The sequence below is a fragment of the Bufo gargarizans genome, chromosome 6 (genome assembly GCF_014858855.1).
Source record: "Bufo gargarizans isolate SCDJY-AF-19 chromosome 6, ASM1485885v1, whole genome shotgun sequence".
NCBI classification, from domain to species: domain Eukaryota; kingdom Metazoa; phylum Chordata; class Amphibia; order Anura; family Bufonidae; genus Bufo; species Bufo gargarizans.
The window spans coordinates 257046398-257190576 of NC_058085.1; the positions used below are offsets into that span (position 1 = coordinate 257046398).

Below are 144179 nucleotides of genomic sequence, written 5' to 3' on the forward strand. Positions count from 1 at the left end.
GAAATGTTTATCAGAAATGGTGCAGGACGTCCGTTTATCATCAAGAATCCATTTCGTGTTTTGTGCTGGAGGGTCTGCCTGCTCCCTTGGTGCTAGGGTCACCATGGTTAAGCAAACATAACCCTACCATCGATTGGCAAGCAAGACAGATTCTTGATTGGAGTGATTATTGCATCGACAACTGTCTTAGCACTTCGCTTTCTGTGGTAGCCACTAAAGTTGTACCTTCATTTATTTCTGTTTTTTCTGATGTATTCTCTAAAAGTAGAGACCAGGAGTTGCCACCACATCAGGAGTATGATTGCCCCGTCAAACTTGTTCCTAGGTTTCCCAAGTCTCGGTTTTATAATCTGTCTGGTCCCGAAGAGTCGCCATGCGAGAATATATCACAGAGAGTTTGGCCAACGGTCATATTATACCATCCAAATCCCCAGTTGCTGCAGGGTTCTTCTTTGTTAAGAAAAAGGACCGAACTCTTAGGCCATGTTTAAACTTCCGTGAGCTTAATCGCATTACTGTCTGCCATCCTTATCCCCTTCCTTTGATCCCTGATTTGTTCAATCAGATTGTTGGTGCCAAGGTGTTCTCGAAGTTGGATTTGAGGGTGGCATATAATCTGATAAGGATCAAGCAGGGGGATGAATGGAAGACGGCCTTTAATACCCCTGAGGGTCATTTTGAAAATATGGTCATGCCTTTTTGGTTCACCAATGCTCCTGTGGTTTTTCAACATTTCATCAATGACATCTTTCATCATCTGGTAGGCAAGTTTGTTGTAGTGTATCTGGATGATATTCAGATTTATTCTCCTGACATGGAGAGGCACCAGGATCACGTGAGACAAGTGTTACAGACCCTAAGAAGGAATAAAGTGTATGCTAAGATAGAGAAGTGTGTATTTGGTGTTCCGGAAATGCAATTCCTGGGCTACCTACCTACTCTGATATTCAGGTTTTCGTATGGATCCTGTAAAGGTCAGTGTTGTGTTGGACTGGGATCGGCCCAAACATCTGAAAGCGCTTATGCGATTTTTGGGGCTCACCAACTAATACCGTACATTTAATTTGAACTACTCAACGATTGTTAAACCTTTAAAGGACATGACTAGGAAAGGTTCGGATATCTCAGTCTGGTCTGATGAGGCATTACAAGCCTTTTCAGCTGTGAAGGAATGTTTTGCTTCTGCTCCTATACTGATGCAACCTGATGTGTCACAGCCTTTCATTGTGGAAGTTGACGCATCCGAGGTAGGGGTAGGAGCAGTCTTGTTGCAGGGTCCTTCAACCTAGTAAATGTTGCCAATGTGCTGTCTTCTCGAAGAAGCTCTCAGCTACTGAGAAAAATTATGACGTGGGTAATAGAGAGTTGCTGGCCATTAAGTTGGCTTTTGAGGAATGGCGGTTGGAGTAATTCATCCTATTACGGTAATTACCGATCACAAAAATCTGGCTTATCTGGAGTCGGCTAAACGTCTGAACCCAAGACAGGCTAGATGATTGTTGTTTTTTACCAGATTTAATTTCGTTGTCACCTATTGCCCTGGGGTTAAGAACGTCAAGGCGGATGCTTTGTCGCGTAGCTTTCCTGGGGAGGGGTGATTAGGAAGATCCTGCTCTGATATTGACTGAAGGGGTGGAAATATCTGCTCTTTATCCCGACCTTGAGGCAGAAGTGTTGGAGGCCCAGGGAGAGGCACCGGATTCCTGTCCTCCGGGGAAGCTGTTTGTTCCTGCTGAATTGCGGCACCAGGTGTTCAAGAATCATCACTGTATGGTTCTCACAGGACACCAGTGGAGCAGATCCACTTGTGATCTCATTTCTCATAGATTCTGGTGGCCGGGGTTGCATAAATGTGTTAAGGGTTATGTGTCAGCTTGTGGTACTTGTGAACGTGCTAAGGTGACACATACTCGGCCTTCAGGATCTCTACTTCCATTGTCCATCCCGTCCCAACCTTGGACTCATTTGTCCATGGACTTTATCACAGATTTGCCGAATTTCTCAGGAAAAACTGTGATTCTGGTGGTTGTTGATCGCTTCAGCAAGATGTCACACTTTATAGCATTATTAGGTCTACCTAATGCTAAAACTCTCGCACAAGTGTTTGTCGATAACATTGTGAAGCTACATGGTATTCCCTCTGATGTGGTGTCTGATAGGGGGACTCAGTTTGTTTCCAAATTCTGGAAGACGTTCTGTACTCGCCTGGGGGTACAATTGTCCTTCTCTTCGGCCTTTCATCCTCAGTCGAACGGGCAGACTGAGTGCACTAACCAGAATCTGGAAACTTATTTAAGATGCTTTGTCTCGGAGAATCAGGAGGAGTTGTCTTCATTTTTGTCTTTAGCCGAGTTTGCCATAAATAACCATAGGCAGGAGTCCAATGATAAGTCTCTGTTTTTTGGGGCATATGAGTTCCATCCGCGGTTTGGTACATTTTCTGGTGTTGAGACTTCTGGTATACCTGAAGAGGAAAGATTTTCCTCTTCTTTGTCACCAATTTGGCGGAAAAGTCTAAATAATTTGAAAAAAATGGGCAACAAGTATAAACATATGGCTGAGAAGAGAAGTATGAGTGGTCCGGACCTGAGAGTGGGGGATTCTGTGTGGCTGTCCACAAGAAACATTAAGTTGAAAGTACCTTCTTGGAAGGTGGCTCCAATGTTTATTGGTCCATATAAGATCTCTGCCATTATCAACCCAGTAGCCTTCCGTCTTGAACTTCCGCAGGCTTTGAAAATTCATAATGTTTTCCACAAATCATTGCTGAAGAGATATGTCGAACCTGCTGAACTGTCCTCCGTGCCTCCCTCTCCTGTCATGGTGGATGGTGTTCTTGAATTTCAGATCTCCAGGATAGTGGACTCACAAATTCTCTGTAGATCCCTCCAATATCTCGTTCACTGGAAGTGTTACGGTCCAGAGGAGAGAATGTGAGTTCCAGCGGCTGACGCCAATGCTAATCGCCTTGTGAGAGCCTTTCATAGGGCTCATACGGATAAGGTCGGTCCTGGGTGTCCGGAGGTCCCCCGTACAAGGGGGTGTACTGTCACGATCCTTCCTGTGACAGAGGTTAGAAGATCTGAGAGACTTGCATCACGTGAGGTTATCTGACAGTCTCTCGGTTTTCACTTTGCAGTGTTATTGATGGTATGACCACACCTCTTGTTTCAGGTGTAGCTTGTGGTCATCACTGCGCCTCTATTTAGTCTGGACGACTCACACTTCTTTCCATGTGGTTGATATTCTCTGCCTAGAGTTGGATTAGCATTGAATCAGAGGAGATGTGAGTTTTGAGAAGATTAAATGCTTTCACCGCTGAATTTAGCCAATTTCAAGTATTTTACACTCCAAAAGCGAGAGCTGTTAGGGGTGCCATCACTTGGGAGTAATTTTAAATGAACTGCCCATAATAATTGTCAAAGCTGAGTAATCTCTGGAGAGCTATAAGGACCACAGATTGTGGCCAGTTGAGAACTGCAGAGACCTTCTCAAGTTCATCTGTAATTCTCCAGAGAATATAATATATTAAAAATGGGCAACTCATGACAATCAAGTACGCAGTTCTCCATTTGAGAGTACAGGCTATTCTCCCAGAGTTGGAGTAGTAGTGAATGAACATGAAGGCTGTAAGTGTTCAGATCTTGAAAACAGGTTAAAATATGTGTGTCCCAGAAGATTTCATTTAGAACATGTGGAAATACTGCATATGCATTGTAAAGGCCAAAAGGCAATGACAAGACATAGTGGCCATGCACAATGTTGAATGCAGTCTTCCCCTTCCTTTATATGAATCAGATTGTAGGCCCTGTGAAGATTCTATTTGGAGAAAAAATGGGCACCCTTAATCTGGTGAAAGACTTCAGAAAGTGGGGGTAGTGGATAAAGATTTGTTATCATGACTTTGTGTAGACCATGTTAGTCAATACACAGTCATAATGATCCATTCCTTCAGTTTACAAAGAAGAACCCTGCTCCAGCAGGAGAAATAGATTTGTGGATGAAGTCCCTTTCCAGATTCTCTTCTATATAGGCAGGCAGAGACAGGGGATATCGTGGAGAATTACTAGAATTGATGAAGACAGACTTGAGTGACACCATAGAAGGTCAATGAGAGGATTTAATACATTGCAGAAAACAAAATAATTCCCTTCTGGTATAATACACGTATAATATACTTTCTAACTTAGAAAGTATATTATAGTGCATTTGTATTGTGCAGCAGTTGTGTGCGGTTCTGCTGAGATACCGCAGCTATATAGAGGGACAAACACTTTTCGAATAACTAATTGCAACTGGTGTGATATACCTGTTTGCCCCCCCCCAAAAAAACTGATTGAGGGGTGTGATATACCTATAATATACCTTCAAACATAGAAAGTATATAATAGTGCATTTGTATCGTTATCACAGAATCTATGAATTCTCTTAAAACATAACTTTTACTATCGTTTAATATAAAAAATAGCCCCATAGCAAAAATAAATAACAATTCGGCATGTGCCAATAAATAAAGACGTGGAAGAGCCTTTATCTTGGATATGATTATCCCAAATATATTAGGCAAAATATTATAACTTACAGTTTTGAAGACAGCTGATCGGCACACCAGATAATAGAGAAGTAAGGTCAGGCAGGAGTGGAGGGGGGAATTTAACCCTAATTTAACCCTCACACTACCCCTGCCTACAAGCAGAGCACCCGCCCCAAAAGGAGCGACCCCACTTCTCGTGGCTAAGCCCTCCACTGTCACCTGGTTTAGCCCTGTGGATAAGTAAAGTATAATTCTCCACGGTATATTTGTTCCTCATCCCGACGCATTTCCCCAGTCAGTAAAGGCTGGTTCATCAGGGGATCAAAGATGAGGTAAAGATGGCAACTATGATAATTGCATTCTGGTCCGGTATTGGTGTCAGGATAAAGTAAGGCACAATGATAGACTTAAAACCATAACTTAAATAACTCACATCCGGCGCCAAAAAAGGCGAGTCCGCCCTCTTACTGAGCCAATAAGCGCCACTTCTGGTATTTGGAACACACGCAGCCATGTGGAACGTGCGTCCGAAACTGGAAGTGACGCGAATATGGTCCCCATGTGATCTACGATGCACAGAACACATTACAGGTAGTATGAAGGTATCTAATCTCTAAGAAGTAACGGAACTAGTGTGAATAAAGGCTAAGATAGAAATACACTGTCTGTTGTGAGCTATTTAAAGACAGGCTAAACAATACTGACACTCAAAGTACCTCAATTGGGGCTGAGACATGATAATAGAGTCACTGGAGGCAAATGATAATGCCACAAGGGACGCCCCATATTATATGATAAACAGCCTGTTAGAACCAATCCTGGTTCGATACCTGGCAGGAGTACAGGCTTAACAATACACATAATGATCCCATATATTGAATTAACATCAAAATTGCCACTACGGCCTGGTTAAATAAAGCAACTAAATGAAATTTGCTCATTAAGGCCAAATTGATGCACCATTTTAAGGCGATATATCCACTGGGCCTCCTTGCGGAGGATTCTATTGTCCCAATCTCTACCTCTTGGTGACTGCTGTATCACCTCAATTACCTGAAATTTCAAGGTATTTAAGTCACCATTATGTACTTCTAAGACATGGTGTGCAATGGGTTTATCTCTCCGATTTCTGACATCGCCCAAGTGTTCGCCAACTCTTCTTCTGAGTTCACATTTGGTCTTTCCCACATAATTAAGTGGCCATGCACAGGTGCAGAAATAAATTACACCTTGTGTGCGACAGTTAGAAAAGTCATGCATCACATACGTTAAACCTGTGCTTGCACTGGAGACATTTTTGAACTTAAAGGGAACCTGTCATGTGGATATTTGATTATAATCTAACTAATTATATCCAATCATTAACTACTAAAAAGTGCCTTAGATGTATTCACTTACTGGTGTGACAGATGGTTACCTCATAATATACACACAAAGATGCCGCATGCTAATGAGCTGATTTGAGTTCAGCGTGATGTCAGGGAGTCTACCGTTTATTTAATTCAGAGCTATAGCCACTCCCCTGCCCACCTGCTGCTGATTCATATGGAAAATAAGCGGCAGGTAGGCGGGGAGAGTCAGAAGCTCATGAATATTCAGGACTCCTCATTATCAGCTAGAGCTTTTCAATACAAGATGTTGGCAGATTGACTGGGTCAATTAAAGAAAGTGAGCCATCAGTCACTTATTTATGTTGCCCTTAGTTAGGACACCATAAAACTGGTGTCAGGTTCCCTTTAAGAATGAAAGGGCAGCAGATACAAGTACCCATTGGTTTTTTTAAGCCATGTTTTTGCACTTGCTGGTTTCTGATAATGGCTATGTACAAGCCTATCCTTTAATGATCTACCACATCTATACGTTATGAGGGGGATAGAACTTCATGCAAATCAGGATCAGTAAGGAGAATGTCCCAATACCTTTTGAAGATATTCCTTACTTTCTTATTCTCACAATCAAATGTACCAATAACTCTAATGGTTCTTTCTGTGTCCTTATCTCGTTGTCTCTGGGTAGAGTTAGTTAAGAGGGAATGTCGATCCACTCTGATAGAATGATGAGACGAGTCCCTAAGTACTTCAGGGGGATATCCTCACTGTTCAAATCTATGTTGTAAGTCCCTAGCCTGTGTATAAAATGACTCAGAAGAGGAACAGTTCCTTCGAACCCGGGGGGTGATGACTGTCCCATTGGAAAAGGCTATTTGTGGCCGTAGGTTTTCTGTACATTTTTGTGTGCAATTCCGCTTGATGCTTGGTGATACATACATCCAGAAATGCAACACTATCTTTATCAATCTCATAAGTGAAATGTAAACCTATTATGTTCACATTAAGTTGGGCCACAAATTCAGAAAAAGAGTCCCTTGTACCATCCCACAAGATACAAATGTCATCAAGTATCTCTCCCAGAATAAAATCCTGGGGGTCCATTGATGACAAGTCTCATTGAAGACAATAGTGTCCTCCCACCAACCCAGGAATAAATTAGCATAACTGCTGGCACATGGGCTCCCCATAGCTGTACCTCTGAGCTGGTGGAAGAACCGTGTCTCAAATATGAAGAAATTGTGGGATGGGATGAACTCAAGAGCCTCAATAACGAATGCATTGTGTAAATGGAATTGTGTCCCTCGAGTTTTTAAAAAAATTTTGACCGCCATGATACCCCATTTGTGCGGAATACTCATATAGAGAGCTTCTACATTAATAGACGCCAAGAATACATTCTCGTCCAAATAGATATTTTCAATTTTGAGCAACAAATCTGATGTGTCCCTAATATATGACGGAAGGGATGAGATGAGACAAAAGGGCGCAAAATATTGTCAACGTACGTGCTCATACAATGGGTGATAGATCCTACACCTGACACTATTGGTCATCCCTTAAGAGGGGGATACCCCTTGTGAATTTTAGGGAGGGCATAAAAAGTGGAGATCTGAGGATAGCGTGGTACCAGAAACTTCACCTCATCCTTTGAGAGTATACCATTTTGAAATGCCCTCACAATCATAGACTCCAATAAATCAGAAAACTGGACCGTAGGATTAGATACAAGATACAAGATTAGATTAGATACAAGAATAGAGTAATCATTTAAAAGACTTAGGCACATATTGCAATACGTAGAGTGATCCATCAGTTCGACATTTCCTCCCTTATCTGAAGGTTTGCATATAATGGAGGGATCTGCTTCTAATTTTCTCAATGCTTCCATTTCTCCCTTGTCTTAATTATTAAGCCCTCTACTCTTTTTTAGTTGTATTTTTTCCAACTGGTCTATTACTAATTTACTGAATAGATCTAAGGCTGGAGTATCTTGTGGGGGTGGCATCCTAATGCTTTTCAATTTGAGATCCATAAAGGGGTCTTGCTCAGGATTTCGTTCATTTTCAGTTAGCAGTGAGCTCAACGTACGCACACCCTCCAGATCCTCCATGGCAATCCCTAGTTTGGCACATTCTTCCTTATCATGTGTTTTGAAGAATTTATACCACTTTAATTTTCGGGTGAAAAGACTGATGTCCTTAATCCAATCAAAGGTATTAAATCTAGTTGTGGGTACAAACAAAAATCCCTTTACTAGAAGCTTCTCTTCCTGATCTGTTAGGGACCTAGATGTTAGAGTGATTACCTGAGTGGAGAGTGCTAATACTTGTTTTTGTTGGACCTCTGTGGCAGACCACCCTCCCTGTCTCTCAATTGGTATGGGAATGTGTTCTGTCCGCCTCCTGCCTCTAAAAAAGTTGTAGATCGAGCTTGAGATGCCAAGGTAGGTAATGACGAGGGTAAAGAAGAGGGAACTGAAGCTTGGGACCCGTGTGGCAAATTTGGTAGGACACCCTGGGGATTGGAAACCTGATATGTACCTTGGTAACCCCCCATGTATTGTTCCTGAGGTTATCTTCTCCTACCTCTACCCCTGAATCTATTTCTTCCCCTAGATAGAACAGTAGCTTTTTCTGTATCCGACGAATCTGGATCAGTTGAGGAAATATCTGTGTTAGGGTTAGTCGATGCACTGAAATTTACTACATCAAATACCCGTTTCTCACAGAATTCTGACAGGTCTTGGACAAACTGCCTGTGTTTCCTATCTTTTAGAATTGTTTGATATCTTTCTACGTTCGTACGTAAGATATTCTCTCGTCGGTTATAGTCAGGATCTGATTTAAGTTTAAGGGCAGTTTTAAGAAGACTATTAAGATGTTTTTTATATCAACGATAGTAAAATTTATGTTTAAGAGAATTCATAGATTCTGTGATAGTGATTTATTTTATTTTTTTCGCAACTCATCCAGATATTCCTGTGATATGCATTGGTATCGTGCAGCAGTTGTGTGCGGTTTTGCAGAGATACCGCAGCTAGATAGAGGGACAAATGCTATTGGAATAAGCAATTGCAACTGGTGTGACATACCTCTTGCCCCCCCACAAAAAAAAAAAAAAAACTGATAGGGGGGTGTGATATACCTATAATATACCTTCTAACATAGAAAGTATATTATAGTGCATTTGTATTGTGCAGCAATTGTGTGCGGTTCTGCTGAGATACCGCAGCTATATAGAGGGACAAACACTATTCGAATAACTAATTGCAACTGGTGTGATATACCTGTTGCCCCCCAAAAACTGATTAAGGGGTGCGATATACCTGCTTCCACAAAATACTGATTGAGGGGTGTGATACACCAGCTTCCACAAAATATTGATTAAGGGGTGTGATACACTGGCTTACACCAAATATATATATTGAGACCTGCTATATACCAGCTTCCACCAAATATTGATTAAGGGGTTTGATATACCAGCTTCCAGAAAATACTCATGATTGGGTTCTATATACCTGTTTCCACAAAATACTGATACAGAGTATTGATATACCGGCTTCCACCAAATATTGATTGGGGCCTGCGCTATACCTGCTTCCACAAATACTGCTCTTCCATAGGGACTTTGTCACAGGGTCATTTTGGAAATGACAGGCAGAGGAAGAGGCAGGCCATTCTGCAGGGGTGGTAGAGGTCCGGCAGGTGCCTCAGGCCGGAGCCTAAGTGAGAAGTTGGAGAAGGTGCGTGCGATTACGTCAAAGGATGCACCAGAGTTGGTTGAGTGGCTCACTCAGCATTCCGCTTCTGCACCCTCCTCACTCTCTACTGTGTGCATCCCCAAAGACACCACCACCACCACCATAGCCCCTCCACTCGAGTCAGAGGAATTATTTTCCCATCCATTCCCAGACCTTACCGATGTGCATCCATTCTTGGCATCGGATGAGGAAGAGGAGGTAGCAACGTCCGCCACCCAGCGGTCTGACGACACTACCCAGATCAGCCCAAGGAGGGTGGTCCCTGCTGTTGATGCCTACTCCAAGATCTCTAATGTCAGTGGTGGTGAAGATGACGATGATGTGTCGATGGACGTCACGTGGGTGCCCACAAGAGAGGAAGAGGAGGGGAGTTTAGAGGGAGAGACAGAGCAGCAGATAGGGCGGAGAAGGAGGAGAAGCAGGCAGAACTCGAAGTGCACAGGAGGCAAAAAGCAGACTTTTTTCTCCTTCTGCTCTCTGCTCCCATTTGTCCTCCACACCACCTTCCACCATGTCATTGTCAGGCTCATCTGGCAAAAGGCAGGCTTCCATGGCCCAAATGTTCGAACATAAAAAGCTGATGACACCGGATAACCCTCTTTCCCAACGGCTGACCGCCGGCTTGTCGGAACTGCTAGCCAGCCAACTACTGCCATATAAACTGGTGGACTCGAAGGCCTTTAGAAAATTGCACACCGCAATGGAAGGTCCCCGGAAGGAAATATTTCTCCCAGAAGGGCATCCCAGAGCTATGTGGCCATGTTCAGCAGCAAGTGAATGTATCTCCGGCACACAGTGTCGGTGCCAAGATACATCTGACCACAGACATGTGGTCTAGCAAACAGGGACAAGGAGGTACATAACTTTTACTGCCCACTAGATGAACCTTCTGAAGGCTGTCAAGCATGCAACCCGTGGCACCCATGTGGATTTGGTGTTATAGCCACGGATTGCATGTAGGCCTGCCTCTTCTCCTCCTCCTAGTCCATCTTCTATCTCCTCCTCAACTGACTCCTCCTTTTCCACTGCTACCGCCTCTTCCGCTGAACCCCCCAGCTCCCCAGAACCTATTCGACGTGCCAGGTGAGACGTTGCCATGCTGCGGCTGTTGTGCCTGGAAGCCAAGAGACACCAGTCCTACACTCCTTTCAGCTCTGCAGTCACAAGCCGATCAGTGGCTAGCCCTGCTCAATTTGACATTTGGTAAAGTGGTGTGCGACAACAGTGCCAATCTACTGAGCGTGCTGGAACAGGGCAAAATGACACACATGCCGTGCATGGCACAGGTCCTGAACATTGCAAAAATACCCCGGCGCCCAGGATGTCTTGTGGCAGGCCAGGAAAATCTCTGACCATTTTAGAAGATTTTACACGGTCATGGCTCTCCTTGCTGACGTTCAGCGGTGGCACCACTTGCCCGATGCGCTGGAACTCAACCTTGTATATGCTTGATAGGCTGCTCCAGCAGAAATGTGCCATTAACGACTACCTGTACGAACTCTGCAGCAGGACAGGTTCTGGAGAGCTTGTTTTTTTTTCACCGTGACAGTGGCTGCTCATGCGCGACGCATGCAGACTTTTACGGCCGTTTGATGAGATCACCAAACTGCTCAGTCGCAGCCAGGGGGCGCCATCAGTGACGGCGTTGTGTCATTGATCAAGTCATCGAGGAGCAGGAAGTTGAGGAAGTCGCAATGCTGAATGAATTCCCAGGGGGGCTACTCCATCTGAGACAAGTCAGCAGGAGTCTGAAGAGGAGTCAGAGGAGGATGGTGCCTGGGGGAAGGAGGAGGAGGAGCAAGAAGAGCAGGCTTTAAACTTTTCTGGGATTCCTGGTGTTGTCCGTGGTTGGGGGGAGGAGACTGAGGACAACATTCTCCTGGGCGATGAGCAGGAGCCAGGCCGCTCCACTGCTTCCAATTTAGTGCAAATGTAGACCTTCTTGCTTCAGTATTTGAAGAGGGACCCCATATAAAAAGCATAAAGGGCCAGGACCAGTACTGAGTGGCAACGTACTAAGACCCCCGGTACAAACACAAAATGGAGGACATGTTACCAGCATCACAGAGGGCTGTCAGAATGCAGCATTTCCAGGCCTTGCTTCGAGAGATTCTGCATTCTGCTGTTGCAGGCGATGGCAGAGGAATTTCCACCCACAGAGAAACAGTTGCGAGTACCAATCCTACAGTGCCTGCAAGAAGAGGGCGGTTTGAAGATGTGTTGGTCACTTCGGATATGAGATCATTCTTGCAGCCAACCCATCACCAGCTGCCCTCCTGATCCAGGCTCAGGGAAAGCCTAGACCGACAGGTGTCCGAATACATCGGGTTAACGGCCTATGTGGACGCTCTGAGACGCAAGGAACCCCTTGACTACTGGGTGTGCAGGCTTGACCTGTGGCCAGAAATGGCACAATTTGCCATGGAACGTGTCCGAAAGGACGTTCAGCACAGCAGGGGGGATCGTGACCGATAAGCGCACTCGCCTAGCTCTTGACAGTGTTGGCTGCCTCACATTTCTAAAAATGAATGAGGCATGGATCTCGGAGGAATTCAACACATGTGACGACCACATTTAATTGAATTTCCTCATTCCAGCCCACACTTATTCGCCACCACCCAGAATAAAGAATGGTCCCTGTCTTATGTAAATACAGCGGCATAAACGGCCTTTTCTGTCCGGTGAATGTCTAATGTTTGGGGCCACTGAGGAATTCAACACCTGTGACGACCACGTGTTATCAAATTTCAACTATTATCATTTCGTTAGCCATGTTTTTAATCCAATTTTATATTTTGAGTTCTTTTAAACATATGCATGATATACATGATATGTATTTGTACTGGCCTGCAGTAAAATTGATATTCATTGACCATCTAATATACCTCCAGCCACATAATCACTTGATGTTTTCTGTCCAGTGAATGAATAATTTTTGGGGCCTGTACTCCACTTGCCTGCAGTAATATTGATATTGATTGACCGTCTAATATACCTCCAGCCACATAATCACTTGATCTTTTCTGTAAAAAAAAAAGCTGCATATTGTCAGTAAGTATGAAAGCTTACTGACAGGATGCCGCTGCTACTGCCGCCTATGCCGCCCGCCTCTCCGCCGGGGACTCCAATATGGCGCACGCCTCGGGATGTGTAAAAGCTCAAGTTCTCGCGAATCTCGCAAGAACTTGAACTCCTTCTCCCTGGCTAAGAGTGCGGCGCTCTCATTGGATGAGCTCTTAGCCAGGGAGAAGAAAACCGTGCCTTGTACAAATTCTAGTCAATGCCTACTCGAACCAAATCACCTCATTAGCATATGAGACGCCAGAACTACCGGAGACCACAGCGGACGAAAGGGAAGGGGTCCTCTGAAAAAATAATAATCGGAAATACATCTATATATGTTTCTATACATGTTTTTTGGTGAAAGATCCTCTTTAAGCAATAAATGTGACTGAAACGGTTATGGGGGCATTTTGAATTTCTCTGGCAGGCACTTTTCATGGCTAAACTTGCTATATTTGTAGCCCTAGCCCGACAAGGATTATTTAAACATATATATCAGACCCCTAATCTTCATCATACCTCAGATCAGACCACCAATCTTCTTCGGACCCACAACTTAGACTCCTAATCTTAATCAGATCCCCAATTTTTATCAGACCTCAGATCAGTCCCCCAATTTTCATCAGACCGCAGATCAGACGCCCAATCTTCATCAGACCTCAGATTAGACCCCCAATTTTCTTCAGCCCCGCAAATGATACCCTCAATGTTCATCAGACCCCCAGTTTTCATCAGACCTCAGATCAGACCCCAAGCTTCATCAGACCTTAAATTAGACCTCGATCTTCATCAGACCTCATATCAAACTCACAATTTTCATCAGATCTCAGATCAGGCCCCCAATCTTCATCAGACCTCAGATCAGAAACCCCAATCTTCATCAAAGCTCAGATCAGACAAAAAGGAATAAAATAACTTACCTCACCTTCTTCGTCACTCGAGACCCAGCTCTCTCTTCCTGCTGCACGGCACTGTGACTCTTACGCACACTGTATGCTATCAGGACACAGCACAGTTCCGCGACCAGAGAAGGCCAGGGAGTTCTGATCAATATCTGTCCAATCAGACTAATAGGTGTGTATAACAAAAAGTCTCTATTTGTAATAGGCAATCTGCCCAATGATTGGTCAGAAATCGGTCAGATATTAGATAATCTGTTGGTGTAATACAGCCCTAAAGTTGGAAATACACTTTAGATGTTGCACAGCTATTCCTTCTGACTCCCATTCTCGAGTGTGCACATGTTCGCAATAAAAAGAGGGGCATGAGCTACTGCCCGGTGCCTCTAGCAGTAGCTTATCTCCCTTGAAAACAAAATGATCAAGCATGTTGAAATACAACTGCCTGATCCTTCATAACCCAACATCTGCTGTGAGAGGAGAGTCGGGACACCCCCATAACATTAGTTACTTGGTTCTGCCCACATTCATTTAGTGTTTATGGCCACCTAAAGAGAGAACTGCATAAATCTGTCCTGCACTCCATGTTAACAGAACTCCTCACATCATATTGTTCCAGTAGGAAGTGGTCTTGCAGTTCTGTAGTGTGAACTGAGCTCTACTACTACTCCTTAGCCACTGAGAATATTTTGTGCATAGTCAATGGTCTAATAAGTTACAGCTCCTGCACTTATTTGCTCAGTTGCCAAATAACCTGAGACACTGTAGAGCGGTAGCCTGCATCCTCAGACTTTGAAGCTATTTGGAAACTACAACTCCTATCATATCATGGCAGTCTGCATTATTTTAAAATTTAGTTTTTACATTTTCAGCAATTTGCAAGTTGATGAACCCCACTCCTTTAAAATTTACATAAGACTAGCAATATTTGAATCCCTGATCATGGGAAATCCACCCAAAAATGGGCTATATCTACATTTACATTTAAACATGTATGAAGACAGTTGGAGGCATGTTTCAATTATATGGTGAATTCTAGTCCACTGCAAACTCTGACAATTTATCGCATCCAGCCTGTATTGGAAGCCAACTCTGCCAATACAGTAAATACATGTGGGATGACATCTTTCCGTTTTTTTGTATTGTTTTTTTTCTCCTGTCCCTCATAAGCAGATCTGTTTACCTAACTATCAATAATTTATGTCCATTCAAAATACTGTTTGGTGGTCATGCATGCGCAGTTGACCTGTCATCTTCTTGGCTAAATCCCCAGTTATGCAAGTAATTTTAACATAGCAGCACTTGTGCAGTAGTGCTGATTGAATGTATTCACCTTGACTACCTAACTGACATGCACAGAGGAATTGTGGGACAAGAGGCATGTAAAGGCACAACACAAAGCCCAGATATGTAGACTTGAAGTGAGTAGTAATAATAGGAATACAAAGGGTGTGACCACATGGTCAGGTTTCTACATGCAGTTTTGGAAGCCAATATCAGTAGTGGATCATAAAAGGAGAAAAAGTATAAAGGACAGATATGACTTCCTACTGGGGGTATCTGCAAATGTCTAATATGTTATGTGTTCCATGCATTTTCCTGTTACACTGTACACCAGCAGATGCGGTATGGTTGGCATTAGGAGTGGGACTAATCATACAATTTCTCCCCTCTTGGAAGGAGTGGGCTGGTTCTGCTTCCTGCCAGGAGGGGGTATTCTAGTCATACTAGTGAGGAGTAAGGAAGAAGGTCCAATTGAACCTGCTCCAAGGGACCAGGATTTGATCCAATTCTTCTGTGAGACCACTACTCCTGAGAGACTCCAAGAATACCCAAAAAATGAAAAACTTGAAAGCTACAGCATTATATAGTCAGCAAAGTGACCAGCAAGCTACAGCTTTAAAGACCCTGCTGCAGGTGAGGGACTACGGCTCAGACATCCATCACCTAGATTACATCCAGACCAGACCAACTCAAAGCATTCATTTTCACTGTGGATGCCTACATCCACAATTACCAGCATACAGCTGTTAGCTAGATGTTTAAGGCAGAGTCACTTGCAAGATCAAAAACAAACACAATGCAACAGCACTCTGCAAACACAATAAAGTAAATACAGTTGTTCCATACTCACTGTAGAAAGTGTACTAATGCTAATGCTACGTTATAAATGTGAGATTCTTGGCAAATACATTTTGTACAATATTATTTGTGCCTGTCCGCCAACAGCAAGGCTATCTCTTTAGGACAGGAACATACACTAAATACTGCCTTTGCTGGTGCCATACTGGCCTCCATTAAGTTCAGGGAATGCAGGTTCCACGTGCATGCTGAGCCCACACTATATTATACCTCTTTTGGTGCCACAATGGCCTCCATTGCTTTTGTGCTTTCAGCCGTGGCGACATGCAACTGCACACTAGGATGCGCTGACTAACCCCCATTTCTTTTTTTTTTCACCTGCAAGATAGCACACCTGAGGTCCCATTGTCACCTTGCCAGCCATCATCTGAGGATAGAAAATGCACTTTGTCCAAACTACTGCTGTATGTACCACAAGTTACCTTTTGCATTTAATATCTCATCAGGGTCACTACCATTCCCATCCTCTGCACCGACTCCTCAGGAGTTTGCTGCACTTCTTTTTTAATTCACTCCTAGCTTTGGCTTCCAAAACTGCATGCAGAAACCTGTCTGTGTGGTCGTATCCTAATTAATAATGTATGAATTAAAAAATAAATAAAAAAAAGTCACGTGTTGAAACACATTCAGTAATAACATGTGGGGGTTGCACTTATCCCTTTAATGGGGACTTCATCTTCGGAATGGAAGGCATTTTTTAATATGTGACACTGTGACCAGGCCATATGAAGCCCTCGAATAGGATATTATCCTCCTAATTTCTACCCAGCCCTCTCATATCCATGCTACTAGACTGGTGATGTTTAGCTGCTGCTCTCTTGTAATTGGCATCATTTTACTTAGCTTTTCCTGTAAATCAAACTCCCAGCTTCAGTTTTTGATTATCACTTAGTGAACATGGTGACAGTTTAGCAGCAGTCTGCTACCTTCATTAATATTTCAGACTTTTCCAAGAGATGAAATAAAGCATTTGCCATACAAATTGTCGAATATCAAATTGTTTTATTTGTAAGCAAGTGGCAAAGAGATAGGAAATTCTATGAAATTACAGGACACAGCCCAATAGGAAGGCAATTTAGAAAATATATCTTCACGATGTGGCAGGACTCGTAAAACTGGATCCCAGACAGGAACTGAACTGAGCATCACAAACATGTCATTAATGTAATGAGACTGGCAAGATAAGCAGTTTCTGGGTGACAGAAGGGAAACCTATAATATTTTAATCACACACTGAAACAGCCGAAGTCGATTCGCATAAAACTTTGTTTTAATACTGTACAGAGCGAGTGCTCTGTACAGTATTAGAATGTATTGGCCGAGACTTTGCATAATAACTTCAGAGATTGATTTATACTGTAAAAAAAACATTTCCCGAACTCATGTGAATAGACTTCATATGTTTCATCCGAAGTCGATTCGCTCATCCCTAATTGTAGCACACACCAGGTCTCTTCTGTATATGTTACAATATTGTATCACATGCCAGCAGCGTATGACTGGGGTGCCTAGAGCCCACCAGTAAAATTCATTTTTGTGCTCCGCTGTATAGTTACATGCAAATACCATGCGAATCCCATTAGCAATTCTGAAAAACTGCAACAACACATTTATTTTCAGTAGTATCCCACTGCCTGGCCTGTGCCTCAGACTTTGCTGTCCTGGAGACCCTGACAGTATCCTTCTGACTTGCTCTTACCTTGGACTAATGGCCTCTTAGCTATGTGAGTCAGGAACATATGCTCACGCAGCAGCAGGATTCTGCAAAATGATTAATTATGGGGCTCCCTGCAGGGACTTTGAGAAGATGGGTCCCTGGGGAAAGAGGATACTGGCTGGCCTGCCTCTGTGCCTAGAAGTCATCTCCGCCACCTGATGCATCTATAATAATAAGCTTGGTAGTTTATTAAATAATCTACCCAGTTATTTATCTCAATGCATATACTGGTAGAGATGGTGTATGTAATCTAGTCAGTCTACTGTGCCACCTGCTAATATTGTATCACACACCAGGTCTCGTCTGTAGTTCTTATAATATTGTATCACACACTAGGTCTTGTCTGTAGTTCTTATAATATTGTATCATACACCAGGTCTTGTCTGTAGTTCTTAGAATATTGTATCACACACCAGGTCTAGTCTGTAGTTCTTATAATATTGTATCATACACCAGGTCTCGTCTGTAATCCTTATAATATTGTATCACACACCAGGTCTCGTCTGTAATCCTTATAATATTGTATCACATACCAGGTCTCGTCTGTAGTTCTTATGATCTTGTATTACACTCTAGGTCTCTTCTGTAGTTTTTATTATATTGTATCACACAGCAGGTCTCGTCTGTAGTTCTTATAATATGGTATCACACACCAGGTTTCGTCTGTACTTCTTATAATATTATATCACACACCAGGTCTTGTCTGTAGTTCTTATAATATTGTATCATACACCATGTTTCGTCTGTAGTTCTTATAATATTGTGTCACACACCAGGTCTCGTCTGTAATCCTTATAATATTGTATCACACACCAGGTCTCGTCTGTAGTTCTTATGATCTTGTATTACACTCTAGGTCTCTTCTGTAGTTTTTATTATATTGTATCACACAGCAGGTCTCGTCTGTAGTTCTTATAATATGGTATCACACACCAAGTTTCGTCTGTACTTCTTATAATATTATATCACACACCAGGTCTTGTCTGTAGTTCTTATATTGTATCACATACCAGGTCTCGTCTGTAGTTCTTATGATCTTGTATTACACTCTAGGTCTCTTCTGTAGTTTTTATTATATTGTATCACACAGCAGGTCTCTTCTGTAGTTCTTATAATATGGTATCACACACCAGGTTTCGTCTGTACTTCTTATAATATTATATCACACACCAGGTCTTGTCTGTAGTTCTTATAATATTGTATCATACACCATGTTTCGTCTGTAGTTCTTATAATATTGTATCACACACCAGGTCTCGTCTGTAATCCTTATAATATTGTATCACACACCAGGTCTCGTCTGTAGTGCTTATAATATTGTATCACATACCAGGTCTCGTCTGTAGTTCTTATGATCTTGTATTACACTCTAGGTCTCTTCTGTAGTTTTTATTATATTGTATCACACAGCAGGTCTCGTCTGTAGTTCTTATAATATGGTATCACACACCAGGTTTTGTCTGTACTTCTTATAATATTATATCACACACCAGGTCTTGTCTGTAGTTCTTATATTGTATCACATACCAGGTCTCGTCTGTAGTTCTTATGATCTTGTATTACACTCTAGGTCTCTTCTGTAGTTTTTATTATATTGTATCACACAGCAGGTTTCGTCTGTAGTTCTTATAAAATTGTATCACACACCAGGTTTTATCTGTATATATGATAATGTTGCATCATACCCAGGTCTCGTCTGTTAACTGTTAACCTTATGACGTTGTATCACTCCCAGGTCTTGCCTAGAGTTCTTATAATATTGCTTTACAGACCAGGCCTCTTCTGTAGGTCTTATAATATTGTTTCACATAGGTCCTGTCTATAGATAGTCTAATATTGTAACACACATCACGTCTTCTTCCCCTCTTAGAGGTCAGGAGACATCGTTGTCCCATGCAACCTCCTTGGAGGCTTTTTCATTGGTTTTCGGTTATTTTGGTGTGCCGTCCAAATCTTTTTTTTTTTTCTACTTGCTATAAGGCATTCATATCATATTTTTGACTTATGTTTATTGTATGCAGAAAAAATGTATACGTTAAACAGATGCCTCTGACGCCATACAGTGGCATCCATCAGCATAGAGTTCCATTGTAAAACTCAGCTAGCTTTAAGTCAACAAGAGGTATTCTAGGTTTATGTCACCTCTCAGGGTGGTTGGGTGCCCAGGGTTCTGCTTCTGCGGCATCTCTCCAATCAGTTAATCATTTGGGGATCCTCACCCCATCTTCCAACACCTGTGCAGTTTGACAGAAATTAACCCAAAGGCATGTTGGAGTTTTATCAGTCAACACATGGTACACTTTAAACTGTGTTTTTGGCAATTCTACTCAGATCAAGCTGCATGCATATTTTGTCTGCTCTCTGTTACAAAAATTGGCCTGGTAAGCACCCTTTAGGGAATGGGGTGACCCTAAAAGGAATCACTTTCTATAAGTATTAGAGGAGCCTGGTTGCATTAATTCTGCAGATGATGCCTTCCAAAGCTCCAACTCCGTGTAACAATATGCCGTCCAGTTCCACACTGTATGCCAAACTATGAAGCCATATTAACGACAAGCAAATTTGAAGTGAACTTCCTACATCCTTCGACAAACTAGTCTCTCTTGCAGCTATGGTGGATTAGCATTTTAGAGAAAGATCTAAAGAAAAGGCTCAAGATCACCACAGTAATTGATTGGTCAACCGACCAAATTACCTGGTGGGGTCCATTTTGTTTTCAATGTTGTATTAAAACCATGCCTCAACCTTCTACCTTGTCACTCATTTCTGTCTCTGTTAATTGCGGCATTCCTCCACATTAACAGGACTTTGTGGATTTATTTATTTAAAAAAAAAAAAAAAAGGATAAGACCAATCATTCAGTGATTATGCCATTTCTCTCCTTCTGGGTACAAAACCACCCAGAGTAAGAGTCTATCCCTTGTATCTACTGGAGATGGAAGCTATGTCAGCCTATATCCAGGAGAATCAGGCAAGGGGATTCATCCGCAAATCTACTTTTCTTACTGGAGTGGTGTTTTGCCCACTTTGTCCAATACATAGTGGATGGAGCAGTGCGTTCTGGTGTTGACTTACAGCACCAGAATCATGGACAACCCCTTTAGACCAGGTATCAACTACCAAAGTCTAAATATTTCTGAACTGTTTGATCAGATTAAAGGGGTTTTCCAGTCATTTTAAATTATCTCTTATCCCTGGTGTGTATGGAGGGTTAATGAAGTGGTTCTTCCACTTTAAGACAAATAACAACAGTTAACAAATACCAAAACTTGTAGCTAGCACAGATATACATTATATCGCATTGATTAGTTTAGAAACATGTGCACCGCATGCACACTTGTTAAGCAATTTTCTGGAATATCCTGTGCCCATCCCAGTGTGTGCACTAATAGTATAAACAGTCCCTACATGTCACAGTGGATAAGCTCTAAATAAGATGTCTTTTGAATACGCTAACTTATCTCTTTGTTATCTACTATCTTGGGCGTTGGTTCGCAATGAGATCTTACCAAGATCTGACCCGAGCTAGTGATTGTTTCTTTAATTTATATGATATGCCGTATCATGTGGAAAAGGGATATCCTTAGGATAGGGGATAACTTGAAATTACTGTAAAACTAATTTAGGGGAGAGCCATACAGCAAGTCACAGGAAAGTCATGTGACACAAAAACTACTTTAGGGCTGTAATTTGGCTGTGAAAATACAGCCAAGTCAGAGGCATGTCGCAGGTGAGTTGTGTGTGACTTATATGGAAGTCAAGAAAGTGAATGTTGCATGTGACAACAAAAAAATCCAACATATCTGGATTTTTTTTTACTATTGCATCACGCTATGTCGCTTTGCGATGCCATAGACATACATTCCATGAAATATCATGCGACACATGTCGCCAAGTAGCCCTAGCCTAAGGGTGCTCATTTCCTGTCCACAGACACAAGAAAAAGTAGAGGCAGCATCCCAGTTAGTGAAACTTGATTTCTTTAATCCATTGGTAGCATTAAAGTAGCAGACAACCCAATCTTATGCAACGTTTTGGCTACTCCTTAGCCTTCTTCAAGCAGCATGTATGAAAAAGGTTAATGATTCAATCCATATGCTCATAGAACCTTAAGTCCACAGAAGGCAGGCCTAAGCCACTCGATGGACCATAGCTCCACCGCTTCATCCTCCCAGCCCTTCCCACTTTATCTTGACTGACAGTCCCATCTTGATAACTGGGGAAGCCTGGCTCTGTCAATCAAGACTAAGTTACTGAGTCCACTGGAAAATATCCATTCTAGACCCTTGTCTCCCCCTGGCCATCTATACTCAGTGTCGAGTGTCCAGCAGTAGAGGAGATTCATTGTGACATCTGGGCCGAAGTTTAAACCTCCATCTGCCATCAAGGCTAAGAGGAGTGCAGATAAACACCCTACCCTACACTTCCGGCGCGCACATGCAAAGCGTTGCAGTAAGTGGGCTCAGTCTACCCAGCTATTTACCGCGGGAGCTAGCTGAAATCCGGGGACATAAAACCCCGAAATCATACCTCCTGACATTCCCTGGAGTTTTATGGAAAAAATCATAGTGCGCAGCAGCTCCCCACCAAAAGACTCTCCTCTGCGGGAGACTGGAGTGCAGCAGAAAGGCAAGATGGCCAACGCGAGAAGGAGAGCAACCCGTTCCTTGTCCCAGCCTCCCTACCCACCAGAAGTGGGAGACTCCGGGGGTACTCTACTAGATGGATCCCAGCAAATACCAGGGCTGGAAATGCCTTGCAAAGAGTTGGCGATAGCGGTTGCACAGTTGTTGGCCCCAGATATAAAGACCACCTTGGAAGCGACAATAGCCACTATGAAGCAAATGCAGAGCGAAGTGACCCAAAACTCAGCACGTATCCAGGAGTTGGAGCAAAGAGTCGGGGTCATCGAAGATGAGCTGGAGAAGGCTCAAACTCAGGTCAGAGAAATGCTACACTCAAACCAGGCATTGAAAGATAAAGTGGAAGACCTGGATAACCGCTCCAGAAGGAGCAATTTGCGGATTATTTGTTTACCTGAAAATATTCCATCGCATCAGCTGACCCATATCTGCGCAGTAGAATTGTTGCAAGCGCTGGGGCTTCAGTCGCCGGTAATAGTGGAAAGAGCACATAGAATTGGCCCATTAAGAGAGGCTCCCAAAGAGGGCCCCAAGATGAGACCGAGACCAGATAGTCAAGTTCCTTAACTATGCTGACAAAGAATCCCTTCTGCTTAAATGCAGACGTCTTAATCCGCTGCTTAAGGTGAGGGGACATAGAATCTTGCTTTTTGGGGACTACTCTGTGGAGGTGGCCAAGAAGAGGAGGGAGTTCTCACGCATATGTACACAGTTGGTACAAAAGAAAATCAAATTTGCTCTCATATACCCAGCCATTCTGAGAGTCTTCAGACAAGACGGTAGAATTGACACCTATCTATCACAAAGCGACGCATCAGAAGCATTGGATAACGCGGAATCCCCTAGAAGCTCGGGAGGGAAAAAAACACTTAGAGGACGCCCATCGCCACAGGGTAGCCACAACGGAGAGAAGTCCTGCAGGAGATCCGATGGCATTTCCCCGCGATCATCTAAGAAAGACCAGACCCACGCTTGAAGTCCGGAATTGGAATGAACTCTTAACCCTGTGTCTAGTTCTAAAGGCAGCGAACTTCCTCTTTTGCAGTGACTCACGGCCACTGTCACGGAAGGTGTACAGAAAACTAGAAGACACAAAATGATGATCCGACTGACTGGATTCAAAACTAAGGAACCAAAGGGAAAGCCCTGCAACAGACCTGGCTCTCTCCCTAACTGCTCAGCCTATTCAAAAAATTCTCAATGGTAGATGATCGCATATCCTCGTTCCTCGACTGTATAACACCTGAACACCCTATAATAGTGAGGGGACACGACCACCGGCTCCCTACACTTGATACGGAGGGAGTCAGGGTCACCTGGGATCCAGCAAACAGGAAAACACAAATGAATGAACAAAACTTATCTGTAGAAGACTCAGTAGTAGCGTCCAGCATGCACACACTCCAGGAAGATGTATAAACCGCAAAGTGATGCAGTATGGGAAGGGAAAGGGATGCAATCAGTGCAACTACATGACAGCTGAGAGAGGCTAACGAGTTGAGAAAACAAAAGCAAAACAAAAGGAACCTCAAGGAGGAGGTTCTGAATAACGTGTCAGAGCTTCTCAGATGTCTGGCGGTGACAGCCACAGGCCTGTAGGTATCGGGTCCTTTGGTTGGGGTGAGAACTGGGGGGGGGTTAAAGGGGTTGAAAGGGTACTTTAGACGAGATTATCTTTTGGTAAATATGTTTTTCTGACCCCAATGGTCAGAACAAGTGGCGGGGATGGGGGGGACTATGGATGTAAATTAGGTGACTCTAAAACTAGAAAAATCTGGTATAGTGGAGGCCGACTGCCCAGTTCAGTGCGAAAAAAGAGAAGTCCAAACAGACTTTAGGCTGGTTGCCACGACCTAACGAGGCGAGGCACTTTCTTAATGTTTATGTTATGGGATTAAGGGGGAAGTTCTTAATCTAGTCATATTCCATGATTACGGCTTCAAGATGGGAAATTGGATGTATGCAGGTAGATGGCCTCCTCTAGGGAGCAATCTCTAACCAATCTCTCTACCCTTCAAATTATGAAGATTATTACATGGAACATAAAGGGACTACGGTCCCCTCAGAAAAGACTAATGATTCTTAAAAATCTTTAAAAAAATGAATGCAGACATAGCGCTGTTACAAGAAACGCACCTGGAGGAGGTAGATTTCTGGCGCATGCAGAGTCTTTGGGTGGGTCGGGTATTAGGCTCTCCCTCAGTAAGAGCAGGGGTGCTTTTACTAATACACAAAAGGTTGAGGCATGAAGTTCTTTCCACTGACAGGGATGTGAATGGGAGAATAATGATGGTAAAACTAGATACTGACGCAGGACAATTGACCATAATTAATGTATATGGACCAAACTCTGCGCAGGCTGCATTTTTATTTAGATTTGGAATTGGCAATCCTACAGGAAGACAAAACCAAGATTTTAGTAGCAGGGGATTTAAATGTGGTTCATGATACAGAGGAAGACCGTTTTAAGATTAAACAGGTTAGACAGGAACCGCATGATAAGGCACTGGGAGGATATACCTTCAAACCCTTACTAAAGTCCACGAACCTGACAGATGTACGGAGTTCTCTCAATCCGATCGAGAGGGAATTTTTCCACTTTTCACATGCTCATCAGTCGTGGTCTAGACTGGATTATGTCCTAGCCTCACCACGACTTATGAGGAAAATACAGCTTTTAGAGATCACAGATATGGTAATCTCTGACCACATGCCAGTGTCCGTAACATTAACAGAAAATGTTCTGAAAGGAACAGATTATATTTGGCGTTTACCTAGTTATTTAACCACTGATGATGACTTTGTTAATAGATTGAAAGGATGGTGGTGGGAGTTCTTAGAAAATAATATAGATCATAGAGATGATCACACCTTGCTCTGGGACACGGCGAAAGCGGTCATTAGGGGACATATAATTTCATACACCACAATGAAAAATAAAAAGATACAACTACGTCTCGAGCAAGCAACGGAAACAGTCCGTAGGGCATACACCACCTTTCTAGCAAATCCTACAGACCCTAATAAAGTACAGTGGGTCACAGTGAAACATAACTATGACCATTATCTAGAACAAAATACGAAGTTGTCCCCAAATTATAAATCAAACCTGTTTAAATTCGGCAATAAAGCCGGGAAGATATTAGCCAATTGGACAAAAGTACACAATCCTGGTACGGGGGTCAAAAGTATAATAGACGCCACAGGGAAAAAACTCATAGACCCTAAAAGCATAACAGAATGTTTCGGTCAATTTTACGCTCAGTTATACCTCCAAGACAAGTATGATCACACTAAAGCAGAAGAACCTTTTTCTAAAGTTACTGTCCCAAAGCTCAGGAAGAAATGCTGACACATCTAAATAAGCAAATTACAGAGGAATTGGTCAAACTCACTATAAAATCACAAAAAAATGGAAAGGCGCCAGGCCCAGATGGCTATCTGTCGGAATTTTCAAGGCCTTAAATACGGAAGTTACCCCAACTTTAGAACCCTTGTTGTTTAAATGGAGGGGATATAATGCCTTTTGGGAATATGGCATATATAAAACTTATCCCCAAACCGGGTATGACTTTGCCTAGTTCATATAGGCCAATTTCACTAATCAAAAAGTACTGACCAAATTGATGAAGAATAGACTCGCGAATTACATGCCTGAATTAATAGGCCTTCATCAGGTAGGATTCACAAAAGGGAGAGCCGCAGTGGCGAACATACGGACGGTGTTAGAGGTTCAGGACTATTTAGTTCATAACCAGAATAGACGTGGCTGCCCTGCCTTTCTGTCTGTTGATGCGGAAAAGGCTTTCGACAATGTAAATTGGAGATTGCTCCAGCGGATCCTAGATGCCTTTGGATTTTATGGATCATTTAGATCTTTCCTGGATGGAATATATAAAAATCCTCAGGCGAGGGTGAGCACTCCGGGCTTTCCGTCAGAACCTTTTCGCCTTGGCAGGGGAACAAGGCAGGGCTGTCCCCTATCTCCCTCCTCTTTAACCTGGCTTTGGAGCCGCTGGTTCAATTCTTGATCCAATCAGACACATATCAGGGAATAACAGTGGGGAGGAAGGAAATAAAACTCATCTGTTTTGCAGATGACATCTTGATTTTTATAAACTGCCCAAATACACACCTCAAAAAGATTCTAGATACCATGATTTATTACGGCAAAACCACTGGTTATTGAATAAATGTAAATAAAAGCCAGTTATTCTAGCTATGTTGCCCCTCACAAGAGACACAAAGGGCGTCAGAAGCTGTTGAAGTAATGCCCCATTACCTAACGTATTTGGGCATAAAAATAGGGAAGCAACCATCATCCTTATACAAGCTAAATTACGACCCGTTAATAAAAAAAATAGAATTAGAACTGCCTCGGTGGTCTAATTTACCACTATCATTGTTTGGTAGGGCCCATCTGTTAAAGATGGTGAGTTTTGCCAGATTACTCTATCCCATCCAGACCATCCCTTTACTTATAAAACACATAGATGTCAATAGAATTCAGAGGGCTTTTTCACATTTCTTATGGCGGGGGAAGAGACCGCGGATTGCTTATGATAAACTTTGCTTAACAAAATGGGAGGGTGGGTTACAATTACCAAACATTAGGAGATATAATTTGGCTTCTCTGTTTAGCCATGTCAGAGATTGGATAGGTGGGACGTCATACTTTTCAAATACTTCACTAGAAAGAGAACTAGTGGCCCCCTGGGACTTAGTGGTGATCTTACATACTAGAATTTGTGACACCCCCCCTTCCATAAAAAAAAATATACTCTGGTGAGGGACACCATGGCTGCATGGAGAGGGATTAGGAAATTGTACAGATTACCCATGTACATCACACTTTATATGCCACTATGGTCTCTACCAGCTTTCCCAGCAGGTAGGCAATCTAAGATGTTTGCTCTATGGAAAGAAAAAGGGATTACCTTAGTAAAACATTTGCTGAATCCCCCGGGAACCGAGATCCTAACATGGCCTGAAATCCAATCTAAGTTCCAATTCCCTACCTCCCATTTTTTTTATCATACAACCAAATAAAATCATACTGTTGGGCACAAGCAACAAAACTAGGAGAACCGAAGAGATTGAGTTGGTTCAGGGCCTTGGTGGGATCTCAGGAAATTTCCCTTTTGGATTTATACAGGAAAATCCAGAATATTCAATCCACCTCACTAGGAGAGTCTGTATTTAAGAAGTGGGAGGAGGAACTGGATCACTGACAAATAAATTGAGAGAAGGGATGGAAAGGGTGAGGCAAGCTATTAGTAGTGAAACATGGAGAGAAATGCACTTCAGAATTTTACACAAAGCGACTTATGCTTTTGACTTGCCATACAAGGATGCCCCTTCACACTATCTCAGATGGTGCCCGAAATGCCACCTACAAAAAGCTAACCTACTACATGGCCTTTGGAATTGTCCCAGTTTGAAGCATTTATGGGAAGGAGCAATAGCTTTTATAAAGCAAGTCTGGGGAATAGATACACAAAATACACTGCTACACTGCATCTTTCATTATATACCTCATGATCATAAAGGTGAAATCACCCAATCGACACAGGTGAAGGGTGTCCACTTATTCCTTTTATCAGTGAAGAAAATGATACTTAGACACTGGTTATATCCCACTATTCCTACATTGAAAAAAGCCATAGGAACTATGAAACATATCCTCTATATGGATAGGTTAGAAACAGAGAGGAATAAGGAAAAGGATACCAAAGGCTTTTTCCGCGAATGGAGGAAGTTTATAGTCTACTCTTTATCTCCGGTAGAAAGGAAAGAACTGATTAAACCATTCCAAGACACCAAATAGGTACTTGGAGGAACAGGTAAAGGGTACACTGGGAAATTTGGTAACAGAATAGCGAGAATATTCTTAATCATAATAAGGTGGAGAAACCGTTGAAGTGAATCTAATTGACAGGATTTCTTTCGGTTACATTCAAGAGGAACATCTTAGAAGGAGAAGCTTTGGTTTATGACTAGAGGTTTTAACTTAGTTATTGGGAGGGAATTGTTGGGATTGAAAATAGAAAATTTGGGAGATCTAGGTTTGATCATTAAGGCCTAGAGTCTGCAAAATCAATAGAAAGTAAATGTCTTTCATTGGGCCACTGGAACAGAAAGTCATGTACCTTATCTTTGTATTTCATGTACATTTTGCTATGCCTTTATTCTCCCTGAATAAAATGTTTAAAAAAAATATATACACCCTACCCTAATCCCAACATCTCTCAGAGAGATAAAGTTTAGGCCTATACAGCCACCTGTGATAAACTTTCTCTAAGATTTATTGGACCCTTGAAAGTGATTAAACAAATGAACGCAGTTACCTTCGATTTTAAATTACCTTCTACTCTCAAGATTTCTCTCTTTTGTCTTTCTCTACTAAAGTCATGGCATCTCCTGCCTCTGTCCAGAATTCCAACACTGAACATGTAATACTCCAAATGGACAGCTATTCTACCTAAATGACTGGAAGGGATACAGACTAAAAGGAAGAAGTTGGATCCATAAAATTACAATGTTTATGTTTTCAAGGAGTTCCATGGCAGACATCTTCTCTCTTCCTTGTCCAATTCTTTTAGCAGCAGCCTTACAGGGGAAGAGGGGCACTGCGCGCTACCCCGCAACCCCTCTCAGTCCAGCTTTGCAACACGTTGAGCCAGGGGAGGATTGGCCATAGACCTCACAGGGAAATTTCCTGGCAGGTTGATGCCTCAGGGGGGCACCTAAGCCCTATCTCTGCTTCTGGCTGGGTACATAGTGAGTTATCAGTGGTAATTAACGCTGTGAGAATCGGGTACTCATGTACCCAGCCAGCGGCCACACATGCCCTACTGAATTCAACTGCTGTGACCCGATCTCACCTCCTAAGCCCCCTGCACTGTATGTTAATCAGAGACAACTGGAGAAGAAGGACAGAAAATGGCATCTATTGATGGACACCACATATTTTGGGGTAGAAGGACAGCTTTTGGGACAGTATATGGTTTCGCTGGGATGGTCTATTGCGCTATGGTATTGCTGACCCTGCCTACTTTTGTTGCCAGCCTACAACATGGGGCCACTTTTAGTTTTTTTTTTCAGGGCCACTTTAAGTTCCCAGTCTGCCTCTGCATCGAGCTGTAACAATCATTCTACTGGCATTTTTAGCTCAGGCAGTGGGGCACAACCTGTAGATTCAGGTAGTCTCTGGCATACCTGCTTGCCAGTTTACTCGGTTAGCTATTAACTTTAAACACATAAAAAAGTTGCCTTTAATTTTTCCAACAATACACCATCAAATAGACAACCATTGCAGCACACCTAATTCTTTGAGGAACATTGTTCAATGAATTACTACTACACCCATTTTTGCCATGGCTCAGTGGCGTTGCTAGGGCTGGTGTCACCCGGTGCGGTAGAAAATGGTGTCGCCCCAACCTGCCCCCCCTCGCAATAATCTTTTAGTCATATAACCAAAAATATGTTGAAAGAATGAAAGAAGTCAAAGTTAATGCTTTTAAAAAATAACGTTTATTTTTAATCCAACCCCTTTACTGAACAAATAACATTTTACAACACTAAATTTAACAGGATAAAATTATAAATAATTAAATAACACAAAATTCAACATGAATAATAAATAAATAAATAATTAAATAACAGAAAATTGAACAGGAACAAATACAAGTGCACTTAAAGAACATCTCAATCAATTCAGAACTTTGCTTTCCTGGCCTTCAAAGCTGCAAAACTATTAATTGCTTCATCGAAATCAATGGTTTGCACTAATTCGCTTTCAACTGACAACAGTGCAAGATCGGAAAGCCTAGACTCTCCCATTGTAGATCGCAGATAATTTTTGATAAGTTTATGTTTTGAAAAGCTCCTCTCGCACGAAGCCACAGATATGCAGATTGTGAGAAATAATTTCAGACATAGTGAAAGGTGTGGGAGAGACTCAATAAAATCCCATTGAGCTATGAAGGTCAAAACTTGTAAAGCTGCCCAATCTTTGACTTCTTCTAGGCCCAACTTTGCTGCTTTTAGGTGTCTTCTGAACCTTGGTATCTCCAGTAACAGCTCACTCTCAGATACCTCATCATAGAAATTGGTCAGTTTTGGAATGGACACCTTTAATTCTCCTTCAGTGGCAGATATGAGACTCTTTGCTTGAACAGCCTCAAACATGCCTGCTACTTCCATGATGGCTCTTAATCTGGTCTGGAGTTCCAAATGAAAGCAATCAATGCACTCAAACATCGCCCTCTTATTTTCTTCTTGCAGACTTGGGCTTCCAGCATCTCTTGCCAGTTCCCCTGCCATCCTCTTCTTGAACCTGCTTCTTCTCTCTACTGCAATTCCATATTCATCAGCTTTTAAAAGTGCCTGCTGAATTGCATTTTCGACTAGGTGACTGAGCTCCTCACACAGAAAAAGTCTTAGTGTCTCAAGCTTTGTCACCACTTTATCGAGACTTAAGCCCTTAGTCTGCTGGTACTGCTGTGCATCATTAACTTCCCTCAGTACATCAGACCAGAAGTGCAGGTAGCATAGAAAAGTAAAGTCACAGACAGCAGGTAGAAGACCTTGTGCTGCTCCTCTTGTGTCCATATTTTCACATGGTTCCCAAAGAGCTTCAAGTGCCGACACAAACATGTCAAATTTTTATTTTACTGGCTTAACTGCAGCATAATGAGCACTCCAGCGTGTTGTGCATAGTCTTTTTACTGACACTCCAGCATGGTCAATTAACACATCCCATCGATGGGTGGAAGCAGCAAAAAAAGAAAACATTGTCTGCAGAGTTCCAAAAAAGGTCACGCAAGATGCATTTTGAGCAAAAGAGTGCTGACCACACAAGTTAAGGGAATGGTCCACACATCCATTAAAAATAGCCTCTTCCTGTTTTTCCCCTTCAGAATGGATTGTACACCTCCATGGATTCCAGCCATAGTAGCAGCATTATCATAACCCTGAGAGCGGCACATCATTATGTCGAGTCCATCACTTTCTAATTTTTGAAGAATGTCAGAACTGAGGTCAGCAGCTTTTCTCCCCTTTAAAGGGAAAAATCCCCAAAAAACTTATTTTACCTCAACTTTCCTGTTGGTGATGTGTACATACATATCTGATCACTTCAGACATCTGATCAGTATGCGATACATCAGGCGTGCTGTCAAACATGATGCCAAAGTACTTTGCAGACTTTATGTCCGTTACAATCTTCGCCTTCACATGATGGGCCAGGACACTTATAAACTTATTCTGAGTTTGTGGAGACAGATAGGAGACAGACAGGTTAAGTTTACAGGTGTGCCACTTTAACCTAATTAGGTGTTCCTTCAGTACCGGATCATACTTGGAAAGCATCTCAACCATCTCAAGAAAGTCCCCTTTATTCAAAGAAGACTCATCTTCCTTGTGACCACGAAATGCCAGATTCTGCTTGGCAAGAAACAATGTAATATCCAGCAATCTGTGCAAAATGTCCCTCCACTTTTTCTTCTCAGTCTCCATCCTAGAAATAGTTTGGGCATCAATGGTTTCATGCAGCCTCAGTCCTGCTGCCAAAGTTTTCCACTTTTCCACACAGTATAAGAGCTCTTCAGATGTCTCATGACTATATACCTTTGGGCTCAGTTTCTACCACTTCTGAAACCCAGTGACAAATTTGGATGTTGTATCTGTAGTACAGCTGGTAAAGAGTCGGCAACAAAAGAAATATAAATTCCCGCTGACAGGTGAGTAAACCATCCATGTCCTCAGAATTTTCTCTCCGTTTGGCATGACCTTGTAAAACCACACTTTTGAAAGTTGGCGCACTTCTCCCTTTGATGCAGCTTTTTCATCTGGCCTTTTGGTGACACTAAAAGGACCATCTTGGTTCTGGAAAGAAGCACTTCCTCTTTTCACAATTTCTACCCGAAAATTATTTGGAACCGGTATCTCCCAGAAGGACACATCAGATAAAATATGCAAATCTTTCTCCGTAACGGCAGTCATGTCTTTCATAGTATACGGACTATGGCTTGAGTCACTTTCAGCACTCTCTTCTGCTTCAGATTCTGTCATTTCCATTCCTTGCTCTTCTGCTTGAAATTCTTCTATTTTCCCTCCTTGCTCTTCTTCGGATTCTGCCATTTCCACTTCTTGCTCCTCTGCAGAAAGCTTTCTAGCAAAAGCATCAGAAGAATCAGCTTGATCAATTGGCCATCATCTGGTCTTTTGACATACTTGAGCATGGATCCAGCCAGGGTTTTGATTGCTTGAATTTTTGCCTCTTTTGTTCTCCTTTGCTGGAATCCACTTGGCCTCTTTGACTTATGCACTCCATGTGGCATGGTGGAATATTCGCTTAGGAATTCAGACTTTGCTTTCTGAAATCCATTTGAAAAAAGGACAGCATGAAAACATATCATTTGTCTCTTGTGCTTCTCATATTTTAATAATGGTATGGATAAACCATATAATACACCGTCGTCTAGTTTAACTTTGGGGGGGGGGGGGGGGGTTGTTGGAGGTGCTAGCAGACAGATCGCCAATGGGAAGGGGGGTGCTACTGGCAGGTCTGGTGGAAGTATTTTTGCCAACACAAGCAAAGCTACTTTGGTGCATTCTTCCCCCCCCAGAACTCCCCCTAACACCAGTATCTGGACCCCACTCCAATCTCACAAACTCCCTACTGCCGCCCGCAGCCTAGGCTCCAGTCACACACCCCTGACCCTGTGTGCTGCTCTCTGAGTGAGTGAGGGGCTGCGCCACCGTACGGCACATGTAGCACACAACACACCTGTCAGAGCAGAAGGCCACCGAGAGGCAAAATGACAGAGTGAGGAGTTGGCGGCAGTATGAGAAGGCCAAAGAGTGGCACAATGATAGAGCCTGGAGGTGGCCACCCTGCCTACCTCCTGACTTTAGCAATAGCAATATTTTTACAGCACAGTACGTGTCCCCTATATTTTTATATAATAAATAAAGAGTCCCACAGTACATAATGTGGGCAGAATATACCTAATTACATAACATTCCCAATACATAAACTTATTTTTATGTGGAAAATGGTGCCAGGTGGTGTACCATAATAAAAATGCCAGGGTACACCCCCTGGCACCTTAGAGTATCACTAATAAAAATGTAAAATAGCCTTTTTTCACAAATAAATACATGTATTTATTGGGAATGTTATGTAAGTAGGTATATTTTGCCCACATTATGTACTGTGGGACTCTTTGCACCGGCCCTGTCACGTGGACGTGACCAGGGCCTGTGCAAGGATTTTTTGGCAACACAAGCGAAGCTACATCTCGGTGACCCCCCCCCCTCCCCGCCCGCAGCTCACCTGGTCCTGGTTCTGTCTGCAGCAGCTGGCTTCTCCTCTGTGTGGTCCTGATATCTTCGCTCTGCTTCAATCTGGTTTGAGGACTGTACTTTTCGCCCTATAAGACGCACATAGGTTTTAGAGGAGTATAATAAGAAACAATATTTTCCATTATACCTCAGGTCAGACCACCAATCAGACCCCCAATGTTAATCATACCTCAGATCAGCCCCCCATATCAGCCGTCAGCACCCCATCCATCATGCCCATGTCAGCCGTCAGCCCCCATCCATCATGCCCCCCATGTCAGCCGTCATGCCCCTGTCAGCCATCATGCCCTCATGTCAGCCGTCAGCCCCCCATTCATCATGCCCATGTCAGCCGTCAACACCCCATCCATCATGCCCATGTCAGCCGTCAGCACCCCATCATTGCCCCCCATGTCAGCCATCAGCCCCCCATGTCAGCCGTCAGCACCCCATCCATCATGCCCATGACAGCCATCATGCCCTCATGTCAGCCATCAGCCCCCCATGTCAGCACTCCAGCCATCATGCCCATGTCAGCCCCCATCCATCATGCCCCCCATGTCAGCACCCCATGTCAGTAGTCAGCCCCCCATGTCAGCACCCCATCCATCATGCCCATGTCAGCAGTCAGCACCCAATTCATCATGCCCCCATGTCAGCCATCAGCCCCCCATGTCAGCCATCATGCCCCCCATGACAGCCGTCAGCACCCCATCCATCATGCCCATGACAGCCGTCAGCCCCCATCCATTATGCTCCCTAATGGGGGACAATGTTAGAGTCTGCACCATCGGGGGGGGGGGGGGGGGTGACATGATGAGGGACAATGTTGGAGTCTGTGCCAAAAGGGGGTGACGGTGACAGGATGTCACCCCCCCACCTTCCCCATAACACAGACTCCAACATTGTCCCGGGTCCCCTCATCATGTCATCCATGATCCCCTCCCACCATGGGTGGCACAGGAATTTCTTCTCTTCCCCTCCAGGCTCCATGGCACAGACATGTTTGTACATTTTGTCCCCCATCTCCCCCTCTCTGTTACAATTACAATACACTTACAGTACCTAATATATCACTGGGGTCTGGCTGGAGTGGGGTCGGTCTGGTCCTGGCTCCAATCTCAGCTGGCTCTGCCTTAAGGTGTCTTCTCCAGACTAGAGTCCAGCAGGGTCGGCCAACAAGTCGTGCCTCAGTGTTACTCTGTGTTCTTCTGCAGCCAGCCTGGAGGGGCAGCTTTTACAGGCCACAGCAGCTCCGCCTCCTCGCCTCCCTCCGCCGCGGCCCCACTGACAGTCAGTCACGCCTCCTTTGGCCTGAGCGCCGCACGGCACACATGTAGGCAGGACAGCCGCCGCCAGACAAGACAGTAGCAGCCGCAGGCCCGCTGCCCGCACTGTAAGTAGGTAGTAAGTAAGGCCCCCGGACTTACTGCAGTGCAATTTCAATGTGTTACATAATTTAATTAATTACCTAGGTAGGTCTGGCTGGCGTCTGCTGCTACAATGGGGTGTCACCCACCCCCGGCGGGGGCAGGTGACACCCCATTGTAGCAGCACCCGCCAGTCAGACCTACCAAGGTGATTAATTAAATTATGTAACACATTGAAATTCCACTGCAGTAAATCAGTCCGGCGGCCGGGTGACACCCCATCAGACTGGTGTCATCCGGTGCGGCCCGCACCACCCTTGCAACGCCACTGGCATGGCTGCTACTAATTGTTAATCAGCTTCTACTATAAATGCAGGACTGCCCTCTCACTCCTTGCCTAAGCTTAGATTCCTTGTTTACTACTTTAACTAGTGAAGGTGTGCTATTCTGATTGTTTGCCTGTGTACCAAACTTCTGCCTGTTAGGCCTTGGCTACACTGTGACTTTTTGTTGCGTGACCGATTGATTTTAACTATTGAACTGCAGCTGCCTCCAAATGAATGAATTCAGTGGAAAGCAATCTTGTGGACTGTAGCTGTTAAAATAAATCAGTTGCAATACAAAAAGTTGCAGTCTAGCCCAGGCCTTAACCATCTCTGATACTCCACTGCCTGCCCTGACTTTAGCCTGTCTACAGTACTTACTCTTTGCTGCCTGCCCTAACCTCAGGTTAGTTTCATGAAATTGCACCAACTATTGCACAAGTATTGGCTGACTACACCAGAACTATTCCAAGAGGTAGTGGCCTGGTGGGTCCTCTGCAGCAAAAGCATGTATAGGGGTTAAAAGGTGAAAACCAAGGGATCGCCAGGATACAATTCTTAGGACTAGCCCACACCCACTGCCCATTACAACAATATTATATTATATTTAGGCTACCAGTCCCAGGCTCCGACCCCGTAGCCAAAACCAAGTAAGCTGCCCCATTTGTTTATATTAATGAACAGAGGATCCAATTCACCAGGTGAGAACCTAACAGTAGATCTTATATTTATCACACACCAGGTCTCATTACTAATACTGCATCACTCGCCAGGTCTTACCTGTAGATCTTATAATATTCACATGACAGCAGGGGGGACTGGGGACTTACAGTGGCCCAGGAAAAAAATGAACTAAAAGTAGTCCCATGTTGTAGGTAGGAAGAACAAAAGTAGTCAAGGTCAGCAGTAACATTATTTATCTCAACCCAATCCCACAATGCAGTTGTCACAGTGCAGTTCGCGGTGACAGTTGTGGCCGTGTAGGCTGGCTGCATGCTTTCTCACATACTGGCTGCAGGCTGTCTCCTGTGTATGCTGGTTGCTTGTTGACTGTGGTGTTGCAGGTGTGAACTGTTGCCTGTGTCTCTCTGTGACTGTGTGAAATGACACTTGTTTAGTGCTTCTTGTTACTCCTGGTTCTGTTGGGGTTAATATTCCCTGGTCTGGGCCTGGGTGTGATATATCAGGTGCCATGGTTATGCAGCTATTTCTATCTGTGAGCTGTCGGCCTTGGAGTCAGTTCTGTCTTGTGACTTGCTGGGTGTAGCCCCTTGCTTCCTGAAAAATGTGAATAGAGTATAATGGCTCACTACCGCTTATAGCTTTGGATGGGTGCTACCAAGCCTAATGACTCACCCAGTGAAGAAGAAATATAGAATATGTAGAGAGGCTGAGCACTCTCCACCTGGACCACACTGAGACTGACGCAATGGATGATGATGATAATATTTATTACACCTGAATGCAGATTCAGCAATTCAAATACTAGACTGCCTGCAACGCTCCAGCTGAATCACTGCAATCAGGTACTGCCGGACCTGACACCATTAGCCACGTGGGACGCCACTGTGAGCTTTAGTCAGACGGCAATCGTAAGTGTGATTACTGCTTGCCAGACAGGGGATATCCGTCGAGTATATTGAAATAATCGTATGAAATCTATCGAACTCTGTCCGAACACTTATTTGAACAAACATTGAGTACTCATTCGATCAAACATTTCTCGATTTTTTCATAATATCGATTATACACACATTTTTAGGGTATATTAACCATTCGGAGTCTTACAGAGCACCCACTGCATTTTATTAATTTATTGTATGTCCAGTTATTTACAATGCTGTTTTCATTCTGAATATTTTTATTGCTACAATTGTTTTTTATTATTTGTTAGATTACATTGTTTTTAGTATTTGAATTGCTGAATCTGCATTCAGGTGTAATAAATATTATCATCATCATCCATTGCGTCAGTCTCGGTGTGGTCCAGGTGGAGAGTGCTCAGCCTCTCTACATATTGCCCCTTGCTTCCTGACCCAGTTTTTTTTTCCATCTGCCCTTCTGTGTGGTGTCGCTTGGTATAGGATTGTTGTATCCTTCTCTATGCCTTGCCTGATCTTCTGTACCTGTTCCGTGTCTTGATCCTGTCTGTTCCATGTATAGACTGGGAGTGCTCAACTGCTTCTGATCCAGTCTGTTTCATGAGTAGCCTGGCTGTGCTCTACTGCTTCTGATCCAGTCTGTTTCATGAGTAACCTGGCAGTGCTCTACTGCTTCTGATCCAGTCTGTTTCATGAGTAGCCTGGCAGTGCTCTACTGCTTCTGATCCAGTCTGTTTTATGAGTAGCCTGGCAGTGCTCTACTGCTTCTGATCCTGTCTGTTTCATGAGTAGCCTGGCTGTGCTCTACTGCTTCTGATCCAGTCTGTTTCATGAGTAGCCTGGCAGTGCTCTACTGCTTCTGTTCCATGTATAGCCTGGCAGTGCTCTACTGCTATTGGCTTCAGTCTGTTACATGTCTTGCCTGGCAGTGCCTTACTGCTTCTGATCCTATCCTATGTATGTCCTGCCTTTGTGAGAGGGCTCCTGGTTCTTCAGAGGGAGGACATCTAGTCTGTGTGCAAATCTGCCTGGGACCGCCATGCTTCCGTTCCGCATGGGGTCTAGGCATCTGTTTCTGTGTGCTTATTCCCATTTGTCTTGTCTGTACTGTGTCCTGTGTGGTTATATTTGGGTTCCAGTCATTTGTCTGTGTTTACTGCTGGTGCTTGCACCAGTGTGGTTATCTGCAGGTAGCAGCCAAGTGTACTGGGAACATCCTGGAGGTTAACCAGTGAGTCCTCGGCCAAGTTCATCCCCACCACCAGGGGCTCTGTGAAGAACTGGTTCTTCGTCCTCTGGGGTTTGCCTCTAGTCTACCAATGCACTTTGTTCAGTGGTAGTGCTACCACTATTGCCTAACCTGCTTGTCCTGCACTACTGTTACGTTCCTTTATTACATGTGTAATAAAGTATTCTGTTGGTTTCCTGATCTGTTACCTTCTTGTCATGTCTGCGAGATGCTCCGGAGGTCTGTCTATCCTCCGGAACGTGACAGCAGTACAAAATACTGTCACAGCAGAACCAAATATCACAGTGGGGCACATAATACTGCCCCAGCAGAACCAGATACCATTGGGGTTTCACATAATAATGCCCGGCAGAACCAGATCCCACTGTGCAGCCTAAAATACTGCCCCAGTAGAACCTATCACAATGCACAAAATAACGAACCAACAGCACAAAATGCCTCTTTGCCCCTCTGTGGTGGCCAGAGCCAGCTGCCACATTTTGCCTTCGTGATCCTCATCCAGTTGTCTCTAATTAACATATGGATGAGGAGGTTGAGGAGGTGAGACCCAGGCCACAACAGTAAGCCAGCAGCATTAATTAATGCTGGGAACGTCATGTACACCAGGGCAATGTCCTTCAGTCACATCTCGCCTCTGCATATTTTGCCACACAGACATCTTAGATTTCTCACCTTTCTGATATCCTCCCCACTTTCTCAGCATAAACTTTCTATTCTGGTGCTTCAACTGTGTCATCCTCCTGCCACCACAAATACTGTGCTATTCTCCCCAATGCCCCAAATACTATACAGCATAAAAATAGTGTCCCAGTAATAATAATGACCAGAGGCATTGTTAGGTCAAAACATCTGGGGTGTGTGCCCCTGATGTTTTGTCCAGCGCCCCGAATGTTGTGGCCACCCAGAGGCCCGCACCATTCATTACACCAACAGTTTCTCTGGCCTCAGGCAGCACTGTGCTAGGACTATAGGGGAGTGGCAATTCAGCCTTCAGCTCTGCACACATCTGTGTCTTTAGGGATTATGTACAGTCATGGCCAAAAGTTTTGAGACTGACACAAATATTAGTTTTCACTAATTTTGCTGCTAAACTGCTTTTAGATCTTTGTTTCAGTTGTTTCTGTGATGTAGTGAAATATAATTACACGCACTTCATATGTTTCAAAGGCTTTTATCGACAATTACATGACATTTATGCAAAGAGTCAGTATTTGCAGTGTTGGCCCTTCTTTTTCAGGACCTCTGCAATTCGACTGGGCATGCTCTCAATCAACTTCTGGGCCAATTCCTGACTGATAGCAACCCATTCTTTCATAATCACTTCTTGGGAGTTTGTCAGAATTAGTGGGTTTTTGTTTGTCCACCCGCCTCTTGAGGATTGACCAAAAGTTCTCAATGGGATTAAGATCTGGGGAGTTTCCAGGCCATGGACCCAAAAAGTCAACGTTTTGGTCCCCGAGCCACTTAGTTATCACTTTTGCCTTATGGCACGGTGCTCCATCGTGCTGGAAAATGAATTGTTCTTCACCAAACTGTTGTTGGATTGTTGGAAGAAGTTGCTGTTGGAGGGTGTTTTGGTACCATTCTTTATTCATGGCTGTGTTTTTGGGCAAAATTGTGAGTGAGCCCACTCCCTTGGACGAGAAGCAACCCCACACATGAATGGTCTCAGGATGCTTTACTGTTGGCATGACACAGGACTGATGGTAGCGCTCACCTTTTCTTCTCCGGACAAGCCTTTTTCCTGAAACAATCGGAAAGAGGCTTCATCGGAGAATATGACTTTGCCCCAGTCCTCAGCACAGTCCATTCACCATATTTTCTATCAATCTGTCCCTGATGTTTTTTTGGGAGAGAAGTGGCTTCTTTGCTGCCCTTCTTGACACCAGGCCATCTTCCAAAAGTCTTCGCCTCACTGTGCATGCAGATGCGCTCACACCTGCCTGCTGCCATTCCTGAGCAAGCTCTGCACTGGTGGCACTCCTATCCCGCAGCTTAATCCTCTTTAGGAGATGATCCTGGCACTTGCTGGACTTTCTTGGACGCCCTGAAGCCTTCTTAACAAGAATTGAACCTCTTTCCTTGAAATTCTTGATGATCCTATAAATTATTGATTGAGGTGCAATTTTAGTAGCCACAATATCCTTGCCTGTGAAGCCATTTTTATGCAACGCAATGATGGCTGCACGTGTTTCTTTGCAGGTCACCATGGTTAACAATGGAAGAACAATGATTTCAAGCATCACCCTCCTTTTAACAGGTCAAGTCTGCCATTTTAACCCAATCAGCCTGACATAATGATCTCCAGCCTTGTGCTCATCAACATTCTCACCTGAGTTAACAAGACGATTACTGAAATGATCTCAGCAGGTCCTTTAATGACAGCAATGAAATGCAGTGTAAAGCTTTTTGGGGGATTAAGTTAATTTTCATGGCAAAGAAGGACTATGCAATTCATCTGATCACTCTTCATAACATTCTGGATTATATGCAAATTGCTATTATAAAAACTTAAGCAGCAACTTTTCCAATGTCCAATATTTATGTAATTCTCAAAACTTTTGGCCACGACTGTACATCATGGTTTTTATGGGCAATGACACCTATGCAAAGATGTGTGAGGAGAGAGTAAATGACCTTTGCAATTGCTGATGTGTGCATGTCACATGATCTATCATCTCAAAGGTCCTTAAAGTAGCACTCCTACAAAAAAAATGTATTCCCTGACCAGTACAATAGGCCGGTAAGTTTAACATCTGTTGTGGGTAAACTGAAGGTTTTCTAAGAGATGCTATCTTAGAGCATCTCAACGGAAATAAGCAAATAACGCCATATCAGCATGGCTTCATGAGGGATCGGTCATGCCAAACTAATTTAATCAGTTTCTATAAGGAGGTAAGTTCTAGACCATGGATGTCGTATATCTGGACTTCTCCAAAGCATTTGACACTGTACCACATAAAAGGTTAGTATATAAAATGAGAATACTCAGACTGGGAGAAAACATCTGTATGTGGGTAAGTAACTGGCTGATAGAAAACAGAGGGTGGTTATTAACCGTCTCCGGACCGCCTAACGCAGGATCGCGTTCCGGAGGCGGCTGACTCAGGCACATTCACGCGCCTGCGCGTCATCTCGCGAGACGCAAGATTTCCTGTGAACGCGCGCTCACAGGCACTGCAGGTAAGCGAGTGGATCTGCAGCCTGCCAGCGGCGATCGTTCGCTGGCTGTAGATGCGATTTTTTTTAACCCCTAAAAGGTATATTAGACGATGTTTTGATAACAGCGTCTAATATACCTGCTACCTGGTCCTCTGGTGGTCCCTTTTGCTTGGATCGACCACCAAAGGACACAGGCAGCTCTGTAATAAGTAGCACCAAACACCACTACACTACACCCCCCCCCGTCACTTATTAACCCCTTATTAACCCCTGATCACCCCCATATTAGACTCCCTGATCACCCCCTGTCATTGATCACCCCCCTGTAAGGCTCCATTCAGACGTCCGTATGTGTTTTGCGGATCCGATCCATGGATCCGCGGATCTGCAAATAACATACGGACGTCTGAATGGAGCCTTACAGGGGGGTGATAAATGACAGGGGGTTGATCACCCCATATAGACTCCCTGATCACCACCCTGTCATTGATCACCCCCTGTAAGGCTCCATTCAGACGTCTGTATGTGTTTTGCGGATCCACAAAACACGGACACCAGCAATGTGCTTTCCGCATTTTGCGGATACGCACATTGCCAGAACTATATAGAAAATGCCTTTTCTTGTCCGCAACAATTGCGCACAAGAATAGGACATGTTCTATAGGCTCTACAAAAAAAACGCAGTGTTCGCCCGATCAGGCCTGATCTTGTGCGCACACTTGCATTCAGTCCGCCCCACCGCAGTGACAGAATTTTTTTTTTCTGATCACTGCAAAAACACTGTAAAATCGCTGCGGCGCTTTTGAGGGGCATGGCGAGTTCATAGAAGATTTTTATTTTTTTTGTCAAAAGTTTGCAGAAATTTTATTTTTATTTTTTCTTACAAAGTCTCATATTCCACTAACTTGTGACCAAAAAATAAAATCTCATATGAACTCACCATACCCCTCACAGACTCCAAATGCATAAAATTTTTTAGACATTTATATTCCAGACTTCTTCTCACGCTTTAGGGCCCCTAAAATGCCAGGGCAGTATAAATACCCCACATGTGACCCCATTTCGGAAAGAAGACACCCCAAGGTAATCGCTGAGGGGCATATTGAGTCCATGAAAGATTGAACTTTTTGTCACAAGTTAGCGGAAAGGGAGACTTTGTGAGAAAAAAATAAAGATTTCCGCTAACTTGTGCCAAAAAAAAGTTCTATGAATTCGCCATGCCCCTCACGGAATACCTTGGGGTGTCTTCTTTCCAAAATGGGGTCACATGTGGGGTATTTCTACTGCCCTGGCATTTTAGGGGCCCTAAAGCGTGAGAAGAAGTCTGGAATCCAAATGTCTAAAAATGCCCTCCTAAAAGGAATTTGGGCCCCTTTGCGCACCTAGGCTGCAAAAAAGTGTCACACATGTGGTATCGCCGTACTCAGGAGAAGTTGGGCAATTTGTTTTGGGGTGTCTTTTTACATATACCCATGCTGGGTGAGAGAAATATCTCTCTAAAATTACAACTTTGTATAAAAAAATGGGAAAAGTTGACTTTTAGAGAGATATTTCTCTCACCCAGCATGGGTATATGTAAAAAGATACCCCAAAACACATTGCCCTACTTCTTCTGAGTACGGCGATACCACATGTGTGACACTTTTTTTGCAGTCAAGATGCGCAAAGGGGCCCAAATTCCAAAGAGCACCTTTAGGATTTCACAGGGCATTTTTTACGCATTTGGATTCCAGACTTCTTCTCACGCTTTAGGTCCCCTAAAATGCCAGGGCAGTATAAAAACCCCACAAGTGACCCCATTTTGGAAAGAAGACACCCCAAGGTATTTCGTGATGGGCATAGTGAGTTCATGGAAGTTTTTATCTTTTGTCACAAGTTAATGGAATATGAGACTTTGTAAGGAAAAAAAAATATCATAATTTTCCGCTAACTTGTGACAAAAAATAAAAAGTTCTATGAACTCACTATGCGCATCAGTGAATACCTTAGGGTGTCTACTTTCCGAAATGGGGTCATTTGTGGGGTGTTTGTACTGTCTGGGCATTGTAGAACCTCAGGAAACATGACAGGTGCTCAGAAAGTTAGAGCTGCTTCAAAATGCAGAAATTTACATTTTTGCACCATAGTTTATAACTTTTGCGCAAACCAATAAATATACACTTATTCCATTTTTTTATCAGAGACATGTAGAACAATAAATTTAGAGAAAAATTTATATAGGAATGTAGTTAAAAAAAAACAATTACAACTGAAAGTGAAAAATTTCTTTTTTTTTTGCAAATATTTCGGTAAATTTCGATTAATAACAAAAAAAGTTAAAATGTCAGCAGCAATTAAATACCACCAAATGAAAGCTCTATTAGTCAGAAGAAAAGGAGGTAAAATTAATTTGGGTGGTAAGTTGTATGACCGAGCAATAAACCGTGAAAGTAGTGTAGTGCAGAATTATAAAAAGTGGTCTGGTCATTAAGGGGGTTTAAGCTAGGGGAGCTGAGGTGGTTAAAGAGGACCTTTCACTAGAATAAAACATTTAAACTAACTATACAGACATGGAGAGTGGCGCCCAGGGATCTCCCTGCACTTACTGTTATACACTGAGAGGCTTTTTTCTCTCTCAGGCTATGAGCTAAGCACTGCGATTGGCCAGCGCTACAGCATGGGAGAATCAGACGCCGGCAGGCTCCACTGGGTGGAGCCTAACTATGAAGATACCGGAGGCTATACCGGGAGAACTGAGTGGCGCCCAGGTATAATAGTAAGTGCAGGGAGATCCCTGGGCGCCGCTCTCCATGTCTGTATAGTTAGTTTAGATGTTTTATTCTAGTGAAAGGTCCTTTTTAACGGTACACCCTCAGATTGGGTCACTGTCACTAGTGGGGTACCTCGGGGGTCAGTATTGGGCCCTATTCTCTTCAATATATTTATTAATGATCTTGTAGAAGGCTTGCATAGCAAAATATCAATTTTTGCAGATGACACTACACTTTGTAAAGTAATTAACACTGAAGAGGACAGTATACTACTACAGAGGGATCTGGATAGATTGGAGGCTTGGGCAGATAAGTGGCAGATGAGGTGTAACACTGACAAATGTAAAGTTATGCACATGGGAAGGAATAATGCAAATCACCTGTACATACTAAATGGTAAAACACTCAGTAACACTGACATGGAAAAGGATCTAGAAATTTTAATAAACAGCAAATTAAGCTGCAAAAACCAGTGTCAGGCAGCTGCTGCCAAGGCCAATAAGATAATGGGTTGCATCAAAAGGGGCATAGATGCCCATGATAAGAACATAGTCCTACCACTTTACAAATCGCTAGTCAGACCACACATGGAGTACTGTGTACAGTTCTGGGCTCCTGTAAACAAGGCAGACATAGGAGAGCTGGAGAGGGTCCAGAGGAGGGCAACTAAAGTAATAACTGCAATGGGGCAACTACAGTACCCTGAAAGATTATCAAAATTAGGGTTATTCACTTTAGAAAAAAGACGACTGAGGGGAGATCTAATTAATATGTATAAATATATCAGGGGTCAGTACAGAGATCTATCCCATCATCTATTTATCCCCAGGACTGTGACGAGGGGACATCCTCTGCGTCTGGGGGAAAGAAGGTTTGTACACAAACATAGAAGAGGATTCTTTACGGTAAGAGCAGTAAGACTATGGAACTCTCTGCCTGAGGAGGTGGTGATGGTGAGTTCACTAAAAGAGTTTAAGAGGGGCCTGGATGTATTTCTGGTGGGTAATAATATTACAGGCTATATCTACTAGAGAGGGGTCGTTGATCCAGGGAGTTATTCTGATTGCCTGATTGGAGTCGGGAAGGAATTTTTTATTCCCCTAAAGTGGGGAAAATTGGCTTCTACCTCAGTTTTTTTTTTGCCTTCCTCTGGATCAAGGATCAGGATGACAGGCGTAACTGGATGGACAAATGTCTTTTTTCGGCCTTATGTACTATGTTACTAAGTCATCCTGTACAAGTAGACTGTAGTAAAGGTAATCTTCTTACCGATGACTGTATTTGTGAGTTATAACCTCCCTTCTGATCCTCAGCTGTGTCATGTGACCAGCACTCTGATTTCCAACTGACACAGGACAGGAAGTCAGTTACTTCTCTATTCATTCCTATGAGACGGACATTGAGGCTGCCATAGAAATACATAGAGAAACTGACTTTCTGTCCACACATAAGATGTTGTGTTATTTGGAGAGTCAATGTGATAACTCACAAATACAGTCACTACAGTCACTGGAAAGATTACCTTTGTTACAAGATACATCATGTACCTTTCTAACAGGTCAGAGAATAACATTTTTTGGTGAAAGCGCTACATTAAAGAGCACGGTGGCGTATCTAGAATTCTATGGGCCCCAGGGCAAACTTTGGATTGCCCCCCCCCCACCCCATTATAGGTTTGAATTTTCCCCCTTCAACACTGTATATATTTCATTTTGCCACCTGACTCTGTATATATATCATTTTGCCAGCTCTGTATATAGTTGAAGGATTGCCCTCTCTCACTCTGTATATATTTGATTTTGCCCCTTCTCACTCTGTATATATTTGATTTTGCCCCTTCTCACTCTGTATATATTTGAGTTTGCCCCTTCATACTCTGTATATATTTGATTTGACCACTTCTCACTCTGTATATATTTGATTTTACCCCTTCATACTAGGTATATATTTGATTTTACCCCTTCTCACTCTGTATATATTTGATTTTGCCCCTTCATACTCTGTATATATTTGATTTTGCCCCCTCTCACTCTGCATATTAGATTTTTTGCCCCCCTGTGTTATATATATATATATATATATATATATATATAATATATATATAGCCAGTGGGTTCCCTTTCTAGTTCTAAAAAGTTCATAATGTCGGGTGCCCCCCCAGAATGGGATGGGCATACATAAAAAAAAAAAACTTACCTCTGTTCTGTTCCGCTCTGTCTCTGCTTGCACAATCAGTTGCAAACACATCCCGTTATACCCTCTGCCATGCCGCGTCATCACGCAAGACCCATGAACTCCAGCATCGGGTCTCACCGACATGCCATGATAACGTGGTGGTGGCGCAGGAGAGGGTATGGGGATATGCGCAGCCGAACTGGCTTTTATAATGCAAAGCAGAGGGAATTGGCTGAAAGCACTTGCGGGTCCCCGTCCCCTGCCTGGCCCGGTCGCACCCTCTGCAACCACGATCATTACGCCCCTGAAAGTGCATCTATCACCATGTTCCTGAGTAATAAATCAAATAAACTGGTAGCTTCATAACGATCTCCTGATGCAAACTTTGTTGTCCATCTGGAAATCAGTGACTCCGTTGGTGAGAAATTATGCTTTCTGGATTATGCAAATGAGCTTTTTAGTGCAATGAGGGCATCAGCGTTGGACCTCATCATACCAACATCTCTCTTCCCTATATTGGTTAGCTCCGCCCCCAGCTCTGAGTGACAGGGCCAGGCAGTGATGACATTCTCACCCATGTGCCGGCGCTTCAGGAATCAGCACCAGTGCAGAACAGCCCAGATGCTAGCCAGGGCTGAAGTCAGTACTATGCAACCCTAGCAAACATCAGGGCTTTACTTCCAGTGCAATAGGCTTCAGGTCATCAGCATCTGATTGGCTGTTTGAGAAGGCAGCATGCTCACATTAGCGCCACAGCCTTCTGGCAGCTTCCTTCATGCCAGTGATGTCACGACTATGTCACGTGGCCTGGGTGCAGATCAGCCCCATTCACCCAGGACCCCTGCCAATCAGATGCACTCCCAACAACTGGGCATGCTTGCGATGAAAGGGCAGATGGTGACCTGGAAGATCTGCTCCCAGACATAGATCGAGGCATCAGTGAGCTCCTGGACAGTCTGTGGCACTACTTGGCAGCATTGGATGTCCCAGAGGTTATCAACAGGATTTAGGTCTGGGGAACGTGAGAGCCAGTCAATGGCATCAATGCCTTCATCATCCAAGAATTACCTACACGATTTGATGTAAGAAAAATATGAAAATCAGACATCACATAGTACATGGCAATACCTTTCTAACAAAGCTAGAACCAGGCCTGTACCTCACATGGGTCACATTCACTGCTTAATTATCCTAAGCCTGGCAGCTCAGGGGGCATGTCCTTTCTGCTGCAGCTCTTTCCCTGTAATTGCCACAGCTTCTAGCAGAACATATGGCTGGTGGCACTTGAAGATTTTAACTTAGGACATTCGACCAGCTCAGTGAGACGGACAAAAAATAAGGAAAAGAACAAACAGCAGGTGGCGCTATACAGATGCGGTATATTTTAATGAATAGCTCACTGGCTATACTACATTTTTAAATACATGCAATCACAAAAGTATTCAGTAGTGTTGAGCCAATCAGGTTTGGATTGCTGTATCCAAACCCAATTCATTGGAAAACTTTGTTAATATAGCCTCCGTCCTACTGTAAAATGTATGGGCTCTGCAGAGGTCTTTGCGAACATGCAGCAAATATGACTTGCTTCATCTTGCGTCTATGACGTTGTACTTTGTTTATTCGTACTATAGTAATATTATTCCTGCCTCATTAACGAAGCCAATTTCAGCTTCGGATTTTGACACTGTCATTTATGCAAATAAAAGTGTCACACCATAGACACGAGACGAATAAAGTCTCGCGATATTTGTTTTCAAAGATCTCCATGGAGTCAATCCATTCTACAGTAGGACCATCAGTGACCTACTGCCAAACCAGTCATGCTGGCCGATGTTACAGGCAGCATAATGTTCATCATGGTGTTGGATACGTGAAAACATGGCTACAATAAACCAACTCCGTCCACTTGTATCCATCAATCAAGACAGAACTACAACTAGGGTGAAGATATAGTTCTTTAGGAAGGAGGGTGGCGGAGGGTCCATGCCCCACTCCTCCATTCACAGGGGCCCGATGTATCCTGCGGGCAGATTGTAGCCTAATAGGAACGCTAAGACCGTGTGTATTTAAGTGCTGGGCCGCCTCAGAACAAGGCATGGCTCCCACCATCAAGACGCCGATGATGTCATCACATCAGGACGAGCAAGATGCAAGCGCAATCCTTGGATGACACTGTTGCCAGGTAACCCGGGACGTATTCCCGGCGCATGTCAACTGTGGGGCCCTAAATAAACGGGCCACACCATCAGCAAAACGGCATTACTGGAGTGACAAAGTCTCAAAGCATCACAGCACCAGAATAAAAGAAATGTCATAAAACAATGGTGTGGCCAAAATGGAACAATGTAGAGAATGAAACCCATTGATGAATCAACAGGAGAGAGGGAAAACACCAGGGGAGGAACGAATAGATAAGCGAAGACCGCGAACCCAAGGGCTGTCTTAGGTGCAGTGGCTGTGTGACGTGCATCACCATACTGTTCAGATAGTTTTGCCTGTTACCTGTTGGACAATCGATGAACATACCTGGGGTGTGGTAGGCCAAACGTTTTTCTATATTCACCAGTTTATGGGTGCTGCCATGCACCATCATTCTTACCACATTTCTCCTTCTTTTTTTTGTCATTTTTGTTTATCTTAAGGGCCTTTTTTTTTATTATAATAGTAAAAGTTACGTTTTATCTACATTGACTTTATTCATTATTTATTTTTATAAATTTATTAATTTTTGAAGCAGTGTCTATGGCAGACATGACACCACTGCTTCCACATGGACAATCTGCCTGGGAGAGGCAGCAGCACCGTCATTCTGTATCTTACTGCTGCACATGAAGCCGATGTGATTGGCTGCTTTGGGTTAGGTTTGAGGCAGGTACAGAACCCATAAAGTGGCATCCTATAGAATTAAAGAGGTTCTCTTAAGTAATTTTAAAAAAAGCGGGTAAAAAATAAAATAATCACTACTCACATGCCCTCCCGATGCTGCTCCGGCCCCCGCTGCTCTCCACTTCTCTCTCAACACACAGGAAGTGGCTGTCACGGCTTTTTGTTGTGCGCCATGACACGTTTGCCGTGCGTGCTGATTGCCAGGAACAACGTGTTGTTCTGCATCATGCTTGTGTTTTGCTCCTACCTCCAGGTTCCTTCCCTGTCTGGTGCTGGAGGGGTTAACTACCTGGCTGGGTGTGGTGACTTAGTGTTTATATTGCCTGTGGCTTGTAGGCTGGAGGCAGTTGTCCTCCAGCCTCTGTTGGTGCTGGAGCCTTGCTCCTGTCCTGGAGATTCCATCTGTCCAGTGTCCACCTAGTTTGACATACAGACAGGGATGGAACCTGGAGGAGGGAGCAAAACACAAACACACTGCAAAACAACACGTTGCCCCTGGCAACCAGCATGCAAACATGTCATGGCGCACAAGACCGTGACACAGCCATAACCGTGGCTTAGTCTGTCCTCTCAGCCAATCACTCGCCCTGATTGACCCACCTCGGCCAACGATTGCCCGTATAGTCAATCCAAGCCACTTCCTGGGTGTCTAGAGAGAAGTGGAGAGCAGCGTTGTAAGGGCAGGGGTGGGGATTGGCGTACCTAAACCGTTCCTCTGCTGTCCTTGGAACTCCCCTAGAAGTGAACTGAGAAATGGGCGGTCACTTCTCCACACACAGCATCTGCCAAACGGGGCCCCGTTCTACTGGCATTTCTCCAACCTTTCTGGTATATCATGTGGAGATGCTATACGTGTCATTGAAGGGAATACACCTTTAGGCTAGGGCTACACAACACATACGGTACAAATACACTGCAACATATGTCGCGCAACAGTTTTTATAATGGTAGTCTACAGCAGGAGTACTCAACTGGTAGACGGCGGTCTGAATCCACGGTTGCCAGCTCTCTGGACCCCTGCAGTGGTGTGCTAAGTGGGGGGCGGTCTGCCCCGGGTGCCGGCTCTCAGGGGGTGCCAGAATCCAGAAGCAATGAGCGCTTCCATCAATACAGATGGAAGCGCTCATTGCTAGAGTGCAGGGAGCTGCGTCCTGTCACTCACCGCTCACCTCCCCACGCTCCTCCCCTCCTTCAGGCCGGCAGCGCTCTGAATGGTGAAACAGGAGACTTCCCCCTGCTCCACCATTCAGCCTGCAGGCACAGATTGTGCTGCCGTCCTGTGTAGGCGGAGCCTGCAGCCCAGAAATCTGCATAATCTCCGCCCACACAGTGCTGTAGCGCGAACTGTGTCTGCAGGGGAGAGAGGTATGTGAGCTTCAGGAATGGGACAAGGTGACTAGTTACTGTGTTTTGTTTTTTTTTAGCACAGAGGGGGCACAATAGGCATTTCTACTCTGGAGGGGGCACAATGGGCATTTCTACTCTGGAGGGGGCACAATGGGCATTTCTACTCTGGAGGGGGCACAACGGAAATTTCTACTCTGGAGGGGGCACAACGGAAATTTCTACTCTGGAGGGGGCACAACGGAAATTTCTACTCTGGAGGGGGCACAACGGAAATTTCTACTCTGGAGGGGGCACAACGGAAATTTCTACTCTGGAGGGGGCACAATGGAAATTTCTACTCTGGAGGGGGCACAATGGAAATTTCTACTCTGGAGGGGGTACAATGGAAATTTCTACTCTGGAGGGGGTACAATGGGCATTGCTAATGTGAAGTGGGCACAGAGGGCATTACTACTCTGAAGGGGGCACAGAAGACAATAATTACTGTGAAGGGGGAAAATGGGCATTACTAGCCCAGAGGGCATTACTACTAAGGGGGCACAATGGGTATTTCTACTATGGAGTGGGCACAGAGGGCATTATTACTGTGAAGGGGGCACAATAGGTATTACTACTATAAAGGGGGCACAATGGGCATTATTACTGTGAAGGAGGCACAATATGGATTATTACTATGAAGGGGGCACAATGGGGATTATAACTATGAAGGGGGCACAAAGAGGGCATTACTACTGTAAGGGGGCACTTAGGGTATTCATACCCCGTGGGGAGGAACTAAGGAGGCATCACAATGTGTCAGGGGCACGGAGCATCATAATGTGTGAGGGCACCAAGGGATCACCCTGCTATGAGGATGCACATAGGGGTATCATACTCTGTGGAGCACTAAAGGGATATCATACTGTCTGAGGGGCATTAAAGGGGCATCAATATTGTTAGGGTGCACTGAAAGGACATTCTTACTGTTTGGTCGTCAGAAAGGAGATTAGGTGGGCTTGGAGGTGTGGTTAATTGTAAAAAAATAATGCAGCGCTGCACGCTCCTGATGTATTATTTAGTTTTACAGCTCAGACCTTCATCCTACAGCAGATTCAGGTATGTGGACTTAAAAAAAAAAATTTTTGTACCCCTGGTCTATGGTGTCGCACAGCGACATGTGACATGCTGTGAATGCGATATGACAGTCGCAGAAAAATCCAGCACAGACCGCAATCCCACCGAAGCGCTTCGTAGTGCCACCGCTCCATATCTTGCGGTGTGTGAACCTATTCAAGTGAACGGCTGTTTGCCGGCTGCACACATTCATGTGCAGGAGCCCTTAGGGTGCATTCACACACGGCTGCAAATACAGCAGAAGAGTCCATTGTGGACTTTGCTGTAGAGCCACGGAAATAAACACAAACCGCAGCATATCTGCCACGTGTGAACCGCCCGGGTGCCTGCCCCGCCACTTTCAATGCACACATCCCATAAGATACGTAGAAAGGAACATTGTGTAATGTGTATTCATTCTGTATGAATCCTTGTTTGGCATATTTTTTTCAATGCCTTATCGTTATTAGGCTCTCTGCTTGCTGTCAGTGAATGGAAACATTCTTGTTTATATCCATGAACTGAAAACCGCTACAGATCTTCTATTGCTCACAGCTGAGGGTGTGTTACAGTGATTCAGTGCTGACAATCCTTTGCACATCTCTCTGTTAGGCTGTCTATATAGAGACTGTATATAGTACATGGCCGCAGCTGCCTCACTACTTCTTTGAAGGAAGCTCTGTCAGCATGATATTGTATACAACATATGGCTGCAGCTATCAGTACAGGGTCGGCGGACATCAATATATGGATGCAGCTGCCTCAGAACCTCTTTAAAGGGAGCAGCTGTCCGTTGGGGGTGGTAGAGTCTGCAGAGTGTAGTAGCCCCCATGTCCCTTGTGACCTGGAGTCAGCTGGTAATCCCTCCTCCCCTCCCCCACCCTGCTGACTGCCAGCCGCGACTTCTCCTCCATGTCCAGCCAGCAGCCTGTGCCACAGAGCCCGGAGTTCACCTGAGGGGAGCCGCCCGCACAGCGCCCCGTCCTCCTCCCCCTTCATCCAGCTACCTTCTATAAATAGCCCCCCAGTGCTGAGCACCAGGCTTCATTGTCCCCCCGGTGCTGCGGGCGGCGCCGCATGGCATGCCGGGGGATGTAGTCCACGCCCCTGGCAGAAATCTCCGGCTTTGTAGCTCGGCGGGCTACAGCGGGACTACAGTTCCCAAAAGTCGCCGCGGTAGGACGGAACTCTCCCTGCCCGGGGAGTGTTTGCCATTTAAATAAACAGCGAGGAAAATGGCGGAGTGTTCGGTGCGGGGATAAAGGAGCCGAGGAAGCGGCGGCGGCTGAGTGAGTAAAACACTTCCCCGGGGCTTCTCCCAAGTGACGGGTGTGTGGCCTGGGGCCCGGTCCCTGCCCTGTTCCGGCGGGAGGGCTATCAGGTTGGGGGATGGTGACTGGAAAGTTCCTAGCTTGTACGGGGGTTGAGCTGTCACCCCGTCCTCAGTCCGGTCACCGCGGCGGCTCTGCCCTCCGGTGCAATGTAACAGGAACTACCGGCAGCAGCAAACTTAACTGACTGTCCTCGTGTATACACGTTATCTACATAGCCATGTGTAGCCCTGTGTGTGTACAATATGTGCAGTGTCATATGTATCAACACACTGCACCCCCCCCCCCTGTAATGTACACTCATATGTCACTGCACCCCCCTGTAATGTACACACGTATGTCACTGCACCCCCCTGTAATGTACACACGTATGTCACTGCACCCCCCTGTAATGTACACACGTATGTCACTGCACCCCCCTGTAATGTACCCGCGTATGTCACTGCACCCCCCTGTAATGTACCCGCGTATGTCACTGCACCCCCCTGTAATGTACCCGCGTATGTCACTGCACCCCCCTGTAATGTACACACGTATGTCACTGCACCCCCCTGTAATGTACACGCGTATGTCACTGCGCCCCCCCTGTAATGTACACGCGTATGTCACTGCGCCCCCCCTGTAATGTACACGCGTATGTCACTGCGCCCCCCCTGTAATGTACACGCGTATGTCACTGCGCCCCCCCTGTAATGTACACGCGTATGTCACTGCGCCCCCCCCTGTAATGTACACGCGTAATGTACACGCGTATGTCACTGCGCCCCCCCTGTAATGTACACGCGTATGTCACTGCGCCCCCCCTGTAATGTACACGCGTATGTCACTGCGCCCCCCCTGTAATGTACACGCGTATGTCACTGCGCCCCCCCTGTAATGTACACGCGTATGTCACTGCGCCCCCCCTGTAATGTACACGCGTATGTCACTGCGCCCCCCCTGTAATGTACACGCGTATGTCACTGCGCCCCCCCTGTAATGTACACGCGTATGTCACTGCGCCCCCCCTGTAATGTACACGCGTATGTCACTGCGCCCCCCCTGTAATGTACACGCGTATGTCACTGCGCCCCCCCTGTAATGTACACGCGTATGTCACTGCGCCCCCCCTGTAATGTACACGCGTATGTCACTGCGCCCCCCCTGTAATGTACACGCGTATGTCACTGCGCCCCCCCTGTAATGTACACGCGTATGTCACTGCGCCCCCCCTGTAATGTACACGCGTATGTCACTGCGCCCCCCCTGTAATGTACACGCGTATGTCACTGCGCCCCCCCTGTAATGTACACGCGTATGTCACTGCGCCCCCCCTGTAATGTACACGCGTATGTCACTGCGCCCCCCCTGTAATGTACACGCGTATGTCACTGCGCCCCCCCTGTAATGTACACGCGTATGTCACTGCGCCCCCCCTGTAATGTACACGCGTATGTCACTGCGCCCCCCCTGTAATGTACACGCGTATGTCACTGCGCCCCCCCTGTAATGTACACGCGTATGTCACTGCGCCCCCCCTGTAATGTACACGCGTATGTCACTGCGCCCCCCCTGTAATGTACACGCGTATGTCACTGCGCCCCCCCTGTAATGTACACGCGTATGTCACTGCGCCCCCCCTGTAATGTACACGCGTATGTCACTGCGCCCCCCCTGTAATGTACACGCGTATGTCACTGCGCCCCCCCTGTAATGTACACGCGTATGTCACTGCGCCCCCCCTGTAATGTACACGCGTATGTCACTGCGCCCCCCCTGTAATGTACACGCGTATGTCACTGCGCCCCCCCTGTAATGTACACGCGTATGTCACTGCGCCCCCCCTGTAATGTACACGCGTATGTCACTGCGCCCCCCCTGTAATGTACACGCGTATGTCACTGCGCCCCCCCTGTAATGTACACGCGTATGTCACTGCGCCCCCCCTGTAATGTACACGCGTATGTCACTGCGCCCCCCCTGTAATGTACACGCGTATGTCACTGCGCCCCCCCTGTAATGTACACGCGTATGTCACTGCGCCCCCCCTGTAATGTACACGCGTATGTCACTGCGCCCCCCCTGTAATGTACACGCGTATGTCACTGCGCCCCCCCTGTAATGTACACGCGTATGTCACTGCGCCCCCCCTGTAATGTACACGCGTATGTCACTGCGCCCCCCCCTGTAATGTACACGCGTATGTCACTGCGCCCCCCCCTGTAATGTACACGCGTATGTCACTGCGCCCCCCCCCTGTAATGTACACGCGTATGTCACTGCGCCCCCCCTGTAATGTACACGCGTATGTCACTGCGCCCCCCCCCTGTAATGTACACGCGTATGTCACTGCGCCCCCCCCCTGTAATGTACACGCGTATGTCACTGCGCCCCCCCCCTGTAATGTACACGCGTATGTCACTGCGCCCCCCCCCTGTAATGTACACGGTATGTCACTGCGCCCCCCCCCTGTAATGTACACGCGTATGTCACTGCGCCCCCCCCCGTAATGTACACGCGTATGTCACTGCGCCCCCCCCCTGTAATGTACACGCGTATGTCACTGCGCCCCCCCCCTGTAATGTACACGCGTATGTCACTGCGCCCCCCCCCTGTAATGTACACGCGTATGTCACTGCGCCCCCCCCCCTGTAATGTACACGCGTATGTCACTGCGCCCCCCCCCTGTAATGTACACGCGTATGTCACTGCGCCCCCCCCTGTAATGTACACGCGTATGTCACTGCGCCCCCCCCCTGTAATGTACACGCGTATGTCACTGCGCCCCCCCCCTGTAATGTACACGCGTATGTCACTGCGCCCCCCCCCCTGTAATGTACACGCGTATGTCACTGCGCCCCCCCCCCCTGTAATGTACACGCGTATGTCACTGCGCCCCCCCCCCCTGTAATGTACACGCGTATGTCACTGCGCCCCCCCCTGTAATGTACACGCGTATGTCACTGCGCCCCCCCCTGTAATGTACACGCGTATGTCACTGCGCCCCCCCCCTGTAATGTACACGCGTATGTCACTGCGCCCCCCCCCTGTAATGTACACGCGTATGTCACTGCGCCCCCCCCTGTAATGTACACGCGTATGTCACTGCGCCCCCCCTGTAATGTACACGCGTATGTCACTGCGCCCCCCCCCCCCTGTAATGTACACGCGTATGTCACTGCGCCCCCCCCTGTAATGTACACGCGTATGTCACTGCGCCCCCCCTGTAATGTACACGCGTATGTCACTGCGCCCCCCCCTGTAATGTACACGCGTATGTCACTGCGCCCCCCCTGTAATGTACACTGTATACATTGTCATATGTACAGTAATCTACACATTGTGTACAGTCACACTTACTCCCAGTGTGTATACCATATGTACCTCTCCTGTCCCACCCTGCTGGTAATACACAGGTCATTACACCCCCTCTAATATACATTGTATACACTGTCACATGTACCCCTGGTGTGTGTGTGTGTGTGTGTATATGTGTGTGTATATATATATGTGTGTGTGTGTGTGTGTGTATATATATATATTCATATTCTGTGCCACACTGCAGGTAATCCACATGTCACCCAACCTACAACCTTCTGTAATATATGCATTGTGTATACACTGTTATGTTTCTCCTGTGTGTACCTGTTATTACAAATCCATATATAACCCTGTGTGTATAATATACAACATGTATATTATGTGTACCTTCCCTGTATACAATGTCATATGTACCCCCGTGTATATATTTATGGCTTCCCTGTTGCACACTGTGTATGTATTTAAAAAATAAATAAATATATATATATATGTGTCATATTTTACCCCTTCATTATATATTATATACACAAGATATGTGTGTGTGTGTGTATATGTGTGTATGTATATATATATATATATATATATATATACACACACATCATTAAAGAGCTCATACTCTACAACTACCCGTCCTGTGGACAATATAATAAATATATATATATTATATTTTTTTTTTTTTCCCTAACCCCCTGCAGCTCTTAATACGAATACTGGCATACCAGCTGCTGGCTTGTCCTTGTCACCTTGATCCGTCTTTTCTGCTCATTTGTCTTAATTAAAGGAGCCGAGGAGGTGTGTGATCTGGGCTTTGGCCTGGTTACTGGGTCGCTGACTGTCAGCTCCTGGGGCTCTGCACGTATCTGTATATAGCTGCACTTATAATTGGAGTATTTCTTCCAGTTCCTGTGTCTATGGATGCTTTACATAGTGGTTGCCAGCTCTTGGGGCTTTGGCTTGGGGGGAGCCGACTGTCAGCCTTGGTGGCTCTTGCAATCGGGAGGTGACTGTCAGCCTTTGGAGATCTGGCTACATTCATATGACTGTATTTTCAGTCCACATCCAATCCACATTTTTTTTCTATAGACGGCAAAAAATGCGTACACATCCCTGTAGCCAAGCCGCAAATTATAAAACGTGCCTATACTTATCTACAAAATGGACAAGAATGGGACATCTGTATTTTCCGGATCTGCAGATTGCAAAACGGATGCGATCGTGTGAATATAACCTAAATGTGAAGTAACTGTCGGCTTTGTCTGCTCTGGCTAAATGGAAGTTACAGTCAGCCCTTTGGGCTCTGGTTCAGTTTGGAAGTGATTCTGGCTAGATGGGAGGCGACTGTCAGCTTTTGGGCTCTGGCTAAGGCCTCATGCACACGGCCGTTTTTTTTAAGGTCCGCAAAAACGGGGTCCGTAGGTCCGTGATCCGTGACCGTTTTTTCGTCCGTGGGTCTTCCATGTTTTTTGGATGATCCACGGACATGAAAAATGAAAAAAAAAATCGAAGTCAAGTTTGCCATTGAAATGATAGGAAAAAACGGACACGGATCACGGACGCGGATGACAATCTTGTGTGCATCCGTGATTTTTCACGGACCCATTGACTTGAATGGGTCCGTGAACCGTTGGCCGTGAAAAAAATAGGACAGGTCATATTTTTTTCACGGCCAGGAAACACGGATCACGGATGCGGCTGCCAAACAGTGCATTTTCCGATTTTTCCACGGACCCATTGAAAGTCAATGGGTCCGAAAAAAAACGGAAAACGGCACAACGGCCACGGATGCACACAACGGTCGTGTGCATGAGGCCTAACTGGTAGGCGACTGTCAGCTCTTGGGCCCTGGCTTGATGGGAAGGGACTGTCTGCGTTTGGGTTCTGGCTAGATAGAAGGTTACAGGCAGCTGTTGGGGCTGTGGCTATATGGGAGGCGACTGTCAGCTCTTGGGGCTCTGTTACTGGTGACTACTTGGGGTGCAATGTCTCATTGTTATCAGGCGACAGTGTGACATTGTGTCACTGTCCTCTTCCTTGGGTAACTCCCCTGATGCTTGTGTCACTCCCCCGGGTTCCTGCCGGTGCCGCCGCACACGCTCTTAATTCACAGGGCGCCTGGTTAACAAGGGAAGGGAGCACGGCTTGTATTTGGCTTTCTCATTAGGTGAACAATGTCTCTGAGCACGGCTCCTGCTGGAGAGGGGGACTCGGCCGTTGTGCTCTTTGTTTGTGGAAGCTGAGCCTTTTAGCAAGTAAAGTGTTAGTGGCCGCTGCTGGCGCTGAGGTTGCCTCAGGTCCTGCATGTAAATCAGCACTACTGTGGGTGGCTCTGGACCTAAATGACTGACGGAGGCCAAGGCTTCTGCTCTGATAGCATCCAAGGCAGAATGTGTGTGGTGATTACTGGAAACCTCCTGCTTCATCAGCGCTGACTGTGGATAACCTCACCCTCACACCGACTGCTTGTGTCTATCACATAAGTCCTATTCAGTCATTATATCTGATTCGGGGAAAGCTGGGTGATGACCAACGTGGCTGCTATTATAGATCTCACAAGTACCTAGTGCTGCTCAGGAGCCTAGAAAAGCTGAGCGACACCCCCATCATTGTGGGCTTGGAAATCGCCCATCTTTCCTCCATATAGAAATAACAGAACAGATCAGTCTATATTTGAAGGTGGTAGAAGACACTGGGGGTCATTTACTAAGACCGGCTTTTTATTCTATCTTGGCTGCCCCCCTGCGCTGCCGAAGCAGACAGCTAATTTAACACGAGGCCCCGGTCTCATAAATTGGGTGCACCTCTGTCCATTTGTGTGCCTGGAGTGAAAACCACCCTAGCCCCTAACTGGAGTAGTTCTTACTCCGCTGTTACTCCTGTTACCATGCATAAAATTTAGTAAATGTATGGGCCAGGTCCCTAACATGCCCCCAACACTCCCTTCGCCAAGTGAATAGGAAGGGCTGCTAGGAGTCGAACTCCCTAGGATCTGATATTAATGACCTTTCCTGTGTATAGGCCATCATAAAAAAAAATTAAAATGGGGCACCTGTCAGCAGACTTGTACCTATGAGACCGGCTGACCTGTTACATGTGCCCTTGGCAGCTGAAGGCATCTGTGTTGGTCCCATGTTCATATGTGTCCACCTCACTGAGCCTCTAGGAGCATCAGGGCTGTTGCCATGACACCTAGAGGCTCAGCTCTCTCTGTACCCTCTGCACTTTGACAAGGCCAGGCAGTGAACACGTCATCACCCCTGGCCTGTCAAAGTGGAATGGGCACTGCAGGTGTAATGGCAATGACCCTGTTGCTCCAACAGGCTCGTTTCCATATAATGAAGGCTCATGAGTGTAATACCATATATATATATATATATATATATATATATATATATATATATATATATATATATATAATATATATATATTTTTTTTTTTTACGGATAGCCCATATGTGGAACAATTCGCTTCAATGGGACTGCAAAAAAAAAAGACCCCGTGTGCATTCCGTGTCCATATGTCTGCATGGCTATTCCACAAATACGGTAAACAAAACGTCTGTAATGTCTCCGTATTGACTTGAATGGGTACGCAATCCGCAAGATACGTAAACGGATAGGACAAGTCCTCGGCAACGCTTCCATGAACTTTCAGGTCTGTGCCTTCGCACTGCAAAAGATAGGTCATGTCCTATCTGTTTCCATATCTTGCAGATCATGGACCTATTCAAGTCAGTGGGGTACGGGCACGGAGCACTTGCGTTTGTCTGAATGGAGTTGGACCTTTGCTGAGTTTGGTATCTCCAGCTCTGTGTAGTCTGATCCTGCAGTCATGTGTTACTGCTGTCCTTCTGCCTCCTCTCCATGATAACTTAGGCCTCATGCACATGGCCGTTGCACGGACCCTATCTGTACGGCTGGCACAACGGATCCAGACCCGTTCAACTTGAATGGGTTCTTGATCTGTCTGCACTACAAAAAAAAAAATAGAGAGAAACCCCATGTAAGCTCTCTGTAGTGGTTCCGCTGGGTTCCATGCCTCCGTTCCGCACCGACCTTCCAGATTGCGGACCCGTTCAAGTAAATGGGTCTGCATCCATGATGCGTGGAGCACACGGGCGGTGCCAGCATTATGTGGACCCGCTGTGTGCATAAGGTCTTAGACGGAAGAGGCTGGAAAACCTGGCTAGAGGATTGGACTATGCAGGGTTTGTCTGTAGCCTGTGGCTACAGCTCCTAAGCAGCGCTATGTGTCTCCGTGGTTAGACATACTCTGTGTAGTCCGATCTGCTATTCGGGCTTCTCTGCTGAGATTCCAACACTGTTACAGATCCACAGACTGCGGTTGCACGACGGCTTGACCCCTACAGTCATTTTCTTATTGCTCTGATGCATCAGATATGACATTGATGACATGTGCAGACGATCAGGTCTTCAATATAAAAAAAACGGACAACCGCTTTAAGAACCAGAGCGGTCTACGCTTGGTTATCACGGAGCAGTGGACACCTGCTGCAGTTTCTGGCGGAAACCATGCCAGGAGAGGACCACGAAACCCACCCAGAAATGATCTGCAGTTGCATAAACTGCACCACAGCATGGACAATGGGAGGCTGTTTCCTTTAGGAAATCGGCGAAAATAAAGACACTGTGTGAACAAACCTGTAGTGTTGAGTGAAGCAAGCTTCATATGCTTCATCCAAAGTCTCTTTGTTCTAAACTTCGGAATAATACTGTAGGGAGATCCGTCTCAGTACAGTATTAGAATGTATGGGCTCTGATGAGCTGAAGTCGTGCGAGACTTGGTAAAGGTGGGAAAACTACTTTAAAACATGAAACCGAACTTTGCTTTGGTTCCAACTAGTACCTCCTCTAGTTTACCACTTTAAAAATCAATTGCCGAAGTTATTCAACGAACTTCACGGATAACGGACTTTAGATCATCAGAGCCCATACATTCTTGTACTGCATGGAGACTGATCTCCGTACAGTATTATTACGAAGTTTTGAACAAAGCGACTTTGGATGAAGCTTATTTCGTTCAATACTACTTGAGGGTATGTTCACAGTGCTAAAATTTGTCGCAGAAAACGTCCGTGATCAAAACGCTGACTTGTGCACACTATAGCATTTATTTCTGCTGCTGATATCTAATCCATTTCAGAAGTGGCAAGTTCCTTCTATGAAGTGGGTTTTAGCGGCTTTCACCATTGAAGTCAATGGGGAAGGGCTCAAATACCTAGTTGTCCCTCCACCCCTTCCATGTTTTTGGCAGCAGCGGTCTACAAAACACGGATGGCATCTGTGTGCGTTCTGCTATTTGCGCAACGGCACGGACTACCTTTAGTATAACTGCCTATTCTTGTCCGCAAAGCGCGGACAAGAATAGGGCAGGTTATATTTTTTTTTTGCGGACCACGGAATGGAGCAATGGATGCGGACAGCACACGGAGTGCTGTCTGCATCTTTTGTGGCCCCATTGAAGTTAATGGGTCCGCATCCAAGCCGCCAAATGCGGACCAAAACGACGGCTGTGTGCAAGAGGCCAAAAATGGATAAACTGTCCACATTTTGCGGACCACACATCGCCGCCACTTAATATAAAATGCCTAATCTTGTCCGCATTTGCGGACAAGAATAGGACATGTTCTATTTTTTTCAGGAACGGAAGTGCGGGTCTGCATTTCCGGATTCGGGCTGCACATCTTGCGGCCCCATAGAAATTAATGGGTCCGCAATTCCGTTCCGCAAAATGTGGCGAGTATTCCGCGCGGATGCGATGCATGAGTTGAACGCATTGCACCCGCACTGAATACCGATCCATTCATTTCTATGGGGCTGTTCACATGAGCGGTGATTTTCACGCATCACTATATTCAGCGTTTTTCATGTAACGCAAGCCCCATTGAAATGAATGGGGTTGTGTGAAAATCGCAAGCAAGTGCGGATGCGGTGCGATTTTCACGCACGGTTGCTAGGAGACGATCTGGATGGAGACCTGATCATTATTATCCCTTATAACATGGTTATAAGGGAAAATAATAGCATTCTGAATACAGAATGCATAGTCAAATAGCGCTGGAGGGGTTAAAAAATAACTAAATAAATATTTAACTCGCCTTAGTCCACTTGTTCGCGTAGCCCGGCATCTCCTTCTGTCTCCTTTGCTGAACAGGTGGGCATTAATTACATGAACAGGACCTGTGATGACTGCACTCCGGTCATCACGTGTTCCATTACATGATCCATCACCATGGTAAAAGATCATGTGACGGACCATGTGATGACCAAAGTGACGTCATCACAGGTCCTGTTCATGTAATTAATGCTCACCCCAGGTCCTGTTAAGCAAAGGAGACAGAAGGCGATGCCGGCTATGCGAACAAGTGGACTAAGGTGAGTTAAATAATTTTATTTTATTTTTAACCCCTCCAGCTCTATTTGACTATACATTCTGTATTCAGAATGTTATTATTTTCCCTTATAACCATTGTATTATTTTCCCTTATAACATCTATAGAACACCGATCCCAAGCCTGAACTTCTGTGAAGAAGTTCGGGTTTAGGTACCAAACATGCGCGATTTTTTTTTTTTCACGCGAGTGCAAAACGCATTACAATGTTTTGCACTCGCGCAGAAAAATCGCGGGTGTTGCCGTAACGCACCCACACATTTTCCCGCAACGCCCGTGTGAAAGGGGCCTTAGTGTCTCATCAATATGGCCTACATCCTGTAGGCCCAGGAGCTATTGTGATCTGTTCAGTTGCAGGAGTCTTCCATACTCTGTCCACTTTCTGTTTAGGATCCATTCACACGTCTGCAACTGTTTTGTGGTCCGCAAAACACGGACACCGGCCATGTGCGTTCCGCATTTTTAAGACTCATCAGAATCCTGATCAGTCTTACAAATGCCATCAGTTGGCATACGTCTGACGGAACTGCTTGCTGGATCACTCTGCCTCAAGAGTGAAAGTTGCTTCTCCTTGTTAAGCCTTATTCACATGTCAGTGTTCCACTGTACGTGTTCTCCATGGACAGCACACGTCCCCGTTCATTTTAATGTGTGTATTCACAAATCGGTGTTTTCGCACGATCCGTTGGTCTGTGTTTTTAGCGCGGATGCATGCTCTATTTTGTCAGTGTTCACGGATCCATCACGCCCATTATAGCCTATTGGTCAGTGAAAACCACGGATGCCATCTGTGTTGCATCCATGTTTCACGGATCATTAGGAAGAGCTGCTTTAAAAATGTTTTTTCAGCTGTTCGGTGTCAGTGAAACACTGATGACACACGGACAGCAAAAAAGACACACGGACCCAACACTGATCCTTCACGGATGCATCACTGACCACCTTCTCACGGATTTGAACACGGACGTGTGAATGAGGCTTTACAACCTACACTTCACCTGCCTTGGTGGCTAATCAGAGTTATCCTCCTCAGTCCTTCTTGTTGTGCACTGAGCTGCGGTGACAAAGTAGCTGAGGTTGGGGCCACCGCTGTCCTGAACGTCTGCTTGTGCCTCTCTCACTGTTAGGGCCTGTCGGGAGATACATGGAATTTTCCACTGCTTCTTTCTGCAGCTTCTTTGAATATTTGACATGGCAAAAATGCAGCTTTTCTCCAAATGAGTCATCAGCTTATATATAACTTTACACAAGGGTTTCGGTAAACGTCGAGCCTCTGCTATTTATACACAGGGAGTGAGTAAGAGTCTGCTGCTTATGGAGGTGTTGTGGCCAGGGAAGGGTTAAACTCTGGAGTGGAAGGAACTAATGAAACCTTTCTAGAAAATCCAGATTTGACTGAGCCCCAATGAGGATGCCTTCTGGCTGTTGTGTACCTAGACTCAACTGCCCTGTTTGGCTCTGATGCTGTTGCGTTGTGATTCTGTGAGCCATTTCTAGCCAGTGTGGCCGTCATTGCATCATATGGGGACAGCAAACCGGTCACTCTATTAGTGACATTCAAACCTTGTCTCTAGTTGGTGCCACCATATGAGATGTGACAGTGCTCCCATGTGTGGGGAGCCCCTGCATATGTGTTCATACAGTGAGGATCCTATACATTCTAAGAAATATCTCCACTTGTTGGTATCTCTGCCAGTTTCTGCTTCTCACAACATTTTCTCATCTGAGGTTTTCGTGTGGGCCTGACCTTGAGGCAGGTTGGTAGAAGCAGTTCCTATGACAACCCGGCACAAATATGGCTCTTCCTCAGGAAAGAGCATCCCATCACCAATTGCTGCAGGAATCCTGTTAACCAGTTCCAGCAGAATCTATTCCGTCCTCTGAAATTGCATCTTGTGAGAGAATTTGTAAAGCGAATGCGCCCTGTTGTGATATCTGCGATGAGTTTGTGGTTGTTGGCACCTGGAGGATATATGAATTCTGCTTTTTTTTTTTTTTTTGCACGTTGATGACTGATAGATGGCGACTCATCCAGTAGGCATGCACTCTGCATGTGACCTGGTGACTCTGTGCCAAAGACGCACAGCTTGGGAGACATCTAACAGTTGTCTCATGTCCTGCCTCTGGTTGGAGAGGCACACGTGAACCGTGGTACAGATCTGGGAATTGCCTGTGCAGGTGTGAGGTCACACCTGACGCACGTGTCCAGTGTTTTTGGTTACGGTTCTTCCATGCCTTGGAATCCTGACAAGGAATGCTCCATTTGTATAATAGTTAAAAAAAAATATTTGCCTACTACAAAATTAGCCAGAATGTGAGAGAAGAGATGTGACACCCCCATAAGTGAATGAAGTGTTCTCTTCTTAACACTCTGTCAATAAGTCTGACAGGCAGGGTCTCCTAATATTATCTTGTTTAAATTAGCTGATATCCATAAGACTGACAGGAGGGATCTCCCAGCAGTGTACAGTGTTGCTTAGCTGACATTCATGCACTGACAGGGACTATCTCCCAGGAATGTCCAGTATACTGTCATCCATAAGACTGACAGGTAGATCTCTGAAGAATACTTAGTGTCGATTAGCTGACATTCATAAGTCTGACAGGGGGATGTCACACCAGTGAGCAGTATGTTAGTTTTTACCCATAAAAATGATAGGGGTATCTTCAAGAAGTGTATAGTGTAGATTAAAGGGAACCTGTGACCTCCAAAAACCATCCCAAGCCGCCAGCAGCGTGTTTCCGATGATAATTTTCTTCCTGAAGGCCGATGCGGCTAAAGCTCAGAAAACGTTTTATCCCCTTGCCTGTGCGCTTCTTCAGGATAGGTCATCAGTATCTTATTGGTGGGAGTCTGACACCTGGAACCCCCTGCCGATCAGTTGTTCAAGAAGGCAGCAGCGCTTCTATGTGCTGCAGCCTTCTCTCTGCTTTTCCTAGGCCAATGACATTGTGTCCATCGTTCAGGTGAACTAGGAGCATCTCAGCCATATTCAAGTGAATGGGGCTGAGTGCGATACCAAACACAGCCACTGTTACTATGTACAGCGGTGAGCTGTGAGACAGCAGCGCTCACAGGAGTGCCACTGCCTTCTCAAAACTGCTGATTGGTGGTGGTCCTGGGCTTTGGACCCCCACCAATCAGATGCTGATAATTGCTCATCAGTAAAATAAAGATCTCAAAAGACCCTTTTAACTGAACCCTTCCCTAATGCTGATAGAAGGGATCTCCTAGTAATGTCCAGTATAGATTACCTGTTATCCATGAGACTGACGGGGATCTCTGAAGAATGTCTCGTGTAGGTAAGCTGATATCCATGAGATGAGTAAGAATCTCCTAAGGATCGTCTAGTGTAGAACTGAAATTCATAAGACTGACGAGAGGGACCTCCTATGACTGTCCAGTATAGATTAGCTCACATCCATAAGACGGACCGAGGCGATCTCCCAGGAATGTCCAATATCGATAGCTGGTATCCACAAGACTGACATAAGATCTCCCAGGGATGTAGTTTGTAGATTTAGGTGATATTCATAAGCCTGACAGGAGGGATTTCTCAGGTATATCCAGTATAGATTAGCTGATATCCATAAGATTGACTGGAGGGCTCTCCCAGTAATATGTTTTGTAATGGAAGATCATGTAATGGTTACTAAGCCCCCAATTCTGTGCACCGGACATAGCAAATGCATGTTCTGGATGGTCTCCCCAGGGTAGGCTCTGTGGTTCCAGACGGCATGCTCGGTTCCCTCACTGTCCTGATGACACCACAAGTAGATGGTGCTAGAGTTTGTTGTTGTTGAATCTGGATTTGCGTCACTGTAGATGTTGTCATGGCTTCCAGGTAACATGGGCCCACGATGAGAAAATGGGGCTTTTCAGGTTTACCTTCTTCCACTCTTATTTGTTAGTTGAGTTCTTCTTATGTGCACTCTTTGCTCAGTCTCTGGGGTTGTCTTATTTGGGGAATAAGGGCCGATTGTCTGTGGACGCCTTGGATTGTGACCTCCCATTAGACAAATGGCTTCTCTTTCAGACCCTGTTCCAGCAGATAATTTTCAGCTAAATCTAAAACAAACACTTCTCCCCCTCGGCCACAATGAACACTGTCTTTAAATGCCAAGTTTGTTGGTTGTACTTTATAATCCCACAAGTCTGATCTTTAACCCCTTCATTCTCCAGTCTCTTTGCAGTCTGAGAGATGGGCATTGCATTTGACCTGTGGGTCTGAAGTAACTGGGTTTCTGCTTGGTTGTCCATTTTCATTCACCTTTGAGTTCTGTAACTTTTTAGATTGAATTTCCAGATCAAATTGAGTTTTCAGCCCCTATGCATTCTAGTTGTCTGAGGTTTTCATTTCTCGAGTTTGCTTGATCTTTATGGGCGGAGGTCAGAACTGTGGAGAATATGTGCACTACTTCAATTCATTTTGGCATTTAGTCATTTTCTGTTGGTAGTAGATGGTGCAAAGTTGATTCAGGATGTATGGAAACGTCGGTGCTTGCTGTAGAAACAGTGGGACCTTTCCAGGATTAGAGTATTGGAGTCTTCAGACAGAAGGATGGCTCTGAGGTTAGATCTCTGGGAAATCTTTTACTCTAGTGGTGAATTCCCTGTAATTGCCCCTTAGCCGAATGTTCAGATTTGTGTTGCTGTGTGTGTGTGTTGCCGTGTGTGTGTGGTCATTAGCCCTCTCCTGGTCGGTGCCTTTCATCTTCGCAGGACAGTAAGCAGGGCCCAGTGTCCTTTGTGCGTCTTGTTCAGGCAGATTTGGCAGGAGTCTTGCTCTTCAGAAATAGTTTTTCCACAGCAGAGAAGTTGAAGAAGCTCTGCAATGAACGGTTTCCACTGACTTTAGGGCAGAGCTCAGGGTAACAGCCGCACAGGACGCAGGTTGCAAAAGATGGGGAGTAATCCTTAGCATAGTGGTGACCGTAGGGTAACTGTTGCATGCTGTCATCTTGCCTGTGATGACAACTGTTTGCATAGACACATGGCTGTGTAGTTTACTTGTTTAAAGAACCATTTTTCTTTTGTTGATCCGAGGCTCCATTCCCAAGGTATGACACTTTAGGTTTTGGTGCAACAAAGGTGTCACTGTTACTCTTGTTACACTCATGCTCTGCTCCTTTCTTTGGCCAACCCCTACTTGTTGCCTCTGCCTGGCCCTGTGAATCAAAGCAGCGATGGGCTGGTCACAGAAATGAGTGTAGTTTGGTTGCAAGTGGAGCAACAGTGAGGTCCTTGTTGCACTAAACTCCTGATTTGCATATTAAGGAAAAGTATCACTCAGGAACGGAGCCTCAGATCAGCAAAACAAAAACAGTGCTTTAATCAAGTGAACGAGAGCTATGTGTCTATTCCAAAACTACAACTCCCAGTATGACTGGACAACCTACAGCTGTTGGGCATGCTGGGAGTTGTAGTTTTGCAACAGCCATTGGGCGTCCCTGGCAGACACACAGCCGTGGTTCACTTGATTAAGTCACTGTTTTATATTTTGCTTTCCCGAGTTATGATGCTACCACCAATTTATTACCAGGACGAAGGCATCGTCACAAAGTCCTTGTCTTAGCGATTATTTGCTAATCAACAAAAGCACATTGATTGCAGGATTATTCGTTCCAGGACCCAGATTCCCCCATTTGTTTCATGGGGGAGGAAGAGTCAACCTGACGTCCCGCAGGTTGGATACATCACAAGCCACCTCTAGAGGCATCCAGTGCATGTGCAATGAAGCCAGGTGCTCTGTGCATTTGCCAGATGCCACTTCAGGGGACTTGATGATGTACCCAGTCTACGAAACATTAATTAAGCCAGGGGGAGAATCGGTAAGTTTGACTTTTCCAAGGAGTAGCTCCGCCCTTTCCCAATGACTCCTAAAATGGATTACAATACGGGAATCCAAGTGACATGTGCTGAATTGTTAAGATAAAAAAAAATGTATATTACTGTGAAGCTGCCATCGTCCTGGTTAAGAGGGTGGTGGCAGTTTGAGCCTAAATCCTGATGACTGGTTCCATTGAAAGGGGTTCTCCGAGATCTAGAATATATTTAGCTCTAGCTGGAAAAAGATAAGTCATTACTGATCACTTCTGAGGCTATTGATTGGCAGGCAGCAGTGATTTGCTTGTAGACGGCAAGTAACACCTCTGGTCTGGCCGCCTTTTAACATTTTTTTTTTTTTTTTTTTTAGATCTCACACAACCCCTTTTATAGTCTCTTTTCCCAACCATTTTCTTTATTGCTGCAGTGCATCCTTGCTAGTTGTCTTCTATTTGTAAATGTCTTCTGTTTTAGGTATACAGCTCCAATAGAGACCTATGTGTCTCCATGACAACAGACTACAAACAAACTGTATAGTCTGACCCTAAAATGATACTCCATTTTATTGGACTTCTACTTGTTACCAACTTATATTCGCCTGGTGACTGACAACTAGAGATTAGCAAGAAGTAGGGAACACATGGGAAGTGAGACTGCAGAATCGGACTACATGTTTGTAGTCTGTTACTAAGGCGATAAATGGCTCTGCATACTGTTCATTGTTTGTATATGTGATATGTATAACTGTGCCTAGAGGTTGCATTTTCTCTCGGACTTGACTGGTCCTTTCCTCTGCTGTGTATATCCAGATTTCCTGTTGATAAGCCCCGTCTGTGGTCATGTGCTGGTCTGGACTGGTTGGATATGGGATGGGTCAGTGGGCACAGTTCATCCGGCAGTGAGCTCATGGGCATCCTGTCTGGTTATATGTTGTGATCTTAGGGATCAGAGATGAGACTCCACAGGGTGGGTGTGCCCCGACTTTCCTCTGTCCGTTCTCTGGGACTTTCTGTAACCTCAGCAGATATATTTTTCCCCCTGGTTTGGATGGCTGGTCTTAGTCAGCTGATCATTGTCTTCCTTCCACTAGAGTGACCCCTCCGTGTGCCTCGGACAGTCCAGCTTCATGCCTGGTGTGTGAAACTGCGTGTTATGTGGGTGATCCCAAAAAATCTTAGACTAGACTTCTGATGTTTACCACTGCAGCTAACCCGCTCCTGAATGGTAAAATCTGTTAGGCCCCTTGCAGACGTTCCTCCTGCAGCGAGTTCGCATCGCAGCACCCGGCCTGACCTCCCAGCGCTGACTGGATTCACATGGCATTATATTGATTTATGATGCTATGTAACACTTTACAGTTCTGGAATGTATTGGATAACACTGGCAGTATTATGTCAGTTATCCAATACATTCTAGAACTGTAAGGGTTACATTGTATCATAAATCAATATAATGCTATGTGACCCCCGGCAGCGCTGGGAGGTCAGGCCGGGAGCTGTGTTGCGGCCTCGCTGCGGGAGAAACGCTCGTCTACAAGGGACCTTACACAGACACTTTACTTCACCCTTAGGGTATGTCTGTAGGCAAATCCTACATGTTTCTACTATCTGATCTGTATCAGAAATCCAAGGCTGACACTGGAATTTCTGCTGTGGATGTGCAGGTTGATGTGGCACCCATCATTTATTGGTGCAATCCAACGGCAATTTTTTATTTTATTTTAATTCTGTGGCACAATGTGTCAAATCCAGAGCATGTGAAAGGGACTTTAGGCTTCCTATACACAACCGTATTTTGTATCCGTGTCTGACCTGCATTTTTACAGATTGCACATGGACACATTCATTTCTATGGGCCTAAAAAAAAAAAAAAAAAAATGACGAACAGCACACTGATATCACCCCTGTGTCCTATTCTTGCGGACAAGAATAGTAACTTATAGTAATAAGTGAGAAGAAAGCCTGCTGCGCGTGGAAAGTGTCTGTATTTCGCAGATCCGTTGTTTGCAGGCTTAAATATGGGCACTGTCATTGGCGTGAAGCCTTATGGGACAAGTGCAGCGAATCCTTCCACAGTCGTAAAAGTCCCAACTGCATAAGGCCTCATGTACACGACCGTTGTTTCATTCCGTGTCCGTTTTTCGTGATTTTCTGCGGACCCATTGACAACTCGGCTAATGCACCGTTTGTCACCCGCATCCGTGATCCGTGGTTCCAGTCCGTCAAAAAAATATAACCTTCAAGTTAATGGGTCCGTGAAAAAACGCGGAGGCACACAAGATTATCGTCTGCGTCCGTTTTGCAAACTTGACTTAGACTTTTTTTTTTACTTTCCTTCATGTCTGGTGATCCTCCAAAAATAAAGGAAGACACATGGAAACTAAAACTGATCGCGGAACGGAACACAACAACTGTCGTGTGCATGAGGCATATGTGCTGCCCGTGGTCGTATTGCGGCCCGCATACGTCAGGTCCACAATACAATAGCACCGACCGTGTGCTTCACGGATCGCGGACCCATTCACTTCAATGGGCCTGCAATCCGGGAGATGCGGAACGGAAGCACTATGGAGTGCTGTTGTGGGTTTTCTGTCCATGCCTCTGCACCGCAAAAAAGTAGTGCATGCACTACTTTTTTGCGGTGCGAACAGATCACGGACCCGTTCAAGTTGTCTGGTTCTGTCTGCGGCCACCGCACTGATGTTGCCATGCATTGGGGCCCACAAATTGCGGTCCCCAATGTATGGAACGGCCTGAGCTCTAAGGCATTGATTTTGTCTGTAGCAGTGTGTGTCTGCAGAGTCTTGGTGTGTATCTAGCAGATCTTCAGCGTGCTGCGGAGGGGTAACGCTTAGCATTTTGGATGTTTGTGCTATACACATGCACACATAAGGAGACCTGACACATACATAGTCTTGGGGTGTCCAGGCAGGGAGCAGATTGCAGACGCTCAGCCAACAGGTCTCATGCAGCAGGCGCTGGATTTCCAGGCAGGCAGGAGCCGGCACAGCGTGGGTTAAAGCCTCCTTGGCAGCGGGTGTGCTTGCTGCAGCTCCTGCGCCGCCTCTGATTGGCTGCTGAGAGGTGAAATGGAAACCACACTAAACTTTTGACCCTGTAGCATTTTCTTGGGAGCCGCCTGTAACTGGTGGTGGAGCGGCCTCTCCTTTCCTGCAGCTTCTGCTCAGTGTATGGAGCCATGGACTCCTCCTGATCCTGCATGTTTCTTCTTGTTGTTTCCATTTCATCTCATTTACTTATTGATGTCTACGTGTTCCTCAGCAGCGCTGAGCTGACATATAAGATCATGACCATCACTGTCAGATAGCGAATAGAAAATGTATCTTACCGTCACGACACTGTTTTACTGAGGTGTACCTACTAGGTTTCCTTGTGTCGCGAACGTCTGTTGCATCGTTGTCTGTAAGGTGGCTCAATTGGATGTCCATGACTACCTTTTGTGTCATGCCATCTGTAGTAATGGGGACAGTGGGCAGAGCTGGTAATACAGGGGGCACCAGCGACTGCCATGTAGCCCCGCCCTAAGCACTAATCTACGCAATTGAGCCATGAATTTATTTATTTATTTTTCTGTTGACCAGCCGAGACCAGTGTCCTCTGATCAGTAAATGAAGCCACCATAGTAACCGGGCTCAGGCGCTTCAGGTTGTTAATCATTTTAATTATTGTCATTGGGAAGTTGGAGAGACATGGATCGCCTCAGTGGACACTGGACACTCAACTGTTCTTCTCACCATCAGTCTCTACCTGTTGTGAATGCACCTTCAGCACTTTGCCCCCTAATTTACCCCCTTCCCCCTCATTGAGGAGCCTCCTAAACGCCAAGCCACAGCTTCTTTCTCTTGGCCGTAAGCCAGACTCATCCACGAACAATGACTGGAATATGATTAATGGCAGATCCTGTGCCCCCTCTTGTGTGGCTGTCCCTCTGTATCGACAGGATAAAGGGCCCCCATAATAGTGTGTCTGCCTCCGGCTTCCTTCATCTGTTCCCATGGCCTCACTGCGTTGTCGGTAATACTGAACACTGCGCTAGAGATGAATTATACATGTGGTGATACCATATCTGATGTCTTTCACTTTAAGATTCTGGCTATCTCCCGTACTTGTGTCATCAAGTGCGTTAAATTTTGATGAAGAGGAAAATGTCTGAAACTCAGTGAGCTTAATGTGTTCCTATACCTTGCGAGAATATGTCATACTGATATGTTAAGTTTTGAGTGGTGGGGATCAGAGTACTGAGACCCATCACTAGAACGAGGAGAGAGAAGTACTCGCATAACGTGCTCTCTTTGCATGGACTGACTAGGACAGGGCTGGCCAACCTGCGGCTCTCCAGCTGTTGCAAAACTACAACTCCCAGCATGCCTAGACTGCTTAAAGCTATCAGCCTACAGCAGGGCATGGTGGGAATTGTAGTTTTACAACAGCTGGAGGGCTGCAGGTTGAATCAATACGTGTCTATAGACTTCCAATCTACTGCAGCGCTATGTGAGCGCCTCACTCTCCTTGTTCTAGCAGTCGGGGCAGGGTCAAAACACATGGACCCCCACCAGTCAAAACTTGATGTCTCTCACTATGTATGACATATAAAAATAATTCTTAAAGTATAGTATATATATTTTCTCCTGAGCCAGCCATGGCTTCCCTGACCTGAAATGACTCGGTGATTTATGAAAGTTCATATCTGATCGTTGGTCTATTGTATTTTACTTATGAGGGTGTGAATACAGTGCAATACAGCCACGATCAGCTAGGAACTGTTATAGTCAATTCTGGTCAGGGCATCCGCGGTCGGCCCTGTAGAGGCTACCAACACACGATGTGTGTTTTCCGGATTGAGCGCTGTTGTGTGAATCAGCCCTAAAGAAAGGAATTTATCGTTCCGAAGCATTATGTGGATACTTTAGTAGAAAATGATCAGGCTCTGATCTGCAGGATGTATGACTCTTTTGGTACGGCTGTGAATTACCAGACCTGACAACGCTTACAAAATGGTACAAATTAAGGCCTCATGCACCTGACCGTTCAGTTTTTTGAGGTCCGCAAAAAAAAACTGAAAGCCGCCCATGTGCCTTCCGCAATTTGCGGAACAGAACGGGCGGCCCATTGTAGAAATGCCTATTGTCCGCAAAACGGACAAGAATAGGACATTCTATAATTTTTTATTTTTTTTTTGCGGGGCCACAGAATGGAGCAACGGATGCGGACAGCACGCGGTGTGCTGTCCGCAACTTTTGCAGCCCCATTTAAGGGAATAGGTCCGCACCCGAGCCGCAAAAAATGCGGCTTGGATGCAGACCACAACAACGGTTGTGTGCATGAGGCCTTAATCGGTAGTATACATACAAGGGCTTCAGAGCTCCATAAACAGCAGCGCCCCCTGCTATCTGTCATGGCATAATGTTGAGGGCATTATACAATGAAAGTTCACTGCTGTGATTGGATGAAGTGCCGCCTCCTGTGATGCCCTGCAGGGAGACTGGGTATATTCCGATCTGCTCCCTGGCTGGCTCGCCACATGTTGCAAATAATACATACCACCTAGAATCCAGATAATGGAATATTTCTCTCGTTTGTTTTATGGATTCTACTGGGACATTGTGGTTATACCTGGAATTGTTCAAAAGTTCAAGTACCTGGATGGATCTAGGTGCCATAAGTGGATGTGATATTTTATCACAGAATGGATATTAGCACGTCTCGTACACTGAAACGTTTGAGAGACTAGGTGTTGGATTAGTTAAATTGTGTTTGGGACATTTATTTTGGTAAGTTATTGTTAGTATATATTGATGGCCTGTCCTCAGATTACACTGCCAGTCATCGCAGAGGTCTTGGCAGCCTAGTGTAATTAGAAGTACTTGCTCCATTCACTTGGATGGAGTGAGTACTTGTAATGACACTGCACCGCTACTGCAAGGGAGACGACCCGTAGTGTAATAAAGAGGATGCAGCACTCAAATGAAGCGACGCCTCCTCTTCAAAACAGCTGATTGGCAGGGGTGCCGGGTGTCGGACCCCACGGATCAGATATTGAGGATCTACCTATCCTGAGTATAGTAATCCTAGTTGATCACAGCAGGTGTGGGTGCTCGTCAGGGTTTTGTTCCCGGCTCCACCTCCTGGAACACGATTCGTGCAAACAATTCAGACAGCACTCCGTTTTTTTATGATGCTTAATAGATTTTTATTGGCTGGACATGGTGGTACACCATATCCTGAGTAGAGGTCCTCAGTATGTACTGCAGCACAATCCATATGATGCAGCTTCGGAGTTTGGACTACTCTGGTGTCATGATAACCGCCATGACAGCAGGGCACTACGGAACGTAGTGATGTCAGACTCTGGATTTGGGGTGGCTGGGGCCTCTATTCCTGACTCTTAGAAATATGTAAACTTCTGACCCTGCTGGATTTTACCATCTATAATCCATTACGTACGACTGTCGGAATTGCGCCGTTCCCCTCTCTGTGCTGTGGTTTATTCTGTTTGGCTGCATCGCCTGACAGCTGACATCCATCAGCTCTAATAGGCGCCACGCAAGTCTTCTCCGTTCTGTGTCGGTCACACATGTGCAGCACATGTCCGCAGACGCAGCGCGCTCATCGTGCGAGATTCCTGACGTCTCTTTACAAAGCATTTCCTGCTAAAATACAACTAAACCTCCCTCTCAGCCCCCGAGATGTCTCATGTGAAGTGTTAATGTCATCGAAAGACGTTTTCTGGCCTCTTGGTTTGCCGTATGCGTGACAGATGCTTGGCCCCAGCCATTGATGGTTAATGTTAAACCAGCTTTTCACGAAGCGCTCTGTGTCATTCTTCAGTTTTTTGTTTTTGTTTTCTGGAATTTCGTTAAATACCGTTATACTGGGTTATTTTTTTTTTTTTTTTTATTTTTATAAATCTACACTATACCTTAGCTACGTGTTGCTATGTGGGGTCATTGATGGAGCGCCCCCTGTAGGTGGCGCAGACAGGAGATTGTGTGGTATCATTTTCAGGAGAAGGGGGCCTCTTTAGTTAATTACCCGAAGCCCGTCCCTTCCTACAATGGTGCTGAGGCCGGGGCTCCTATTCTTTGGCTCAGGCCTCTGGTAATTATGACTGAACCACAAGAATGCAAATCCCTGTCTGGCTGCAGCGAAGGGAATTTTACACAAACTTTGACTAAATATGGAGGTTTCCAGCTTCCTGTCATCAGAGTGGGGTTAACCACTTCAGTGCGGAGTCAGTTGTAATGCTGACCATTGGTGGCTTTTCCAGCCTCTTCGTACAGTAGCATATGGTAATGTACTATTTTGGTGTGCGGCCAGGGTCTCAGTTAAGCCCTGTTTCTGGATTGTAATTATTATTTTTTTTATTTTTATTATTTTCACTTCTGTCACTACTATGGACAATCTGGGGGTGCAATAACGATAACGAGGTTCTGATCATACAGCTGCTGGTTCTCACTTACTGGTTTAGGCCTCATGCACACGACCGTTGTTGTTCCGTTCCGCAAAATGGGGTTCCGTTCTTCCGTGATCCATTTCTGTTTCCATGTGTCTTTATTTTTGGAGGATCTCCAGACATGAAGGAAAGTAAAAAAAATAAATCTAAGTCAAGTTTGCCATGCAAATGATAGGAAAAAAAACGGGCGCAGATGACAATCTTGGGTACCTCCGCGTTTTTTCACTGTCCCATTGACTTGAATGGGTCCGCGACCAGTTTTCCCTGAAAAAATAGGACAGGTTATATTTTTTTTGACTGACTGGAATCACGGACGCGGATGACAAACGGTGCGCTAGCCGAGTTTTCAACGGACCCATTGAAGTTCAATCGGACCACAGAAAATCACGAAAAACCGAACAACGGACGTGGAATGAAACAACGTTCGTGTGCATGAGGCCTTGCGGTGTTATTTAGCACTTCTACAGCATTTCTACTCTCCTTTACCATCAGTTTTTTGTTTTGGCACCTGGGTCCCTTGAGTTTATATGAACACACCCCAGACAAGAATCTCTCTACGGGTGTCGCCTTCTACAGTATCCAGAGTGTGTAGGGTGAAACCGCCTCCCTGGGAGGTGAATGAAACTGAGCTTTATACAGAAACTGTTGCTCAGTTACTACAGCAAAGCTAGATCACAATGGGTTAGGCCCCTTGCAGACGAGCGTGTCCGGATTAGGTCTGGATGCGTTCAGTGACAACTGTGCAATTTCGCAAGCAAGTCCATTCAGTTTTGTTTGCAATCGTGTTCCGTTTTTATTGTGCAGGTGCAATGTGATTTAATGCGTTTTGCACTCGTATGATAAAAAAAACGGAATGTTTACAAACAACATCTCTTAGCAACCATCCGTGAAAAAACGCATTGCATCCGCATTTGCTTGCGGATGCGATTTTCACGCAGCTCCATTCACTTCTATGGGGCCAGCGTTGTGTGGAAATTGCAGAATATAGAACATGCTGCAATTTTCACGCAACGCACAAGTGATGCGTGAAAACCAACGCTCATGTACACAGACCCATTTAAATGAATGGGTCCGAACTCCGTGCAGGCACAATGCGTTCGCATCATGCATTGCACCAGCACGGAATACTCGCTCGTGTAAAAGGGTCACTTAATATACCATACTGCAGTTTCCCCCAGTTCTCGGTTTTGGGGTAGTACAGAGGCTCCACAGAGCAGTGTAAATGACACGTGTGTTAAACTTGTCCCAGCGAAAGTGGATCCAACGACAGCCATACGATGGAAAGTTGATATTGCTCAATATAGAAAATCGGGGCCCAATCCCTGCCATTGGGATTCTATCGCCAGACCGCCATAGCTTGTTTGTGTGCATTATTGCTACGCACAGAATTGCATTATCCTGATTAGCACAACCTGCGTTATAGGCGTTAGTTGGGGTCACCAGTATGCGGTAATAAAGTTACAGAAGTCAGTGTAGTGAGTTTATAGCAATGACCCGTAGCTTGTGGAAACAATTGTATATGAGAATTTCTCATTTTATTCAATGCCCGGCATACTGTTATCGCTCCTGCCGCATTCTGCACGGATTCCTACTGAGCGCTGCCTCCATACTGCAGCCTTGCGTGTTGTGACATGATATGACATACCTGCACAGCTACTCAGGATTGCACGTGGAACGACATCCTCCGACAAGACCCAACGTGGCCTTGGGACAGGAGGGAAGAGCAGTAGGTGCAGCTCTTCTCAGGTGCTGGGGGTGGGTACAAGATGATGGGAATTCTCTTTCTGACCAGATAAATTTACTCCAAAAAATGGTCGTTGCCTGGTAGAGGTCATCCTTAATTTCAGTGATTGGTTGAGAGAGAGAGACACTGGACACGTGCCTGTCTAAGGGTATTATAATCCAGTTAGTGAAACTTTTCAATTTTGGAAGAAATCTTTACATCAGGATATTGGGGGAAAGGATTCAGTTGATGTACCACCCACACACCTCTACAAACTGTCACTGAGCCCCTCCACTAAGTCTAAGGGCTACACAGCGACTTGTTGCACGACAAAAAGGGAACAACTACATGGTGACATGACCATTGCGCAACTTGTCACCGGGTAATCGGCAGCACCTTTACAGCAACAGATCATTGCTAACTAGCGTTCCTACAGACGCTTGTTAGCAATTATCTAGCCAAAGCTCTGCCGGTTTAAAGGGGCCTAAGGCATCTGTTGCTTCATTGTTGGTCAAAAGTACTTTTAATCCAAATGTAGATGAGTGTGTTAAGTGCACTGAGGGTGGGACCAAGCCACTGTGTTTTTCTCCAGAATGAGGTATTGGATCGCTACTTGAAAGGTATCATTCAGCTGAGCAAGCCCTACAAGATATTGTGCCTAGCTGTGAATTTTCTGGTGACTGACTTCCTTAAAAATGACTGAGCAGGGCAAGGGCAATACCATAAGGTGGAGGAGCCTAACTCCTGTGTCATGGAAGGTATGAGCCTGTGAGGAATATCTCGTATACGCATGGAAGAAGAGCAGGTCTGGGATGACTGGAGTTTTTATAAGCACAAGTTTCTGAAAAGCTTAATTAAAATTGGACTTGTGTGATCTCCTACAGATTATAGCATATTCCCAAAGTCATGGCTGGAAAATAACACTTGACTCTACAAGTCAACACCTAGAGAATAATTTTTATATTTCACTAAGGCCCCATGCACACGGCCGTGTTTCACGGCTGTGTGCGGGCCGTGGAACCGCGGCCTGGATCCCTCCTGAGAGCAGGAGCGCATGGCGTCACTGGTTGCTATGACGCCGTGCGCTCCCTGCTGCCGGCACAGTACAGTAATACACTGGTATGATCTATACCAGTGTATTACTGTATTGCGGCGGCAGCAGGGAGCACACGGCGTCATAGCAACCAGTGACGCCGTGCGCTCCTGCTCTCATTAGGGATCCAGGCCGCGGTTCCACGGCCCGCACACGGCCGTGTGCATGGGGCCTAAATGTAATTTTCTCCTCCATAATCACATTGCTAGGAGGATTTGCTTCTGGCCTCTCCCTCTTCAGGTCCCCCTGTCTATAAATGAGGTCATTGTGTACTGGGAACAGGAATGTCACTACGTAAACACCGGCTGAGGAGCACCCCTCAATGAGCAGACCTGTGAAAATAACCAGGTGGGACAAGGAGTATAATGACAAAGTGGAGGTCACAACAAGAGCTGAAGTAATCTCCGCCACCAAATCTGATCTCCAGAGTAGTCCAGATCCTACACAACTACAAGACTGAACATAACTGCTTCTGGGAAAGGTGGATGAAGACCAACATGGCCAGAATGACAGCCTTTATGCAACTTCTGTCGCGTAAAGGCTGTCTAGTTCTCCTCTATTACTCTATCACTAGGAATGTTTGCTCCTCAGGAGGACATGAAAGCTGGGGAACGACCTACAGCTTAGCCTTTCAAAAAGTACAGTCTTGAACGTTGTGAAATAGACTACCAGAACCAACGTCTCCACAACCACTATAGCTGGACCTGCCCTCTGGTCAAACTAATACCCTGAGGGCAGATATTAAATAAGAGTCCCCCAGATCAGCAATGTTAGAGGACACTGCTGCTTGATACTAAATGATATAAACCATCTAGTGGCGGCATCATACAGCAATTAAATCTAGGAGTGGTGGAAGATGTCAACGCAAACAGGAAACTACGGGCTGCCATCCTTGAGGAGGACAGATTAATGCACTGGTACATTTGACTAAAGAAGAGGAAAGCCTCACAGAAATCCAGGGAGCTTGCAGGGCTGGGCATATCATATCGGGGGGTGCCCTGTCGTTACAAATAATAAGACCTGATATGTAAAACTCATAATGTATGTTGGGGGAGTGTATTTAGGAAATGCACTTTATCCCCCTGCAGAGTTGTCTGTATATCAAGATCATAATGCTGATATTTGTTCTGTATTGTTCTTGCAGGATACTGGGTAGGATGACGAGCACGCAGGACCACAAGGCCTTGTAGCTTTAGGTCTCCTTCGGCTCCGGTGAGTAGTGCCATGATGTTCTGGGGGTTGCGGAACTGTAGGGGGAGACCCACAGCTCTGGTAACTGACATCTGAGATCCCTGTTATTTTGCCGCCCTGGTGTTAAAGTGGCTGGATGACATGTATATTTTTCATGAAGCAGCTCGGGCCAATTTCACCATGGTTATCTTTTCCGGCAAGAGAACAGCCTGCCGGATCCGTACTACAGTTTACACACGTGCTGACAGAAGTCCGCCCGGCCCCATTCACTATAATAGGAGCTGTCCGAGATCTGGCCGCAGCGCAGCAAATATGCCGAGAGGAGGCCGGACAAAGGACGATGCGTGCTCTATCTTTACATACAGTTGCAATCTAAATTATTCACACTACATTCCTCTCCGACCCCCCCCCCCCCCCCCTCCCATTGCAAGTTGGCTTTATTAGGAACATTTGCAAACCTTCACCCCTTTGCAATAAACCAAACAAACAAATAATTCAATATCTCAATTAATAGAAGTGGTTTCTCCAAATGCAACTTTTTTTTTTTTTTTTTTAACCACATACCTGCGTTTATGCTGCATTTCCTTTCCAGCATGAAAAACATACAGCAGGCTTAAAGGGGTTGTGTAGCCAGAACATCTGATGGGTCATCAATATATGATCGATGGGGGTCTGACTCCTGACACCCCTGACGATCAGCTGTTTTTCTTGTATCAGCACTGCTTCCTCTTCATGTCGCTTGCAGCTGTGGCGCACTGTAATTAAAAGTGCTTGTGTACCACTCGCTGGAATGGAACAAGCAAGTGTTACTACACCGCAGCCGAGACTTCCGAGACGACACGCAGCGTAATCTTGAAAAGGAGGTGGCTCACTTACGAGAGCCACCTCCTCTTCAAACGAGAGTCGGACCCCCACTGACCAGATATTGAGCTATCCTGAAGATAGGTCATCAATAAGTACTGGCTGCACAACCCCTTTAAATTACATTAATGTAACTCAATTTTGTAATTGATGTAATTCGGTTTTGCTGTGTGTGATTTGCATTTTGTTTTTCCTTTTTTGAAAGGAAACGCAGTATAAAAACAGATCTGCTGTCCGCATTTTTATGTGGGTCATTTGAAATGAGTGGGTCTGCATCTGATCCGCATAAGTGTCCCTATCGTATTATTTATTCCCTTAGTTATTGATATTGGGGATATATACGTGTTTGCTGATGTGAGGAAACCCCTTTGTCGTGTGCACAAAGTTAATAAAAGGCACTTAAGGCGGGTTTACACGGGCCGTCAACCAACATTCGTTCAAAAGCTCGTTCTAGATAATCCGCTTGTGTAACAGTGCCGCAGACCACCCGATGATTGAGCAAAACGCTCATTCATGATGGGGGGGGGGAAATGATATTCCATGTGGACGACTCGGTCATTGTTTCTGGGCAGCAGGTCATGGTGTATGAACAGTGGTCTGCTGCCCAATGATTCGGTATGGGGAAGAGCAATAACGGTAGTCCTCATACAGTGGTTGTTTTAGCAGCTAATTGTCGGGAAGGAAAGCTTTTGTGACAAGTGTGTGCTCGATCAATGCAATCCAGCAGGGGAGGCCATGCTTGCACACTGTAGGAAAAAGCTCCGGCCTAGGCGCACGCCTACAATCCTGGCCACCAGAGAAGCCAACACCTTTTCCTTATAGCGTGCAAGCACTGCCACTGCTACTGGATTGCAGGGTGGTCGTAACCCCTTGATACGAGCAATGTATAATGTGATGAAAAAATGAATCGAGCCAGCAAAGTAGGCAATATGGACAATCGCACTACATTAATACGTGGTATTAAAGGTGCTGTCCGCTTTTTTTATATTGATAACCTATCAGGATTGGTCATAAATATCGTATGAGCGCCATGTTCTCTTCTGTTTACCTGCTCGCTGTTGATATTGCAGTGGCGAGCAGGTATAATTACAACTCCGCAGGCTCATGCACTTGAATGGGAAGGAGTTGTCCCATTGAAGTGAATATTGGCCAATATTTGGCTCATAAGTCTAATTTGCATTGGGGGTTGAATAATTGCCACTGGAGTCCCACCCATATCGTCTATGCGAATATGGCGGAAAAATTCTAATTCCTATTACACAGCTTTAGGCCCCATGCTCTTGACTATATTTTTAGCCTGCATTTTTTTTTTTTTTTTTTGTGTGGATCAGATACAATCTTATTAATTTTAATGTGGCTGCAAAAATATGTGGTCAGCACACTGTGTGCTGTCCACATCTGTATGGTCATTCTGCTCTCCTGCAAAAAAGATAGAACATGTCCTATTCTTGTCTGTATTGTGGACACGAATAGGTATTTTTAATATTGGGCGGGATATGCAGAAGGGGAAAATGGGGGATGCACACGGTTGGGATCTGTTATTTTTTTTTTATTTTTTTTTTGGGACTGCAAAATTGATAGTTGTGTGCATGGGGCCTTATGATAAGAGATTTTAATCTATATCACACAATTTTGCCTTCCACATGTGTTATATACCACTGGGAGCGGCCTACTTGGATGGGGGGCTGCATCACAAGAGTTCCTGTATTCAGTGGGGATACTCGCGTTTATGAGCCATGGCTGGACAATATCCTGACCACGACCTGACCTCTCGCTCACCCTGTAGATCATAGAGGCAGGTTCTCGGGTCACTGGAATAATTAGGTCGTCGCTGGTCACAGATGATCCCGAGTAAGAGGATTTAAGGGGAATGAACACATGGTCGGTCATCAGTGCAGACTCTGTGTCCAGTGATATAGAGTCTGGTACTGTATAAATATGTTCCTCCTTATGGCCGTTTGCTTGGAATATAGAGTCTGTTACTGTGTAAATCCACAGGGGATATATTACAATCTGTTATTGTATGATCTATCCGATCTCATAGGTCCTATGTCTTATACAGTTAAAGGCTATATGTTAATATACCCCCCAATAACCACTCGCCGTAAGGGTCCATTCACACGTCCGTGTGTGTTTTGCGGATCCGTGGATCCGCAAAACACGGACATCGACTATGTGCGTTCCGCATTTTGCGGACCGCACATCGCCGGCACTTAATAGAAAATGCCTATTCTTATCCGCAATTGCGGACAAGAAAAGGACATGTTCTATATTTTTCGGGATCGGAATTGCGGACCCGGAAGTGTGGATCCGGGCAGCACACTGTGCTGCCCCATAGAAATAAATGGGTCCGCAATTCCGTTCCGCAAAATGCAGAACGAAATTGCGGACGTGTGAATGGAGCCTAAGTTTAGTCTTTTTGTGTAATATATTCCCCCTCATAAGTGTGAAGAATATTTTCCCCCTTCCCAATTTCTGCAATTTTTCCATATTTGTCACACTTAAAAGCTTCAGATCGCAAAACTAATTTTAATATTGGACAAAGGTAACCCAGTCATTGAAGGGAAAATGCTATTCAGGCTTACCTAGCCCTGTGTGTAAAAGGAATTGCCCCTGAACTATTAATCAACTAGTTAATGACGCACATCCAGGCATGATCACTGCCAGACCTGTTGAATGCAAACATCACTTAAGACCCTATAAAACAGCCTGAGGTTCGAGTGATAAACACTTCAATCGGTGCTCGTTTGTATTGGCCTATAACGCATGTCGATACAAAGTGAATGGGGAGGTACGATTGCAGTTGTAATGATTATCGGCAGTACATCTGTTACACGGAGATGTGCTGCTGATAATCGTACATCTTTTATTCTGATGAAAGATGTAAATCAGTTGACAGTGTTCTTGTTTATTGGTGGATCGGCAGCACGGTTATACAGACCAATTATCCTATGAATGCTTGTTCCCAATATCACTCATTCTAACCGGACCTTTAAATAGAACCTGTCTGGCAAAGTGAAATGGGCTAGATGGTCCCAAAAAGTAGTACATAATGTGAAAGTCATTAAAGGGGTTCTCTGGAAATTATTTAAAATGGCCGCCAACAACCTGCCCAAGAATGCGAGCTTGACCAGTTGTCTCCACTTAACAAGAGAGCTGCCTGAAGGGACGAGGCCTCACTACACACTACTCTTTGGCACTTGCACATACTACATATTGGTGGGTTTTCCTGTCAGGCTGCTCAGCCATGATTGCATATCAAAGGCACAATCTCATCATTACCATCTATTGTGGAACAGTGTAGTGACGCCGAAAAGAAAATGTCCACCTGTCAGCTCATGACCTAAAGCTTAAGCGCTCTTGGGTTATGCAGCAGGACAGTGATCCAAAGCATACAAGGCAAATCAAAAGGAAGGTTTTGGAGTGGCCAAGTCAAAGTCCTGACTTGAATCCTATTGGGATGTACTTTACCACTTGGCTATAATAGCCTGCGTGCATTCACCCCAGACCCCCAAGGGGCTTAGAAACCCCAGGCAGGCCCCCTGCCCAACATTACAGGTCCATTCACACGTCCGTATGTGTTTTGCGGATCCTCAAAACACTGGCGCCGGCAGTGTGCGTTCTGCATTTTGCAGACAGCACTTCGCCGACACTTGTAGAAAATGCCTTTTCTTGTCTGCAATTGCGGACAAAAATAGGACATGTTCGTCTTTTTTTTTTTTTTTTTTTTTTTTTTTTTTGCGGAACCGTGGATGCGGACAGCCCCATTGAAAATGAATGGGTACGCACCTGTTCCGCAAAACTGCGGAATGGATGCGGATCCATTTTGCGGACGCGTGAAGGGACCCTAAAAAGTAACTACACTTTTTTTTTTTTTTTTTATTGATGTGTCATAGGAACATATCAGAAGTGTTGATTTGGCAGGGGTGTCTCAGCGCTGAGAACCCAGCTGATCTCTAGAACAAGAAGTCAGAAGCGCTCAGCCGAGCATTGCTTCTCCTCACTGCTGAGCACGACGGTGAAGACTGTCTCAATAGAACGTCTTCACTACCGGTCTCAGCAGTGAGGAGAAGCTGCGCACTGCTGAGCTCTTCAGTCTCCTTGTTCTAGGGTCTCTCAGCACTCGGACCCCCGCTGATCAACACTTCTGATATGTCCCTAAAAGTTTCAAAAGCTGAAGCCCACCAAGAAGCTGCTCATTCGGTCAGGCGCCACCCCTTGAAGATCACGCGCTGCTGCACGAGCCTCTTCACAGTTTCGGAATGGTGTGCTGAATCAGCCCGTCCAAACTGACCAATAACAAAGCTCCTTGCAGTACAGAGCTTTGTGATTGGTTATTTCAGGCACTAGCAGCATTGCTGTGCAGTTCAGAGTGCCCTGCGCTCATGAATGGTAGGAAGAGTCTGAACAGTTGATACTCGGTAGACTTTCTTTTAGGAATTAAAAAGGCCTGAACTGGCGTCTGATGCTTGTACAGGAGTTATTGCAATCACAAAGTCTGTTGTAAAATAACCCCTATTCATAACCTTTTGCTCTGACATAGCGCCTGTTGCTAATTTGCTTTGAAAGTCAGGCCTACTAAATAATGTAAATCGCCTTCATAGCTGCTTACTTTGGATGTAGAGCCTATTGCAGTATAATATATCCCCTCTTGTAGCTTTTTGCCCTGTATATTGAACCTATTCCTGTATATACTATCGCCCTAGATATAGAGGCTGCTGCTGTATAATATATCCCCTTTTGTAGCTACACGCTTTGAATATTGAGCCTATTGCTGTATATAATATTTCGCCACTCACGGTAGATATAGAGCCTGCTACTGTGTGCTATATCCCTTTACTCGCTGTGGACGTTGAGCTTGTAATAGATCCAGTTACACGCTTAATAGGCTGAGTTCACACGAGCGTGACAGATTTGGTCCGGATGCGTTCAGGGTGCGTTCAGTTAAACTCGCACCATTTTGCAAGCAAGTTCAGTCAGTTTTGGCTGCAATTGCGTTTAGTTGTTCAGTTTTTTCCGCGCGGATGCAATACGTTTTGATGCATTTTTCACGCGCGTGATAAAAAACTGAATGTTTACAAACAACATCTCCTAGCAACCATCAGTGAAAAACGCATTGCATCCGCACTTGCTTGCAGATGCAATGCGTTATTAACGCAGCCCCATTCACTTCTATGGAGCCAGGGCTGCGTTAAAAACGCAGAATATAGAACATGCTGCGATTTTAAAGCATTGCAGAACTGATGCATGAAAAAAAATGCTCATGTGCACAGCCCCATTGAAATGAATGGGTCAGGATTCAGTGCAGGTGCAATGCGTTCACCTACTGCATTGCACCCGCGCGGAAATCTCGCCCGTGTGAACTCAGCCTTACACTGTATGTAGAGCCTCTTACTGTATCCTCTAGTGTGTGTGTGTGTGTGTGTAATATATATATATATAATTTTCTTATTTGCTCTGGATACAGAACCTATTCTTTTGTAATGCCCCCCTCACTTTGATATAGACTTGTATAATATATCCTTATAGCTGCTTGCTCGGATTTAGCACCAATTCCTGTATAATACAGTATAGCCCCCCTAATGGCTACTTTGTGGATATATGGGGAGTTACTGCATATGTCCCTTTCACCTGCCTACGTGGCTGGGGCCCCTGAAGTTGAGTGCCAGGGGTTGTCTGGGGCAACGTCTGGAGAAGATAACGGAAGCTGCACTTGGCACATCCTGGTTCCGCCTCGCTCTGTTTACGCTCCTCTTGTCCTGTTTGCTCTTTCTGTTTGTGTTGGATCCCGGGTTTACCAACTGCTGTTCTCCCCTTCTCTGTGGTTTGAGGCTGCGATCATGGGCCCTTGTCACTTCAGGTTGCTGGGGGCATTACACAAATTGTTAGAATTTATAGGATTAGAGCTCTTACCCCATCCCACATCCCTTCACTGTGTCTTGCCTAATCCACAATTGGTGGAGTATCACTGGTGGACTGGGAGGAGCATCCATACTACTTAATCATGGATTATTTATTAACCATCCATAATTCATATAGGGCCCCCCTGTTCCTTCTGGGAATTGATGTATACAGTGTAAATAGCCCATAAGACGTTTGCGTCGTTGTTATATCTCCATGTCCTTATCACAGTCAGGATTGTTCTGGAGCTGCCTTTCTCAGTAATAGTAAGCTGGAGTCGCAGACGAAGGCAGATTCTCTTTGAATAACCTTGGGGATGGCGGGATGCTGGTTGTTTACTGATAGGAGTGATGAGAAGATACTACAGCATGAGGCACGGTGGAGCCATCTGCTGGGGACAGGATAAGGTGCACCCAGCCGACCTCACCTCACACTGATCATGGACACAAACCCAAAGAGTGTGCAGCAAGGAAAGTCTGGCGCAGCCATGATTTACACTATTTATCATGTCAGCTTGTAAGGGCCAGTTGACACAGATTTTTTTTATTTATTTTTTTGGAGCGTTTCTGCTTCACTATTGGCTCCAAAAAAGTCTCAGAACAGCTTCTCATTTATTTAAATTGCAAGCAGCACTATGTTTTATTTTATTTGTTTGTCTCTCTTCGAAATGAATAGGAAACATTTGAAAAAAATCAGCTCGTTATGTGCCCATGCAGTGTTTGTGTTTTTTCTCAAAAGCTGGACAAAAAACACGTGTGGATTCCATGCTCAACTTTGTAGGCTGATTTTCAAAATCCATTGAGTGAATGTACCCTAACACTGGTTTCTGACTCCTGAATTTTTTTTCGGGGGCCAAACCCTTTATCATCAATAAAGTCCAATACGCGTCTGACCACTGGTACAACGTATGACTCGTGTCTGTTACTGGAATAAAGTGCTTAAGCTGCTGCTGCTTTCATTTATTTTGGGGATTCAGCCATGTGTCATTATTGCCTTTTGGTAAACTCCTCATCTTTTGTCCTGCAGCTTCTGATGTTTGTTCACAATGAGTGGATTAGGTGAAAACTCCTTGGATCCTTTGTCGTCGGACACCAGGAAGAGGAAGCCCTCATTGTGTGACACTCCTGGCCCCAGGTAAGAATTCCCTTATAAGCCTGATGGCTCCAGGACTGTGTACCAAGTTCCAGGCTGAGGCACCTGCTGTATGTTTTAATAGTGCAGCCTTAAAGGGGTTATCCCAAGAGTAATGTGACTGTCACACGTCGCAATGCGACACCATAGACTATGATTATAAAAAAAATTGTCGCGCAACAAATGTCGTTCAGTTCAGGAGGCAGTTGAAGGATGAAACCGAGCATGTGCGGCCATCTCGGTGAGCAGTACAAAGGAATATGAAAATTCCTACAAGGTTTTTGGGGTTTTGCTATTACGGCATTCACTGTGCACTAAAAATGACATGATGTCCTTATTCTGCGGGTCAATGCAGTTATGGCGAAATTTGTAAAGTGGTTTTTTTTTTTCGTTTTTTTTTTTTTTTTTACAAAAATAAAATAAAAAATCTTTTGAATTTTCTTTGTATCCCGATTTTCTAAAGGCTTATGCACACGTGTGCCGGCCAGGCTGTGCTGCAGACCTCAAATTGTGGACCGCTGAATGGAGTCTGTGATTCGCATCAGACTGTCCGCAGCGCAAAAAAGTAGTGCATGCAATAGGGGTGGGCGATATAGACCATATGTGATACAAACGATATAAATTTGGCCAACGGTAGAGATTTTGTTTGTATCGCCATATCGCGGTAGAACATGGCATGCGCCGCTCTCGGCACGCACCATGTTCTCCTGAGCTGGGAACTGGAGAAGGAGGGTGTCCCTCCCTCCCCACTGCGTGAGGCTTCTGCTGACCACCAATGAGGGGTTATTTGCGGCGGATCACTGCGCGTAGTAATAGAGGCCAGGTATGGGATATGGCCGGCATATGCAGGTAGCTACATTTTGTATTCAGGCATATTAACTATATTCATTAGTGGCGCAGTGGCCACAGCCCCTCCCTTCTACTCCCCTCTTCTAAGTATTAATTGCAGGCCCCCCCTCCACACAATTAAATGATTGGTGGCAGTGGCTCCAGGGTGGCAGCTTCTGATTTGAGCCCCAGCAGTGTAATTGTGGGGCTCCGATCGGTTACCATGGCAGCCAGGACGCTACTCAAGCCCTGGCTGCCATAGTCGGCTCCCTACTGCTGTGTGCACTATGCACAGGGCAGCAGGGAGCGTGTGAAGTCCTATTCACCCTGATAGATCTCTATTAGGGTGAATAGGACAAGCGTTCTAGCCCCTAAGGAGGCGAATAGTTATTAAGTAAAAAAAATATATATATATCGCACATGCTTTAAAATTATATTGCAGTATAGATTTTTAGGCCATATAGCCCACCCGTAGCATGCACAACTTTTTGTGGTGCGAAGGCATTCACAGAAAACCCACGTAAGAACTCTGTAGTGCTCCCGTCCATGTCTCCATTCTGCACTACATCTCCCGGATTGCAGGCCAATACAAGTGATGCGGGGTGCACACAGCCATTGCCCCTGTATTGTGAACCTGCTGTTACATAGTACGGCTACGGCCGTGTGCATGAGCCCTTACAGAAATAAAATATAATATAATATATAAATAAAAAAAATATATTATACCGTATATAGATTTTATTATTATTATAATTTTTTTTTTCCCCTTTGTGCCTCTATGAATGTATTTAACATGTTTTGGCACTGGAGGAGCTGAATAATAGACCCCTTCCCCAAGTAACCCAGCATCTGTGTTCCCTGCGGAGGCTCCGCAGTGACTGTGCTGCATGTGAAGTGCTGGTTGATGGTTTGCTGAACATTGTCTAACTCTCTTCCAGTCTGACCTGTAGCGGTGAAAAGAGGCGACGTGAGCAGGAGAGCAAATACATTGAGGAACTGGCCGAGCTGATCTCCGCAAATCTCAGTGACATTGACAACTTCAACGTGAAACCCGATAAATGTGCTATCTTAAAGGAGACTGTCAGGCAGATTCGCCAGATCAAGGAGCAAGGTACCCTTCCCATTCTATGACTACACATGTCCAGGTGCGGACACTGAGGATGCCCCCTATGTTTGTGGTTAACAGGCATTTTACATATCAGGGACTCGCGATATTAAATACTGAGAACCAGTAACTTCTGACATGTCTGTTTTTAGTAATTGCTTGTATTTCCAATGGGACCATTTATTTATTATTTCTGCTAGAATTCTTTGCAGTTTGCAAAGGCGGTCCAGAAGGGTGGTGAACATTTCGGGTAGTGTCCCTGCACAGTGTACCACAGGTGGCACTGATTGGATAATGTCAGACTATTCATACTGCACATTGGGGAAAAAATGGCAGATTCACTGTTTTTGTAGCTTCACCTTTCCAAAATTTTGAAAACTGATAAAAAAATGTATAACCCCTCCCCCCTTCAAAATGGTATCACTGAAAACTACAGATGAACTCACAAAAAGAGTCCTTACACAGGTCCGTAGATGCAAATATGAAAACCGTTACGGGGGTCAGGATATGAAGATGCAAAAAAATTATTTTTTTTCTTTATAAAGTATTGATACACTAGAAAAACGATAAAAATGTTTCAATTTTACTAAACCAGAAAATAAAGTGAGCATATACTTTTTTACCACATAGGCAATGCAGTAACAAAAGTCAATTCTGCCAGCTGTGGCAGAATATCATTTCTTTCCAATTCCACCCTGTTTGGAATTTTTTCAGCTTACCATTACATTGTCTGCAACAGAAAACGGTGCCATTAGAAAAAAAAACAAAAAAAAAACCCTCATATTTCTATATGAATAGAAAAAAAACTGTCATAGTCTTGGGAAGGCAGAGAGTGAAAAATGAAAATGCAAAAAATTAAAATTACGTAGTCCTGAAAGGGAAAAGAGGGGGATTTGAATTTTTATATTTAAACTTTGTTTCTTCACAGAGATGAGGGCTTTTTGTATAAAAGCAACCGCTTCCCCAATCTCCACACGGGGAAGCTGAACGCAGTGCTACTGGGGAATGTTGCTTTAGTTGATGTGGTCACAGTTAACCATGGCATCTGAGAGGTTTAATGTCTGCAATTGGCATTATCGCTGATCACATACGTAAGCCTGTCTACTATTGGCGTTATTGCGGACTTTAGCCCCAGGTGTCCGCTGTTTAAAACGGAAGAACCCAGTGGCTATGGCGCCTGCTGAGCCCATGAGTGGGCACCATCAGTAAGGACCTTACTTCTGTTGTACATGTATAGCACTGGTCGGCAATAGGTTGATGTTTGAATGTAGAACTTTCCTGGTGCATCTCCCCTTGTCATTGTTGTGCTCAGTGCCCCTCGGTTCTGTATTTTTATTAGACCGGTTTCAGGATACTAATCACCAGTCATCTTTATCTGTCATTTGCCAACTGACTGGGATTCCATTGGCAGAGATCTGGCGATGCTTATTGCTCTGCGGATAACGCTGTTCTCTCCGTGTTTTATAGGAAAAGCCTCCTCCAATGATGACGACGTCCAGAAGGCTGATGTTTCCTCTACAGGACAGGGAGTTATCGATAAAGATTCCCTGGGGCCGCTTCTGTTACAAGTGAGTGGTGTGGCATGGACATTCCCATTATTCCCACATATTTTAGTGATAATGTGTTGAGATTTTACTGTGCTACTGTCTGCCCTTTTCTTTGTGTAGCTTACTAAAAAGGGGGAGATACAAATCTGAATGTTTAAATCTGCAAACAAAAATAGTAAGACCCTAGGGGGTTGGTCATCTTGTGTTTTCTCTGGTTTCCTTGTTATCGTTGCTTCTCTCTGCTCCGGTTATGATATTTCTTATTGATCACTGTGATGCCAGTGAGTACTGAGGTGTCATTTGGGTGCAGGACAATGTATGATGCCTTTGCTCTTTTGTCACACTGCTCCCGTTTGTCTCCAGGCTCTGGATGGTTTCCTCTTTGTGGTGAATCGGGATGGAAGCATTGTGTTTGTGTCAGAAAACGTCACTCAATACCTACAGTACAAGCAAGAAGATCTGGTGAACACCAGCGTCTACAGCATTTTGCATGATGATGACCGAAAAGACTTCCTTAAAAACCTGCCCAAGTCCACTGGTAGGACCATCCCTTCTCTTCTAGGGTGCTGCCCTTTTATTGATTATAACCTGCCTTCCCCTGGGATCACATGCATAATGTACAATAAACCTGTATGTAAAGGAGGGATTTGTACAGTCCTGAAATAGGACTGCTGATGGCACATCTACACTCCCACACCCCAGGTTATGCTAAATAATGAGGTTATTAAAGGGGTTCTCCGAGAATTGAGAAAATGAAAATACTTTAAATATTACTTTATTATAAATATATTCCGAAATACCTTTTATTAGTTATAAAGCAACATTCCCCATAAAATTTGTCTAGGGAGCAATCATTAGGAGAAATAAAATGGCCGCCATTCTATTAGTACACACAAAGCCTGTTCTAATTGCAAAGGAGGACAAGTTATTTCAGAACACTGAGCTACAGAGCTGCCTCAGCCTCCTCTCTTCTCTGCTTGTAAGGTATTATCATCCTGAATAGAGCTGAAAAGATCTTGAGCTGAATCTCTGTAGGAATGGAGTTTACGAGGAGACATGAAGTACAAAGAGGAGTAGGGATGTGGATAATGCGCAGCCACACTTGTATGCAGTCTCCATTACCACAGCCCCACATTACTACAGTCTGTCCTGTCCATCCTTTCTGTACTTCATGTCTCCTCATGAACTCCATTCCTACAGAGATTCATCTAAAGGTGTTATCTGTATTCAGTATCCTAATCACTGAGCAGAGAGGAGGATGAGGCAGCTCTTTAGATCAAACTGTAAAGTAACTTGTCCTGCTGTGTAATAAGGACAGGTTTTGTTTGTACTAATAGGATGGTGACCATTTCTCATCTGTATCATTATTGGGGGACACGGGCTTGACCATAGGTATAGTTGTTGCCACTAGGAGGCGGACACTAAGCACAAAGGTGTGAGCTCCTCCCCTTTAGCTATACCCTTCTTAGAGGGACTAAGCTAAATACGTTTTTTTAGCTTGGTATCTGTAGAAGGCAGACCTCACTGCATTGCAGGTCTGCTGTTTTTTTTTTTTTTTTTCCCTTTTCGTCTAGCGCGAGTATCAGGCAGTCCTAAAAGCTGCCTGCAGTCCCACCCAGGAGTCCAGGTGGTCCCCTAAGCCTGCTGCTCCTTCCCGGTTTCCAGAAGCAAAGTAGGACCAGAGGCCTTCCTTCGCCAACCTTAAAATCACCACGGCCGCTCACCGCAAGTCTCCTCTGTTTCCGGTGTAGCATCCCTATCCAAGGAGCCGCACACCGAAGGTGATGATCCGGCTGGAGCCAGGGGGGCAGAAGATGCCGGACGGGTGAGTATTAAAAAATAGAATTAAAAATTCTGGCCCGAAGTGCTCCCCTCCTTCCAGCACCCTCCCCTTCTCAGGTCACCTGTTCCTTCCAGGAGTAGGGGGCCGAAGGACTTGGTGCAGGGTGTCCTTTTCCAGGCCCTTCAATGTTTGGCACGTCGTCTCCAGTCCAGGGGGCTTCTGCTAATTGAGACCCTGGATTCTCTATGGCCTACTCCCGCATGGGCTCCCCGCGGCTTCTTATCCTCTGGCCAGCATCTGCTTGGCTGGGGATGCAGTGAGGTGTTGTTCCCGCAAGGGGGGTGGGGGGACGGAGGCTAGCAGGGCCTGCGCTGGGGGACAGATCTATTGGGGGGGGGGGGGGGCATGAGCTTTCTCCGCTCCCACGCCGTCATCTGAGCTGAATCCGAACCCTGGGTGCTGGCTCCGCCCACAGACAGATTTTAAATGCATCAGCAGCGGGATGCTGACAAGGAACCTCTGAACATGCTGCGTGGAGGGACACAGGCTGGGTAAGCGCTGTTTTCCCTTTTCTACAGGGTTTAACCTCTTTCCCCCTAAACTTCCTTTTATCCATTTCCAGAGGATTTGACTAGGAAATGGTCGTCCTCACCTATAGTGGACCTGCCAGTTTCCCGCTTGGCTAAACATACTACCTAGACAATGGCGGATGGTGCTTCTTTCTCTGCTATCGGGGATAAGAAAAAGTTTTTGCGAAATCTTCCTTTGAAGCAGTGGGCACAGCACTGCAGCTGATGTTTGCCTCTACATGGGTGAGCAAGGCAAGGCTATGGGGGAGTGGGCAAATTTACGTCGGGGCCTCTCCTCGGGAGTCCCCTCTGGTGAACTGGCCAATACGGCCCTGCAGCTCTCTCATGCCGCCAGTGTGTATATCTGTGAGGCCTCTTTGGACGCGGCCAGGCTTATGGCCCGCTCGTCAGTTCTGTTGGTGGCTAGCCGCCGTACCCTATGGCTCTCCTGCTCGACGGCAGATAATGCTTCAAAGCAGACCCTGACGGCCCTCCCATTTTCACTTCTGCGGCAGGAAGTGATCGTTCGGGTTACTGCGCAAGACCGTTTGAGGGTTTTGCTCCAATCTTTGTGGTCCCCAAAAAAGAGGGGACAGTCCGTCCTGTTATGGACCTCAAGGCACTCGGCTGCCTGGAAGTCCTACTTTAGTTGGTGGTCTCCCGTTCGGCTCTCTTTGCCACAACTCTGGTATTTCCTGCAGTCAGGCATTGACTTGGGGTTGGCTCTCGCCTCCCTTAAAGGGCAAGTTTCGGCTCTCTATTCCTTTTCAGTGGAATTAAGCCTCACTTTCAGCGGTTTGGACTTCTCTGCAAGGGGCATGCTGCACCCCCCCTTCCGTCCTGTTGGATCCTCGGGATCTTAATCTAGTGCTCAACGCTCTCTAGTCTTCACAGTTTGAGCCTTTGCAGCAGATGTCTCTTTGCTTCCTGTCTTACAAGGTGACATTTTTGGTGGCAATCGCTTCCATCCATAGGGCGTCGGAACTCGCGGCTCTTTCACGTTGGTCGCCTTTCCTGATCTTCCATCAAGATAAAGTGGTCCTTCGCCCTGTTCAGTCCTTCCTTCCAAAGGTTGTGTCAGCATTCCATCTAAATGTGGAATTTTTTTCCCTTTTTGTTTTCTCTGGACCCGTCTCATCCTCGGGAGAAGTCGCTCCACACTCTGGATTTGCTACGAGCCGTTCAAGTCCATCTTTCCAGACGTCATCATTCCGGCTGACTAATTCCCTGTCCGTGATTCCAAAGGGTCCGAGACGAGGGCTGGCGGTGTCTAAGACTTCCATTGCCCGATGGAGTCGTTTTGGCTATTGTGGAAGCGTACTGTGTTAATGACCGGGCCCCAGGGTGACTGCTCATTCGGCTCGGCTAGTGGGGGCCTCGTGGGCAGTGCATCACGGGGCTTCGGCCCTTCAGGTATGCAAGGCGGCTACCTGGTCGTCTTTGCACACTTTTTCCAAGTGTTAGAGTGCACACCTTTTGCGTCTTTTGACACTTCTCTGTGGCATAGAGTTTTGCAGAAGGCGGTTCTCTGGCAGGAGGGTTTCTTGTTATGCACACCCTCTGTAATGTTCCATGGTCAAGCCTGATAGGGATGAGAGAACTAGATTTTTGTACTTAACGTAAAATCTTTTTTTTTTTTTTTTTCTTCTGCTTTTGCACTAAACTGATTTAGCTTAGTCCCTGTAGGAAGGGTATAGCTGAAGGGCAGGAGCTCACACCTTTGTGCTTAGTGTCCGCCTCCTTGTGGCAACAGCTATACCCATGGTCAAGCCTGTGTTCCCCAATGAATGGAAGTGAAATGGATTTTACGGTAAGTACAAAAATCTATTTTTTTAATTTGTCCTAAAACAAGCCACTATAACTAATAAAAGGTTTATGGGATTATGTTTATAACAAAGTAATATGTAAGCATTTTAATTTTCTTAATTCCCGAAGAATCCCTTTGTAAGGTGGCACTGCGTAAGCACACGTATAAGCATGTGAGATGTTGTGTTGCTACGTTCCTTCTAAAATATCCTCTGTTTTTACAAAGTTAATGGGGTCCCCTGGTCCAATGAAGCCCCCCGTCAGAAAAGTCACACCTTTAACTGCCGCATGCTGGTCAAGACTGCACTGGATCACCTGGATGATGGCAACAGCGTGATGGACCCACGACAGAGATACGAGACCATGCAGTGCTTTGCCCTCTCTCAGCCTCGTGCCATCATGGAGGAAGGTGAAGGTCAGTGAGTCGTGATATGTGGTGTTTGACAGGCTCACCAGCACTTACTTTGGTTGGGATTTATTTATTTTATTTTTTTAGATCTTCAGTCCTGCATGATCTGTGTTGCCCGTCGAATTACAAATGTTGAGAGGGCGTTTTCCTCCAATCCAGAGAGTTTCATCACCAGGCACGACCTCTCGGGTGAGCGCGCTGGATCAACTGCAATGTGTGTAATGTACAGTAGCGATATCATTGTTTTCCCATATTTACATGTACTGATATCTTATAACAGGCAAAGTAGTAAATATCGACCCTAATTCTCTGCGTAACTCCATGAGGCCCGGATTTGAGGACACGATCCGCCGCTGTATCCAGAGATTTCTGTGTCACAGTGATGGACAACCGTGGACCTATAAGCGCCATTATCAGGAAGGTGAGTTCCAAAAGTTAATGGGGTATACTCACGGCAACAGTTAAATAGTACAATCTGTGGCTGTTATAAAATGCTGCTGCCACATGTGACCATCCCATCATGAGTTTAAAGGCCAAGCTGCAGCAACTCAAAGTTAGGATGTGTTCACTATAGGGAAGCAAAGCCACAGGTTGGTGCATTGTGGTGGGAACATTGTTACCAACTGTGATATTGTCTTTGCAGCGTACGTCCATGGCCACTCAGAGACTCCGCTTTACCGGTTCTCTCTAGCGGACGGCACAATGGTCACCGCACAGACAAAGAGCAAATTATTCCGAAATCCTGTCACAAATGACCCTCATGGCTTTGTGTCCACTCATTTCCTGCAGAGGTAAGTTCTTTTAGGAACACAAAATGTAGGCTCCTGTGCTGAGCCTTAATATTAATACATGCCTGTATATTTTAAATGTTCTCCAGCGCAAAAAACACTTTCTGTACCGATTCTCAAATTTGGAAAGGGGTTAGAGGTTCTTACTCAATTGCTCAAAAAGGTCCTTTAGAGCAAATGAATAGGATTCCTCAATATCTCTGCTTGCTCTCAGCAACTAAAAACATTCTTGTCCATGTCCTGGAATGAGAGCATCTCAACAGAAGACAAGATGTCTCCTCCTAAAGTCACCGCATATGAATGGTCAGAGCTTAATATATATTAGTTCCTGTACCTCACATAACTTGTCTTCTGTTGCTGTTTCAGGGAGCAGAACGGCTACCGACCGAACCCCAATCCTATGGCACAAGGAGGTCGTCCACCTTTACAGTCAAATCCTGCTCCCAGCAATGCTATGAATGTCACGTCTGCTCAGGCTCCCCCACCACAGAACCGGAATTATGGTATGGGGGAGGCCAACAACATGACACCTATGTCTGGCATGAGATACGGATCAACTGGCAACATGGGGCCTGTGTCCCAAGCTCCAGGAATGCAGCAGTCCCCGTATCAGAACAGTAACTATGGACTAAATATGAGCAGTCCCCCTCATGGGAGTCCAGGCATGAGCAGCAACCAACCTAACCTGATGATGTCACCTCGAAATCGAGGAAGCCCTAAAATGGGATCCAGCCAGTTCTCCCCTATTCCAGGTATATTTTGTTACTTATAGTGCACCAGCATCTTCTTTGTTGCTGTACAATGTGGAAATAAACAGCTGCATGCACAGTAAGCTTAAAGGGCATCTGTCAGCTTTTTTTTTTTTTTTTTTTTTTTTTTTTTTTTGCGGGGCTACGGAACGGACATACTGATGCGGACAGCACACGGTGTGCTGTCTGCATTTTTTTGCGGACCCATTGAAATGAATGGCTCCACATCCTATCTGCACCAAAAAAAAATCGGATCGGAAACCAACAACGTTTGTGTGAATGTAGCCTAATTTTGTTTTAAAAAAAAATGCAGATTAGGGATTAAGTACACCCAGGGCAGGCCCAATCCACTTGATACACCTTAGCTCCTCTATGCTTTTCTGTGTAGTTCTCCCTCCTTTTTGATTTACATGGCCAGACATCCAGGTGGAGGCGGGGTGTCTAGGTAGGGAAGCAGAGGACTGCGGACAGGTGCCCTTTAAAGGGGTATAATTTTATTTATGTGTGTGTGTGTGTGTATATATATATAGTCCGTCTGCCTCTAGGAGGTGATGTGATATGGCTGCCTATCTCTAGGTGATGTCATGTTGTTAAAGTGTAGTGTTAAAAAAAAAAAAAAAAAAAAAAAAAAAAGTTAAAGGTGTTAAAAGATATGCTTCTACACGGACACTGATGGACACGCTGTAGAGATGCTGCTGCAAGTAGTAATACTGTATGTGTTCGACTCACCAGTACACTACTGTTCGCCTGTTAGATACCTTCACAGGTAACTGAAAGCCGTGGATCACATGTTTAGTCATGTTTAGGTCCTCTATGGATGCATTTTACAGGACTAAAACTGACAGTAGCATTTTTTTTTTTTTTATTTATAGCGAGGTTACTATATAATTATACGTTTAACCAGAATACCTCTTTAAAGGGAACCTGTCACCAGGATTTTGCGCATAGAGCTGGGGACATGGGCTGCTAGATGGCCGCTAGCACATCTGCAATACCCAGTCCCCATAGCTCTCTGCGCTTTTATTGTGTTAAAAAACCGTTTTGATCCATATGCAAATGACCTGATATGTGTCCTGTATCCGGAGATGAGTCAAGCGGAAAGGAGCCCAGCACCGCCCCGCGTCCTCCAAATCTCCTTGCTGGCTGACGTCACATAGCTGGAGCGCCGAAAATCTCGCAATGCGCGAGCTAGCGCATGCGTAGTTCGTTCCCTGTGCTGATGCCAGTACAGGGAATGAACATGATGCCGACACTGCACATGCGCTAGCTTGCGCATCGCGAGATTTCGGCGCTCCAGCTCTGTGACGTCAGCCAGCAAGGAGGAGATTCGGAGGACGCGGGGCGGTGCTGGGCTCCTTTCCGCTTGACTCATCTCCGGATACAGGACTCATATCAGGTCATTTGCATATGGATCAAAACTGTTTTTTAACACAATAAAAGCGCAGAGAGCTATGGGGACTGGGTATTGCAGATGTGCTAGTGGCCATCTAGCAACCCTTGTCCCCAGCTCTATGCACAAAATCCTGGTGACAGGTTCCCTTTAAATAATGACAACTCATCTTTGTTATAAGACATGTGTTACTCCCATCACACTTGTCCCTGTTCCATCACTTTATTCAGGTGAAAACATACTCCACCGTATTACGCCGTTTGTCCACACATAGGCTCCTGCGCTGGCATTCCACTCTATATACCAAAGTCCATCTACCTACAGTAACGTATAGTTATTGAGCCGTATCGATGAGTAGAGACTATGCAACTAACTCATAACATTATAGCCATGCCTCCTTTATTCTTCATGCAGATACATTTTCCCATCAGGGATACATGGTATACAGATGGCGATCATAGACAAGCAGACTCTCAACATACCATGATCCTGTACAACATTTCAGAGGACATGCTCCCTTACTTATGTGCTATACCAAGTTATGAGTGAGTTGCATTGTCTCTGCTCATCGATACGGCTGAACATGTGACTCAATAACTGCACATGTTACCGCCACTTTATTCCCCAGGATTGTCATGCAGCACAATCTTGGTGACCGCGCCTTTCATTCTCCCAGCAGCTGATGTTCTTGTGTTACATGTCAGATTATGCTTGTTGGGGTCTACTTGATCTCTTTGCTCTTCTATCCAGGGATGAATTCTCCTATGGGATCATCTGGGAATGCCGGTGGGGGCAGCTTTTCCAGCAGCTCCCTCAGTGCCCTCCATGCGATAAGTGAAGGTGTTGGCAGTTCCCTCCTGTCGTCTTTGTCATCCCCTGGTCAAAAAGCAGAGAGTGCCTCCAACATGAACCTGCCGCAGCAGAGTAAGATGGGGAACCAGGAGTGTAAAAGTCCCTCTGGGTTATTCTGTGAGCAAGCACAGGTGGAGAGTTCTGTGTGTCAGTCAAGTGGAAGAGATCATCTCAATGAGAAGGATGTCAAAGAAAACCTCATTGAAGGCTCTGATGGGCAGAGAGCGCAGGCAGAAAGTAAGGGGCACAAGAAGCTCCTTCAGCTGCTGACCTGCTCTACGGAAGAACGTGGCCACAGTGCCATGGGCAGCTCCAGCATGGACTCCGGTTGTAAAGATTCATCAGCCAATGTGACCAGTCCCTCAGGAGTTTCCTCATCCACCTCCTCAGGTGTCAGCTCCACCTCTAACATGCATGGCTCCATGCTACAGGAAAAACACCGCATTCTTCATAAGCTACTGCAGAACGGAAATTCTCCTGCCGAGGTTGCCAAAATCACAGCAGAAGCCACCGGCAAGGACAACTTCCAGGAGACTGTCAGCTCTGCACCTTGTACAGAAGCAACAGTGAAGCAGGAACAGTTGAGCCCCAAGAAAAAGGAGAACAATGCACTGCTCAGGTACCTGCTGGACAAGGACGAGGGGAAGGAGACATTAGCCAAGGACGTGAAGCCCAAAGTGGAGCCGATGGACACTAAACTTGGCCAGTGCAGCAGCTCCACCGTCCCAAGTTCCAGCCAGGAGAAGGACATAAAGATAAAGACAGAGCCTGCAGAGGAGGTACGTGCATATCAGAGGACCCTTCTCCAGATTGTTTAGCATTTTTCAAGCTTGTTAGACAGGACGGTGTCACTCAGATACTGATTTTTTTATTTATTTTTTGTGTTGGAGGGGGATCTATAATATGTAATACTGCGGTCATTATATTGCTCTCTTGTGAATTTTCTAATATAACTGCCTTGCCACTTACTGCCCATATACCCTCTTCTTGTGACCACAGGAGCATAAGCTGAGAAGGAGGCAGAGTTCCAGCCAGCCCTGCCCCATTTATAATGAAAGGCTGAAGAATGTGTGTCTCTGTATATTTACTCCTGGATCTGTGGGAAATGGCTTTGTATTGCATTGACTTCTCCCTGTATTTATCCAGGGTACAGGCATCAGTTTGCCTACCTGACACATTACATGAGCTGGGACTGAGGGCCAGGAATATTATAACTTATGTATTGTATCTTGTTTCAGGTGACTGGAGACTTGGATCACTTGGATGCGATTCTTGGTGACCTCGCAGGCTCTGATTTCTACACCAATTCTATGAGTTCAAGTACAGGTAGCATGGCAGCCAAACAGCCGATGTTCCAGGACAATCCACCCCTAGGTAAACAAACTGCTTTCTGAAAGAGCCTATGAAATAAAGCTTAAGCATATGGTAAAAAGATCTCGGCTTGCTAGCAGCAAATATGGACAATTGTGTTTTTGTCCAGAGGCTGACCACTCATCTAGATATAGTCCTGCTCAAACAGCTGAGAGTTTTACAATGTTTTAAAGAAATTATCCTGCCATTATTAAATAATTTATTTGCGTTAAGGGCGTGTGCGCAGTGGGCTCAGTAGCTTAGCTTGCACCATACATGGCAGCAGTCGGTTGTATAGTACAGCAAACGGTGGACTATGACTGGATCAGTCCTCTCGAATCCCAGTCATATAGAGGGACTGTCCCGCTTCAGCAAGTGGCATTTATCATGTAGAGAAAGTAATACAAGGCACTTGTGATATTGTCCATGTTGCCTCCTTTGCTGGCTTTAAGTTTTATCTTATTTTTTTCCATCACATTATACACTGCTGATATCCAGGGGTTTACGACCACCCTGCAATCCGGCGGCGGTGGCCATGCTTGCACACTATAGGAAAAAATCATCGGCCTCTGCGCACTCCCACTGTTCTGATCACCAGAGAGGCCAGCACATTTTCCTATAGTGTGCAAGCACGGCCACTGCTGCTGGATTGCAGGGTGGTTGTAACCCAGATACAAGCAGTGTATAATGCTATGAAAAATAAGTCATGCCAGCAAAGGTGGTAAAATGGACAATCACAATACATTAGTAAATGCCTTTTATATTTAATTTTGTCTACATTATAAATGTGATTTAGCAGGTAGGCAGTGAACAGAAGGCAGCACTTGTATGAGCACTATTGTCTTTTCAAACAGCTGATCAGTGGAGGTGCCAGCAGTCAGCTCCTGATATTGATGAGCTATCATGAGGCTCATAATATAAAAAAATAAAATGAAATGGACATCCCCCTTTTAATACCTCGAGTGCCAAAATTAGTACCAACCAAGCCATCTGCGATGTTGGAGGGAGGGCACTCCCTCTGTGCTACAATTGGAGACCCAGTGGGGTAAAAATCTCTATTAACCCCTTCACGCATTTGGACGTAACTGTACATCCAAATCCCAAGTAATTTACTACATTTGGGCATACAGTCACGTCCAAACTGCTTACCGTGCATGTGACACTGTAAGGCCCCTTGCAGACGAGCGTGTCCGGATACTTTGAGTCTGCGATCAGGGAAAATCGTGTGAGTAGGTATGCAATTGCAGTCAGTTTTGAATGCGATTGCGTTCCGATGTTGAGTTTTTATCGCGCGGGTGCAATGCCTTTTGCCTGCGCGTGATAAAAAACTGACTGTGGTACCCAGACTCCTTCACTGAAGTTCGGTTTTGGATTAGGTGTTCTGTATATTTTACTATTTTCTCTTTATAACATGGTTATAAGGGAAAATGGCATTCTTAATACAGAATGCTTACTAAAATGTGGCTTTAGGGGTTAATAAATAACTCCCCTCATCCTGTTGTTCGCGCAAACGGCATCATCTTCCTTCTTTCAGGACCTACAAAAGGACCTTTGATGTAATCGCGCTCACCACGTGGTGAGCGCAGGGATGTCCGAGCAGGTCCTGCTGAATGAAGATAGAAATCTATCTTCATTCAGCAGGACCTGCGCTGATGTCGCCGCTCTCACCACGGAGGAGGTCATCAAAGGTCCTTTTGCAGGTCCTGAAAGAAGAGATCTAGATAGGGCTGAGTGGACCTGTCTATAGGTTACCTGAAACCACAGCCCATGCTGGGGCCGAACAGGTTTAAAGCAAAACTCCAGGAGAACGATCATGCATTCATTCTGTAAGTCAAGTTGTCACACTGAAGCCCTGTGACACATCTCTGTCAGAAGGTCGTTCAGGCCGCAGTCCCCCTTTAATCGGGAGGCTCTGAGGGGCCATCAACATGTCAGACCCAGTCCTCCGGCAATGTGCAGGGAGGAGGACACAGCCTCCCTCCATGGCTGGTACCTGGTTTCCAGTCTCTGGTCTAGTGTCCCAGAATCCCGTCCGTCTTTGTCTACGTGAACCCAGCTAGCCAGCCATGCCAGTCAACAGTGGGCTCCGGTGTGGACCGCGTCCCTCCCAGTAGAAGCCCCCAGTGCACGGGCCGCACATCCCTGTCGCTGGGTCTCTTTTCTCTCAGGTTGCGGTTGTCAAGCGGAGCTGCCAGTAACCAATCACAATCCGGAGCACCAGGACCCCAGGCAGAACTGGCTGCAGATTTGCCTGAGAGGGTGTGGTACAAATGATGGTTATGTGAGGCGGGTCACGTGACCACTGGAGTGAGATGCTGTGAGCTGCGCGGGTCTTGTACTGTCCAGGAAAAGCGTGTGACCACAGAGCGGTGAGTAATAGCAGCTGCTTCACTCCCACTCCGTGGTCACATGACACAAACGAATCCACTATGCAAAAAGTTTGCATCAGATTTTTCTGTGTCGATTTACTCGATTCAATCGAGTAATCGTTTCAGCCCTAATTTTACTAATCCTGCGCTATGCACGCCGTAAAAAAGAATGTGGAAAACAAAAACAGAATTGCTGTTTTTGTCATCTCGCCTCCAAAAAGACCACAAAATGATACCAATATAAACTACAGCCGTCCCGCAAGAAAAAAGCTCCCACACAGCTATATTTGTAAAAAAAAAAAAAAAACTCACTGTTTTGTGCAGATCAGTCATGGACGGATCTGTTTAGATTATACAACCATCTGCATCCGTTCAGAACAGATCTACTTGAATTATCTTTAACATGGCCAAGACTGATCCGTCTTGAACACCATTGAAAGTCAATGGCGGACGGATCCGTTTTCTATTGTGCCAGATTGTGTCATAGAAAACTTACATTGTGTGCCAGGACGGGTCTGTTTGGCTCAGTTTCATCAGACGGACACCAAAACATTTTGGTGTCCGTCTCCAAAGCGGAATGGAGACTGAACTGATGCATTCTGAGAGGATCCTTTTCCATTTAGAATGCAATAGAATGCAAACTAATCCGTTTAGGACCGCTTGTAAGAGCCCTGAACAGATCTTGCAAACGGAAGGCAAAAATGCGAGTGTGAAAGTAGACTTAGTATATGGTGATGCAAAATATAATTTATTTTAAACACACAAATTATTTTATGCTAAAGTAAAACATTAAAAAAAACTATATAAAGTTGGTATTTACATAATCGTATCAACCCACAGAATAAAATTATTTAACTGGTCCTTGGGTTTTGGCAATTTGTTTTAAAAAATAAAAAAAAATTCAGATGACCTTTACAAAATGATGCAAACTTCAAGTATACATATGGAGAGTGTAAAGTATTAACTATTTTATGAAGTATCACTATCGGTCTTAAAAAGCGGAGAAATGCACATTTTGAAAAGGGCGAATTTTTCCAAATTTTCTGCAATTTTTTTTATTCATAAAGGTAAAACTTATCAACTCAAATTCACCACTAACGTGGTGTATGATGTGTCACAAGAAAACAATCTGAGAATGGCTTGGATAAGTAGAAGCGTTCCAAAGTTATTACCACATACACTGACACAGATTTGAAAAATTGCATTTTGTCCAAACTGGCTGTCGCTTGAGTGGGTTAAAAATGCAATCGCCCCCTTTCAAAATTTAACTTATAAATAAACAATTCTAAAATAAGAAATGTTGGTATCATCATATTCAATACTATAAAACCATTTTATTCAGCTGTAATGAAAAAATTAAAATTGCAGATTTGCTTTTATTTTTTTAATTATTCAAATTTAATAAAATGTGTTCAGAAAGTTTTATCTGCTCCAAAGTGGAATCAGTAAAAGCTACAGAAAATCCAATAAAAACCGAGCACCATAAAACTCTATAGACATAAATCATATAAAGTATGGATACCAGAATAGGGCGATGCAAAGAAAAGTTGTATTTTTTTTAAAGTAGCAAAACATGATGGAAGCAATATAAATTTGTTTTCCCCATAATGGCATAATGGTGCTCAGCCACCGAATAAAGTGGTCTTGCCATTGTTAGCGCAGAGTGAACTCAAAGCGCAAAACCTATGGTGGAATTATTTTTTTTAGATTTCACCACACAAAGAATTCCCCACTACCCTTTCCAATGCAAACACATTAAATGGTCCTTTTAAAAAAACTTTTCACGCAAAAAAAAATAAGCCCTCATATGAGTATGTGAAAAGTAAATAAAATAAGTTATGGCTCGTGGAAGGCAGGGAGGATTAAACAAAAGCATAAAAATGAAAACTGGCATTAAACGGTTAAATGGTATTTAAAAAAATAAATAAAAATGTCCTACTCCCCCCTCAGAGTCCTCTCCGCTTTGAGACTTCCCATGTCCACTGCAGGTTGGTCTGTGCCTCTAGCTTGTTACCTCAATACACAGCCAATCATAGCTGCAGAGGTTACCGGACTCTGCCGATGATTGGCCGGGTGATCTTTTCCTGTATATTGAGAGATCTGAGTAATCGGGCTGGCATGGAAACTGGGAGTGGGGATGCACTGTAGCAAGACCTCAGCTGTGAGAATTCTTAGGATAGGCCACCAATGTCAGATAGGTGCAGGTCCCACATTTGGGACCTGCGTCTGTCTAACGGGGCCCCCAAAGTGAACGGGAGCGCACCGCTTGACTATTTTACCAGTGTCTAAGATGAGACAACCACTTTAACAGTTAATAAGAACATCTTTATGAAAGTCTTGTTTTGGCAGTTGAGTAACTGATTAAGCAGCATTTCCTTGGCGAGATGCTTTCATCTCACTGCGTTTTGATGTTTTACTTGATTTTACCCTCTACTTTTTAGGCATGAGGAGTCCGCAGAATGTACAAGTCCCTCGGCCTCCCTTCAATCGGGCAATGTCCTTGGACAGCACGGTTCCAGGGAACTCCACCCCACCGGTCAGGAATGTCAGTAATTTTCCAATGATGCCAAAGCAAAGTATGATGGGAAGTCCAAGAATGATGGATGCACAGGACAGCTTTCAGATGATGGGTACGCGGCCGGTTACCCTGGGGCCATGTGCTGGGTTCATCATTCATGTCTCTGGGGTATTTTATCTATCTTTTACTTCTTACATTTCCAGGTAATGGTCCCGGCAGGAATATGAGCCAGCATCCAGGGGTTGATTGGGCCATGCAGAACTCTGCAGTCAGCCGCATGGAGCCCTCCAGCAGCGGTCAAGTTGGGAGGCAGGGGCCGGAGTACAACACATCCATGCCTAGGCCAACAATGAGTGGAAATATGGCAGGGCTTCCAGCACGATCCAACAGTATTCCGGGCAGCAGGCCGGTGCTGCAGCAGCAGATGATGTCAATGAGTGAGTGTGTAACGAGTTCCTGCAGTCAGTGTTTCATGGCTAACATGATGGAGATTGTTGTGTCCCTCCTTTATAATAATCTAATGTGACAACGCTGTAACTATGTATGTGGGTAATAACATTGCAGGGATTTTATCATGGGGGTAATGTTGACAAACAAATGCAAAAGTTTCAAATTTATGCACCAATAAGCCCAAACCGTTACTGAAGCCGTATTTTGTGACTTAACGCCAGATTTCAGAGAGTGCAGGGCTTGATAAATCCCCCCAGATACAAAATTGATCAATATATTGAAGGTAAATGAACCTCCATATAAAATTAGTCACACAGAGGTGCAGTATAGATGCATAGGTTACAATTAGAGTTGCAGCAGGTATCAATAACCAATCGGTACTTTAAGAGCCCGGAATGATTTGATACTGGGTTTTACTATTTAACGATACTAGGCTGCGCTGCTGTGCAGACTAGTATCAATTGGAGAACATGGCACGCACCGCTCTCAGCATGCGCCATGTTCACTTCAGCAGTCCCTCCTCACTGTGCTGCTGCCAACAATGGGAACTTGGTACTGAGGAGGAGGGGAGGGGCTGTGGCCACTGCGCTACCAATGAAAATAATTAGCCAATCCATTTAAGTATAGGCTGCGGGTGTTGGCGGCGGTATCACAAACCCGGCCTCAATAACAGGGCACAGCAAACCCGTGAACCGCAGCAATTAACCCCTCAGGTGCTGAACCTAAGAGGTTAATTGCCGGGGCTCGCGGCGCCCTATGATACACAATTTAATGGGTTGATTACAGTCATTGGTGGCAGCGACCACAGGGTCCCCTCCTCATTGGTAGCAGTTCCGATCAGAGCACCGCAATTTCACTGCTGGGGCTCCGATCGGAACCACGGCAGCCAGGATGCTACTGAATGGTAAGCTCCCTGCTGCTGTGTGTACTATGCACAGGGCAGCACGGAGAGTGTAAAGTCCTATTCACCCTAATAGAGCTCTATCAGGGTGAATAGGACAAGGCTTCTAACCCCTAATGGGGCTAAGGCTACTTTCACACTTGCGACAGAGTGATCAGGCAAACGGTTCGGTCGCCAGAACTGCCTGCCAGATCAGGCAAACTGACAGCATTTGTAGACTGATCCGAATGCGGATCTGTCTTACAAATGCATTGCAAGAACGGATCCGTCTCTCCGTATGTCATCCGAAGGACTGTTCTGGCATTGCGGTGTTTTTAATGCGGCACTAATACATTTCAATGTAAATTAATGCCGGATCCGGCAACTGATCTGGAATTTTGGACAAAGATAATACCGCAGCATGCCGTGAACACCGTAACAGAAAACTGTTCTTTTATGGGCCGGACATTCTATAAAATGCAGAATGCATGAAACTTTTTTTTTACAATACTTATTTTTTTATTGTATCAAAATTGAATAAAAATTTTGGTATTGTGGCAACCCTAGTTACAATGTGTGCAGTATGAGACTGAGGTGCTGTATTGATGCATAGGATACAATGTTTGCACTGTGAGATACAGAGGTGCAGTATGAGTGCATAGGTTACAATGTGTGCAGTAGGAAGCACAGACAGTATGGCCGTATAGGTTACTGTGTGTGCAGTATGAGACAGAGGTGCAATATGGGTGCTTAGGTTACAATGTCTGCAGTGTGAGACACAGGTGCAGTAGGAGTGCATAGATTACAATGTGTGTAGTATTGGTGCATAGGTTACAATGGGTGCAGTATGGGCATATATGTTACATTGTGAGCAGTATTATGTATCCTTAGAGCAGAGATCTGTAATATCACCATGTGCTTGAAGCCGTTTCTGGACTTCTCACTTGTAGCCACCAGTTTGTGTATTTTATCTTAATGCTGTAATACTGAGATCTGTATATTCCATTGTAGGACCCAATGATCTGCCAATGGGAATGGGCTCTAGCCCATATGGTCAAGCTCCTGGTAACCCTGCAGGCTCCTGGCCAGACGGCATGATGTCAATGGAGCAGGGTCCGAACGGACCTCAAAACAGGTAGGACCAGCTTTTCTTTGTTTTTTTCTTTTTTCAGGACCCCTAGCTCTGCTACTGGGTGACACTACTATGTAAAAACTGATATAAGATCTATAATTTCATGATGTTGCACAACCTACTGGGTTACGGCAGTTTTTTTGTTCCCCCCCCTTGCAACCTGTCGACTAATCTCCCCTACATAGTTGTTTTCCCATATGGGACACTCCAGTAATTCTCATTACCTAAAGTTGAGATGCTATGTGCCGTTTCCATTTTGCAGGCAGCTTGGCCGCAGTTCCTTGGATGATCTTCTGTGTCCTCCATCAACTGTAGAAGGACAGACAGATGAGATTGCTCTGCTGGACCAGCTGCACACCCTCCTGAGCAACACAGATCCCAATGGGCTGGAAGAAATAGACCGGGCCCTGGGGATCCCTGAGCTTGTCAATCAGGTGAGTGTGAATCTTATTACGGAATGGGGTCTACAAGACATTAAACGGCTTTTTACTAGATTCCCTTGTCTGTAACTCTCTCCAGGGCCAGACTCTAGAGCCCCAGCAAGACTCCTTCCAGCGACAAGACTCCCCAGTGCTGATGGATCAGAAGCCTCCTATGTATGAGCAACCTTATCCAGGGCAAGGGTCCACAATGCAAGCTGGAGGCTTCAATAGCATGCAGGGACAGCATGCACCATTTAATTCCATGATGGGTCAACAACAAGGCAATTTCCCACTGCAAGGAATGCATCCAAGGGCAAATCTCATGAGACCCCGAACGAACATCCCAAAACAGTTGAGGATGCAGCTCCAGCAGAGGCTCCAAGGGCAGCAGGTAAGAGCGTCTTCTCCAGGCTGCTAATCTCCTCTAGAGCCATGTAGGCAATCTGCACACAGTGGTAGTGTCCCTCTGAGGATTCAGAAAATTGTCTTAGCTTATTAGATAGTCCAAAAATCTTGCCAGGACTGCCGGAACTACTGTAATGTTTCCAAATAGCTATGATCCTGGGTGCATTTTACAGTAGTCGCCAGTAGATTGGGCAGAGCTAGAGAAAATGTTACTTTCTCAGTTCTACTAATAGACGAGCCAATGGCACATTTTATTCTGTTTCCAGTTTTTGAACCAAAGCAGACAAGCGCTGGAGATGAAGGTGGAGAGTATGAATGCTGGTGGAGCAGGGGTCATGAGGCCGGTGATGCAGACACCAGTGGCATCGCAGGTGAGGATGCAGCTGTGTCATTTAAAAAAATAAATGTAAAGCCATATCTGCTTATTGCATTCTATACTGACCAGAAGAATATTAGACCTGTATATCGCAGATCGTTACATTTTAGGGTTTGTCACGGTCTGGGATTTATTTTATTTGGCTTGAATCAGATTGGTCAGAGATTACTATGGCAGCAGTTCTGTAAATGCAAAAGTGAGTTGTAAATCTATAACAGATGGTTGCGGTTACAGAATTTTTAATTTTATTGTTTTGCAGCAGGGATTTCTGAACGCTCAGATGGTCGCCCAGCGGAACCGGGAACTGTTAAGTCACCAACTCCGCCAGCAGCGACTGGCCATGATTATACAGCAGCAGCAGCAGCAGCAAGGGCAGTCCCAGGGGTTCAGTCCTCCACCCAATGTCACTGCTGCAGCCGGTATGGAGAATCCAATGGGTGGGCCGCCAATGCCTCAAGCACCTCAGCAGTTCCCCTACCCACCCAACTATGGTAAGCTTGATGGCAAGCTAAATGGTATTGTCTAATGACAAATTGAGACCGAACCCCTTCATGGGCTGGGCTAACATCTACATTTTTGCTGTTCTGTCAATAAAGGAATGAATCAGCAGGCTGATCCCACGTTTGGAAGAGTTTCCAGCCCCCCCATGATGGCATCTAGAATGGCTCCTTCCCAGAACCCCCATTCACAGAGCACACAGTTGTACCAGTCGCCAGACATGAAGGGGTGGCCTTCAGGAACCATGGCGAGGCCCAGGTAGGTCCAGGATCTGCAGTTCTTCCTCTTAGGCTTAATCACACCTCTAGATCCTGGTCTTTTCCACAAAGTTTTGTAGGAGTTATTTCACAACTAAATTCCTCCACTCGCCAGTTTGTCCAGATTTAATGATCATGTCAGAAACTTTGCAAATCTTGTACATACACTGAGTTATATTCGGTCTTGTAATCAAGTCACATCCAAAGTTTTAATCACAATTTGGTGGTTTCACTGTCTCCACTGCCACCAGCTGTTGCACAATCGGAGTATACTAAAAAGGTCAGGCAGCACTGCGTCAGTATGAAGGGAGGGTGGTGTGCCAATGTTTTAGACACTGATCACTTGTGATGCAAAGGGGTTAGTCACCGTCGCAGCCTGCTATTGGCTGCACCCATAACAGCAGGATAATAAAAATAAAAAATAGAGCAGCACTCCGGTATGGTGAAAAAAGAAAGCTGTTTATTCACCCAGTAGTGACGCGATGTTTCGGCTCCAACATGAAGCCTTTCTCAAGCAATGTAGCAAAGCAAACTGAACATACTTATAGTGTGAGGAAGTGACATCATCAAACATAATTAGCATTAACCCATGCCTGTTCAAGTGACATACAAAAAAGTATATACGTGTGCATATGTAAGTCAAGTGAACACAGTGCATAATCATAAATTAAAGCCGTGATACAATTGTATATCATGAATCATTATGTCAATAAATACAAAATATATATATTTTTTATTATATTTAGTTTTTAATTTTTTCCATATAGTAAGCAGGGCTGTGGAGTCGGAGTCGAGGAGTCGGAGTCGGAGTCAATTTTGGGTACCTGGAGTCGGCAAAAAATGAACCGACTCCGACTCCTACTAAATTTAAATTGGAATAAAGAAAAAAAAAAAGCAAGTTTAAATGTCCGAATTCATAAACAGTTATAATTAATGACTTCTCTACTGTAAGAATAAAGGCCAATGCATGCAGTGCCTCACGTAACCGCAAAACAAACGCGTTCAGTGATGTGAAGAAGCATGCTTTTCATATGCTTCACTATATGGCACGCAATGCACAATTAGGAGTGGCAATACATATACTTTCCATTGTGTTGTGTTCTGATGTTACAGGGAACACAATGCCCATGGTTTACCTAGCCTCTCACTGATAAGGGATTAAGTAAATATGTGTTTTGCAGGACTAGAGACACTTGTATAAGTGAAGGGAATGGAGGGTCAATAGTTCAAGACTGAAGCTGTAAACCATTGGAAAAACTGCTGTCATTCAGCTAAGGCCCCATGCACACGGCCGTGTGCGGGCTGTGGAACCGCGGCCTGGATCCCTCCTGAGAGCAGGAGCGCACGGCGTCACTGGTTGCTATGACGCCATGAGCTCCCTGCTGCCGGCACAGTACAGTAATGCACTGGTATGATCTATACCAGTGTATTACTGTACCGGCAGCAGGGAGCGCACGGCGTCATAGCAACCAGTGACTCCGTGCGCTCCTGCTCTCAGGAGGGATCCAGGCCGCGGTTCCACAGCCCGCACACGGCCGTGTGCATGGGGCCTAAGGCTATAAAACGTGTAAACTCAGAATGTTATCTTAAACTTTAAACGTGACTATGGGATTCTTCTAGGGAAATCATGTTTTAAAATAAATGTCCCTTCCTGGATCCTCCCACTGCCCTATCTTCAGCAGAAGATCAGCACACAAAGGAGAAGGCAGCAGCTTCTGCCCAACTACCTCTCTGTGCTAGAAGAGCTTAGAAGAACTTCTTTCTTTCCTTCAAGGAATGTATAAAATACATTCGCATATTAAATACAGAGGAGTCGGAAGTACAAAAAACTGAGGAGTCGGAGCATTTATCTACCGACTCCACAGCCCTGATAGTAAGCCAGCCATTTAACTACATTGTGAGAGGGCATTTTTAGAATTGGACAACCCCTTTAACGGCAATACAGTCAACAGAAATCACAGGACTTCAAAAATCGGTCAATTCTTTTAACACAGTGCAATGTTGCAGCTTGCTTATTGTGGCTTTTATCAAGTCTACAGGTAGTTATATGCAGAAAAGTTGCATCTTCTGCAATGCAAAAGTGTGATTTTAATCTGAGCTCAAGTAAACTGATAATTGCAAGCAGAAATGTGAATGCAGCTCTGGATGTGTTTTGGAATCGCTAAGTATATGCACTGGCATATCAAAGGTGCTTTTGTCTTATTAATTTGATAATTGTTTTGTTACAGCTCATTTCCCCAGCAGTACGGGCACCAAGCCAACCCGGGCACATACAACATGATGCACATGAACAGTAATGGCAGTCACATGGGCCAGATGCAAATGAACACTTTACCGATGTCTGGGATGCCGATGGGGCCTGATCAGGTGACTCTTATTTCTCTGTAGTCTCTAGTGGTGATCATGTATAATATCGGGGTAAATGAGAACAGATGGGAAGTGAAGCACATGATTCACAAACTCCCCGACTTTGTAGTGAAAGTCCAGACGAGAAGATTTTTGTTAGGGCTAATATTTTGTACAGATTAAAAGGGTTTACTGGGACAGGTATGTGTGCTCTCCTTAGGATAGGCTATCAATATCTGATCAGCAGGGTTGCAGCACCCCAAACCCCCACTTATCAACTATTTCGGGCATGAACTATACATTTGGCTGAGCCAAAAGCAGAAGGTTCCTCCGTATTCAGCTGAATGGGAGCTGAGCAGCACTAAGCCAGGCCCAGTGGATGGAGCCTTCTGTCACTGTATAGTTATCAGCAGTGGCGGTTTCCTAAAACAGCTAATCAGCATTGATGCCATGTGTAGTACCCCCACTGATCCGATTGTGATAATCTATCCTCTCGAAAATGCAATTTTTATTTTTATTTTTTTATTGCAGATTTTGAATTCCAAATCAATATAGGGTCTCTTGCACTTATGTGCTATGCAGAGCTTTTAGTGGATCAGGCACAGGCAGGAGCAGTGACCTACCCTTTCATGCTGCATTCTGTAAAAGCTTGGCGTAGCACATTGGTACATGGACTCTGGCACATCAAGGGTATTTTCATACTTTTGAGGTATTTTTTCTGTTTGTTTTTAAAGTGTCATTTTTAAAATGCAGACAAATGATGCTAGGCCTCTTGTAAACAGTAAAAAAAAAAAAATACATTCCCTACACCTATTTCAGTACTGTCCCTTTGAGCTATGCAGGAGCCCTGATACTAGTTAGTTTTGTAAAATGTTAAACGATTATGCCAACAGTTGATGAGAAAATATCTTTCTTACAGTGAAAAATCTTTTTCATTAATCTATTAAATGAAAGAATTTTATTATTCCACTCGAGTGACAATGATCACTTACTGCAGTTAGGGGTATCGCTAGAGAAGCAGTCTACATATTTTACGCTAAAGATTGCATATGCACAGGATACGATACGGATACCTGAAAATGGAAACTTTGGTGAGGTTTGTGTTTGGTGCGACTTATTTGTCACTGATCCAGACCATGGTAAACACCTGGTTCATAGTGTCGATGAATAGGCTAATTAAGTGCAGATACGTTATTACATAAGCTAGCGGTGACACCCTTTCTGGAAAAAAGTATGCTTTCTTATATGGGAGGGGGGAATAATAACATCCACAATACATTTTACCCTCCCCCTGTGGTCATGTACACTTATACAGCTAGATGAGGATCTAATATTCCCTGTATTTTGTCAGCATGTTCTCCACTGCTCTACGCTAGCTGATATCTCAGCTGTCTTAAGGGGTTGGGCTGCATGTTTTAAGTTGATGATCTAAGCTTCAAAACAAGACTAGGGCGGCTGTATCTTGAGTTGTATGGCAGATAACACTGCAAGCCAGGTCGTGTTTTAATTCTTAGATTGTCATTCTAGCAGCCACACAGCCTGAACAGGGTTTACTACAATATTGTTCGATTCGTCTTGAGTGAACCCTGTTCAGTGACTGTGTTAAAGGGGTTGTCCTGGGTTAGAAAAAAAACGTGGCTGCTTTCCTCCAAAAACAGGGCCACACCTGTCCACAGGTTGTGTGTGGTATTACAGCTCAGTCCCTTTACTTCATTGGAGCTGAGCTGTAATGCCAGACACAACCTGTGGACGGGTGTGGAACTGTTTTTGGAATAAAGCAACCATGTTTTTCTAACTTTGGAAAAACCCTTTTTAATATGATCATTGATTTGAGCTCCAAATACCCAGCCTTAACTTAGAGCCTCAGCTAAGGGGAGCTTACTGTGTACTGCAAGAAGTACAGATTTCCTCCTTGTGGTGTTTTTGTCTTGTAACATTATGGTAATACAAAGCATGCTTTGACCCCGGTAAAAATTTGGTTTTGAGTATGAGGCACTTCCTGCATTTCTCTATTAATTGCTTCTTATCTTTCTATTCTTCTTACCCTCACAGAAGTACTGCTGACGCAGCCCTGTCCTCAACCGAGGCTGAATTAGAGATGAGTGACTGTATGAATATGTTCCTACTTCAGCCTTACCAAGGACGCAATTCTCCTTATGTCCTGTTTTAGAGTCTGGACAGAGCCACGGTTGTGCTGGAGAACTGTGAATCTGACGGTAACGTCCTCACAGGAGCCGCTGCAGTCGGTTCATTATATTTTTGAGGTTCTGAAAGTTTTATCCCAAAGCACCTGGAACATTCTTTTGTGATTCCTGCGACTTTTGTTTTTGGAATTGATTCCTATAAACCTTTTGTGACTTCTGTTAACGAGGACAACCGTGTTAATCTCGCCATGCAGTAGATTTGCACTTTACGACTGTTTGGATTCCCCCAGATTTTTAAATAATTTTTTTTTCCGTCTACTTTAAATATTGAGGTTGCAATAGTCTCAAGGTCCCTGCAGTGTGTAAGAAGCGCATCTGGGAATTCAGCTCGTCTCGCCCCTTTCCCTTTGTGTAAACATTTTGTATATACGAAGATGAGACATTATTATTGTATATTAATTTTTCTAGGTCAGTGTCTGTTTTGTTTGTTCTGTTTTTGGTTCTGAGCTTCTAAAGCTGCGTATTTAACCCTGTAACTGCCATAGGTCTAGAGCACCTCATGAGATAATTAGTGGCTGCCGTCAGATACCGACTTAACGACCCATGGGGATGATTTCTGGTTTCTTCAGTGTTCCATCTGAGGTGAATACAGCAATATCCTTGTGTCTTGTATGTTACAGGTCTCAGCTTTGTTACATGTTCATCGGTGTGTCCCTCGTTGCTGTGCCATTTCCACAGTATATTTCCCACAGGTCAGACTGAACAACACAAGTTAATTCAGTAAGGAAACCCCTGTGATCACATGACCGCTCTGCCGTGGGAAGTCATGTCACTTTCATCCATGAGGAGCGATGGGGCACTTATATTGGATGAAATAATCTTCCATTTAAAACTAAATTCAATCATACATAAAAGTATAATATCTGAGCTTTCTCAGCAATCACTAATAACCTCATACACTACCCCACACACCAGATTTAGGAAAAGGGGTCAGAATACATGTTTTGTTGGGGACTGAAGCTATCTTGCAGACAGCAGTAAGAGTACATCTTCGTACACAAGCTAAGGCAATCTAAGCTCCTGTAAGTTCTACAACTTTATAATGTTGCTGTAAAAAAAAAAAAAAATGCTGACATTGACTGACAGAAAGCAGGAGCTGAACCTCCGCTGACCTAGCTTGCACATCCCAAAGTTTGTTATAGTGTCTTAGAACTTTTGTAATTAGCCCATCAGCTATATTCAAAACAAGGTAAGGTTGGTTTTCAGTCTGACAACAAGCAGAGGTCTTGGAACTGGTGAAGAACAAACACAAAGTCCAAGTTGCAGTTACACAATGATTTCGGATTTATTAACGTAGAACTGTACCTCGCCTTAGAAAAGTTCTTAAGTTTTTTTTTTTTTGTTTTTTTAAAAATAACCATTGTAGACATCTGTGCACTGGATCTGGATCAGTTATAGGAGTAACCCATGGAAACTGTTACATTCAGGTCAGGTGCTACCAGTGTTGGCTGCCTGTCCAGCTGCCACCTGCTGGATGAATGAGCCACGGTCTCTCACTATCCCTCTAAACATTCCTTGGGGTTGCCCCCAGTTTAATTACAGCCTTTGATATTCTCCAGTGGGACATTATGCCGTCAAGAGCTGTTCTGGCCGCTCCATGGATTTGCTCAGTCTTCCTCTGATATTTTGTAGAGATCTCATTCATGTAGCTGCTTTGTGCTATTTTTTAAATTATTTATTTTATTTTAATTTTTTTTTGTCCCACCTGTTCTGTTTCTATTAGTTTAGGGGGGCACTTGTTTATCAAGCAATAATTAATCCTTTCCTCCCGTGCCTTCCCAAATGACTTAACCTCCTATTTTCCCCAAATGTGTTGCCAGAGTTGACCGGTCAGGGCATTGTACTGTCAGTAGAGATGAGCAGTTGGCGAGGGGTCTCCACCAAATTTCTGCAACACGAGAATGAGCCTATAAAATGTAATAATCTGTACAATTGTATATTTTACATTTCTGTGTAATAAAAGGCTTCGTGTCTGGTTTCCAGTCTACAATGTGCAGTGGCTGAGATTAAAATAGCTGTTATTTATTATTATTATTTAAGCGCCATTCATTCCATAGCGCTGTACATATGATAAGCGGTGCACATACATAACACAGACAATTGTACTAATCATAAACAAGATGAGTTACAAACTGGTACAGAAGGAGAGAGGGCCTTGCGTGAGGGCTTACAATCTACATGGTATGGGAGAAGGACACAGTAGGTGCGGGTTAAGTTGGTCATGGCGGTATAGAGGCAGCAGGGTCATTGGTTGTAGGCTTGTCTGAAGAGGTGGGTTTTCAGGTTTCTTTTGAAGGATTCCACTGTAGGTGAGAGTCTGATATGTTGGGGTAGCGAGTTCCAGAGTATGGCGGATGCACGGGAGAAATCTTGGAGTCGATTGTGGGAAGAGGCGATAAGAGGAGAGAAGGAGGTCTTGTGAGGATCGGAGAGTGCGTGTGGGGATGTATCGGGAAAGTAGCTCAGAGATGTAGGGAGGGGACAGGTTATGGACGGCCTTGTATGCGTTTGTCAGTACTTTGAAGTGGATTCGTTGGGCAATGGGGAGCCAGTGAAGGGATTGGCAGAGGGGAGAGGCAGAAGAGTAATAAGGTGAGAGGTGGATTAGTCAGGCAGCAGAGTTGAGGATAGATTGGAGGGGTGTGAGGGTGCTAGATGGAAGGCCACAGAGGAGAATGTTGCAGTAGTCTAGGCGGGAGATAATGAGGGCATGTACGAGCATTTTCGCAGATTCAAAGTTAAGGAAAGCATGGATGCGGGAGATGTTTTTGAGTTGGAGGCGGCAGGTGGTGGAAAGGGCTTGGATGTGCAGTCGGAAGGAAAGGGCAGAATCTAAGGTCACTCCAAGGCAGCGGGCTTTGTTGACTGGGGATAATGTGCAGCCATTGATCGTGATAGATAGGTCTGTTGGGGGGGGTTGAACAAGATGGGGGAAAGATTATGAATCCTGTCTTATCCATGTTAAGTTTAAGAAAGCGAGAGGCGAAGGATGATATAGAAGATAGACATTGTGGGATTCTTCATAGTAAGGTGGTGATGTCTGGATCAGAGAGGTAGATTTGTGTGTCATCAGCATAGGAGAGATACTGGAAGCCATGGGACTCTATGAGCTGTCCCAGGCCAAAAGTGTAGATTGAGAAGAGCAGGGGTCCTAGGACAGAGCCTTGCGGGACACCAACAGAGAGGGCATGAGACGAGGAGGTGGTGCGGGAGTGGGAGACGCTAAACGTCCGGTCTGTGAGGTATGATGTGATCCAGGAGAGAGCCAGGTCAGTGATGCCAAGAGATGAGAGTTTGCAACAGAAGGGAGTGGTCAACCGTGTCGAAGGCAGAGGACAGGTCAAGGAGAAGGACAGAGTATTGTTTCTTGGTTTTGGCTGTCAGTAGGTCATTGGTGACTTTGGTAAGGGCAGTCTCGGTCGAGTGGTGGGTTCGGAAGCCGGATTGTAGGCGGTCAAAGAGGGAGCAGGAGGAGAGGTGGGAGGACAGTTCTGAATGGACATGTTGTTCAAGTAGCTTTGAGGCATACGGTAGAAGTGATATGGGGCGATAACTGGACAAGGACGATGGGTCAAGTGAAGGCTTTTTGAGGATGGGTGTAATGGTAGCATGTTTAAAAGCAGAGGGGAAGACACCAGAGTTTAGTGATAGATTGAAGAGATGAGTTGGCTGGGATAAACACTGCGGTGAGGTTAGGGATGGGATCGGGTCAAGTGCACAGGTGGTGAGATGTGATCTGGAGAGTAGAGTGGAGAGTGTTTCTTCTGTAATGGTGGAGAAGCGGGTTTTGGGGGGAGAGGACCGAGCAGTTGTGTAGAGGGTCTGTGTAGTAAAGCTTTCTCTGATATGGACTATCTTTTGTTTGAAATATTTGGCAAAGTCCTCAGCTGAGAAGAGAGGAGAGGGTGGGGGCGCTGGGGGCCGGAGAAGGGAGTTAAAAGTGCTAAAAAGTTGTTTAGGGCTGTGTGACAGGGAAGATATGAGAGATGAGAAGTAGGCCTGTTTTGCATCAGCGAGTGAGGATTTGAATATGAGAAGGGATTGCTTGTATGCAGTGAAATTATCTATAGAAGGGGATTTTTTCCATCGTCGCTCAGCAGCCCTGGAAGCTTGTCTGAGTTTCTTGGTCAGGTTGGTGTGCCAGGGTTGTCTGTTGATTTTCCAGATTTTGTTACGTGTGAGGGGGGCAACAGTGTCCAGAGCTGTACTTATTGTGGTGTTGTATAGGGAAGTAGCAGCTTCTGGGTCTTGGAGGCAGCAGATGGTAGAGAGTGGGAGAAGAGTCAGAAAGCAAGCGAAAATCGAGATGTTTAAGGTTCCTGCGGGGGGGTGCTGGTGTGTGGTAAATGTATGTCATTGTGGGTTCCAGGAGTATCTACAGATAATCCACAGCCAGGTCCATATGGCTTTATTTGGGAGGGGGTGGGGGGCGGAGGATTGGGAAAAGAGTAATGTTTATAGAAGCTTTAAATATCAGCATCCTTCCAACAGGGTAAGAGTCTATTCACAGGACCTTGTGTATTTTGCGGTCCGCAAAAAAATACAGATGATGTCTGTGTGAAATCTTCAATACATCAGTTTTAGATATTTTTATTTAATTTTTTGTGCATCCATGGCAACAATGTCTATCCTTGTCCGCAAAAAGACGTTCTATTTTTTTGCAGGGCTATGGAACGGACATACGGATGCAGACGGTGTGCTGTAGGGCTGCAGCTATTGGTTATTTCACTAATCAAGTATTCTACTGAATAACCGTCCACCGATTAATCATGCCATCAGTTCCCCCACTCCCCCTCCTAGCCATCAGTGCTCAGCTGCACAACCAGTGTACTAAAATACTTATCTTTCCTGTAGGGGCAGTGCCGACACTCCAGAGATCCTCCATCCTCTTTGCGCGCTGCACTGGGACCTGACGTTAGACAGCATCAGGTCATAGTGCACGTAAGAGCGCCCTATGTCCTGACTATGTGTACGTCAGGATCCAGTGCAACGCTGTGCAGGCAGGCAGGTGACCACGGAGCGTGAGTAATAGCAAGCGCTGCACTCACACTCTGTGGTCACATGGCACAAACAAATCCTTGATGCAATAAATTAGCATCAAGGATTTTTTATGTGTTGTGTTGCTCTATTTCATTTGAGTAATCGTTTCAGCCCTAGTGTACTGTCTGCATTTTTTTTTTTTAAAACACCCATTAAAATGAGTGGGTCTGCAAATAAGGTGGATCTGACGTGGACCAAAAATACGGTTGTGTGAATGCACCCTAAATCACAGATAATTCTCCTTAAGTTGCAAAAATGATATGCAAGTCATTTTCAACACAGTGTGATTACCTGCTATGCATGTGCTGTGAAAAGGTATTTGCCCCTTTTACAGATTTATTTTGTTTTTGCAATTGTTACACTTAAATATGTCAGATTATCAAACAAATTTGAGTATCAGACAAAAATAACCTGAGTAAAACAGAGATTTTATTGAATAATTTGGTAGCTATAATAAATCTTTTAATTACATACAGATACAAAAGTATTCAGATCCAGGTGCAGGTTTGAAAATTGTAGAATACTTTTCCTGGGACAACTTCTTTAATCAGAGCTGTAATCTGTGACTGCAGCTTGGCTACACTGTCTAGTCTGAGACATGGCTTCTGCAGAGCCGTAGCCAGAACCAATGAGGAGACTGGGAGCATGTCAGACTAGGTAATGTAACTAAAGTATAGTCACAGTTCATTGCAGATGGTGCCATTTCATACAAGGAAAATGGTATACAGCTTATACCAGCCCGTCAGAATGGTGAATGGGGACCGTAGATATGTTTGCATTTCAGTGTTTGACATTTGCACCAGGAAAGCGGCATAGTGTGAAAGCAAGATGGGAGGCGCTGAATGCCTTCTGTGTCTTCACAATGAAAAAACGCAGCATTTTCAGGCAGCCACTGCTAGGGGGCACTCAATGCAAAGATTATTTCAGTTTCCAGTAAATTGTAACTGCATACATTTCTGTTCACGGAGTCCCCCTAGTGGTGTCTGCAGCCAGCCAGCTTTATAATGGAAGGAAAGCAGGAGATTTATCAATGTGTTTTGCTAGTTGCCTAGTGTAAATACATTGAAAAATATGGTGTTTAGAATGAGTACCATATTAGGCACCTATTCCACTGTTTCAGACCCGTTCGCTACATGTATGGCGCTGGAGCGATAGGCAAACATGGCGCCTGCTCGCACGTGCAGTGGGCGTCATGGCCGGCAGGTCTCTTCTGTTCTTAACAGCAGAGACCTGCCGCTAATTACCGTGACCAGCAATAATGCCGACCGCAGTAATGAAGGGCTTTAGATGCCATGATCAAGTGAGATCACTGCATCTAAAGTGTCAAAAACCCAGAAGCGCCCACCGACATCCCCTGCGGCCAATGGGGATGTCAGTAGTTGCTTTGAATGCTGTGAGTCTTGTTGATGGGACCCACAGTATTCGTGTTTCACTTCTTATTTTGGCGACCAAATGGCAGGCCTATATAAGAAATGAGCAATTGACAGTAATATTCTTTAAAAAAAAATACATGATGGTTCAAAATTAAAAAATAGATTTTAAAGTCTCATATGAGCTTAAAAATCATTACAAAAAAGTAAAAAAAAAATATAAGTTTAAATCTTTACGTATAATAAAAAAATACCTAAATAACAAAAATATAAACATGGGTATCACCGTAAACGAAAACGCCCATACTATTTAGGTATAAAAATATTTTTCCAATACGGTGAATGGTGTAACGGAAAAAAGGGTAAAAATTGGCTTGCTTTTTTTTTTTTTTCTTCTCCATACAGCACTAAGCTGGAGGTTACCCCGCCTCCCAGAGACAGGAAACAACGTGGATAACTTTTGATTAAAAGCCTCTTCCCCTTTTACCTTGTCCAGTTGTTTCCTGTCCTTTAGGATGAAGTGGAGAACGGAGCGGGGGTTCTCTCCTGCTCGGACACATTGCCAGCCTTTTTACTTCAGGTCTATCCGTTCTCCTGACTAATGGGTCAGGAGGGCTGCAGCAGGACGCCGGGATCCGGGGTGAGATACGGGCCCTTCTGGCGTCTAGGTATAAGTTCTACGAGTCGTAGGCAACCCTGGGCAATACTGCACCTCCATGTTGGGGGGAGCTATGGAAGGAAGTTGGCATTGCGAGACTCGGGGGGCCGGAGTCTTGCAAGATTTGGGCACGTGGACGCGCGTGCTGTACCATGTGACCTGGAAGTACTGCTTAAAGTGCCGGTTGGGCAGATCAATGGCGTTCCTCATCGGCGTGGGTAGCATCAGTTCGTGGTGCAGCCATGTCCCTGCCTGCTGATATGTCCGCAGACCCTCCGAAGGCCCTTAGCCCGGTAAGCCTCCTCCTTTTGGGTTATTGTGCCCTGTCTTCAATTTTGCCTATTGTACACTGGGGGGGGGGGGGGGGGGTCTGTTTCTTTGTGAAAGTTCCCTCAAATAATAAATTACTTCAGTCCTTCCCCTGAAGGAATCTTTTTTTTTTTTTTTTTTTTTTCTCTGCAGGGCAGACCCAGCAAAATTGGGGAACCTTCATTAAAGAAAAAGTGTGCCATATGTAAGAAACGGCTTGCCAGCCACATAAAGAAACCTCTTTGCCAGAGATGTACTGAAAAGATTATGGCTGAAGAGAGCCCATCTTTAGTGGACAGCCTGAAATCTATCATTAAAGGTCTATTCATGACGCTCCTCGGGATTGTTAATTTGACTTTGAGGCAGAGGTCTCCTCTGATTCCGACTCTGTTTCCTCAGACGATGATTTGGGTAGACCCCTGTGTTCAGTTGAGGACACCGATTTCTCGCCCATATTCATTGGGGGACACAGAGACCTTGGGTATAGCTATGTCCTCTAGGAGGCGTTGACACTAGATAAAGCTGTTAGCTCCTCCCCTGGCAGCTATACCCCCTCCAGCCTGGAGAGAGAGCTTCAGTTTTTTCTAGTGTCAATAGGAGGCAAGACCTCCCTGCTCTGCAGGGATCTCCTGAAGATTTTATTTTTTTCCTTCCTTTTCAGATGGGACAACAGTGGTCGCCTCGCCTCCCTGTTCTCCCGGGGTCGAGTTGCGCCAGTGCCGATTCCGCACTGCTGCCTCCCCCACAGAAGACAAAGTGGACCAGGGCAGCCTCGCTCCCCTGCATCCCGCCAGCCAAGGGGTCACCTAGGTCCGCCAAAGAGAAGACCCTCCCGCCATACCAGACGCCTGCCACTCCGGTGCCAGCTGCTGAGGAGGTGACCCTGCTGGAGAAGGTGACCTTGAGGTCCACTTAGGGAGGGTGAAGAGAAGAGGATGAGAGAGGTGAGTACATGGGACTAGGTGAGTATGAAGACACCTTGCCCCTCCCTCCATCTTTGAAAGTCTGGGTCACCCTATGGTTAACGGCCAGGGGGCTTTACTCAACTATGGCAAGACCCCTGAAAGAGAGCAGGGGTTTAATCCGGCGGGCGCCATGCGACACGCGGTCCCCCTCTCACTTGCCCTCTAGGCCGACTGCTTCCGGCTCTTAGAGGGTTAATGTATCTTTTTCCCGGGGCACCTCCGGCAAAAGACTGGAGCCCAGTCCGTCTCGGGAGCAGGCGTCCACTTGCTGCAGTATCCTTCATTTTACTTTCGGGAGCAAGAGTCAAGCACGCAGCTCCGAAAGGGTTAATGCCCCTGGCCGTTCGCGGACATCTGACAACTTGCGGTTGTCTCGCGCCGCGGGGCACTTACTTAACATGGACCTCCGGCTGTCACGATTTCGGCCGCGGGGTGAGCATCCCGGTCCTCCGGGCGCCGCTGCAAATTTAGGCCCCGGCTTCTCTTGGGGCCTATAGGCTTCCTTCCCCTGTTGTCATCCCGGCCGCGGTGCGGCTTCTCAGGCGGGATGTGTGTCGCGCTCCGCTCCGGGTCCCTCCACCCTCCGGCTGACTTCAGTACAGAGGGGGAGGGTCCGGGGTGGCTGTGCATCGGAACTTTAGGCCCTGGTTTCGCGACCTGCTAGGCCGCGACTCAGAGGGGGAGGGTGGCGGACCGGCGCGAATATTTCCCGCCTAGCTGCCGCTGCCCCGCCCCCATCAGTACCGCCCCTGGACCTAATGTCGTTATTGGTTAACCCTTTCCGGCCAGCCACTTCTGTTGGGCCAGCTCCGGATTATCAGGGGTTGGATGGCCTAGAAAAATTGCTTATTGCACTGTTAACTCCTTCCTGCCTCTTATCCACTTGAGGCTAGGCAGACCAGTTTTTAAAAAAGTAAAAAAAAAAAAAAAAAAAATTAAATGAAGCTGGAAATAAATGTCTGCCTCCATTCAGGCCCTACTCCACTCAGTCATGTCCACTCTGACTGTGCGGCACGAAAATGGGCCCGTGTCCTGCCCCGGACATGTGACGACCTCTCTTACCGTAGTTTCCCACTCCGCCCTCTGGGCCGTTTGGTTGATAATCCTCCACCTGCGTGGACCAGTGGAGGACCTCTGACAGTTCCCAACCCACCCTCAGGGGAAGCTTGGTTGATTCTTTTCCACCGGTGCAATGCAGTTGAGGACCGCTGCAATTACCAATCCACCCTCCGGGGTCATTGGTCATAATTCTCCACCTGTTCAATACAGCGGAGAGCCTCTGGAACTCCCATTCCACCCTCCGGGGTCGTTTGGTTGATAATTCTCCACCTGTTCAATACAGTGGAGAGCCTCCGTAATTCCCAATTCACCCTCCGGGGTCGTTTGGTTGATAATTCTCCACCGGCTCAATACAGTGGAGAACCTCTGGATTCCCATTCCACCCTCCGGGGTCGTTTGGTTGGTAGTTCTCCACCTGTTCAATACAGCGGAGAGCCTCCGCAATTCCCAATCCACCCTCCGGGGTTGTTTGGTTGATAATTCTCCGCCTGCTCAATACAGCGGAGAACCTCTGGAATTCCCATTCCACCCTCCGGGGTCGTTTGGTTGATAACTCTCCACCTTCGCAACTCACAGGAGGACAGCTGAAGTATTCCCGTAATTCTCCACCTGCGCAATTCAGTTAAGGATCTCTGCGGGATCCCAATCCGTCCTCCGGGGCCGTTTGGTCGATATTCATCTACCTGAGCCATACTGTGGAGAACCTCTGGAATTCCCAATCCACCCCATGGGGTCGTTTGGTTGATAATTCCCCACCTGCGCGATTCCAGGGGGGGAAAAAAAAAAAAAAAAAAACTGGAAATTCCCAATCCACCCTCTAGGGTTGTTGGGTTGATAATTCTCCGCAGGTTCCCTTTGTATACAGGACCTCTGTTCCCAATCCACCCCCAGGTAGTTTGGTTGATAAGCCCCAACTGCGCAGTCCGCGACTGCTAGGGGCGATTTTCTAATGCGTATACCTGCGCGCAAGCGGACCACAGCAGGTCGTCTTCTCCTCGATATCTCCACTCACCCTTCCTTCCTCCCAGGGTCACGCTCAGGTGCACCCTCTCTCACGGGAGTGGGTCCGCCCAAGGGAGGGGGGGTGAGGAGAATCACTGATTCGGGCCTTGACGTGAATCCGAATCAATCTCCTTAGGTTGCGTCTACGGTGGCCAGCAGCACTCGTCGTGGGCATTACCCCCTTCCTTAGCCGGTGTAATTGCACTACTACGATCCGGTTTTCACCTTTATACTTTGTCCCCTGCCATAGGTGGACTAGGTACAATAACACTATTTTCAGTGCATTCCCCCTTCTGTAGGTGGCGGAATTGTACCTCCACTGGGTTCTGTACCTGCCGTATTCATTAGCTCCTTCCATTGGTGGAGTGTTTCCATTCTCACTGGTTACAAGGGGTACTGTATCCATTACCTCCTTTCTCGGGTGCTAATTGCTCTCCCATAAGGTACAGGATTGCCATATGCACTAGTTTTCACCGTGGGTATTAACCCCCCTTCCTGGTGGGGTGTCTGCCTGTGGCGCCAGTTTGGATACGGTCCGGCTGTCGCACTATCCTTCCTTAGGCGGAGTGTTGCGCGTCATTGTGCTTACTACTTGCCTTACTCTCTTTCGCTAGTGATCACTAGCGGGGGGGGAGTATCTGTACATCTTCAGATTCTGCAATTCAACTGCGCCACGGCTCTAGGTGCCTGCGCTTATTTCATTGGGGGCGTGGCTACAGTCGGTACTTGACGGTGCTCGGTACGCTTACTCTAGTACTATATGAGTTCCGCCAGTACATACGGTGGCTATTCCTCATTGTGTTCCTTTGGAGCTGGGTTTGGGCAGGATTATAACTCCTGCCCAAAACCACTTGTGTCCTGGAGACTCCCATCTCTATGGGTTTCCATTGTCCCAGTCAGTAACGGTATTGTCCGCATCAGTAGTGGTGCGTACACCATTGCACATATATGGTTTACGTGCCAACAGGGCCAAGTGTTACACTGACTCCTTACTCTCTTCCACCATTCCTGATGTGGGAAGTGTTTGGGTTGGCACTCTGGTTTAGTTTTGCAGCCTGTTCAGCCTGTGCGGGTACTAGCGTTCGCAGTCGCTACAGTGGGGCATTCTAACAGGTAGGGGTTCTACCCTGACGCTTGCTGGGCAGTTGTTCCTGTTCAGCGCCCTTCCCGGGTGGAGCGTTTTAAAGTTAGCTCTCCTTCCCTGGGGCTGTATGGTACCGTGGCTTCTACCGGATTCCTCTACGGTATGGGGGTCCTGTGGTAGCCATTGCGTAATCTGGCTCCTCCTGTACGGCTCCTTCGTCAGTTGACGGATTCTTCTGTCTCCGTATTCGGTGGCGTACGCTGCATAGGCTCCTCTTTTGGCGGAGTATGGCATCCCTGCTTTCTTCCGGTGGCTACTTCTGTATACTGCTGGTCTCGGATGGGAAACGGGCTTCCCCCTTCCCCCTTTCTCTTTCCGTTCTTCCTTCTCTGGCTCGGGGTTCACGGCCATTCCGCAAACCTTGGTGGTTCCTCTGTTGCTACTCCCCCTCATCTATGTGATGCAGGGTTTTTGGTTCTGTGGTTTTTTCTTTTTCTTTCGGTCTCGTTCTGGACCGACTGTTGGCCTGTGTCGTTCCTGTATTCCTCCTTCTACAGGTGACTCCTACCGTTGGTCCTGGGCGTGCTACCGGTGTGTACCACTACCTCTCGATACTTGACTGGTGTCGGCATGTCTGTCCGATGTAGTCATGCCTTTTCGCTGCGCATTCCGGGACTAGACTATGAGACTCCCCACGCCAGGATGTGCAGGGGGTGCTGTCGCGTCTGTTGATGGAGTTTGGTTCCTGGAACGGGACACCCCTTCTCTTCTTCCTCCTTGAGGCAGAAGTTTTTCTCTCTAATCTTGGTTTGGTTGTTTGCTTCCGTCAAGCAGTTTTGCTACACGGTCGCTAACGGAGTTCTTCCATCAATGGTTCTCATATCGTCACTACCTTTGACTATCCAATGTATTGATTCCTGGCTTGCGGTTGGACATGCCTCATTCAGGCAGCTTCTCGGTCTCCCGTCAAACCTGGTCGGCTCGGGGGGACATTGGTGGACCACTTCCGTTTCCGTGGAGCGCTTCTCCTTAGCAGGGGTGGATCGGGGTTTTTTTTTTTGCTTGGGCTTTGGTTCTTGGCTGGATAGGTTCGACACTGTGTGGCCTTCCAGCGTCCTCTGACCCACCCGGGGTCCTCAATTCCTTCCTACAGGGAATAGCCGTACGGTTCCTCCATGCCGTCCTCCTTTTACCGCCTGGGATCAGACCTTGGTCTTTTTAGCACTCCGGAATTCTCCTCTTGAACCTGTCCTGGTTCTGCCAGGGGTAGGAGCTTCCCTGGGGCCGTTCTTCCTTTCTCCCGACGGTGGTCTCTGATTTTCATCTCAATGAAGAATCTGGCCTTCCATCACTACGTACCTCCCCTTCCCACCCTAAGGAACAGGAGTTGGGTCATTTGGCCTTGTCAGGGCTCTGACTGTTTGTCAGCCTCCAGTTCCTTCCGGCGTCCGTGCTCGCCTTGGTTTTGTCTTCCGGAGGGTCCTCGCATAACATTGGCGGCCTCCAGGGTGTTAATTGCACGTCTGCATTTTTTTTTTGAACTTCTGTCCCCGGGGCAAGGTTCCACCCTTCAGTGTTGCGGCTCCTTTCACCAGAGGGGTTAGCGCTCTTGGGCTCGGATGGTTCAAGGTTCAGCCGTGCAGTAGTGCGGGGCGGCTACTGCCCTCCTCCGCTCATTCACAATTATTTGCCAGGTGCATACTTATGCATCGGCGGGCACCGCCTCTGGAAGCTTGGTCTTGCAGGCAGCAGTTCTCTGTTGCCTGCAGGGGCGCTGGCTCCATGGGTCTGTGTTTCTTTCCCCCCCCCTTTGCGGACTGCTCTTGGACGTCCCAAGGTCTCTGTGTCCCCCAATGAATATGGGCGAGAAAAGGAGATTTTTGTATAACTTACCAGTAAAATCTCTTTCTCGCTCTTCATTGGGGGACACAGCACCCACCCAGTATTATTGTTTGGTCACGGTTGTGGCAGTTGATGGTTTGAGCCCGTTGGGTCTTTTGCCATGGTTGGTGTTCCGTGTTTTTTCTTAGCTTGCTTCTCCTACTGCTTCTCACAAACTGAAGCTCTCTCTCCAGGCTGGAGGGGGTATAGCTGCCAGGGGAGGAGCTAACAGCTTTATCTAGTGTCAACGCCTCCTAGAGGACATAGCTATACCCAAGGTCTCTGTGTCCCCCAATGAAGAGCGAGAAAGAGATTTTACTGGTAAGTTATACAAAAATCTCCTTTTTGCTTCTTAAAACTATCAGGGCTACTATGAACATTAAACAGTCAAAAGAACTGCAGTCAATTCCAGAACAAATGGTCAGGGGCTAAATAGTAGAAACCCGGTCATGTCTAAAATGTATCTCAGAGTCTGGAATGCCTTTCTCTGTTTCACAAAAAACACCTGGGATCCTACTACCTTGTCAGACATAAAAATAATCCTTGACTTCTTACAGAAAGGTCTAGAAGATGGATTAAGGGTCAGTACCCTAAAGGTCCAGGTACCGGCCCTCGGTGCTTTTCTGCAAATTAAGCTAGCTGACGAAGCTTTAATCAGACGTTTCTTTAAGGGTGCCCATAGATTAAACCAGGGTTGTTGTGGTTATCGAAATTTCGATACCCAATTAATACTTTTGTCCCGGTATCGATACGATACCGGGATTTTCATTTTTTTTCGATACTGGACTGGGCTGCGCTGCTGCGTAGTATCTCTGAACGTGTTCCCTCAGCAGCACGGGGGAGAAGGAAGCAGTCTCTCCCTCCACCTCCTGTATTAAAGGTTAATTATCATTGGTGGCGCAGTGCGCCCCCCTCAACCCCCCCAGTATTAGTCATTGGTGGCAGTGGCCACAGGGTCCCCCTCTCCCCTCCCTCTCATTGGTGGCAGTGGCAGCTTCTGATTGGAGCCCCAGCAGTGTAATCCTGGGGCTCTGATCAGTTACCATGGCAGCCAGGACGCTACTGAAGCCCTGGCTGCCATAGTCTGCTCCCTGCTGCTGCGTGCACTATGCACATAGCAGCAGGGAGAGTGTGAAGTCCTATTCGCCCTAATACAGCTCGATCAGGGTGAATAGGACAATGGATTAAAAGATCCCAGGTTCTAGCCCCTAAGGGAGAAAAAGTTAATAAATAAACTGTAAAACAAAAGGGAAAAAATTTAAAAACGCACAAAGTATAAATCACCCCCTTTCCATATAAAATATATAAACAATAAATAAACATATCGCCACGTCCGAAAAGTCCAAACGATTAAAATATTTAAAAAAATCTATGCGGTGAATGCCGAAACAGAAAAAAAAAATTAATAAAAACTCTGCAATTCGCCATTTTTTTTAAAATGCGGAATGCACATGGCTTTTTTGGTGTCGTTTTTTTTTGTTTTTGTTTTTTTTTTGTTTTTTTCCGCATTGTATCGAGTATTGCAATACTTTTTTTTTTTTTTTTTTATGGTATTGAAACCGAATCTAAATTTTTGTTATCGCAACAACTCTAGATTAAACCCAGCAGTTGGATCTACTGTACCTCCCTGGGACCTTTTAATCTATTTCTTTCGGTACTGATGGATCCTCCTTTTGAGCCTCTAAGTGAGATCCCTCTTAGTTTACTCTCTCTGAAAACGGCCTTCTTAATTGTGATCACTTCGGTGAGGAGAGTGGGAGAGATCCAAGCCTTGTTTTTCCGTCCGCCATATTTAACGATTCTGGATGACAGAATAGTTTTGAAACTTGAACCTTCCTTCCTGCCTAAGGTTTTTTCAAAATTCAATTGTGAACAAGAAATGTCATTACCTATCTTCTGTCCACAGACCTGGTCAAACAGGGAAGTTAAATACCATAATCTTGATGTCAGAAGATGCGTCTTGGCTTACCTAGAAGCAACCAAGGACATAAGAAAATTGAATCGCCTACTAGTCTAGTATGCAGGAAAAAACAGGGGCCAACTATTGCTTGCTGGATTAAGATGACCAAAGCATACAGGGAGAGGGGTGTTACTCCTCCCTTGCAGTTGAAGGCCCATTCAACCAGGGAAATTTCTACTTCCTGGGCCAGATATGTTAGGCTGCCACCTGGTCCAGTCCAAGTACCTTCTTCAAACATTACAGACTGGATGTTATCTCCAATAGGGACCTTTCCTTTGGTCATAATAATTACACTTACCGGTAATTGGATTTTCCATTTAGCCTCCAAAACGGCACTGGGATTTCTTTTTTTACTTCGTTTTTTTTGTTGCCATGTTCTATTCCCTTTTTCTTCTCTTGTTAAAGGAAGCATAAATAAATGTGCCTATTCAGCATCATCTTGAGTTTCTCGGATACTTACTGGACAAGGTACAGAGGAGGAGGCTTTTAAATGAATGTTCTCCACGTTGTTTCCTGTCCCTGGGAGGCGGGGTAACTTCCTGCTTAGTGCCGTTGTGGAGGCTAAATGGAAAATCCAATTACCAATAAGTGTAATTATCTTTCATTGCTTCTCTCAACCAAAACAAATTTTATAAAGTGTGATCAAAAAGTCACAAACTCTCCAAAATGGTATGAATACAAAATACAGATTGCTCCTATACAGCTCAGTAGACATAACTATTAAAAAAAAAAAGTTATGGGGGTCGGAATATGGTGATTAAAAAAAAAAAAAAATATATATATATATTATTTTTTTTTTTATTTTTTATTTTTTTTTTGCTTCCAACTACATTGTGTGCCATAATTAATTGTGGCATTAGAAAGTACAATTTGTCCCGCCAAAAATAAGCCCTCATAAAGCTATGTGAACAGAAATATAAAAAAAGTTATGGCTCAAGGAAGATGGGGAAGAAAAATGAAAACCAAAAACCTCAGGTAGTGAAAGGGTTAAATTACATTTTCATCCACAATAAAACAAAAATAAAAAAAATGCATAAAGTTGTCACAAATCTTGGATATTGGGAAACTGAGCAAGGAAGGGCAGTCCATGCTATGTTTTGCCATCAGACCCCATTAGATCTGTGCATAACTGCTACTCGTTGACTATACAAAAATTGTAATTACGAAAGTGTTCAGACCCAGGTGTGCGGTTTGACAAATGTAAAATGTTTTCTAATACACCCTTTAAACTGGAGGTTTAACCCCTTCAGGACCCTTGCAGTTTTTACCTTCTGGATAGAGTTGAGCGAACACCTGGATGTTCGGGTTCGAGAAGTTCGGCCGAACTTCCCGAAAATGTTCGGGATCCGAACCCGATCCGAACTTCGTCCCGAACCCGAACCCCATTGAAGTCAATGGGGACCCGAACTTTTCGGCACTAAAAAGGCTGTAAAACAGCCCAGGAAAGGGCTAGAGGGCTGCAAAAGGCAGCAACATGTAGGTAAATCCCCTGCAAACAAATGTGGATAGGGAAATGAATTAAAATAAAAATTAAATAAATAAAAATTAACCAAAATCAATTGGAGAGAGGTCCCATAGCAGAGAATCTGGCTTCCCGTCACCCACCACTGGAACAGTCCATTCTCAGATATTTTGGCCCCGGAACCCAGGCAGAGGAGAGAGGTCCCGTAACAGAGGATCTGGCTTCATGTCAGCAGAGAATCATTCTGCATGTCATAGCAGAGAATCAGGCTTCATGTCACCCAACATTGGAACAGTCCATTGGCATATATTTAGGCCCTGGCACCCAGACAGAGGAGAGGTTCATTCAACTTTGGGTAGCCTCGCAATATAATGGTAAAATGAAAATAAAAATAGGATTGAATGAGGAAGTGCCCTGGAGTCCAATAATATATGGTTAAGGGGAGGTAGTTAATGTCTAATCTGGACAAGGGACGGACAGATCCTGTGGGATCCATGCCTGGTTCATTTTTATGAACGTCAGCTTGTCCACATTGGCTGTAGACAGGCGGCTGCGTTTGTCTGTAATGACGCCCCCTGCCGTGCTGAATACACGTTCAGACAAAACGCTGGCCGCCGGGCAGGCCAGCACCTCCAAGGCATAAAAGGCTAGCTCTGGCCACGTGGACAATTTAGAGACCCAGAAGTTGAATGGGGCCGAACCATCAGTCAGTACGTGGAGGGGTGTGCACATGTACTGTTCCACCATGTTCGTGAAATGTTGCCTCCTGCTAACACGTTGCGTATCAGGTGGTGGTGCAGTTAGCTGTGGCGTGTTGTCAAAAGTTTTCCACATCTCTGCCATGCTAACCCTGCCCTCAAAGGAGCTGGCATTGACACAGCTGCCTTGGCGACCTCTTGCTCCTCCTCTGCCTTGGCCTTGGGCTTCCACTTGTTCCCCTGTGACATTTGGGAATGCTCTCAGTAGCGCGTCTACCAACGTGCGCTTGTACTCGCGCATCTTCCTATCACGCTCCAGTGCAGGAAGTAAGGTGGGCACATTGTCTTTGTAGCGTGGATCCAGCAGGGTGGCAACCCAGTAGTCCGCACAGGTTAAAATGTGGGCAACTCTGCTGTCGTTGCGCAGGCACTGCAGCATGTAGTCGCTCATGTGTGCCAGGCTGCCCAGGGGTAAGGACAAGCTGTCCTCTGTGGGAGGCGTATCGTCATCGTCCTGCCTTTCCCCCCAGCCACGCACCAGTGATGGACCCGAGCTGCGTTGGGTGCCACCCCGCTGTGACCATGCCTCATCCTCATCCTCCTCCACCTCCTCCTCGTCCTCCAGTAGTGGGCCCTGGCTGGCCACATTTGTACCTGGCCTCTGCTGTTGCCAAAAACCTCCCTCTGAGTCACTTCGAAGAGACTGGCCTGAAAGTGCTAAAAATGACCCCTCTTCCTCCTCCTCCTCCTGGGCCACCTCCTCTTCCATCATCGCCCTAAGTGTTTTCTCAAGGAGACATAGAAGTGGTATTGTAACGCTGATAACGGCGTCATCGCCACTGGCCATGTTGGTGGAGTACTCGAAACAGCGCAACAGGGCACACAGGTCTCGCATGGAGGCCCAGTCATTGGTGGTGAAGTGGTGCTGTTCTGTAGTGCGACTGACCCGTGCGTGCTGCAGCTGAAACTCCACTATGGCCTGCTGCTGCTCGCACAGTCTGTCCAGCATGTGCAAGGTGGAGTTCCACCTGGTGGGCACGTCGCATATGAGGCGGTGAGCGGGAAGGCCGAAGTTACGCTGTAGCGCAGACAGGCGAGCAGCAGCAGGATGTGAACGCCGGAAGCGCGAACAGACGGCCCGCACTTTATGCAGCAGCTCTGACATTTCGGGGTAGTTGTGTATGAACTTCTGCACCACCAAATTCAGCACATGCGCCAAGCAAGGGATGTGCGTCAAATTGGCTAGTCCCAGAGCTGCAACGAGATTTCGCCCATTATCACACACCACCAGGCCGGTCTTGAGGCTCACCGGCAGCAACCACTCGTCGGTCTGTTGTTCTATACCCCGCCACAACTCCTGTGCGGTGTGGGGCCTGTCCCCCAAACATATGAGTTTCAGAATGGCCTGCTGACGTTTACCCCGGGCTGTGCTGAAGTTGGTGGTGAAGGTGTGTGGCTGACTGGATGAGCAGGTGGAAGAAGAGGAGGAGGAAGCCGAGAAGGAGGAGGTGGCAACAGGAGGCAAAGAATGTTGCCCTGCGATCCTTGGCGGCGGAAGGACGTGCGCCAAACAGCTCTCCGCCTGGGGCCCAGCTGCCACTACATTTACCCAGTGTGCAGTTAGGGAGATATAGCGTCCCTGGCCGTGCTTACTGGTCCACGTATCTGTGGTTAGGTGGACCTTGCTACAGATGGCGTTGCGCAGTGCACACTTGATTTTATCGGCTACTTGGTTGTGCAGGGAAGGCACGGCTCTCTTGGAGAAGTAGTGCCGGCTGGGAACAACATACTGTGGGACAGCAAGCGACATGAGCTGTTTGAAGCTGTCTGTGTCCACCAGCCTAAATGACAGCATTTCATAGGCCAGTAGTTTAGAAATGCTGGCATTCAGGGCCAGGGATCGAGGGTGGCTAGGTGGGAATTTACGCTTTCTCTCAAATGTTTGTGAGATGGAGAGCTGAACGCTGGCGTGTGATATGGTTGAGACGCTTGGTGACGGAGGTGGTGGTGGTGGTATTGGTGGTACATCCCCTGTTTGCTGGGCGGCAGGTGCCAACGTTCCTCCAGAGGCGGAGGAAGAGGCCGAGGCGGCAGCAGCAGAGGAGGCCGAGGCGGCAGCAGCAGAAGAGGTAGCAGGGGGAGCCTGAGTGACTTCCTTGGTTTTAAGGTGTTTACTCCACTGCAGTTCATGCTTTGCATGCAGGTGCCTGGTCATGCAGGTTGTGCTCAGGTTCAGAACGTTAATGCCTCGCTTCAGGCTCTGATGGCACAGCGTGCAAACCACTCGGATCTTGTCGTCAGCACATTGTTTGAAGAAGTGCCATGCCAGGGAACTCCTTGAAGCTGCCTTTGGGGTGCTCGGTCCCAGATGGCGGCGGTCAGTAGCAGGCGGAGTCTCTTGGCGGCGGATGTTCTGCTTTTGCCCACTGCTCCTTCTTTTGCTACGCTGTTGGCTCGGTCTCACCACTGCCTCTTCCTCCGAACTGTGAAAGTCAGTGGCACGACCTTCATTCCATGTGGGGTCTAGGACCTCATCGTCCCCTGCATCGTCTTCCACCCAGTCTTGATCCCTGACCTCCTGTTCAGTCTGCACACTGCAGAAAGACGCAGCAGTTGGCACCTGTGTTTCGTCATCATCAGAGACATGCTGAGGTGGTATTCCCATGTCCTCATCATCAGGAAACATAAGTGGTTGTGCGTCAGTGCATTCTATGTCTTTCACCGCTGGGGAAGGGCTAGGTGGATGCCCTTGGGAAACCCTGCCAACGGAGTCTTCAAACAGCATAAGAGACTGCTGCATAACTTGAGGCTGAGACAGTTTCCCTGGTATGCATGGGGGTGATGTGACAGACTGATGGGGTTGGTTTTCAGGCGCCATCTGTGCGCTTTCTGCAGAAGACTGGGTGGGAGATAATGTGAACGTGCTGGATCCACTGTCGGCCACCCAATTGACTAATGCCTGTACCTGCTCAGGCCTTACCATCCTTAGAACGGCATTGGGCCCCACCATATATCGCTGTAAATTCTGGCGGCTACTGGGACCTGAGGTAGTTGGTACACTAGGACGTGTGGATGTGGCAGAACGGCCACGTCCTCTCCCAGCACCAGAGGGTCCACTAACACCACCACGACCATGTCCACGTCCACGTCCGCGTCCCTTACTAGATGTTTTCCTCATTGTTATGGTTCACCACAACAACAAAAATATTATTTGGCCCAATGTATTGTATTCATATTCAGCGGGATATAAATTTGAGGCCTAGTATTTAGGCGCTGGGTGACCGGTATGGATTTACTAACAGAATTGGACTTGGAAATGCACAGTAGCGTGTGTGTGAAGTTATTCTGAATGACCCTATGTGCACCTTGAATATTATATACCCTTTTAGGGATAGATTTCAAATAGCTCTGATATAGCAGAAACCACTAAATTATGAAATTGCTAAATTGGGAATTGTATTTCAACCCTGAACAAAAAATGTGCTTTGACGGACACTAAATAACTTGCCCAGCCACAACAGGACAGCGGTAACGAGAGATTTAGCGGGATATAAATTTGAGGCCTAGTATTTAGGCGCTGGGTGACCGGTATGGATTTAGTGACAGAATTAGACTTGGAAATGCACAGTAGCGTGTGTGTGAAGTTATTCTGAATGACCCTATGTGCACCTTGAATATTATATACCCTTTTAGGGATAGATTTCAAATAGCTCTGATATAGCAGAAACCACTAAATTATGAAATTGCTAAATTGGGAATTGTATTTCAACCCTGAACAAAAAATGTGCTTTGACGGACACTAAATAACTTGCCCAGCCACAACAGTACAGCGGTAACGACAGATTTAGCGGGATATAAATTTGAGGCCTAGTATTTAGGCGCTGGGTGACCGGTATGGATTTAGTGACAGAATTAGACTGGGATATGGCCAAAAAATAACCACACTATTGCTGGTTAAATGCACTTGGTGACGGGCGCAGCTTGCCCCTGATGTAGTATATGGCCAAAAAATGAACAGACTATTGCTGGTTAAATGCACTTGGTGTGATAGCTTGACCAACCACACTACTGAGGGTTAAATGCACTTGGTGACGGGCGCAGCTTGCCCTGATGTAGTATATGGCCAAAAAATGAACAGACTATTGCTGGTTAAATGCACTTGGTGACGGGCGCAGCTTGCCCCTGATTTAGTATATGGCCAAAAAATGAACAGACTATTGCTGGTTAAATGCACTTGGTGTGATAGCTTGACCAACCACACTACTGAGGGTTAAATGCACTTGGTGACGGGCGCAGCTTGCCCCTGATGTAGTATATGGCCAAAAAATGAACAGACTATTGCTGGTTAAATGCACTTGGTGACGGGCGCAGCTTGCCCCTGATTTAGTATATGGCCAAAAAATGAACAGACTATTGCTGGTTAAATGCACTTGGTGTGACAGCTTCACCCTGATGTAGGCTTTAGCCAAAAAACAACCACACCATTGAGGGTTAAATGCACTTGGTGACAGGCGCAGCTTGCCCCTGATGTAGTATATGGCCAAAAAATGAACAGACTATTGCTGGTTAAATGCACTTGGTGTGACAGCTTGACCAACCACACTACTGAGGGTTAAATGCACTTGGTGACGGGCGCAGCTTGCCCCTGATGTAGTATATGGCCAAAAAATGAACAGACTATTGCTGGTTAAATGCACTTGGTGTGACAGCTTGACCAACCACACTACTGAGGGTTAAATGCACTTGGTGACGGGCGCAGCTTGCCCCTGATTTAGTATATGGCCAAAAAATGAACAGACTATTGCTGGTTAAATGCACTTGGTGTGATAGCTTGACCAACCACACTACTGAGGGTTAAATGCACTTGGTGACGGGCGCAGCTTGCCCCTGATGTAGTATATGGCCAAAAAATGAACAGACTATTGCTGGTTAAATGCACTTGGTGACGGGCGCAGCTTGCCCCTGATTTAGTATATGGCCAAAAAATGAACAGACTATTGCTGGTTAAATGCACTTGGTGTGACAGCTTCACCCTGATGTAGGCTTTAGCCAAAAAACAACCACACCATTGAGGGTTAAATGCACTTGGTCGCAGCTTGTGCTGGCGCACCACAAGACAAAATGGCCGCCGATCACCCCAGAAAAATGTGACTGACAAACGGTCTGGGTAGCCTAAAACAGTGAGCAATTGAGTATCAGCAGCTCAATGATCCACAGCTGCAGATCGATCAATAATCAAGTACTTTGGAGGAGTTAATCTGCCTAATCTCGCCCTACTGTCGCAGCCGCAACCTCTCCCTACGCTAATCAGAGCAGAGTGACGGGCGGCGCTATGTGACTCCAGCTTAAATAGAGGCTGGGTCACATGGTGCTCTGGCCAATCACAGCCATGCCAATAGTAGGCATGGCTGTGATGGCCTCTTGGGGCAAGTAGTATGACGCTTGTTGATTGGCTGCTTTGCAGCCTTTCAAAAAGCGCTAAGAAAGCGTCACAAAAGCGCCAAGAAAGCGACGAACACCGAACCCGAACCCGGACTTTTACGAAAATGTCCGGGTTCGGGTCCGTGTCACGGACACCCCAAAATTCGGTACTATACAGTTCGAGTTCGCTCATTCCTACTTCTGGAGCCAGCCTAATTTTGCAATCTGATGTGCCACTTTGACGATAACTTTGGAATGCTTTTACTTGGGGTACTTTTACACTTGCATTAGACGATTCCGGCAGGCAGTCCTGTCGCCGGAACTTCCTTCCGGATTCGGAAATCCGTATGCAAACGGATAGCATTTGTTTCCGAATGCGGATCCGGCTGACAAATGCATTGAAATACCGGATCCTTCTCCCCGGTGTCATCCAGAAAAATGTATCTGGTATTTTTTAATTTATTTATTTTTTAACAGATTTAAAAGGTATGCGCATGCACAGACGGGGAAACCGGATTCGGTTTTCTGGAACACTTGGTACCGGATCCGGCATTAATACATTTCAATGGAAATTAATGCTGGATCTGGCATTCCGGCAAGTGTTCCGGAATTTTGTCTTGAGCATTTTCTCCGGGCAAATACCGTAGGAGGGACTGAACTGAAGACCTCCTGATGCATACTGAACGGAATGCTTTCGATTCAGAATGCATTAGGATAAAACTGAAGCGTTGTTTTTTTGTTTTTTTTCTCCCCCCGGTATTTAGCCCCTTTGATGGAACTCAATACCGGAAAACTTTAACGCTAGTGTGAAAGTACCCTTATCCAAGTGATTCTGAGATTTTATCATGACACATTTGTACTTCATGTTAGTGGTAAATTTTGGTCAATATATTTTATCATTTATTTAATCCCCCAAAAAATATTGAAAATGGAAAAATTAAGCAATTTTCTAAATTTTAATTTCTCGTTTTTTTTAACACCTCACAAACTAGTTATTAATTAAAATTCACCATATGTCTAGTTTATTTTGGCATCATTTTTGTAAATGTCATTTTATTTTTTAGGACATTAGACGGCTTAGGATTTTAGAAGCAATTTAAGTTAGCAAGAACATTTCCAAAACAGACTTAAGGACTGATTTTACTTTGAGGGGCTTACATAATAGAAACCATCCAGCAATGACCCAATTTTAGAAACTAAACTCTCAAATTATTCAAAATTTATTTTACAAACTTTAACTCTTTAGGTGTTTCACAGGAATTAAAGCAAAATGGAGGAAAAATGAAAAATTGTGCAGATTTTCCATTGTGATCCATTTTTTGTGACCCAATTTTGGAAACTACACACCTCAAATAAATTATCAAGGGTTGTTGTGAGCACTTTGACCGAACACTCGTTTCATAGAATTTAGAAACTTAGTGTGAAAATGTAAACCTTTTTATTTTTCAGTAGGATGTTGCTTTGCAGGGTTCAGAAGAGAGCAAGAACCACATGCATTCAAGGCCTAGTTGGGGGACTTGCACAGTGTTCTGTCCCCACATGAAGGCGAATGAAGGTGTAACTGATAATGACCTTGTGACTGTCCTACCTTCGTATCCAAGCAGTGGAGCAGACCAGACCGGCAGATGCTCAGGTTAGATGGACCCAGACGTAGACATGAGGATGCAATCAAATGTGGGTTTATTTGATCCAGAGCAGTGACATACGGTGATGCAATACAGTGATGCAGTAGATGCTGTGATGTGGATGTCTTTCCTGAGGCCAACTGCTGAGGCAACTGCTGGTCAAAAACTGATGCCTTCACAAGCCAAGGTGTGAGTCTCCAGTCACAAGGAGTGCAGCACTGAAAATGGCTACAGGAAGTGACCAGGACCAAGGCTGCTAAAACCACGCCCAGCAGAGAAAAACTTTATAGACAAGAAACAAGGCGTGCAGCATACGAATTCCGGCCAGCAGATGGCAGCAGAGAAACAATACATAGAAACAACATAGTAAAAGGAGATATAATAATACAGTGCATGAATTAAATTTGAAAAGAACAGCACACTCCCCGTCTGAAATTCACTTTGGGGATTTCACTATGACGAATGTCCATAAAATATAAAACAACCTGTAAAAGAACATGTTAAAATGCAAAACATAGTCCTGTTTTCCAACTTGGAATGGAGAAGATCTGCAAACCTAGATACAGTCCTGTTCACCCAGCAGGGACGTTCTCGATGGGTAATATTAAGATGAGTTCATTAATGGGTCTTGAGAACGTTTTAAGTTCGCCCTTCCTGAAGATCTTCAACTCCACCTTCCGGACCTTGCCATCCTTGCTAGGGAAAACCTTTGAAATTAGTCCAATAGGCCAGTCAATTCTTTTGGTTTGTTGCTCTTTCATCAATACAAGGTCTCCTTCCTTTAAGTTAGGTTTGTTGTGTTGCCATTTTCTTCTTCCTTGAAGAATACTGAGGTACTCCTTTCGCCACCTGTTCCAGAAGTAATCTGCTAGATATTGTACACGTTTCCAGTGTTTTTGATAGATGTTAGCATGAGTGAATTCTCCACTAGGAATAAGCGTACTCTCAGTTTTTTGGGTAAGTAGAATAGCCGGAGTCAGTATGGCTGGTGTCTCAGGATCCATAGACACTGGCACAAGGGGTCTTGAATTGATAATGGCCGAAACTTCAGCGAGAAGGGTAACTAGAGTCTCATGTGTGAGTCTAGACGAGTTTACATCCATCAACATAGAATTTAAGATGTTGCGTGAGATGCCGATCATTCTCTCCCAGGAGCCCCCCATGTGGGAACTATGAGGAGGGTTGAAAATCCAGGTGCAACCTTTTTCCGCCAACTGATCTTGAATGGACTTGGTGTCGATGTTAAGTTCTCTACAGGCTCCAATGAAGTTGCTTCCCTGGTCAGACCTTAATTGTTTTACTGGTCCTCTGATTGCTAAGAACCGTCTTAAGGCATTAATAAGGCTGGATGTGTCCATAGATTCTATCACTTCTATGTGAACTGCTCGCACACTCATGCAAGTAAATAGTACAGCCCAACGCTTACTGTTTGCGTGACCGCCGCGGGTCCTGCGTGCGGACACCATCCATGGCCCAAAGACATCTAGGCCAACATAGGTGAAAGGCGGCTCTGTACATAGTCTATCCGCAGGCAAGTCGGCCATTTGTTGGTGTAGTTGTTTCCCTCTTGCTTTACGACAGTGCACACACTGATGCAGTACTTGGGCCACACGTTTTTTCATACCTATGATCCAAAGGCCTGCAGACCGTAATTTGCCCTCAGTAATTTGCCTGCCTTGGTGTTCGACCCTTTCGTGGTAGTGTCGGATTAGCAAGATGGTGATATGATGTTTGCTGGGAATGATGAGAGGATTTTGTTCTGCAATTCCCAGGTGGGCTTGATTCAAACGACCACCAACTCTCAGCAAGCCAAAACTGTCGATAACTGGATTTAAGTTGGCGAGACTTTTTAAAATAATACAGTGCATGAATTAAATTTGAAAAGAACAGCACACACAGCACTGGCCGAAAGCTACAGAGTAAAAAAAAAAAAAAAAAAAGTTTGCTGTGTGATTTCCCTTTCCTAGAAGAAAATGCAGTATAAACGCAGGTATGTTGTCGCACCAAAAACACAGGACAAACACTATATGTGTAGCGCCCTCAGTGAGCATTTATACCCCACAGGTGTTTTGCACAAATGAATGCACAGCAGATGGTGCAGAGTGAAAATTGCTATTTTTCCACAGATATGCCAATTTGGTGCCCAACATGGTGTGCCCATTGTGTGCCAGTGTAAAAAGTCAGCCCTCTTATTACTGTGCTGTGCTTCCTGGTTTTAGAAACACCCATGTGGTTATTATTATTATGATTATTATTTATTATTATTATTATTATATATTTTTTGTCTGAATATGTGAGAGGACTTAGGATTAAAAGAGCACCTTTTGCTGACAACTGCAATGGCTCTGGGTTGAAATAATAAATGGAGCCCCCAAGAAGTGATCCCATTTTGGAAACGCCACCCCTCAAGGTGTTGAGGGGTGGAGTGACCACTTTCACACCACAGGTATTTGCAGAAATTAATGAAAAATGAAAATTTTAATTTTTCCACAGATATGGCATTTCAGTGCCCAATATGCTATGCCTAGTTGGTGCCATCTGAGACTCGCACCACACTTTTTGAATTGATAGCCGGGTTCTGGATGTGGGAATGGCATAAATATGGAAATAGTCTGCTGTTTAGACACATGCCAAAACTCGGAAAGGAAGGAGCGCCATGTGGCCTTTGGTGTGCATGTTTTGGTGGAATGGTTTTCAGGCGCTACATCACATTTGCAGAGACCCTGAGGGAACTTTATAGTGGAAACCCCATTTTGGGAACTGCACCCCTCAAGTTATTTATCAACTAGTAGAGTGAGCATTTTGACATCAGTTATTTTTCAGGGGATACTATCTGGTGGCATTAGAGGTAGAGCTTGCTAAGAGCTCATTTGCATACCCTCTTCCCAGTTATTTTTCAGAAATGAATAAGCAGGGGACTGTGAAAAATGAAAATTGCTATTTCTCCAAAGATATTGCATTTCTGTGCCCAATATACTGTGCCCAGATTGTGCTGAGTCACTTCACGTCCCTTAAGGGGTCCACTTTGTTATGTTATGCCTACTTACCTATATTCTGTGCCAGCTTCTGTTATCCTGTGGTGATTTCCATCCCTGTCTTTCTTTTCTGACACTCTGTACATGGCAGGCCCTGAGGCCTTTGTGAGGCTTCCGGGTGCCCTGGCAGCCATCGTGCAGAGGTGATGGAGTGAGTGTGGGACCATGGCATCTAAAAGGTTAATCCCTTTACATTGGTGAGCCAGGCCCACTGCTTAGATTTTGAAATCTGTGTTTGGTTTTGAGGCTAGAGGTCGGTTATACTGTGAATTATCAGGCAAGAGAGACGCGGTCAGTGGTTTGAGCGTCTAGGACCTGATAATTTGGACAGGTAACGCGACTCTTATAGTACCAAACACAGATCAAAATCTCTAGCAGAGAATCTATAATCTCTGTGTAGTATTAGTTTCCTGTTTTGCTTTACACGGTCACTGCATCGCTCAAGTGATTGCGAGGGAGAAGAGGACACGTCACTGGAAGAGATCCATTTTTGTGGGAGCAGCGTACAAGTCCGGCTGGTCGGGAAGAAGCGATCCGGGAGAAAAAGGACTTCTTCCAAGCAGCTGCGTAGGACGAAGAGGTGCGGCCCCAATGAGAAGGTGGACGCTCATCAAAAAGTGAGTATGGACTTCCCCACACTGCAACACTTGAGCAGACACAGCACATTTAACCCCATCCACCCCACCACTCAAGTCAGCAGAAATGCTGTGGTCCGATTTGTTAGCACAGGCTTGTAGTTATGACAAGCTATGTGTTAACAGACGGTGTTGAACAAGGCCACCAAACGGCTTCAGATGCTAGCCAAACTGGTTCATACGTTTTGAGGCTAGCATCTGCAAGCCGAAGGAAGTTGCGCTGGTGTCTCAGTCAACGGAGACAATTCCTCCGACCATTCAATGCCAGTGCTGTGCCAGTAATTCGGACCAGGTTTCAGCATTGCGGGCACAGCTGGCGGAGAATGTGCAGTCTACTGTTGACCGAGATGCTCAGGTGGCTAGGTTAGAGTCAGTTAGCAGAGCTGCAGAGGCAGAAGGAGGAAATTGAGGCTCCGTCTTATACTGAGGTCAAGGCCTTGAAGGAGCAAACTGCCTCTACTGATGTGACAGTAGCCAAATTGAAGGCTCAGGTTGCTGTAAGCTCCCAGATAATGACTGGCATGCAACAGGTCATCACCAAGTTGGTGCCGGCCCTTTCTTTTCCCGTAAAGTCAGGGTCAGAATCTCCCAAAACTTTGCCCTATGAAGGGCAAAAAGGGGGGGAGTAGTCTGTGACAGGCCAAATCACCAGACCAAGCCTGTCCAGACTAACAGAGATTTTTCCCTGACTTTGGGAAAAAGAGAGATCGTGAAAAGTGCCTCCCTGAGGATGGAACAATTCAAGGAACGCGGTTGCAGTGTGGACGGACCTAAGCCATGCCGTGCAAACATCAAATGTTTTGCGTGTGGTGGCTTGGGTCATTTAGCGAAGCACTGCAAAACTAGTAAGAACAAAACACACAGGACAGAAAGCCCAATCAGGTGCTTCAGGTGTGGGAACAAAGGACACATTGCAAGGAATTGCCCTTGTGCAAGTAATTGCAATGTGTCCAGTGATGGGATCCAGGTAGCAAATCGTGCTGCGGGATCTAGTCAGTTTGGCCATAAAGGGGTTACCTCTCAGCGACACATTCCTCATCAGGCACTGAGGGGTCAGAATGGCCAAGCTAGGCTAGGCAACATTTGATACCCCTGTACTATTTGTTACACCGTCTGTTCCCAGTGTATGTCCATGTTGTGTGTTTGTTACCTGTTTATCTTTTTTATGTACACGGCAAAGGTCCTTGTCTAGGAGTGTGTCTCACCCTGCTGATTGTTCGCATTCCCTGCTGAGAGTCCAGTCGCTGCTGTTATTGGCAGCAGAGTGTGGATTGTGTCCTTGTGTTGTGGAGTCCTGGAGAGCCAGGGCA

At 45.5% G+C, this 144179-nt stretch overlaps 1 protein-coding gene and 1 pseudogene across 2 annotated transcripts; one reads left to right on the top strand and one right to left on the bottom strand.

Moving 5' to 3' along the window:
- Nucleotides 1-30908: 30908 nt before the first annotated feature.
- LOC122942132 lies at nucleotides 30909-46169 on the bottom strand (annotated as a pseudogene).
- Nucleotides 46170-52477: 6308 nt separating this feature from the next.
- Nucleotides 52478-116643, top strand: NCOA3 (nuclear receptor coactivator 3). 2 transcript variants are annotated; one of them, XM_044296184.1, is made up of 23 exons: nucleotides 52478-52681; nucleotides 79693-79760; nucleotides 87528-87635; nucleotides 89399-89571; nucleotides 91033-91133; nucleotides 91476-91650; nucleotides 95497-95685; nucleotides 95767-95868; nucleotides 95960-96100; nucleotides 96323-96470; nucleotides 96834-97219; nucleotides 99357-100237; nucleotides 100697-100832; nucleotides 105619-105807; nucleotides 105899-106132; nucleotides 108037-108160; nucleotides 108420-108591; nucleotides 108677-108970; nucleotides 109251-109355; nucleotides 109623-109851; nucleotides 109957-110116; nucleotides 112344-112482; nucleotides 114514-116643. In XM_044296184.1, the coding sequence occupies exons 3-23, from the start codon at nucleotides 87547-87549 to the stop codon at nucleotides 114523-114525; spliced, it is 4179 nt and encodes a 1392-aa protein (XP_044152119.1). In that variant the 5' UTR covers nucleotides 52478-52681; nucleotides 79693-79760; nucleotides 87528-87546; the 3' UTR covers nucleotides 114526-116643. The 2 variants fall into 2 exon arrangements, with proteins under 2 accessions (XP_044152119.1, XP_044152118.1); XM_044296183.1 differs by having other exon boundaries at nucleotides 52484-52681; nucleotides 109620-109851.
- The last annotated feature ends 27536 nt before the right edge of the window (nucleotides 116644-144179 follow it).

What these genes read in the sequence shown, in the direction of transcription:
- NCOA3 (XM_044296183.1), top strand. Translation starts at nt 87,547, where the DNA reads ATGAGTGGATTAGGTGAAAACTCCTTGGATCCTTTGTCGTCGGACACC. An exon ending in TGGGGCCGCTTCTGTTACAA is followed by an intron (nt 91,134 to 91,475) that starts GTGAGTGGTGTG and finishes GTTTGTCTCCAG; the next exon opens with GCTCTGGATGGTTTCCTCTT. An exon ending in TAAGCGCCATTATCAGGAAG is followed by an intron (nt 96,101 to 96,322) that starts GTGAGTTCCAAA and finishes TTGTCTTTGCAG; the next exon opens with CGTACGTCCATGGCCACTCA.